Genomic DNA, 144,179 nt, shown 5'->3' on the forward strand with positions numbered 1-144,179 from the left:
TTAGGGAACTATGCATGAATTTATCTCACTGGTGCAGTAATCATTAAGCATTATCATGGATTGTGCTAACATGTCTGCTGTGTGGATCTATATTTAAAATAGAAAAATATTTATTTTCTCAGATATCAGAAGATACAAGTCTCTGTCCAGATCAAATACCATAGTTTAGTTAATTGAAGAAAATGGACATTCTTTTATTCTTACTGCATAGATAATCTTCAGATCGATTTAAAGACACAATAGCTGTGTGTAGATAAATGAAAACATTAATGATGAAGTGCAGAACGAGCCATGAGTGCATAAACAAACAAGAATTTCATAATATAGAATATTCCTCTTTGGCAGGGATCAATGAAATCATCCGCATGTCATTACTTTTGGTGGGAAAATGTTGTCAAATCAACTAAAGGTTTGGACAAAATGGTCAAGATTGGTCAAGTAATAATCCCAATTTGTTAAAAGTTCTGATTAAAATATTAGCTTGCTTGGATCTATTAGAAATATATGGTACAAGATGTCGTTTAATTCATTAGTAGTTTTTGCTGCAGAGTTGAACAAGTGTGACTTGTTTTGAAAGTGTTGCCAGGAGAAAACATATTCTCTTTAAACAAAACAGAAGTGGCAGCCCATCGTAGGTTTCCCAAGTTACAGTAAAATAAGCAAGATTTTTGCAAAACAGCACATCAGAGAATAAAAATATTTTTATGATGATTTGTCCGGCAGGAGGGAAATACAGGTAAACCAGCAACAAAGTGACAAAATGGAAACATGCAGATCCACACAAGGGTAAAATATAAAAGGTCTTTTGTACAGATGAGAGCAAACTACAGACATTTCAACCTAGAGAGACTCACACAGACAGAAGACGCAGTTAGAAGGATTTATTGACACACATCAGAAAGTTTGCGAGCACTCGGACAGCGATAGAAGTTGGGAAAGCTGTGAATGTGTATGAGCATGGATGGTCATTTTAGGATTAGGATTAGTGAAGTCTTCCCCCGGGGTCTGGACAATGGTGGGGAGACCAGAGGAGATAAGGAAGCCAGCGCAAAGGAGGAGATGGGGTCGAGGTAGGTCGAAGCCCAGTTGAAGATCAGGAGAACCCATGGATGTAGAGCTTTATAAGCGAAGTCTTGCAGAATGATCGACTGAAGAAGGATGAAGGCTGATGCTGATTGGCTGGAGCACAGTGAGACAATCAGGGGATGATGGAGCACCTCAGGTGCTCCTCATTTGCGCCTAAACATCATTCAGTCATAATACTGAGCACCAAAATCAAACACAGCCATACGTTTAACTACACGTGTCCTTGAATGAATTATTTTTGATGCATTTAAAGTAGCAATAAGTCAAATGTCCTTACTTTAGAAAAAAACAACTGAAACATTTTTTTTGTAAAGAGCTAAAGGTATCTTTTTAGATGGAAAATGGCATGATATCACACACCATCTCTGTGTGTGTGTGATGTCAGCAGCTCCAGTTTGAGTCGGAGCTAGCTATTGTCCTGCCTACAGGTGAGTGACAGCAGGAACTCAAATGTTGGTTTTTGTTGGTGTTATAGTCTTATCAGACTTATGTTGCCAGGTTGATTCGATTCAATGTAATGCTACCATTGTGGTATGTGGGTTAATTGGTTCATTGGAGGTTAATTGGAGTTTGACCAGCAATGAGCCAGACATTACTGTTATGTGAGATGTTAAAAGCTGCAGCGAGTCGCCGGTAGCCCAGCGCACACAGTTAGCATTGTTTAATGCAGCTGGTGCTCCGATTTTGGAGGCTTGGCTTATCACACATCTTGTTTTGGTCTACAGACGGTGCTCAACGCCCCACCTGGTGGTGAAATTTCACTTATTTCCCCTTTAAATGTGTTGCAAAAGATATTCATAAGCAAGCATGATGGATAATTATCTTCCATGAAAATGAATCAATTTATTAATCACTCAAGTCATTAAATAACACAAACGCTAATAAGCTGCCCTGATGTAACTTCTCTTTCAGTTTAATTTATGTTAAACCAATTGTTGTTGGTGTTGTGAGCCAGTAGTGTAAGGTTACCTCTATTGAAGCAAAAAGAGTCCAAACGCAACACAGAAATGCCCCTACTGAGATTTGATATATTGATACATACCGTTATATTACATATTTGATCATTTATCATTGTTGCATTTTATATTGCAGCAATAATTGCAGTTGTTGGGGCTGCAAAGCACTTTCCTCTGCAGAACCAGACTGTGTAAAAATAAAGAGGAAGGGACAGTTGCTCTTTTCACCGGAGATGGATCAGAACACATTGTTCATTGCCACGGCTGTGCAGTGATGTCATCTTTATCAATGACTGCCAAAGAAACATTCCTCTCACCACGCTCGCGCTGACTCCAATCTGTCTTCTTGCTGTGAAACTTGGACAGGATGTCCATGTTTGTTTGTGTGTGCGTGTGTTATGTATGTACAGTGTACTTTCTGGAAATCCAACTTTATCCCCTTTCTTATTGGGTTTTGGACACGAGGAGTGGACAACATTTCTGGAAAGGTGGGTAAAGTTTTATGAAAGGCCATTTTAGAGTTTGGGCTGCAGGCATAAATGTGTGTAAATGTGTCACCGGCATTGCTGTCGCAGTGTGTTTCTCGCTCTGCCAGGACTGGCAGCTCAGCCAGAAGAACCAACCAGTAATGAGATCTCACTTCTGGCTCGCCTTCCGACAGCGATGGCGTCAGCACATACTGAAAAAGACATCCTCCAATTAGACGCCCATTATCCATGAGATGAACGAACTGAATGGAAATACACTGTGATCCTTGTTGCACAGAAAGTAAATATTGTTAATGACTGCATGTAAAGCCACTCATTTCCTCCCTCACCCATTTTACGAATAAATTAACTTGGAGTGTTATATTAGTGCAGAGACAATATATTTATTGTCATTTATTTTATTTAACTCACAAACATTGCTCCACAGTAAATGCAACAACAATACAGTGGTGTGAAAAAGTGTTTGCCCCCTTCCTCATTTCCTGTTCCTATGCATGTTTGTCACACTTAAGTGTTTCGGAACATCAAACCAATTTAAACAATAGTCAAGGACAACACAAGTAAACACAAAATGCAATTTGTAAATGAAGGTGTTTATTATTAAAGGTGAAAAAAAATGTGAAAAAGTCCTGTACATATTTTATAAGAATCTCTCATCTCTCACTGAAAGGTATGACATTTATATTTAAGATTAGATGTTCATAAATATATTGTTACATTGAGTTTAACGAGAGAATTTAGGTAATATGTTGTGTATAATCTATTTACAAATAATCTCTCAAATAATCAACTCAACACTGTAGAACCATAATCAGACAATTTGAACACACTCTTTGCTATTTAGTGTTCCAGAAGGTAACACTGGAAGAGTCTTCCAAGACTATGAGCCATATGTATTATGTTTCGGTGTCAAGGACTCAGTCACAAAGCAAAACTGAAAATAAGTCAGAGAGTTTTAATGATAAAAAAATTAAGAAAATTTTCAAAATATATTGCGGAGGAAACTCAGGAACTAAACCAGACAAGGAGTCAACAGAACAAACCATCAAGAGAACAGAGAAAACCACAAGAAACACAGATAATAATACAGCAATTAAAATGAATGTATGTATGTATGTATGTATGTATGTATGTATGTATGTATGTATGTATGTATGTATGTATGTATGTATGTATGTATGTATGTATGTATGTATGTATGTGTATTAGTATGGTAAGGGAAGGCAAATTTATTTGTATAGCTCATTTCAGTACAATGACAGTGCAAAGTGCTTTATATGATTAAAACATTCTAGAACAGCGTCTCACAGCATAACTGGTCCCTACTCTGTACTCAGATTGTCTTTCCAGCAACTTCCTATCAACTATGATGTTAGGGGATAGTAACCCTCACAAACACGAACACAATAAAAAAAATCATTTCTGGGTCATGCCACATGTTCATGCTTCCATTATTTCTCAGAAGCTTGCATCCCTGTTCCGTCTCGGCTTTGTATCTTCCTCCGTGCCAAGCCCACCGACGGAGGAAAATGGATGCTTCCAGAATTCAAAGATGAAATCCTTCTCATATTCTGAAATTACAAATCGCTAACTCTTTGGCCCAGTGAAAAACAACCTAGGGCTGGACGATATAGAAAAAAAGCATATAGATGAATATAGAAATCATAATGATCAATTTCGATAATTCTCAACTAATTCAAAACATATATTTCAAGTGCCCTGGCCATTTTATGCTGTTGCTTAATTACCTATTTTAGAGAAACAAGCCACAAACACTGAATTGATACTCAAACCTTTATTTAACCAACTTTTTACCAAAACTGCAAGTTTTTAAAAAAGAAGAAAAAAACGCAGGCTCTCTGAACTCTTTGAAGGGGGTGGAGCTTGGTTCCTGCATCTTTGTTTGTGATTGGTTGGGAGGATGTAACTACTGTAATATTAACCTACATGGCTAGAATACAAAAGGAAGGGAAACTGTTCTTATGTTGAACTTTTTATTGACACTTTTTCTATCAACGATGTACGACTATCAATCGATATATATTGTTATTGAATTATCGTCCCTAAAACAACCCACGGAACTGTACCAGTGTGCAGCTCAGTAGTTAGAGACTTCTTAGATATTCGAAGAACGGTTGTATTTATGCAGAGATGTATGGAGTCTGTTAAGTAATTGAGTAACTTCTGAGGACAGTTGGTTCCACTTGATTGTATTTGGGGTGTCAGAATATAGTAGAGGAAATACCAATGCATGGGACACATTTCAGATTTTATTTTATTTAATAACCTTTTTTGGAGGGGGGCAAAATTTATCTTCCATTTCACAAGGACACCATACCTTTTGTACTTTATAATACTACAAAAAGACAGTGAAAGCTCTGGTTGTAGCATGACAAAATATGAACAAGTTCAAGGGATATGAATTGAAAATTTGAATGTTCTGGATAACAAAGGAAACAGAGTTGTGGCTCCAGGATAATGGTAATTTTCATAATTTCACAACCTACACACCCTGTACAACAATTTGATCAAATATATGCCGGGCGTGTTCTGTAACTGCTACATTATCTGTGTAGGGTTGTGAAATATGCCTATAATAAAAATCTTCTCTTACACGGCACTGTGGTCATGTAAATTTGAGAAACATTTCACTTTCTGCGGAGAGAAGTTTAGTGATTTCGCGTGTTCACTTTTCAGTTTGTATTTCAAGTGTGTGTGACTCATAAATCCAGGCTTTGTTCTCAGCTTCAAATATATCTCTCTTTGAAAACTCCATTTGAGTAATGATCCTTTTAAAGTACGATTTTCCTCTGCCATAATTTTTATGGAGCATTTTCCCTTTCAGCACACCAACAGCTTATGAGTGTGACGATACACAGGCCTGGCTGTGGGAGATTAGCAGGACCTTGGGTCAGGAAAAAACAATTGTGTTTTTTTTTTTTATTGTTTTTTTTTTCCATTTTACCGAAACTTTGGTATTTAGCTATTCCCTATGTAATCTTCAATATAACAGTGCGACAGCTGGATAAAATGTAGGTTGTACAAATTTTTCTCACTGCAGTTGTTGAACCTGATAAGAAGGTACAGAGGAAAAAAAGTCCATCTTGACTCGAACCTAATCAGTACTGTAAGAGGGTTGGGTGGGATATGCAGACCTGGTTAGATTCTATCTGACCCACCACTCTTCATAAGAACATAAACCAGGCTAGGAGAAAAAAGGCTCAAATAAGCTAAGAGAAGAGAAACTAAAAGGTGTGCTAAAAAATTCTATTTTAGAAATGCATTTTAAAAAATCTAAAATAACCTAAGCTAATAATACATATAACATATAGGCTACTATTGCTTTGCTTAAGTAACATAGTGCAAGATAAGCTAAATTTCATGTGCATTGCATTTAGAAAAAAATGCAATGCAATTAGCTAAAAAATTTAGCGAACACTTTGGAAACACATGAGATCCCAACTGAGAAATAAATGTATGTTGGATGTCCCCACTGATATGGAGTGGGTATTGTGTTAAGAACAAAAGGATGCTTCATCGTTTAATTAAAATGAAAACAATCAACCCACAGTGGGCTTTATCTGAAGTCACCAAGAAAATTTAATTGAAAAACTTATGCTCTACTTATAGTTATCACTTTCTTCATTCTTCAGGACCGCTCTGTGTCCTGTTGGCACATGACGTCGTGCATTATAATCCACCGGGAGGAATCCAAGACTTACTGCACCATGCAAAGGGTCTCACAGTGGGTCTAAGGGTCTAACTCCTTGTCTCCAAAGATGTCCTTCATGCTATTGAGACTGTGGTGAGAGACACAGCCGACCTTCCGGCAAAGGCATGTGCCGTCCTGATGTGGTTGTACTACCTGTTCATCCTCTGTAGGGTCCAGGTATCGCCTCATGCTACCACTAGTCACACTGACCCTGGTCAAAAGCAAAACTACTGACAAACAGTCAATAAAACATGAGGAGGGAAACTTATCTGTGGTCTCTACCTGTAAAATCATTCATGTTTTTTGGAACATCTGATTGTTGTCATTTTGGTGCACCTGGGCCCCGTTTCAGAAAGCTGGGTTAGTGGATATTCAGAGTAATTTCTGGGGTAAATTCCAGCATACCCTGACTTTTCCGTCTCAGAAAGCTCAGAAGCCTTGACCCTGAGTCAAATCATGATAACAAATTACTCTGTGGAGGAACCCTGCTTCCGAGCAGAGTTGTTAGGGTTAACCCTGAGTTTTTCCTACTCCAAAGCTGATATCTGCACAAGGAAGTGTCTGGAAAGAGCCTATATGCTGGGGGGAAAATACTGCACAGAAGTCTCTGTCAGGAAAGGCTGATCAGACCACGATTAAATGTCTTATCATTTCTGGTTTAATATACTTCCCGCCGCTGTCATCGATTTATCTAAATATTCTCAACCCGTACATCACTTTTATAACACAACACGGGGTTGCTCTCTTCTGAAAGATTTCTTTGTGCTGCTCTTCATTTTTATGCCAACAGCAGCTTTTTAAAAACGTAGGTGACGCAGAAAATCTTTCAGAGGAAACTTTATGTTGCGCTCTCAAGAATGTTAGTTACGCTTAGTTACAGTAGAGTTTAATGTTCCATAGTCAGAGTCCTAAAAGATTTATAAAACAACTACATTGAATGAAAGCAATAATTTTCCATTCATATATTTTAGTTTCCATTTGTATATTTTTCCACCTAACACTGTTAGGCCTACGGCATATTTCTTCACTTAAATAACACCACCTTTACTTCAACTTAAAATATAGCCTATATAGGTAGAGACAGGGCACATCCAACTGGGCGAGCTGACACGAGAGGAAAAGTGACATTCTGGCAGGGATGAGTAGGCTGAGGCAGGTATATGTAGACAGGTGAACAGAGGTCACTAATTAGTCCAGCAGGTGGATCTGAATAACAGCAAGGTGTTGGCTGGAAGGAGACTGAAGCCGGGCGTACACTGTACGATATTTTCAATCATTGTACTCAGATACAGCTCAAACTGTAAATGAAACCGCAGGGTTTAAAAGTTCACTGCTCACCATATCTGTTCTTACTGTCCGGCCCGACGCTCTGATGCTCCCTGACTGCTCACACTGTACGTCTAAAAACCACACGTCGGACTCAGCCCCGCAGAGAGAGGGCGCTACTCGATCTCGTCTATCCGGAAGAGCAATGTAAACCGTAGAAGAAGAAAAAACTGAAGTGTCGATGCTCTCTGTTAAATATGAGGCTAACTAGAACAAAATGCGCTGCCTTGGCAATTCTACGAGTTGCTTCTTCGTAGTTTGACTCCATGTCACACATACCGCCGCCATGCTTCTCTCCACTCCTATGTTTTCATCTGAGAAGAAATAGAATACCTATGTTTGCACATGCGCGAGGTTGGGGGAAGTCGGCTTGTAGCTCTGCTTCAACAGCAGGAGGCGCTCACGATCTCCTCACAAGGGCCGACTGAATTTCAGACAGTTTGATTTTCATCCGACCGTCTGATTCCTGATCGGGAGATGGTCGTGAGAGGCTAATCGTCCCTCGTTATCCCCTGACACGACGCAGGACCCACGATGCAGCTGAAACTTGGCCCGATCCAAAATATTCTCGCACGACTAAAGAATCGGCCAACAAAGGGCAAAAAATCATACAGTGTATGCGCAGCTTGAGCAGATTGGAAAGTGGCTGAGAGGGGACAGGCTGACAGGAAAAGTCCAGAAACGTCCAAAGTAAAGCAAACAAAAACCTAAAACATGACAATGTTATTGGACAATGAAACAATGCGACCAAGTTTGAATTTCTGACAGAAAACTTACGATATTATTCTTTAGTATTGGTTGCCTGTCTGCATCCTCTCTTACCACCAAACGTTAGTGATGCTGGAGGTGAAGCAACACAAAGTTTTCTCATCAAAGTATACTGAATCATTATTCAGCCAGTGACACACAGTCAGCATACATAAAAAGCTTCTCCTCTGATTAACTCAAGCAAAAATACTCATATCATTACATAGTGTTCTCACACCTTTCTCATTGCTTTCTAGTGCCAACCATATCTATTTCTGTTCAAGCCTGCAGCGCACAGCATGCAGTGGCAGCGTGCACGTGAAACAGCAGCTGGTACGAGGCTGGAAACCCAAAGCCTGCACACACACACACACACACACACACACACACACACACACACACACACACACACACACACACACACACACACACATATGTTAAAGACCCAATAATATACCGGCTTGGCCCCTCACTTGGTTATTTTTTTACCCGGAGACGCTCAGAAGACACATTTAGCTTTAAATCTAATTTAAAAACATTTTATCAAGTCAAGTTTTAAAAAATCTTGTAAGAAAAGAACTAATGCCAAACATATGCTAGTCAAATAAACAGGATATATATTCATGTGATTTTGCTGAGTCATAAAAAAAGGAAAACTGTTGATCTGTTATAAGATGTGTGAATATGAATCAGTTTTAAATTTGGTTAAATTTGGCTATGCCATTTAGTCTGAATAAATAGTTTTAAACTATTATCAGTGCATGCAGAATGTTCCTCACTGAATTTAAAAATATGTCTCTTACAGTAGATTATATAGTACTGTAAGAGGCAGTGCTGTAATGGGGTTAATATGTTTTATGTTGATTATGAACACACGCACTAATGAGTGTTAGCCTAAAGATTAGAATCTCCACATCATGTGACAAGCTACATTAGAGTGAATCACAGGGGAATTGTCTCCAGCAAATTTTATTAGTTCACATTGAATAATAGTTTCCATGTTTATGGTCATACTGTATTCTTTAATAGACTAATACGATTGTATTTACATTTCCTATAGCTGCTTGACCCCTCTGGCCAGCAAAACATGTTGCAAATGACACAACAGCTCAATCCAAAAAAAAATTTAAGTGTATGATTTAAATGCAATGGCATTCTTTTTAGACTGTAAACTCCGGGGTATTTAAAAAAAACACAACAAAATTGTAAAAAAGAAAAACTCAGCCACCTCTTTGCTGAGTACCACAATACGATAATTATATCTCTTGGTAAACAGAAAATTTTTTATTTGCATTTCAGTGTTTCAGTGTTACAGTTCAAAAATTAAAGAGGGCATATATCATATGAAGTCCAGAACAGACCACAGCTGAATTGATATTAACTGAAAATCCTGCCCACAAACAAACCAAGAAAAGACGAGAGTCCCGACGATAAAAACTAATTAATTAATAATTAAAATATAAGCTTACATAATAAGAACAGGACATGGAACCCATGTGGAGTAACAGGAGGAACCAGCAAAGAACAATGACAACCAGCTGGACTATATACTGAGGGAAGAGTGGAGAATGACATTGAATGTGCGGGAGCTAATCAGGGCCTTAGGAACAGCCGTGGAAGAGAGTGAACAGAAAAACTGAGGGAAGGTAAATAATTAACGCAAAGTATGAATTTTGAACAGGAAGTTTGTTCAAAATTGACAGGCATCAAAGGTTTGATCACGGTCATAAATTTGTCTGGACATACTTGTTTGGAGCGTTTCCAGTAAACGGGTGGGAAGGTTGCACCCCTATTTCTTCTTCAGAAACTGTACTTAAAAGTTGGTTATGATCTGCCTTCACAAAATGTCAGTCAATAACTTGATAGGGTTTCCTTGGATGCTGAATTTATTTGTATGACTGACTACATGATTGCTTTGTTTTATTAGGAATTGGAATGATGTGAACATGATTTGATTCTTCATAATTAGTTATGAGTTAGAGCTGCTTGTCTATAACTTACCTTGACAGGATATTTGTTGTAAAGTACCTAAAATAAAGTGGATTAAATAATAAACTTAATTCTTGCTAAATTATCAAATTGCCATCTCTGTGCTCATTGTCATGACTTTGCAGTCAATATGATATCCTTGGCTTTTTCCTGTCAAATAAAATGAACCCACTCTTCACTGAACAAATACATTTTGGTTTCAAATGACCAAAAATATTCCAATTTTCTTAAGCAGAATAATTCATCAGAGAGGGACATTTTCGAGAGGGAACATTTGCTGCAATATATACAAGTCAATATTTAATAGAATTAGAAGGGGATGCTTCAGAAATTGATATGTTTTGGTATTTTAGACTTTTGAATTTATTCTAGCAGGTTTTGCCAAAACGAATAACCTCAGAACAATGAGAACAAAAAAGGCCTAAAACTGTAACTGAACATGTAAAGCAGTTATTTAAAAAATTTATTTAAATGACATCTAACATCAGGTACACTCCTCTCTTTTTCTTCTTCCACCAAAATTAAATTCAGCCAATTATGAAGGCAGTTATTTTTTTAATGAACATACTTGATCTTGGCTTATAAATTGATCACAAACCTTTTGATCAAGCTTAATCATTGGAAATTTCAGCCAGCAAACCATGAGGCACGACGGATAAATGGATAAAGTCCTTACCTGTACCAAGCACTGGGCACCAAATGATTATTTTTGGTTCTGTCCATTTACTGTCACTAGGATAGATGATCTCAACAGTATGGCAGAATGATGTCGCCACATCACTTTACTATAAAAATACACAGACACTGACGTAGTTTCTGTTTTACAAGCACAGACGTAGAGAAACAGTCATCTTTCTTTATTTGTCTGTGACCAGCATGGTAGAAATGTGTATTTATATGAGAACATGTCCCCAAATAAACAACGTAAAGTCATTCATGGTTACGCCATGAATGCTATCCTGTCTTGTATAGCAGACAAACTCATAGGAAAGGCCTGTTAGTGATGCTTAAGGACAGAAATCGGGGAGTTACTAAAAACACGGGACACCTGTTCCTTGAACTCCACTGGGAGAAATTCCACTCCGCAGTAACTGTGTGTATATGTGTGTGTCTGTCTGCAACAGGAATGTTGACGCGGGACTTTTATGTCTCACATGGACGCTGCGCGGCATCACTTCCTTTACGACCGCTCGCTATTTAAAGGCGACTGGGGTGCCAGAGGGGCTTCAGCAGGGGATTAAAAGCGAAAACCCGTGCAGCCTTCACACCAGCAGCTCACCCGCTGACCCGTCGCATGATCCGGAAGGCTCCGGATGTTTCTGTAAAGATCTATCGAGGCTTTTAAAGGCTGAGGTGCCGGCAAGATCGTCAGGAACATTTTTGGTTAAAACCGCGGAAGCTTTGGAGAGCTGATCCGGAAACTCGGAAAAAAAATATCTTATTTTTTTTTTTTTTTAAATTGTTTAGTTTTGCCATGAAAGTTTTTCCTCATATTCTTGATTAACGTGCTTTTTTTGAGCTGGAGAAAACATTTTTTGAAAACTTTGATGACATTTCAATCCGTTGCTAGTGTGCTATCATCTCATTTATAAAATTACTCAGCAGCCACGGCACCTGCTGTGGACTTCATTTTAGTTCACAAAACAGTCCAGTTTCTGTCAGCAGTTTTTTTTTTTTGGAATTACTGGAAAACCTAAAACATTTTTAAAAAGACTTTTTTAAATCCTCTTGTCACAATGAGTAGAGGCGACACCGCCGCAGTTTCACCGCAGGGGCCTCAGCTCCTTAAACGAGCTGTACGTAAAATTAAATGTGCTGCCATGGTGGCAAATTTGGCCAAGAGTTGGCAAGGATGGGCCAATGAACATAGTGGCAAACAAGAGGCTATTCCAAGTGGCTGGATGCCTTCGTCTGTCGAGGAGGAGGACAGAAAAGAACACAACCACGCGGTCAAACTCAGCGTTACGCCACGCGTAATCAAAGCAGATCCCAGCGATGCCGGAGAAAACAAAATCCGGACCTGCGCCGTGACCAAGTCTGTCCAGCTGAAGCGCAGCGAGTGCAGCAGCAACAATGTCATCAACGAAATCCGTGACAAGATGGAGTCGGGTCCAGAAGAGAGCAAGAAGTTCTTGGGCAACGAGTCGCCCACGCGTCGCCGTCAGATGAGGGCGCTGCAGAGCGCAGACGCAGGAGCAGGTGGGAGCGTTCAGGACAAGAAGGTGATGCTCCAGGAGAAGAAGCTGAGCTCCAGGAACAGCAGCGTGGACACAGAGGACAGCGGACTTGGAGAGGAAGGAGGACTCAGCGACAACAGCGACTCAAAAGTCGAACAAAGTAATGGCCAGGCTAAAACGCAGGCCGGCAGACCAAAGGTAAAGTGGTTAAAGTAAAGAGCAAAGAAACGGTAAAAAGAAACTAGATAGTATTCTGATGCCTTAGAAGAACACCTCCTTTCCCTCAATCTTTCAGGTTTTTATAACAGTTTTATGTTTGGTTTAAACAGTTTAAAAATCTGAAGTCTGTGGGACTGGATATAAAAACATAAAAAAACTTGATCAGGTATCATGCATATATGCATAAACATGAACAACCTGCTCATTTTGTTGAATAGACCAACAGTTTTGCCAAAAAAAACGCCAGTATGCTTTGCATAGATTACATCTTTCTTAACCATGAATAAGCAGCATTAAACTGACAAATATGGTATAAAACATGTAAGAACCTTTAGACCTAAAATTTGGATAATATAATTATATTTGCACTTTAACTTTACAAGGAGGACCTATAGAAATGTCTTTTGATCACATACGCTGGTCTATTTAGCTGCTTTGTCAACTCCGTTACAGATGGACCATCAGAGGCTGAATTCATTTTTGACCTCTTGTCATATTATGCTGTTAAATCACAGAAAGTGCATACATTTTTTTGCCCATTCATTTATGGTTTTAAGTGGTAGTTTTTGTTATAGGTAAAGAATGCTGTCGGAGATGGAACAGTTACGTTTCCCATAATTCCTCAAACATAAAATTATGTCTGATCTGCTCAAGATACACTGTTAATCATTTTAAAAATCCAGTGCTTCTTCTCTAGTGGATCATAACGTGTGCTTGGGATTTTTCTTTGTGGGTTTATTGCAGATGAAATGAAAGGCGATAAAAGCCGGGGGTTTTCAGCGTGATTGAATCTGTTGGTAAATAGAAAATGATAAACGTTCCACTGATTGCAGAAATAATTCTGTTTCACTTTGGGTGGATGTTTAATATGCATCTTACTGCAAGTTGCAGACACAGTCAATCCTACAGTAACCCTGCCAGGAATAAAGTAGACAGAGCAAACTAAACGTGTATCATTCTTAGCATAAAAATCCACTCAGGCTCCTTCATACATAATCAGACATACCTGTGACGTAAGAAAGCTTACTGATGAAATGTTTGTGAAGACGTAACCTATTTTTGTGATTGGGCGTCTTTTAAACTGCTATATTAGGCTCTGGTTGTTGCTACAGCTAACAACGAAGAAGAATATGTTGGCACATTCATCATAGGTTTTATTTGATTTGATTTTAATTAGACAATCTACCGCTTGTGTATGAAAGGATGGAAAGTTTCTGAAACAATAAATGCATCTTCTGTCTAAGAATCAGACATAGGGAAGGATGAAAAGCTTAAAATAGACACAGTTATTATGACAAATGCCACACGGCAAGAACACAGGCTTTAAAGTCACCTGAGGAAATCCAAGCCCCTCACGGACGGCAAACAGGATAACGGTTGCATAACTGTTAACATCTCTGCCATAAAAGGCAAGGGATCTTGCTAGGGCCCCCTTGACATATTGAAGGAGTCACCAGTGAGAAAGTTCAGCTTATAAAAACACACTCCAGGGTGTGTGTGTGTGTGTGTGTGTGTGTGTGTGTGTGTAACTGCTGTGTAATGAAATATATGTCAGTAAATATAGTCACATTCTGCAATGTGTATTCCAATCCGACCTTCATGTGGAACTACCAGCCATTGTGGAGGGATTGCTGAAGGACGGGCGTGAAAAGAGACACAGACAGATGCTGTAAATATGAGAAAATCACTATTTGTGAGAATGACACAAATGAAAGTGGCAAGACTTCATCTAAACCAAGAAAGGCAAGTCCCATCAAAACCAAACCAGCACAGCTTTCTGCAGGGATCTGAGTGTCAAGCTTTAGCTTGTAAAGCCCAACTTGGTTTTGATTTATTTATTTTTTCTCAGGAATAGCAGCTGACGGTGCAGAAAGTAGGCAACAGTCGTATTAAAAGACAATAGCAGCAGGTTAAAATGTTCACTGTGACTCAGCAATGTTGTACAGATGTATTTTTTTAAGATTTAAACCCTTATATATTCAGATTCTAATGTTTTTTCTGAGCGAAACAAAAATCAACATGCAACAGGGCTGAGAACTCAATACTATCATTTACAAACCAATAATAGCTTTTGCACCAAAAAAAAAAAAAAAAAGAACTGCAACTGCTGTAAATCATACAACATATAGAAAAAGTCACTTAACCATATTATCAAAAAGTCCATGTAGTTTCAGGGAAACCCCGTGGCCATGGCATGTACTTTGCTTTTCATAGTGCAAATACCTGAGAGATTTAATGACAGCGATCTGAAGGCCTGGCGATCTGAAGGAAATACCAATAGAGGTGGAAGGAAAGAAGGAGACTCAGAGGAAGTACTGAATAGTTAAGATTTTTTTTAATAATCTATTAAAATACTTATTCGAGGGGAAGAGATAATTTTATGCATTTTTATATATATATATAATTATGTATATATTATGTTGCAGGAACCAACAGAAATAGCTGCGGAATAGCTTCTTAGAAACTATTTCCAGAAGATTGCAAACTGTACTTCTGAGCATGGTGGTTTATTCAGGAAACATATTCCAATAAGTGTACAGTATGCAAGCGAAGGGGCAAAGCAAATGTCAGGCTGGATATCAAATTCAAGCGGTGAGCTGGAGTTTATTTCAACACTAAAGGTCACCAATCTCAAATTATTGCTATAATAATTTGGTGGAAAGTGGGTGATGTACACATTGAAAGGGGGGAGGTGATCCTGCGGATTACAACTCAAAGGTGGCCGACGATCTTGCGAGCCAAGTTTCTTAGAGAAATCAAGACATCTCGGCAGCAGAGGCCAGGATATGGTGACACTCAGCCCTGCAGAAATGCCAATGAGGAAGACTTAAAATTCGCATCTGGTTGTTTTTCCTTAAAAAAAAAAACCTTCATCAGAGTAATTCTTGTTCAGACTCGTTTAATAACTTAGAGTACAATTGAAAAAGTTATTTCAGTCATTTAATTCACGGCGTGAGACACGTTTTATAGACTAATTACACAGAAGTGTGCTTTATTTCTTTTAATTATGATGATTTTTCTGCTCACACCTAAGGAAAACATGACATTAAAGATTGGAAAGTTACATGAGACCAATTAAAAAATTATGATTACAGAAATGTGGGCTTGATAAAAGTATGTTTAATACCTGCACGGAAGTTATTTCCAAAAGGTACGTTTAATCTTATAAATTAATGTTATCTGTAACAAAATCCTAATTTATTGAATGACTGCCCTGATGCCACAGAAACTGTCTTTGGCTTGAGAAATAAGATTTCTTCGTGTCCAACCAAAGCCCTCTGATATCTTCATCAAGTATCATTCTGGCTTCAGTTTTTTGTAAAAATACAATTGGAGATTGGTTTAGTTTAAAAAAAATATATAATCTCTAAATCTCCATTCCATTTTCTTCTTACTTGGAGCCTCGCAATTGATTTTAGCTCAAATGTACAATGTGAATGTGCAGTTGAATGACGATAAAGTCTGTTTATGTGTATTTCTGTGTAAATGAACAAAAATGCCTTTAAAATCTTTAAAAAAAAAATTAGGTTGTGGTCAATTTTCCGGCAAAAAACAAGTAAAGCTAAATTCAGAGAGAAAGGAAAGTGTAATTTATATTTGTCAGCTTCATGGTTATGTTTAAAAAATGTGCTTTACTTTGTAGTTTATTTAATGGATCTTTAAGAATCAGTTTTAACTCCACTTTTTATCAACAGATTAAGATTGCCTCCATGACTGACATCAAAAGCCGCTGGCAGCAGTGGTCTGAGCAGCACATGGAAGGCCAGAAACTAAACCCGTTCAGCGAGGAGTTTGACTACGACTTTGCGATGTCCCAGCGTCTCCGCAAAGGGGATTCTGGCTACGGTCGGCCCAAAGACGGCTCCAAAACCGCGGAGAGAGGCGACCGGGCCAACAAGCACATCCACAGAGAGATGGAGGAGATGGTGTGGATAATCAGAGACATGGGCTTGAAAGACAAGGAGGGTCGGACGGTCATCACCTTTGGACGACTCTTTGACCGCTACGTGAAGATTTCAGACAAGGTGGTGGGCATCCTCCTGCGCTGCCGCAAACACAAGATGCTGGACTTTGAGGGGGAAATGCTGTGGAAAGGACAGGACGACCACGTTATCATCACACTGAGGGATTGAGGACAGATGAGCGATGCTGCAACTCTTTCATGAGCAACGTCGTGTACCCAAAAGGAATACATGAACACTTGCAGGCAAAACAAAAATGTGCAATTATATATTTCAAACATGGTACTAGAATGTAGGCGGGTTTCTTTAGCTGGAAGCTCTCTTTTCATCTGTGAACACTTTCATGCACACACGTTTCCCTATGAGCCTCATTAGTTCTTCTCATATATGGGACAAATGCCGCGATGAGGGGTTGCTATCTTTAGCATGCTAACTATGTGTGTCTTGCTAACTACGCTACATGCTAGAGGCCTGTTAAAAATGCCAGTTATGTCACGACTTTACTCTGACGGCAGATGCAGAAGCAACACTCTGGCAGATGATCTGTAAACAGTCATATCAAGACATTGTTTTGATGTTTTAGCACATTATGCTGGAAGCATTTCATAAGAATTCATTATAAAAAAAAACATTAAGATAAAGCCCAAATAATGTTTCAATTTAGTTGTAGTTTAAGGCTTTACTAATAGATTTACAGCATAATTTTAAGTGAAATGTGCGGGAGAAAAGAATTATGCCAACTGAATTCACAATGAGAACTCAGCGAATGTTTTTACTTCAGTGAAAGTGTATCTTTTTTATGGGGTTGTCATTTCTTTGAACAGCACTTCATATTCTGCAAATGCATTTAGTGTAAAAAGATTAAAGGATTTTTCTTGTGAATGGATTTAGCAAAGCTCTCTAACACAAACTTGCACGTTAGATCTTGATGGTAATCAGATGCTGATGGACCGTAAAAGGAATCTTAATTATTTTTTTGTTACATGGGTGATGTGAAATATTTGTAAACTGAAATGTTTTACTTAATTTTTTTCGACATAGTACATCCACTCTCAGAATGGTCAGAAATCGAGTAAATCGTAAATAGCAGAGGTGTTTAAATGCGTGAACAATTTTTTTCTTTCAAAATGAAAGTGTGGAAATCTTCTTACAGAAGGAACATTTTTATTTTAAAAAAATGTGCAAGGTAATATACCACATTTTCTGTCGTGTTTGCTTTGATCAAAGTGTAATAATATGGTAGCAAATAAATTCTGAAAGAGATTGGCGTTATGTTTCTTTCCAGATTATTTTCTTTATTATTTAATTATTTGCTGAGGGGCCATATTTTTCTCCTTATACGATATCAGGTCATCGAACAGATCCAGGCGAGAGCCACAGCAATCCCTTACCCTTACTATGGACTCTTGCCAGCTTATTTAAAGCTATCCTAAGGTGTTTGCAGTTCAGAAGTTAGCTCCTTCTCAACAAAGGCTGAGTTCAATACAGAGAGAGTTCATTTCAGCCCCATGTCCCTGGGTTGTTGTATCTTTAGCCATGAACCTATATTATGATCATAGATGAGGGTTGAAACACAGATGGAGCTGTAAACATAGACCTTCCCTTTGTAGTTCAGGTCTTTGTCAACCACTAGACTGTCCATCTCACTGGAGAAGAGTCCTGACTGAGTCTATCCAACCAACCAACCAACCCTCACGAGCAAGACATTGTGATAATGGAACTCCTTTGCTTGATGCAGACACCGACCGATATATATATATATATATATATATATATATATATATATATATATATATATATATATATATATATATATATATATATATATATATATATATATATATATATATATATATATATATATATATCTGAGGTTTCCAAACAAGACACCTTCCTCACCATGACAACACATTCAGATCTAGTCTACATCGTAAACAGGAGCAGTCCTGGCAGAGTCCAACTGAACCCACATTGGGAACAAACTCGACATTCAGACCTTATAAGCAACCAAGATATCCTATATTCCCAGAGAGCCCACACAAAATGCTTCATGTGTGCTTGTCTGACCTACAATAGACTATCAACCTGTCCAGAGTACCCTGCATCTCACTAAATGACCGCTGGAGATGGGACCAGAACCCCTGTGACCCTGCAAGAGTAAGGGGGGTACAGACAATGGATGGGTGGATGCATGGTCACCTGTCCATCCTATTTAGGGTGGACTACATACTCATTAACTGCTTTTAAAAGGCAGTGGCCTTCCACAACCAGGACCGAGAATAAGATATGCATGAATGGATGGATTTAGACCTAAAATATTGTTTAAGTACTACTATACTGCTCCCAAGTTTTCATTTGCTCATATTAAATAAATAATAAAGAAAAGGCTCTTAAGGCCATTTCCTAGAAGTTCATGACAGAAGCGCTAACTGGTGGCTGTTCCTGCAGAGAAACTGTCTTGAACCCCTGTGGATTTATAGCTGTCAGTCTAGACGCTGATGGAAAACTCTCTGGCTCATCACTTTTCTCACTACATTACTAAAATCCCCTGTACGACTTGGAGGTCAAGTCAAAGGCAAAACCTTGCACGTTTGCTGCTTTTTCTTTTGCAGCACAAATTACCATCAAAAATAGATAGTAGCATATTTACATCACAAACATCTGAATTTTCCTCAATTAAACTTTACCTGGCTTTTTGTTTTGTTTTAGACACACTCTTGCAGCAATTATATAATTGTTAACATCACTCATGTTCCTCATATGTGTTTGCTATTTTTTTAAGATGTTGTCTGAATTGGCCAGAACAAAAAATGTAAATCTTGAAGGTCTTACCTCCCTGTAGTTTTTTTTATATTGATGTAAAAATTAAATATGTATGCACCTCATTCATGATGTATAAAGCTTTAAGTCTTGATTCATCTACAGAATATTAGTGGCCATTTTCTGGCCAAAGTTAAGCCCAAGGACACTTAGCCATGAAAGGTCAGAGAATCTAGCTACTGGCTTTAAAACTGGAATATAAACCATCTAATCACTAAGGCAGAGACAGTTTTTTTTTTTTTTTTTACCCATTTTGAAAGATCAAGTAGTACAATTGTAACAAATATTTTAAACAGATTTGCTCATCGAATCACGGTGCTCCATGGGAATTTACTCTATGTGCAAAGTTGAAATGAAAGTCTCTGTTTTAAACAGCATTTATTGATCAGAGGCATAAAGTACACCCAGACAAGGTAAGGTAAGTGAGAATTACTGCCACAAGTTGATGTGTTAAACTGGTGAGGAGGAGACCTGTCAGTCCCCTTATGTACAGCTGAGTAATAACCAAGATGGAGATTATGTTCATATAAATCCACGTCAAAGAAAGTTTCAGTTTTAAAGGACGATAAAAGACGACAGCAGAGAACCAGACTCCACCCCAGGATGACAGATCAGCATCTTTTTCTTTAAACTGTCAGAGAACAACACTGAAAACATTGAACACAGAAATAACTAACGTCAAAAGCATGTTTTTAGTTATTTCACAAGTAAATATGCTGTAAATATTTTTATTTCTGTGTGCTCTTCAGGGCTCGGGGTCAATTTATCCTTTTGCAGACACGTATTACCATTTAATGCCCACAAGTTGCAATTTTGTCCCTTCCCACAGTCCTTCCATCTGTACATCCATTTTCCATACCGGCTGATCTGTGCAGGGCGTTGGGTTCTATCTCCAGTGGTACATGGGCGAGTGGCAGGATACGCCCAGACAGGTCGCCGGACTATCGCAAACTTCCATTCGAGCATGAATAATATTTCACACATGTAAAGTGTTGCCTATAAACCGGTTTCATCCGTGGACCGAGCTGTTAGAAATCTGATTATTTCTCTGTGTAGTATTTGTGATAAATAATCACAGAAATGTTAAAATTTCATGGATAATTACTTTTTTATTGTAAACAATTTTCTATTATTGTATTATATACTGTATATATGGCTCTCATACAGATTAGGAATTCTGATCAGCCAAAAAAAAAAAAAAAAGAAGCATTTATCACAGTCAATTAGACACATTTCCTTACTTGGTACCATGACTGAATAATTAAACATTTATTTAAATCATTGGTTGTCAAAGCAGGAAGGAAACGTCCCCATGGTTTATAGAACCTGGTATATGGTTAACACAAAGGTCAACCCGCCTCGCCCTGGTCCCAGAGTTCTGCATTCGTGTCTGTCCACCGTTGTTTTCCAGTGTTACTCCTCTGCCATGCTGTCCAGCATATTTTAGATAGTTCTCTTTTACTACTTAACTGATTGCAAAATCTGTTATTATTTCAACAATGTTTAAGCAATTTCACAAAGGTCAAATAATGAGCCATCCACTTGAATTAGGCGTGTAGGAGCAGGCAATCATCTAAAACTTTAACGACAGCATGCCTTGAAAACAAGAACTGGAGAAAAATAAAACGCACTGCAACATGTTAGTATTTCATATGACCATTTTGGTATTATTATTATTAATATTATTGTTATTTATTTATTTTTATTTTTGTGTGTGTGTGTGTGTGTGTGTGTCCTGTCTGGCATTGTAGTATTAAGAATTGCTGTCTTAATGCCAAAAAGAGCCCAACAGATTTAACTTTCATAAGTGGAGCCTTACTGCTTTCACCATAGTGCTCCGCTTGACAGGGGCGGATCTAGACAGGGGCCAACAGGGGCCAATGCCCCTGTAGAACTGGTCCTGGTCCCTGTACTAAAGACATAATATTAAATACACTTCTTACGATTATATGCACTGGCGAAGAAACCATACCTGATTTGTCACTTGTACCGATTTTATTTTTTTTACCTTTACAGTTTCACTCTAACAAGGATTTTAAAATCAAGATGTTTCACCTTTATCTTCAGCCATATTGAGCTGTGATCACCGTTTTCATCGGCTAGATCAGGGTTCTGAAACCTGCAGTTCCAGAGGCACAAGTGGCTCACTTAATATTATCAAGCAAATAAATATTGCCCTGCTTTATTATTTCATTATTTTATGTGTCCCTATGAAAAAACACTGGCCCCACCTTGGCCCCCCTGGTAAACTTGGTCTAGAACCGCCACTGCTGCTTGAATTATGTATGCAAGAAGCTTTATTAGATTTTATGCTGGGACGATTTTATGTTAAATGGACACAGAAACGGGGAAGGTAGAAGAGGGAAAAGAGGAGAGAAACAGATGACAAAATGCTAAAAGGGAGAAAAGGTTAAAGAAAAATAGGAGAGGACAGGCAGGGAGCAAAGTAACATCCTCTGAGTCTGCTTCTACAAAATGGTATTTCTAGGAAATATACATGTGTTGGTGACTTCAGCAATAAGTTATATGGGCTAAATGTTAAAAAGGCAGAGGAGTTGGAAAGGAGGACATGGTAAAAATGATTGTATTTGGTAAAAGTAGGAAATACAAGAAGTAAAAGAGAAAAAATCCAGACAGAGGAGGAAGAAGCATAAGATGCAAAAGGAAAATGAATGAGGGGACGTTGTGCTGAGCCTAAGAGGAATTTTAAGACGAAAGACTTTCAGGGAAATGGGTCAAACCCCCGCCTTACATTAAATAAAGCTTATTTTTCAATGTGAAAGTATATCCACAAATCACAGCAAGCTGCAAGAAAACGAGACGCCGATGAAGCCGAAGGTATGACGAAGTGAGGCAGAAGAGCCTCGACGTCGAAGCAGAGCTCCTTCTGATCTGCAGCCAGATAATAACGGCGCTATATGGTGCTGTTTGGAGATGTAAATTCCCTAGTGGAGGAGATGATTTATGTCTCAATTTGCCTTTGCTCCATTAGACGGGCCTCCTGCTGCTTAGTCCAATTTCGCCGCTGCAAATGCATCTCTCTGCGGTTTGCGCATGCAAGTCACGCTTGCACTTGAACATCCGGCGCGAGCGTGTCCTCTGTCCCTCCGTCCGTCTGCGCATGTTCCTTCAGCTCCAGCCATTTGCTCGCGTGCGTTAGCGGGCCTGTAAGCGCGACCTGGCTTCCTGTCACGCTGCTGCTCTGCGCGTACGTGACGAGCGACAAAGAGAGAGAGAGAGAGAGAGAGTTTAATACAAGCTGATCGGTTTGGCCACCAGGGAGTCCAAACATCTGCCACAAAGGCAGCTGAAGGGAGGGAGAGGCACTGATGGAATGAGGGGAGGAGAGACACAAAGGCAGGGTGAAGTTTCTGACAGACCAGAATTACATTTCTGACATTTTGTTTTTTTTTTTACCTTTAGAAAAAAAATCTGCTCTCTGTTGCATTCAACGTTGCATCAGCATCACAGATCCGACACCACATAAGGGATGAAGTTAAACTATTTTTATTGACAGCTGAAATAGAATAACAGTAGGCTACACCAAATTGTGCATTTACTCAACAACAGAACGGGTTTGTCAAATAATCTGCAAACATAGCCGAAGTCTAAAATGCCGTGATAAAAACTAAAGTTACATCGTTGCTTTTCTCTCCCCCCCCCCCCCCCCCCCCTGATATATTAAATAAGTCTTCAAGGTCCCCGAAACATGAGCAATAAATAAAAGCAACGCACACATGCTTCTGCTGCTTAGAGCTTGGCTAACACCGGGTTTTATGCAAGTGAAGCTTAAATAAAAAAAATTCAAAAATAGTAGAAGACAGTTTTTTTTTTTTTCTCAAATGGAAATCTTATTTTGCTCTGATGTAGAGCGATGGTTTTCTTTTCCAGTGACGAGAGAAAATCTACAGACAGACAGTCTAAAGCGGTGAAGGTGAGCCTTGAAACAGAAACACAGACTTGGCTAATTATCCCTGGGTAAATGCTCCTGACCAGCGCTCTTAAACTCTGCTCCTCAAGGCCCGGCGTCCTGAAACTTCTAGACGAGCCTCTGCTTCAGCACATCTGACCCCGAAATATTAGTCAATTTAGCTGAGCTCCGTAAAGAAGCTGCAGGACGCACGCTTTAGCCATTCGACGGAGGCGACACGCCTAAAAGTGGCAAGCCAGGATCTGAGTTTGAGATCGCTGCAGAGCAAAACAGATTCATAATCAACTTTGCTTTCACAGTTGCTCACATGTGCTCTTGGCAACAGAAGAAAAAAAAAAGAAAAAAAAAAAAGAAAGCATCACAACCTCCAACACCAAAAACACCTCCTTCCAGTAGTGTACATATGGAGCGGAAGGAAAATGTGTTTGGGAATTGAAATCATTCTTGAGATGAGAATTTAAGGCGGTGAATGGAAATCATATGGCTTTGTATCGTAAGAGCAATAGAGGACATTTGGAATCACAAAGATGCCGGCGCCAGTTGCCGGCCCGGGCAGAAAATACGACTGAAACCAGAACGCCGAGATGAAAGACGATTGCACTTTGATTCTCGCTGGTGTCGCGCAGCCTGGAAATGTTTTCACTGAGGCTAAAGTGGGACACATCAGACGGGAGGCTCCTCCAGATGGCATGTGTGGGGGGATGTTTTTTTATGAGTATTGCTTAGAGAAGACAGTGAGTATCTTGAGGGGGGGGGGGGGCGGAGAACTTTAATAATCGCTGCGACTGCACCACAGCAGAGGAGAGGAAATCTCCTGCTTTGGGGATCCACCAGCCAAAGTTCTGCAACAGCCACAAAGGTGCTGCATCGACCCTTTTATCCTCCCACTCCGTCACGTCTACGATCTTTGAAAATGACGCGCTGTCGCTGTTAAAAAGTAAAATTCTTGTTGCCCGGCGAGAAACGTCATTGTTGTGAGAAATAGCCATTGGACTTTAAAGCATATCCACTTTTTTAGGCGCGCTTTCTGCAAAAACAGGCACATTTCCAGCAAGTGTCCTGAAGATATGCACGAAACTGTCGCCTCGACAAATCTGAGTGTTTTAGTTACTGCAAGTAAATGGTCAATTAAAACTAAACTTTCCAGTTTATGTATCAAACATTTGTTGCACTCTCCAGGAGTTTGATTTCTTTTGCTCTCAGTATTTTCTTATGGTTCATTTGTATAATTTTTTTTTTATTAGTTTAGACATATCAGTTCATGCTTGCATGTTTAGGTTTTTTTTTGTTTTTGATTTTTTAGTTTGTGTTTTGTGTTATTGGATTTATTTATTTCAGTTCACGGTTTATCTTAATTCTTTTGTAAGACGTCTTTGTGTGTCTTAGGCCTGTGTCACCTATCCGCCTCTGGTTCTGTCCCCATTTGGGTCCTACTATAGACCAAATATGACAATATTATTATTATATATTAATAGTAGGCCAGTGATTGTCATTCAATGAATATATTTGCCAATACAAATGAATTAGAGAAAGGTAAAAAAGCTAATTTAACCAATTAGAATAATTACATGTTTATTGGTCCCAAAATACATAAGATTTATAATTTGAGTGCGAAACAATAAGTCATTTTGACACTTCTGTTTCTCTGTAGTTCATTGGTATTCTGAAAACACTAATGTGGATGTAACATCTGTTGCAACTGAAAATGCTGATAATTAATAGTATCACATAAAAACATGAGATCTTAACTGGAAAGGATAAGACCAATTTGTCAGATTTGTTGTTTTTTTTGCGGTTAGTTAAATTTTTTAACTAATCACACGATATATTTTTCGTGTATTTTCAACAACTGGAAGAACGACTATGTTTTGCAGAAATGCAACCTAAAAGAAGTATCTGCAGTTTATCTAGGCTCAAACCAATGAGAGGGAGCTATTATAGTGTGAGGTTTGTTTAAAACACACAAAAATAAACCTTTAGAAATTCTGTACTATTGGTTATGGGTTAATATGGTGACAGTAAAACGTTTTTTCTTGTTGTTTTTGCTTTGCTTAAATACGATAACATAACATAACAATTCCTTGTCCTTAGCCCTGACGAAAATGTGGATCATGTGCTTTAAGGCCTCTACTTACATTATAATTGATAAAAGCATACATTTTAACATTCAAATGACATCAAACGAATCAAAGGGAAGCTATAAACTTACAAGTTTGAGTGAGAACGATGTCAACAGTAACATTTGCATTTCGGTAGCTCATCCATTAGACTTTAAAGTGACAAAACATCTCAAATAAACCTTAAAGTGGCAGACTAAGCAGCTTTGGACAAAAAGAAACTAAGCGTAACAAACAGTGGCTCTGATTCTGTCAGTGATAGTGATGCACATTATCTTCCTTTCATTATCAGTACAGAAAAATATCCGGCAAAATAAAAACTATTTGCCCCATACATGCCACACAATACATGCCATCAAATGGAGTTTTACAGGAGCTAATATAGTTTCTTCTTAAACAGGTTAAACTCGACAACCTTTTTAACTTAATGCCCAATGAATGCATGTTAGTTAGAGTAAGCGACATGGACACACAGCGCCTTTACAAGCCTAACGCTCACTTAGGCTTTTACCTTTCTAAACCTACAGACCAGTAATGCAATGTGAGATTTTGGGATGTGTTGTTTCTCTTCCATTGCTGACAATTTGGGATATTAGTCCTTACAAGTATATTGAACTTTTGGCACTACAAAACAAGCAAATTTCTTGGGTCATAGTTAGAAGTTATTTCATGTGGACATAAATGTTTATGTTAGATTCATAGAGCTTTACTTTAAAAAAAAAAAAACAGCAACAGCCCTTAACAGTAAAACCTATTGGCTCCTTCATTTTTGCTTATTTCCATCCATCAGTTATTCTTGCTATTAAGAATAATGTATGAATAGCCTAATAAACATCTGACAGTTCAGCTTAGAATGTTGACACCAGATGCTCCTCTCCAATGAATATGTTGCAAGACAAAAAAAAATAAAATAAACGTTTGCAGTTGGGTAAGATTCTACCTGCATATCTGCTGTAGTTAAGTCTTAAAAATGGTGATATTAGCTGCCACCTCTATGATAATAGACCACAGCGGCCTCGTTTTACAAGCGTTTTTGTATTCTCAAAACCGCTGGAAGTTTTTCAAGCTCGATCACTGATGACGGGAAGCCTGAGGAGACCTTTCACGCAATCCTGCAAAGACTATCAGTGTTGTGGCTTTCACCGTGCAGCGGGGGCTTATCCAATCTGCGGGCTCACTAAAGGGGCTTAAAAATCACAAACAGCAATCACGGCCCTGCGCTCTGAAAACAGTCATTTTTTTGTTGCTCATGCCTCAACACTTTCGCCCAGCGGTGAGCCGAGTAAAAGAGGAGAGCAGTGCACGCTCGACGAGCCCGACGGTGGGCCGTGGTTAAAATTTGGTTTTGCTGAGCTATTATCTCGATGCATCAATGCATGATTTCCATCTAACTTCCCCAGATCAAGCAGAAAAAAAACCAGCCGGCAGATGAGGAAAAAGAGCTCCTTTAACAGCCGCTCTCTGGATTAATATGTTTCTGATATGCTTCTTTTCTTTCGACGTTTGTCTTCACATCTGTCTCACTACTAGCACCTCCAGATTCGTAATCACAGCTCATAAAGCAGCACTTTTCGTTTCTAACGCAGAGCTACAATCTGCTTTTGGCCTGAAGTCAGTCGGTTTCTTCAGGACAGACATGGAAACTTTGGCCAAGCCTTATTCGGCTTAAAGGAGTCCACCCATCAGAGCTGACGATGATTTCTGGCCAACGGATAAGTCTCTTTGTGTCTTACCCAGGACGTGTAAATAAATAAACTGGTAAATATGCAAACGATCTCAACAAAACTGCCTGGTTGTGATTAAATTTAACCACAAAGCTGATTTTGTGCCAAATATGTTAAACGGTCCGCGTAGCTGTAAAGCACATACAGGCCACTGCAGAACCGAACATGGCTCGTCGTCAGAAACTAAAATCATTGGTTTCGTATGTTTATGTCGTGTGTGAACACCCACAAAACTGGATGCTTTATTGCTTTACAGAAGGCAACCAATTTGCCTGGAAACTGCTCTAATATCCCTGCAACAATGCTACTGGCAAAGCAGACGCCTCTTTTGCAAAGTGTCAACAAAGAAAACACGAATTTGTATCAGAGGTTTTTATCTGTAGACTACAGGAACTAAACAGATTTTATTGAGCTATTTTGTCGCTACCTAACAAAAAGCAGCGATGGGCTTGATGTGTCGGTCATTCTTTCTTCTGTTTCTTATTAAACAGAAAGCAACGGAAATAAACGGAAATAAACGTCTTACTGAGGAAACGGAATAACGTTGCTACGTAGAGATGGTCCTCAAATCAAAGCAAATTCTTTTTTATTTTTTTTAGGTCCTCCTTCTGACCCCTCTGTGTAGCGTATAGCTCATGCTAAATGTTCTGGAGTTGTGTGCTAAGTGATAGAAGTTTTCAATCTGTCATGCAGATGCTACCAGCTAATGCTACAGTCTTAGAAAAAAAAATAAACTACCAAGGACATCGTTACCTTCCTCCGCTGTGTTTTAACATCAAGCGACAAAAGTCAAGACGGATTTACGTCGGCTAACACCAGAAGACACAAACCGTGGTACATAGAAAAAGACATTAAGGGTCTTAAAGTGCCCAGATGAACGGTTTTTGCTCTCTAATAACGCGTCTCTACAGTGTGCACATTGTGTTCCCTTTACGCTCATCCTATTCCTCTGTCCTCTTTTGAAGTCTGCAACACCTGACGTCATTCCAGACAGATCCTTTGTTTGGTTGGTGCAAAGAACATTTCAGGCTCTCTTTCTCACTCTCCTCTTCCTCCCCTCTGGTTTTCAGACCAAGCATGGCTAATCACCAGGTGGCTTGGCTTTCAGTGGATCAGGGCTCTAATTTAGAATGAAAGGGACGCTTCTCTGCACAGCCTGAATGCTGCTGTTAGATGGTGCGGGTGGGGGTGGGGGTGGGGGGGTATTTCTCCTGTCCCCTCACAATGGCACGTGCCATCAGGTAACTCAGGAAGAGGAAGAAGACACGTGATGGTAGAAATTGGCACAACAGAAACTGTTATTAACCAAAGCTTTAAAAAAAAAAAAAGACGAGAGGAATGTTAGAAATCTAGTTAAAGATCAGCCTGCAGCTGAACCAGGGGGCAAAGGTAGCTGTTGGCTCTTTACAGCAACCAAGATTTAACTTTTAATTATTTATTCTTTTTCATATGCCTCTCAATAACGCTGACCGCTGCATTCAGTGTGACCTGCACAAGGAAGGTGACCACGAAAAATCCAAAGCAGAGCAGAAATTAGAAATAAAGAGCGAACACTTGGTATTTTTAGAGCCAGTTTACACCTGGCTGTTTCCTGCTGGGTGCATTTTGCTCTCTGTAAGGCCTCAACAAGATATAAATGTGCTAATGCCATGCATTGAACATTTGCTGCTTTGAATTTAAATCATAATCTAATAGAATTGATTGCACGCATTATTCTAATTTAAATCAGATGTAAGAGTGTTCTCATTAGCGATTTTCAATTTTTGCGGCAGGAAAGATTTGATAATTGATCATTTACAAAAAAGACACATTTCAATGATTTTTTTTGTTGTTGTTGTAAATCACAATGATTATAGCCCCATTTACACTACCCTTTTTTGACCGATCCATGCCGAGTTCGGACCGAGCTTGGATAAGTTAACCACGCCGAGCTTGGTTCTCCCGACCATTTACAGGTCACGCTAGGACGGTTCCTCGCCTCCTAGTGACGATCTACGGTACTGCTGCTCTCTAGGATTGAAGGAGGGAAACAAGTAAATAAAAATGGCATAAATTCAGGAAGTTATGTTTGGTTATAAATGCGATATTTCGTTGTTTGTGGAGAGTCAGGTGAAGAAGGCAACCTTTGGTAAATTTACCTGACAGAGTCGGCTTTTGGGACGTGGATAAGACAAACGAACGTCTAATCAGGGCTTACAGATGCAAGAAACAATGACAGACGTTGAGGTTCATCACACTGCTAAGCAGAATCATCACTGGAAATCATCTGGCACGGTAGGGAAGCTAGTATGTTTATGAATGTCTGAAATGTCACCTGACTGTAAGGAGATGACGCGGTCTGCTCATGGGCTCTTTGTTATCAGAGAACCGAACCAGGGAAAAACCGGGCCGAGACCAACTATCAAACTGGTCTAGATTTAGTGTGGTTCGGTTGTGTCTGGCACGGTTCAGTTCAGTTTGAGTTTCATTTACACTCGATAGTTATCTCAGTTAACGAGCTCGGACTGGTCTCAGCACGGTTAAAAAAGGTTAGTGTTAATGGGGCTTATGTCTTTGTTACAATTTCCGTTGACTGCATAGGCAAAGAAACCCTAATTAGAATAATTTATTATTGAGTGACTTTTTAAAAAAAAACAAGGATCTACAACGAAGTCCCTTTTTCTTGCAACCAGCAGGGATGTGTATTTCTCTTCATCCGCAGTCCAAAAAGCACTTCAAATGACCTGTGAGCTAATAATCAGTGAAACTGACAAACATCAGTACGTTGCAAACCGTTTTTGGGGATTGAGAACAATTAAGCCCTATCGCATAGGTCCACAGAGGACCCAGTTAGGATATGGAATTGCAGCTAAATGCCATGATATGAACAAACTGCGTGCACAGAAACATGCAGCATCGCTCAGGATTCCTAACTTTAGGTTAAGATCTGGATCCTTTCAGAAGCTGCAACAGCTTCCAGCCACGCCTAGATCACTCACATAAGTGTTAGCCAAGGAGTGGAACAATAAGCGACCAATGTGGAACACACAAAACGAACAAGAAACAGGAAAAAGAAAAGAAAACAGCTCATGTTGCATGTTTGAACCCAGTATCACTTGGTATGTCACAACAAATGACTTAGATCTTAGTTTTTTTTTCAGTCCTGTTGCATACACGTCTATTGATAGGAACCAGCATCGGAATGACTTTTACTTCAGTTGGGCGAATAGATAGATTTTACTCTTGAGTCATCCAGTCACTAATGAGGACGTAGAAAGACAACAAGCAGCCCTGGGAATGAGAGTTGAATGTAGGCTGCGAAGAAGGCGGGAAGCCGGAGCAAAACCGAGCCGGCAGTGTCCCGATAGGACGCGATCAATGTCGGCAGCCAAGCTCGGCTTTGAAGTGTCCTCGTTAATGAGGTTTTTGTTTCCCTCACCCCCCATCAAAGAGATCTGAAGAGAGTGGAATTTCCCTTTGAGTCTGAGGGAGGGTCGGTTACAACAACAGAAGAAATGTGGTTTCCCATGAGTCACGGGTAACAATCTGATACGGTTTCAAAACTATTATACATTTCAAATGAACGCAGGATAACCAGCTGGTCAGCACAGTCATTTATCAGTTCTGCTTCTTTCCCGAGCGTGGATAGACTTGTAAAAGTTCTTTTGAGAGCCAATCCCGGCTCGCTCCCGGTCCAGGTGAAGTACCGTCGGGCTGACCCAGGCGCAGAGCTACGGGGCTCAAAAAAAAAATAATAATAAATCCGAGCAGCAACATGAAACGTTGCAGTTTTTTTTTGTTTTTTTTACACAAGCCTTAGGATCTCTCACAACATGGTCCGATGGTGCTCTCCAGCGACATCTGAGACGAGTGGCGGATGAGTGGCGCCATCGTTGGATCCACCATTGAGGAGGTAGGGAACAGCTTGTACCAGCCAATCACCATCGTGCTGAGGTCCAGCTCCTCCAGCAGGATTCGCGCTACGCCCATGAAGCTTTTGCGGTCCATTCGTCCATAATTTCCCCAAACAATCACCTGAAGACGGAGGAGATAAACGGGGACATGAATTACTGGATGTTGTCATGCACCATAAGGTTTGCTGCTGCGGTCAGAAGAACCAACAATACATCTGTAAACATTTTGTAAGTTGAAAATAAAAAACTAAAAATATAGTAATGCTACAGTTAGATGTACGGTATGTATTATATATCTTTTGTGAGCCAAACTAAGATTTTTTTTTTTTTACAGAAAATAAAGTATTGTAAAATGCAGTCACAGTTTCTCAAATGATGATAATTTGTCAAATAGATGGCTTGAAAAAGCTGACAGGTCAATTATAAAGAGTTGCTGCAAAATTCGTCATCATCCAGCAAGCCAAGGAACACAAAGGAATGAAGATTTTTGTAAATTTAAACATTCGCTTATGATTTTATTTTTTATATACTCTTTATTTTGTCTAAATCGTTGTGTTCATTGTGTATTTGGATTATTTTGTTACTTATTGTTACATAGTTATAATCATTTATTCATTCCATGGATATTATATATATATATATATATATATATATATATATATATATATATATATATATATATATATATATATATATATATATTTGGAATTGTATTTATTTTATTTGCATGTAGGAAATGTTTTGGGGGAGGAGGCCTTCATCTTTCTCACAACAGGTTAGGTACAGCTGAGATTGACGGTTTATGTGAAGTATATAGTAAATAAACTGCATTTATCTTGTGTCAGTTTTATAGCTTTACTTCCCACTTTTAAAATACTGCATTTTGCTTAACTTTTAAAAGATTCGCCCTTATGTATTAGCACAAAAATGCAAATCGGCATACACGTTACAGATCGGCACAAGCTACACGTCTCCTCATTGTGTGGTGAATGAGATTCTGGAAGCAAACTCACAAACTAGGGTTTGTGCTGCTTCCGCACAGAGACACGGGACGCCCAGTTAGACGATCGTATGCATCAAAATAAAACCCAAGTACTGTAGATAGACATGCAAGCGTATAAGCATACCCCCAGAACATTTCTTTTCTTATTCCAAGGCAGGCTGAGCAGTGCTTATTTGTGCATTTGGTGTCCTCCGTCCCCCGACATCCTGATAACATCTGGGCTCAACTCAGACAGCCACAGCGCTTGTCAGGCGGCGGACAAAATAATCAATATCTATCACCGCGTGCGTCTTCTCGTGTGGAGGTCCTGTGTCTCCCTGCATCACAGAATACCAAGTGTCTGCGACTGATTTCCATTGAGACTCAGGGTTCAGAACTGTGAGGAATGGTTCTCCTGTTGTTAAGCTTGGACGAACGTTCCTGCAGTCACAGAGAGTGTGAAATAGAAAAGATGGACTGCAGAACCACATGCATTTACTCGAGCTACCAGCCTAAGCCGTTGTGATGGAAGAAGTTGCATTTTTAAAAGGTATTATTTTTTTTCTGATATATCCTCTGGAGTGTGTGAGACTCCGACAGCTTTGGGAAGGAAAAAAGGTAAAGAAGGCTCTCATCGGGTCCAGGAATTATATTTGGTGAGCAAATCTGTGAGAAGACCTTCTAAACTTTTAGAAATTTGTTTCAACCACTTTTCTAAATGCTAAAATTACAGCATGCTAGTTTGCTACACACGTTTTTTTTTTTTATTATTATTATTATCATCAGAACTGACAAATAAAACTGCTTCTGTCACAGAGGCAATTAAAGCAGCTTTTTTAAACGGATTCTCCATGTAGTCTTAAGCAGATCTGCGATTTGCCAAATTGGGAAATGACAAATTGAAAAGTGCTGCTGATTTCAGCGATTTTCATTATCCGGTGTGAATGAGTTTGATGAAACTCGGAGGACAGTGGCACAGACAGCAGATAATTAAGAGGGAGGCGTTTAGCGGCTAATTACCGAGCGACAGGAGCGGGAGAGCAGCTGGAGGCAGAGCTGCAGGCCTCTCCGTCGAACACATCACTGATTCCCTCGCCTTGTTACTGAGCAAGCCCGACACAGACACTCAGGGTAAAACCCCGTGTTCTCACGGATATGCGCTTAACGAGCAGGGAGATATGATACAACATGAAAGTAAATGGATAATGGAATGAGAAAGAAAGAAATGTCACCGGAAAATACGATCAGCGTTGGATGGAAATAAAACATAACAATGACAGGAAAAAAAAAAAACGAGAAAAGATTAAGAAATCTGCAGATAAAAATGAGCAAAGGAGGAAAAGCTGAAGTGCAGACATATCCTGTGTGTCTGTTTGAGCCTGTCTTTTATTTTCTGTTTTTTTTTTAAACCTGTTTAACAAATTAAGGGGGAAAAAGATCAGCTCACAGAACCCAGCGGCTCCTCAGGTCGCAATATTTTTGGGAAGAAATACAAGTTCTTGCTTTACGGTTCGTCTCTGCGTTACCTTCACACATCCTGAGCCTTTTAAGGCAGCATACCTTCAATATACGGTAAAAAATCAAATCTGTTGTTTTTACTGAGAAACTTTGGCAGCTGTGGTTACCAGAATGCTTCAGTGAAAAATACAGTAAAAATGTAAAGCAGTTTACAGAACTACCTGTATATTTTACATGATAAAACTGTAGAATACTAGTAATAATTTTATTTTTTTAGGATTTTTTTCTGCTACTAATGTAGTCATGGCTCTGTCATAATCATAATCTATGTAAGGTAATAATTAGGGCATGCTGGTAGGGCAGAGGGTTTATGAAGGCCTCAGTCCTTTGCTCACCAGACCCAGGTTCAATTCCAGCCAGCAGAATTGAACCCCCCACCCTCCCTCCAGTCAGCCTACATTCAATGAAAAAGGGCCACTAGTGGCACAAAAAATCCTAAAGAAATAGCTGTTAAATATGCATTTCAATCTCAAAAACTCACACGGAAAGAAAAAGACAATTAGAAGAATTTTATTGATACAATTATTTCAAGAATTTGACACTCAGACCTTGGCAGGAAACATTAGCGCTGAATTATACTTTAATATGTATAAGCAGGTGTATGAGAATAGAGACGTTTCCCCCAGGCCTGAAACTGGTGGTGGAGTGGAGATAGACGAAGTTGATTCAGTCCATAGACGCTGGTTGGCGAGACGATCTGCTTGAGCTGTATCGGTGAGGTCCAGTAGACTCAGGGACCCAGAAAGATAGATGTCCAGCTTGGATAAACACAGGTTTGCATGAACCTGTCCATGATGAGCAAGCATGAGGCGACAGTGGAGAGGACAAACTCCCCTTTGGGAAGAAACCTCTGGCAGAACCAGGCTCAACATGGCGGTCTTCTGCCGGACCGATTGAGATGTGACAGGGAATCTGTAAGAGTCCGGGAGGAATTACACTCTGATAGGGACGAGGTTGAAGGAGCACCATAGGAAGCCAGACAGAGCTTGGCTACGATGGTGGAGAAGGGGGTGGTGTTGGGTTCAATCAGGGTACATCTGAGTCAAAATCAGATATTGCACAACCACTGCTTGCTCTTTGGCTGGGTAGCAGGCTGAGGCGTGGATTTGAAGACCCTTTAAGATGAACTCTGGATGCTGATTGGGCTTCGTGGAGGTGTGGTTCAAAGCCGATTGGCTTGCGTCGGAGGCGGATAAGCCTCTTATTGGATGAATGTAAGCAATTCAGTTTCTTTAGTTGAATTTCCGCCTAGGCTTCATTTAAAAATGTAAAGATAACAAGCAGCCCACGGTTTTATCGTGTATAATATACGGGTGGTTCTGTAACCTAGCTCACATTTTTACTGCATTTTCTACTGAAACATTCTGGTAACCACAGCTGCCAAAGATTTTCAGTAAAAACATTTTATTAAACAGTGTAGGACTGTAGTAAATTAAGATAAACAGTTGGAAGTTTGTGGAATGCTGAGTTTTGGCATTAAAATGCAGTAATTTTGGAATCACATGATGTTGCTTTTTTGCATGAGTTTGGGCTTTTGTCACGCAAAAAATAATGTTAAATTGTAAAAAAAAAAAAAAAAAAGTGTTACGACGTTCTGTGTGGAGCATGAAACCCGGATGTCCGTGCATCAGGAAATTGACATCCAAGAAGAAAGCAGCAGTAGTTTGAACCTGCCTCAAAAACAAGTTCAAACTGTTAAACTATTGGTTCGTGTTTATCATGAGAGGTTTACTTCTGCTGCTTTGTCTGAGCATGCGACGTTAGGAGTGGTGCACTCAAATTTATTTAAATGTCAGAGGAATTAGTGGAAGCATAATTTCCTGAAACTTTGAGCATAGCATTAATTTCTTTCCCTGCCTAACTTAAACTGAGCTCCGCCAGGAATGCAGACAATGACTGCCGTTCCCTCTGACGCTGAACAGCAGGAATGAGGAACGCGTGAAGGCCTGCCACCAAACGCTCTCATTCAGTAGGAAAAGGGTTTTAAAATGACTCATCTACTTTGAAAAACACTGAAATGGCCAAATAAAGTTTTTCTATATCGGTCCTATCAAGATTTGTAGGTTTCCTTGCTCTGAAAATAGATGGAATAGGCAGATGTGGTGTTTTACTTAATATATTTTGTGACAGTAATGAATGAGGCATATGTTTTTGTATGAATATCTTAACATTTTTTTTAATTAAATGGAATAAATGCAGTGGTCATTAATATGTGTTCTAAAAAAAAAAAGGTTATGTCATATTCTCTTTTTCTATTTCACCGTGACCTTTGTAACAATACGTGGAAAAACTAAACATTTAATGTTCCTCTTTGATTTGCTTCTAGTGAAGTGTTAACTATTAAATATCAGCATCCTGACACAATCAAGAGTATTGCATGTTGGATTCTTAGATTCTAAAAAAAAATCTGGTAGTTTTGTTTATAGTGATTAAAATAAAAGTTAAACTTCAATTCATATTTCCATGTTTTCATTTAGAGTGAGATGTTCCAATTCCATATGTTGTTTTTAAGTTAGTTAGATATACACGTGCTGGTCATATAATTAGAATATCATGAAATAGTTGATTTTTTTTCAGTAATTCCATTTAACAAGTCAAACTTGAATGTTATATTAATTAATTATGCACAATATATTTCAAGTGTTTATTTCTTTTAATTTTGATGAATATAACTGACAACTAATGAAAAGACACCCGGTGCCTTGTTAATCAGCTAATTAACTCAAAACACCTGCAAATGCCTTTAAATTGTCTCTCAGTCTAGTTCTGTAGGCGATACAATCATATGAAGACTGCTGACTGGACAGTTGTCCAAAAGACGACCGATTTTCTAAGATACTGAATTTGTGGTTTTCATTAGTTGTCAGTTATAATCATCTAAATTAAAATAAATAAACACATGAAATACATCAGTCTGTGTGTAATGAATGAATATAATATCCGAGTTTAACTTTTTGAATGGAATTACTGAAAAAATAAATACTTTTAAATGATACTCGAATTATATAGCCATCACCTGTACTTATGCTCCTCTCTTTTGCTCTTATGTCTTGCTGTTGTTTCTTACCTGCACCACTTTCCCCTGTGGACTTTCAGAAAAGACCAGGACCTGATTGTAGAGAGGATCCAGAGACTTCCTCACCGCTTTGGTCTTTTTCTTGGCCACACAGACCCCGTTCTCCAGGAGATAAACTTTGATGTATGCCGCTGAAACAGGAGTAAACAGAAAAGTAAAATTTGAGCAATAACTGTGTTGTTTGTTTTTTGGAGACAATTTGCAGACAATGTATGAACTTTAACAAGTGTAATTATTTACAACTAGTTTGTTCATAATACGGGACTGGATGTAATCCATGTTGTTGTCCCTCAAGGAAATTCTGAAAAATTTTAGTGACTCAAAAAGGGGAAAAAGGGACAATCCTAAGCTGTTTTTTTGTTTAGTTTTTTTGGAAGGGTACATAGAAAGAGTATGATTTAGCCAAAATAATAATACATGAACAAACTGAAAGATTAGGGGTAGAACAAATTCTGAAAATTTTTGCAAAAATATTACAAATTTAAAAAAATTGCTTATACATCAGTGATGCTAGTAAAACATACTAAATTCAAAATATTTTCAAGTAGGGGGTAAGGTAGAAATAAATTGGAAAATTAACTGATTTCTTTCTTTTTAGATGTTTACTGGACAATAACTGTTGTAATATCAGAAATTCGGAATCAGGTTTGAAATGTAAGAAGAGGAAAGAGCATAAAGGGTTTGTGTAATCAAAAGAAGTGCTCATACAGATTAAAATAACCATATAACACTGCCTACTAAAGTAAAACAGCACACACAACTATCAGGAGCAGAAAGTTTGGTGCCTAAGTTGCACACGAAGCTCTTGGGAAGTCTCTTGGGTGAAAAGCCTCTGTGAGTCATTCTGTTCCTGCTTAGCGCATTTAGCTCTGCCTGCTCTGTGTGCACACTCCCTAAACTGTGAAAAATTGTTTCCCCCCTTTCAGCCTGCCCTGCAGGCTGCTGCGTGCACAGCTGGGGCGGCGTGCCGGCTTTTGATTTATTTGTGCAGAATCGTCCTTGTCCTAAATAAGGTAGAAGTAAAAGTCAAGCACTTTAGTTAATGTAAAACACACTCGACTGAGCTTCTAATACGTGTCCTGTAAATCCTTGGGGGAAAGCAGGTTAGATTTGTCTGATCCAGGACTCGTGCTAACATACCTGGAGGTCCTTTTGAACCCGGTTTCATGGTGAGTCCTCTGGCTTGGACAACTTCCACTTCTAGACCCCCGTTTCTCTCTGTCAGGCCGATTTCTACATCACCTAAATGGATAAAAACAGAAATTATGTTATTATTTTCATTATTATTATTATTGAATATGTCTCCTGATAGACCATGAGGTCAGTTAAAAACCTAGGATTTGAATTTGAAATGTGAAATAAGAAAAATGCAAACACAGAAACCTCGTCTGTTCTCTAATCGGACGGCGCTTTAGCTCAGTTCGACCCGTTTAATGAAAGCTCCTTCACTTCCGATTCAACCTTGCAGCTTTTTTTTTGTTGCTTTTTTTTTTGCTTTGTGATAAAATAATTGTTACGTCCATAGAGAATAACTGTGGCCAAATTCCTCAAAAGGACAAACATTCCTTTGTAAGTGACTGAGCACAGATGACATCCCGGTTATTTCGAGCCGTCTGACATTATATAATGCTGAACTGGACAGAAGGTCCGGAGTGGAACCGATCCAGTGAGTGTAACTGTTGTTGGTCCAAGGACGCTGTCTGGCTGCCAGCAAGGAAGCTGACCCACTTACAGTAAAACACTGCTGCTGAGGACAGTCTGCGTGAAATACACCCCCTATGTACTATCAGGAGATAAATAACCACGAGAACTACGCTGCAGTAAAAACACGGCTCAGATTTATGAAATAACTCTGTGCCAGGATGAAATGATTTTAGCAATCATCAATTATAGATATTTTTAGAAGAAAACAAGCCTTGGCTTTTTAAATTTTCAGACTACTTTTTTTTATTTTTATGGAAGGCAAAGTCTCTCACCCTCAAATCTTCCCTCAACACAAAAACAGAAGAAAACTGGAACTCTGACCACAAAGTTCATGTCGTTTCCTCCCAAGGTTCAACAGAGCAAATATGGCTCTTGAATAAAAGGGCATTATTCAAGTGTCACTTTTAATTAATCCTAAACTCCAAGCTGAGATTGAAATGGGGGACATTAAGAATTCAGGGGATATGAAAGGTCTGCACCACCCCTGTTAAAATCGAAGGTTTTTGTGATCCAAAAAAAAAAAAAATCAGCACATCGTCAAACGTCGCTCTGCATACCCAAAGGGAAAATGGTGGCATCACACTCTGGGGTTCATTTATTTTCACAGGTAGCCGACTTTATGTCAAAACAGATGAAATCATGAAGAGTTTTTAAAAACAGTGTTAATGCAAAACCCTCAGCGTTCCCCCAGAAGGCTGAAGAGGAAAACGGATTTCTGTTTTCAACAGAACTGTGAGTTCAAACACGCATCAATATCAACCAGAGAAAAAAAAATCCCCCAGAACAAAAGTTTTGAAACAGTCAGTTGGACAGAAATCACTAAAAAGGACTGTGAGCCAATCGGATGGGTTTGGAGAGCTTTGGTGAGGGAGAAACTGGGAAGCCAAGAGGTTTTTATATTTGCCATCCAACAGCTTTATTTGCTTTCCAGTTGTACCCACATACTTATAATCAGGACATTTGTGACTAAACAGGGAAGTTTATATAATATTTATCATGGTCTCCTTTTTTTATGCCAGCAAACTTGCCATTCTACCAGAGAAGTGAAATCCACCATAGTTGGTCAAGTGATTATTCTTTTCACAGAGTGTTTTCTCGTGTGGAATATTATTTCTGAATCGTGATTTGCAAAGTAAGGCTGTGATGCGTGTCGTCTCACCCATGGATGTCATCGCCAGCGTTTGTCTCCCGACAAACTGGGCCGGTCCCATCCCATCCAAGAAGTCACTGAACTGGGCATCCGATGCAAGGCACATGCCGCTGTAGTTCAGACTGAGGACAAAGCAGAGGGGACAGATGGTTGAAAGTCAAGTTTCTGCTTGTGGCTTAGACTGAAGCAAAGTGGCGAAATAAAAATGCCAGAACTCAGAACCAGAACGGTGGCAAGGGTGCAGAATGCACGGAATGAGAAAAGAAAATTAAATGAGCCAAAAATAAAAGAGAGAAATGAGTTAATAACCGTAAAATGTTCATCACACAGTCTAAACTCTAAAAGGGAGAAATGATACTAAGCTGAACTGACATTTGGTTCTAGCGTTGAACCCAAGTGTCCCTACTTTATCGGTGCGTTCAGAAGAATCAGATCAGAGTGCTTCAGTGGCAGACTGCCAAGCACTATAGATGTGTGTGTGTGTGTGTGTGTGTGTTTTGTGGGCAGCAGACCGCAAACAAATTTATTGCTCATCTTTTACCTGAAAAATGCAGAGTGTAAAATAAAACAATGCACCACCAAACTGCTGCTTATCAGAAATCCCACGGGGGAACATTTCCGTGGCCACACTGGAGGTCCATGGTGTACAAGGACAGGATCTGGAGACCACTCTTCCAGGTTAACAGATAAAATATGTAAAAAATAAATAACTTGTCATGCAGTGGAGTCATTGTGGTGTTTTCTCATTTTGTAGATACAGTGTTTATACACTTAGTTACTATTTATGACAGCTTGGGCACCGTTCTTACAATAAAAAACCGCCAAGAAGGCAAACGTTATAAAATAAAATCAGTCATCAAGTCACCGCTCAAATTAAGTTAAACGACCAAAACTAGTCATTTAAAGTGGAATTTCTCCTACTGCTGCTGAAGTGCCGTGCTCAGTCGCCGCTGCATTACAGTATGGACACAAATCAGTTAAAGTCGATGACAGAAATAAATCCTCCAAGCAGTTACAGAACTACAGTCGTCGTGGGAAAGCCTCGTAAAAGCAAGTCCAGAAAATTTATAGATTTTAATCTGGTTTTTTTTTCTTCTTTCCCCTGAAATGAAAAATTAAAAGACTGTTATCAAGTCAATGAAGATTAGCACGGTGGTTTTATTTTACCTCTCATAATTAATCGCTATGTGGTGGAGCGGTTGAGCGGCCTTTTGTCTAGGATCTGCTCTAGAATCGCTCGTCTGTGGAGCTTCAGCTCGACCGGTTAACATTTAAAAAAAGGTTAGATGTTTGACAAACTTTTTATCACCTAAAAGAACACACAGCCCTGGGATGTGGCTGGACCAACTTGTATGGTTTGAATGGTAAATGAAGCTGTAAAAGGGGATTCATCATTGCCTATTCATCACTTAACTGTGATCTGAAGGAGGCTTTGGAGATCGGGTGAAAAGCTCCGTCAGTCGGTGGGGACAAGAAACGTTCCCCATCCACATTTAAATGAGCTTTTCCTTTAAAGGCTTTCTGGATGGAGACCCCGAGGAAGACCCAGAATATGGAGGAACTATATATGCGTTCCTAGACCTGTTAGCCCCATGACCTGATCTTTGATGAGGAGGAAAATTAATGGATTGATAAAGGGATGGAAGGATCTACGTATTTAATGGCATATTAATACGTGCAACTTTTCTGTCTGAGGACACATTTCAACAGATTATTTCTTATTTTCCATTTGATGTCTGTAAAGATCAGAAAAACTCTAACAACCTTTATGTCTTTCCTGGATGATCCATGGCACGGTAACCGTCATACTACTAGATCAGTGTCAGTAAAGCCGAAATTTAGGATAAATAAGGACATTTTTAAGAGTTATAGTGGTTTTCTGATCATTATAATTATCATCAACGGTGAAGTAAGGAGCAAAAATCTTGGTATTCATATTTTCTTTATATTTTACCCCACAAGAAGCCAGTTTTGGAGATCTTTAAAAGCGGCCTTGATCTAGCTCTCTGGGCTTTCTGAGGGTCTCTCTGATTTTTTGTTGGGTCCCTTTCTGCTTTTTTTTTGGTTATTCTCAGTCCAGCGCCCGGCCGTCCGCCCCAGGAAAGATTGCATGTTAGTCAGACCGCTGAACCCTGACTTCCTGATCTGACCAGGGAACCAAAAGACTTCTAAACTCAAGTGATGAATGAAGGAGTGTTTCAAACAGCCTGTCACAAACACACAGTTTTTTTTATGGAGCATGAGGTATCAAAGATAATGGTTAAAAGGTTAATGTGCACACACATTCCTTAAGATACACATCTTGGTTAAGTAAATAGACCGTGCTGAAACTAATTTTTGTTCTTCAGAAACATTTAACGTCTGCATTGTATTTCTGCCACTGCTTCTGCAGGATTTATTGTGTCACCCTCTTCTGGTATATGGTAGCAGCAGCTGCCCCACAGTTTTGGTTTAGCATCTTATCACACGGTTTACTGTAGTTTTGAAGTAACCGGTTCGCAGTTTAGCTAAGTTCCTTCTAGAAACATGTCTCTGTTCTCTGCAGGAGACCGCTCGTCTACAAGAAAAACGCTGCTGCGCAATTTGCCAACAGAAAACAAGCAATGCATCAAGGCAACGCAGAAAAAGGCGGAGAAGGAATTTGGGGTCCACCTTGAAATTTTGCAAAATGCTGTGTGTTAAAAACTATTTTTATGCAGTCTTTGGTAACGCACAACAGGAGGCTCTCTAGGGACCCAAGTAATAACATTGTAAACATGACCCCATTTAGAGGCACCATTAGTTAGAGCTATGTCCACAGTTGTGGATCAATTTTACTCCTGTGAGTTTGTCATTTTGGCAGCAAAGTGGCCTCACATCGCCTTGTTGATCTAATGCTCTTGAATGGAGAGCGATCAAACAAGAACACACTTGATTACCCACAAATGTTCTCCTCTCACAGGTATTTATCTTGCTTTTACCTGACTCCCCTTCTCCTCAGTCTTATTTTTGTGGAAGTCTCCTTTTTCTTTATATCACTTCTCTTTATACCTCAGTTTTATCTTTCTTATCATATCTCTTTAACCCCTGTGACGCAAATGATCTAAATTCTAAATTAAAGCGAATTATCTAAATTCAGAACAAAACAGCAGCTAAAAATTGGCCCAGGTGAGATATATATGTACACTTACAACATCAAATGTTCATCAATTGCTACAATAATCCAAAACTTTTAATATGGTAAACATAATATCAATTGGCTATTATACAGCTAAGCAAATATAACTCAATAGGTGCATAATGCAATCGGAAATGTAACATATGCAGATTTTAAAAAGCTAAAACAGTTTTCTGGAGCATATAAGCCCTGAAAATATGGTTTGGCCCGCAATAAGTCAAGCAACACTGGCCGGCTGGGTATTACAGGGTGATAAAATCCTGAGCTTCAGATTATTACGTCTGTGTGTGAGGCACATCTGGGGATTACACTGCTATTTCACACAATCTGATGCTCAATGCAAAGCTCCTGCTGTAAACAGCACACTCTAAAAACTGACTTTCAAATCCCATAGTACTCACTTCTCATTGTTGCCTTGTTGTTATTTAGCCACATAGTTTGCCTCAAAGGGATCCACGACTGGTTCAACATGTTGGCCTAAATATGTCGTCATTTTCCTATTAACTTAAAATTTGCTGTTTGTGATACGTAAAAAAAACTCAGATTTATTTCAAAAATTGTATATCCTTTGTTATATTTTTTCACCCATGGAGGTGGCCATTTTATTTTCTCCTGCCCAAAGCATGCTGGGTTAATGACGCGATTAGGTCCTACTGGACTGGAACCAACAGAGTGATCCGAGTTGTTTTTTTTTTATTGTACTGTGTTTGACTGGTGTAAATTTAGACAATGCCACACTTTTGCTGTCTCCTGTAATTTCGAAACAAAAAACAACAGAAAAAGGGAGGTGAGTCTTCATCGCTTCCTTCAGAAAAAAAACACAACTTCAGAAGGAACCACATTTGTGCTCTCAACACTTCTCTCCTGAAGACTTATGCTTTATTCTACTAACAAAATTGAGGACAACAGGCGGCCGTTACCCTCGCAAGCTAAAACCAGCTGCCAAATCGACTATTTTTACCCATAAAGCGCCTAAACCTGCCACCTTGTGAGCGAAAGACACTGCGAGAAGCATCAGAGACAGGCAGCATGGGAAGCCCTTTTAAATAAAGCTACTGCCACCGCCACCGGTACCGAATGTGAAATTACGGATCCGACAGCGGACCGAATATGAAGGAAAATAACTATGAATTTGAAGTCACAGAGAGAAATGCTATAAGAAATTAGAAATTGTAGATGTTTTTTTTCTATCTTTCACAATTTCAAAATAAGTTGCACCTCTTCAGACTCTTAAGTTCATGAACACAAATTGTGTTCTGTGAGTCACACACTGAAAACCTTTTACATTCACCTATTGATCCAAAACAAACAGGTGTTAACGGACCGAAGACCAAGCCGAACAGATCCTAAGCAATTGTTTATTATTATTATTATTTTTATTATGAATATTATTATTACGTTGTCCTCAATTTTAACGTGCTCCGGTTCAAACTGCAAAGGATATTTTTGCTGTTTTGGGTAGATGGGGCTAGCGCTAAAAAACCTAGCATACATTATTTACCCAGAACGCATTGCAGCGTAAACAACATGCCGACGTCCGTGTGACAATGTTTCATTTAAATTTATAAAAACGAAACATCTTACTGTATCTTTACTGTATTGCTTTCGCATCAAAAATGGATATTTCTCAAATAAAGTCTATTGTTACAATTAATCATGAATCCCTTTGAAAAGCGGGAAACTTTGATTCAAAATAGATGATAATTAAAAAAAATCTTGTTTATTTGTGATTGAAGTGAATGAGATTGGGATTATAACACTTTTTCTGTATGATCTGAGCTCTGGTCAGTTTACTGAATTTTTATCTGAGGCTTTACCAATAAACATTTTAGTTGGTTTTGCTTTGTAGAGCTGATTTCCCTTGTGTTAATTAGCTGATTATTGTTTGTCTAATTTAAGACGGTTAGCTGTTTGCCAAAATAATTGTTTCTTTATTGCAGACGCATAAATTCAAAACTGGAACACTTTTAAAAAATCCAGCATTTCCTGTGAAAACATTAAATAAAAATTTTTAGGTGTCCAGAACAGGTGTGCATATAATAAAAATCATTGGCACGATTGCTGTGGATGAACTTAGAACCATTTCTGTGCTGATTTAGCCAAATGTTTTGGATTATTATTCTGAATTACCTATTTAAAGTCCACTGGTGGAGGCCTTTAGACTTTAAAAAAAATTATTATGGTATGTTAGAAAGTTCACAGGTATTTTCAGCTGCTTCCCTCTGGGAGAATATGCTTAGTCTCTGAATGTTGTAGTGGACATTTTAAAACAGCTTTGTTTTAAGCCTGAATGTTTAAAGCCACTCCTACTGGATTCTCATGGATTCAACAGATTTTAAAAAGTTTAGATTGTTTGTCATTTTGTGTTTTTTTACATATTGTTTCTCCTTTTAAATTCTGGTATCCCATTTTTAAACCTTGCTCTCCCTTTCTGTGTCCTGGTCGGAATTGATTTGTGAAGCCAAGAGCACATTTACCACTGGTATATTTCATTGAATTGCTCTAGTTGTGTCAAAATGTTAGTATGGACGTGTATGTTTGAACCACTGCAAAACAAATTCACAATGTAACCTTCAACCTTAAAAAGTTCACGAGGTGCCTTTTTCCCCCATAATCAGCTGTAATTTTCCACCAGATCAGCCTGGAACATCTGTTGCCAAAAAGCCCCGTTAGTCTCAACTGATCCATTGACTGACTGGTTTCAGTCAGAATCCCAGTCAGCAAATTCCTCATGTTTACATGTGTAACGGTCAGGAAGAAAGGAAACAACCAGGGACAGGTAGCTGCTGGCTAACGGATGTTTTTCCAAAAAAAGGTAAAAAACAAAGCAACTGGACTTGTTTTCCGTAGTTGAAGACGTTTCGCTTCCTCTCCCGGAAGCTTTCTCAATTCAAAAGTCTGGAGTAATGATGAGTAACAAGCTTTATACCATTACCAAACAAAGGCCTGTAATGGCTTGGATAACATGCAAATGAACATGCAAACATGAGAAAGCTTCCGGGAGAGGAAGCGAAACGTCTTCAACTACGGAAAACAAGTCCAGTTGCTTTGTTTTTTACTTTTTTTGGAATGACCATGACCTGGATGACTGAGAATCTTCACCAGCAACGGATGTTTTGTTGACTTGCTCACCCACTTTTCTGCGGTTCTTTAAGTGTGAGCTTTGGAAAGATTTTTTTTTTTTAATCTTTCTAACTATCCTCCTCATTGTGTGTGTTGGCAATATAACTTTGGGTCCTCGTTCGTTCAAAATGGACTTTTGTGTCACATCATATTATCACATTAATTATAAAAACTCATCAACACTCTGTCAAGCTTAGAAATAAAGCATAAATTAAAGAGATGTTTTGGTTATGCATAATTGAGATGGATTGTTAGAGGTGTCAGTAACTGTGGGACCAACGGTTGTGTTCCCAGACAGCAATTCTTAATGTGTTTTTTTTTATTTATTTTTTTTATCATTTAGCCTAAAAAAAGCTCCAACAACGCACTTAGAAACTGAGCGTCACACAAACACAAAAAGCCTTTTAGATTTAGCTTCATCGCTTCCTTGAGCAGCACGCGCACTAAAATGGCCCGATCGTTAATCAATAGGCTCATAAGTGTGATTGGATGGTGTTAGCTGACAAAGTGCTTATTCAAGTCAGGATATGTCCGCGCACAGAGCTTTCCAATCTGGAGACCGAGCCAGACAGCTGACGTTAACCCAGACGGACAGCAAGCAAAGCAGCGACTTACTGCTGATGGTTTAAATGATGCGGCGAGGCAGCCAACGTAATGATTCATCTGCTTTTCACAGCGCTGGCAGCTTGGAGGATGCACACATATGAGCCACTCGCCTCCTATATTTACAGACAACATGTGTCTGTACTACTGCTGATGCCCTTTACATCATTTAAAGTGATTTTCTTTATTTTAAAAGAGATGAATAAATGTGCTCAACACCGGTTTAACCTGTTGATTTTAGACAAATTGGTATTCATCTAGATTAAATTGGACGTTGACAGCCCAACGTTGTTCCTCTACAAAGTAAAAAAATAAAGAAATAGAAAAATATAGTCAGAGCCAAATGTTTTGGGGTGAAACCAGTGTTGGGATTTTTTTGGTTCCATATTTTTTTAGTTTGATTTTACATATTTCTATACCAAAGAACTATTGAGACGTTTCAAATGTTTCAAAGCTTTTTATGTGGAGATACATCATATATTACGGTTTACTGCGTTGACCCTTCTTTGTCAAAAGTTCCACAGTTCCACCAATTGATTGCATTGTTGTTGGCTTTGCAGCAATCCCTCAAACTGAGCATGCATTTAGTAAAGCAAACCAGCAGAGACAGGGGAATGTGAGGACAGATTCAAAAAAGCAACTGTAAATCATTTTCACTAAGATTCAAGTTTATGTAAAGCTCCCAGATTTTTGAGAAACTTGAATCCTCTAGTGTCTGCACACTTTTGAAATTGCTTTCACTTGAGACAAGGTGTTTCATTCTGCTTTTCTTTGGAGATAATAATTTCTAATGCAAGGAGATAATGATGCACATCTGCCATGCTTTTGCGTGAAAATCTATTTCCCTATAGTGTTTTTTTTAGTCGATAACTCAATGAATAGAGCTAATCAACGTCCGGACCTCTCCAAAAAGCATTTGTCAAACTGCCTCCACAATGACTGAAGGACTAAAGTTTGCAAAGCAATGCTGCGCATGCATAAACATGTTAAACTTCTCTATCACTGTCAGTTTCATCTGTTTTGCCATTTTTAAAACACATAAAGAACTTCATAAACAAATTGAGATGTGAGATCTTCCTTTGTAAAATCTGCAAAGCATAACTTCTGCAGAGAAAAGCAACTTCATTCCTGTTTTAAAACTGATTTTATTTTCTTTCATGTCAAAAGTTGAAACTGAAAACATAATTTTTTAAGTCTATGTTCGTATTCTCCTCACCTGTAGATGATGCCATGAGGGATACGTGCATAAAAGCTAATGTTACTCCTTCTTCCTGCACTGATGAACTTCTTTTTCTTTTGTGCCTTTTTAGGATTTATAAGTGCGCTTCATATTGTTTCCCTTATTGAAGCTTAGTGGTCATATAACATAGAAAGTACTCCTGGGTCAATGTGAGCTTCTGTGCTTTCTGTGTCTCTGCTCTGTCTTCTCTAAGCCCCAGTGGGTGGAGGCAGATGAGCGTTCACACTGAGCCTGGTTCTGGTTCTGCTGGAGGTTCTCCTCCCTGTTAAAGGGGGAGTTTTCCTCTCCACTGTCGCTTCATGCATGCTCAGTATGAGGGATTGCTGCAAAGCCATCAACAATGCAGACGACTGTCCACTGTGGCTCTACGCTCTTTCAGGAGGAGTGAATGCTGCTTGGAGAGACTTGATGCAACCTGCTGGGTTTCCTTAGAGAGGAAACCTTCTGACCAATCTGTATAATCTTTGGAAAGTGCCTTGAGATGACATGTTTCTTGAATTGGCATTTCATTTTTTAAATGGCTCCTCCTCCTCTTCCTCCTCCTCCATCACCTTCTACTTCTCATTCTCCCGTCCCTCCATGTTTCATGAATTGGCGCTATATAAATAAAACTTTATTGAACTGGTCAGTTCGAGTGTTATATGATGGCAGATTGATCACAGAAGTTGGAGTTTGAGGAAAGAAGACTAAAGAGAATAGCTTATAGCTTGAACTGAACAGACTGATTACACAGATCTAAACTTCCTCTTCCTCTCCAGCAGATGCTTGCCTCTCTGTCTCCGATGCCTCTGTTATTCTGTTTAAAGTTGTTTGCATGTACATCAGTATGCCGAGGACAACCCCGTTTCCAATTGTGGCCAGTTTGACCTGACATTTATATTAAACAATCAATAATGGCTGCTTGCTCTTTTTTTTTCTCCTTCACAGGAGAAGAAAAGGATTAGGTGATGACGCTCCAACATAAACACATTGGGATTTTCACATATTCGCCAATTGTTTTCTTTCCATATGTAGCACAAACTAAACCCCTTCGCCTCATCTGCACGTTTGTAGAGTCTAATATGAATTCAAAGACACTTCCGCCGCCTGTGCTTATATTTCCCAGCAGGCGCTGTTTCTGTTAACACCCTCCAAGCACACATCCGTCGGTCCGTCTGCCTCGTCTTGTTATGCAACGGTTGAAATTCAAGCTAGTCGCCAGGTTGGCAGAGCTCTGCACGTGTGCATGTGTTTGCATGTGTAGTAGTACTCTGCTATTTTATTACTGACGTCAGCGGTCGTTGGAAACCCACCGTCATGACACCTGAAAATGACACTTTTCAAGTTTCTAACCATGACAAAAGCGAAACAAGCCTCCAGTTGTGTCTGACTGGTCTGTCATGTTCTAATGTGAACATGAAAGCAGCATGACCCAGCTTTTTCATATGTTCCTGATGAACTCAAATGGTTAATTTAAAAAAAAAAAATAGTTTAATTACAATGTGTTGACAGAAAAAAAGCACAACTGGGTGGTGAAATGAAGTAGGATGCGTACGTTTTATAATAAAACAGCTAATGTACGTAACAGTTTTGATGACCAGTTTTGTCTTGACACAAAACGTAACTTTTTGTGACATTATCTGAGCAAGATACACAACTGAACGTTTACTGCATTTTTGCACCATTATTATTTTGCACTGCCAACATTGAACTTTTCAAATTAATGCCTTTTTTTGCACCAATATCTTTGCACTATAAAGATGGTGGAACATTCTTCTGCACACTTTTTTTAAAAACTGCACTGTTACACTCTTATCACTGCTGCACTCTATATTGTAATGTTAGTTTATTTCAATTGCACTCTGTGCATACAAAATGACAATAAAGTTTGTCTATGTTTAAGAATTTATAAAATCAAAAGCAACCCAGTTATCTTTGCAGACTTGTATATGTTAAGCAAAAATTTGCCAGTATTTAAGCTAGTCTGTAATCACATTATTTAATCTGTCTACAACTTTTATTTATTCAGTTTTTTTTAGGGTAAATAAAATATAAAAAGAAATACAAAACAAAGGGTTTTAAAAAGTCCTTTCCAATAGGGTTATGTTGAGATTCTGTTCAAGACCCAAAGAGCACGTTGTACAGTTTGTGCTTAAAAAGTAGAAAAAAAAGTGGACAAGTGGATTAAAATTTTAAATCTAAACAAAACAAAATAGATAATATAAAGACTTTAAGAAAGACTGGATAACCCTTTAAAAAATTAATCACCGTAAACAAATATTTAGATCCAAACGCTTCAGAAAAAGCACTTTAAACATTGCGTAGCAGCTTGCAGCTCTGTTTCTTTTTGGGCAGACGACATGTTGGTACTCACTTCCCCTCAGAGCCGTAGCTGTTCATGCTGTCCTCTATGGATTCGTGGCTGGCCTGGCGGACGGTCCGGCTGGGCATCTCCACGGCCAAACCCGTCTCCGTGCTCCTCTGGATGCCTCCCTTCAGCTTCCTGCCATCTGTATCCACTGCAGGGAACCAGACACAAATAAGCCTTCAATCAAGCCGCTTCACACATGAACTCACAACATCAGGAGATGGTAGGAGAAGAAAGCCGCTGAGGATTTGTGTTTCCTGCTTCGACGCCGTGCCCTTATAGGCATTTATGGGTTCATCCTGCTGTAAACCTGATCTGTCAGCGGAACGAGAGACGAGAAATCAGGTGAACAAGAGCAAGGACGAAAGGATTCAGTCGCTCTTTAGATCAGAAAAGTACACCTTGGCGCGAAGTAAACCACAAATCAATGTGCGGCCGGCGTTGTGGGTCATGTGACTTGGCCACAGGGTGCCCAGTGTGTGGCTGTGTGAGGCACTGAGAGGCAAATTTGATCATCTTAGTACCTATAAAGGTGAGGGAGATTCAACGAGTTTTGTTAAGAAAATAAATGAAGTGAAGACCAAAGAAGTGATGAGACTGAGATGGTTGGTTTAAACCCCAAATAAACCACAAAGAATCATTAAAGAAGTTTGGTCCGCACTCAGAGAGCGAAGCTCAGACTTAGGAAGTTAGTTCTGCAATTATTAAAGAGTGACCCAGAATGGAGCTATTTCCATCCTGTTCTTGTGGGACGGCACTTTGGCAGATTTGGGTTACTCCTTCAGCTCTAGGACTCTTTCCGTATCACCAGTTATCCTCAGCGTTCGACCGCTGAGACGGCGACAAACATTCGCTGAGTAAAGTCTCGCACAGACGGACCGATAACCGGGACTCAGTCTGTGAAGAACACCTTAAAGAGCAACTACCTGTTTAAGGTGTTAGACGACAGAGAAACACAGATTTCCTTTAGATGCATTGTTTTTTTATTTATTTCATTTTGTGATTAACTATGTTATCTTTTTCCAAATATCATCTCATTCCTCTGTTTGCCCAGGGGAGCGAGGGCTGCTGTGATTCATGTCATAACTCAGATGATGGATCCTCTATGATCTTTAGCTGCTGAGGATGAACACAATCAGATTCAGCAAAGTCAGTGACTAATTCATTTAATTTCAACTGATTTAGTTGTTTCTAAACCTAAATATCAGATTTATCCTTTCATTACTGATTGACTGCAATCAAGAACCCCAGACGGTTTGGGGTAAGGGTGACCTAAACCCACTAAACCCTCTAAAGTTTCTGAGGAAACAGAAATTCGTGGCTTAACTGGATTTATGGCTGACTAGTTTGTTACCAAATAAAAATAAAAAGATTGAGTCATTAGAAAGCATGAAAACAACAGGGAGCATTGGAAGCTGCCTGTGATATAAGGTGCCTTGCAAAGGTATTAAGCATATTCCTTTTTTTTTTTTAAATATTATGTCATGTTACAACCACAACAATCAGCGTGTTTCACTGGGACTTTTTGCAACAAACCAACACAAAGCCGTGCGTGACCGTGAGGTGGAAGCGAAGGGAATCCGTCTTTTTTTAAAAAAGTTTTAACAAACAGAAAGAAAGATGTGCTATGAGTTTGTCAGCGCTTCCTAGGGCCACCTTTCGCAACAATTACATCTGCAGGTCTTCTGAAGTTTGCCGCTACCTGCTTTGCACACCTAGTGACAGAATTGTATCATCTCCTTCCTCTGTTTGCCCAGGTGAGCGAGGGGTGCTGTGATTCATGTCATAACTCAGATGATGGATCCTTTTATTTTGATGTTCTACATATGTGCACTGCAAAAATAGAACTAAAAATAAGTAAAATTTTCTTGAAATGAGTGTATTTGTCCTTGATTTGAGCAGGTAAATTAGATTATTATTTTTGCACTTAAAATGGGAAAAATTCGTCTCCATCATCTTATTTCAAGTGCAATATATCTAATTATCTTATTTTAGGGGTAGAAATACTCGTTCAAATAATCTCATTTACCTGCTCAAATCAAGGACAAATACACTCATTTCAAGAAAATTTTACTTATTTTTAGTTCTATTTTTGCAGTGTGTGTTTGTTTTTGGGGACCAAAAACGTACAGAACCCTCAGCATCACATGGGGGGGAGGGGGGGCAGAAGGCTGAAATTAAAGGTGGGAGTCTGGGTTAATTTTAAGTTAGACCGCATTAGACTGAATTTTGGCAAACCAGCCGTCGCCTTTTGTCATCAGAATTTCCCTGGAGCCTCTACAGGCTTGCATAACTCCGATCACGGGTTGATAAAAGCCATTTCTGACCAACTCCCTTTGGATACTGATGGGACATTACCTCTGTTCGCTTTAATCCAAATCAGCATCCTTTAGCAGAACCAAAGTGAAAGGCAATCTTACCAGGCAATCAAGATAAATGATTAATGCTTAAAGGGCTGACAGATTTCTTATTCGCAGCATTTCTGGGCTGATTCTGTTTGTCTCTGACTCTAAATTAGGCCTTCAAAGCTTTAACTCTGGCGCTGTCAACCAGCTTGCGCCGCTGTGCATATTTGTTGCAGGGCTTTACCTAAAATGAGCTGCTCAGTCAGTCAATAAACTCGTTTGCGAATATAACTCAAGAAGACACAAATAACGAAGCGAATACCATACTGGTGTCTCGCTCATGATAGAAAGCAAGAATCATGAACCATGCCAAGCGTGCAAGACCTTTTTTTTCCTCGTCGGATATTGAACTGATTCAATATCGAATATTAGGCCCCAAATTTGTTCACAAATTTGGCCACAATGCACTGGTAGAGATGCCCAGCATCGATCTTTCCTTTCTTTTTGTCTCTTCTGTGGCAGAGCAAACATAAACACGGATACTTTACACATTTAGACTTAAAATAGCTTTTTCCTTATGTACATAAAACGTCCTTTTAAATAACAGTTTATTATTGTTATTTTCTTTTTTTTATGAAGAGTAATTTAACTGATCGTTTTCTGTTCTATTAAAGAATGACCCTAAAATAAAAATGTTTGCAGGCGTGATGCTGGCTAGCCAGCATCTGCTTGGAAAGCCAAGCCACAGCACTTTCTGCCAGCTGTTGTACTTTATTTGTCTCCAGATGTTCAGCGTCTGAGGTCGGGTCCGATCTCGTTATAATATAGCCTTTTCTCTCCACTTTGTGGCTCTAATTCCGCCAATCAGGTCAACATCCTGGGGTGTCCAAACTCTCAGCAATCTGGTAAAGGTCAACAAGCATTTAACTTTCTTTTTTTTTTTCTTCCTTGTGCAAGTTTCATCATTTGTTGCGTAAATTCTGTCTAATGTGATTTTAGATTTAACTATGGCTCTTTAAAGGTGAACACAATTTTCTCTAATAAACCCAAATGTCACATGTATTTACATATCAGCAAGAGCGTCTCCGCCGGTCTGATCCTGCCTTCGCGTCCCGGGTTAAAAAAGAAAAGCAATCGAGACCCACTCCAATCCAAAATAGCCGTCCCGCGCTTTGCCGTGAATGTGGAGCACCCGCTGTGATGTAGCACAAGTAAAAAAAAAGAAAAAAGAAAAATGTCTGAAGGTGACGCAGAAAAGTTGTGATGTGGCGAGCGCAGAGCTAGGACTCATTAGTTTGTCTCCCAGCAGAGAGGCGTTAATGGAAGCAGAGCGGATACCAAAATAACCGCGCTCCATTCATCCGGCTCACTGACTGACAGCACGACCGCCAGACAAGGTGTGACCTACCTCGTCTCGCCAGGTAGGTCACACCTCGTGGCCTACATCACCGGGTAGACAGACACGTCCAGAGAAAGGTGGTTTTAGCCACACAAGTCATTTCCTCTGTGACGCCTTAATTAAATAAAACAACTGGCTTAACTTGTATTTGATATCTTTATTATAAATAGGGGTCTATAATGGTTTGCCGTGTTTTTGAGCAATATTCTATCTGTCCGTCCATAGTTCACACAAAAAGGTTCATCACACAGGAATGTAGAAGCACTTTGATAACTTCTCTGACTGTAACACGAGCACGCTGCCGCTGAAACCAGCACATCACTACTGAAGCCCAAAGACAATTAGCGCATAAACAGCGAGGCGCATTTTCAGCAAGCGATCCTCCCAGTTTTTTTGATCGTGTGCAGCATCATTTTATAGAGCGTTAAAGGTAAAGCAGAACAATAAAGCTGTCCATCGCCTCAATTTAAGGCTCATTATTATTAATAATAAGTTTATTTGATAGGGACAGAACAAAAAACAAACAAACATTGTTACAATTTAAAGTGCAACCGATGCCATTTTCATTGGTCATCTAGCCAATAGCTAATTTTCAGACCAAAACAAATACAAACAGTAAGATACAAACATAAAAAATATACAGACAAGTAATACAGACTATTTAATAAAGTTATTCTAATGTTCACAGGTTTGATTAGTCATATGTCGGCACATCCTGCTGGTGTTTCTTCACATAAAGCGAAATGCAGAAAAAGCCGGTTACCCCATCAATTACTTCCTCTACCATCTAGTGAGTCAGTACATGCGCGATCGTCCTGTTTTCCTCATTCCTGTAACGCCTGTGATTGTTTTTGGGGATGAAATCCCTCCAACCCAACCATGTCCCAGTTAAAACCACCAGGGTTTGCACTGAGCTGCCAACAATAGCCTGCTCTGCATTTTATGGATGCATTCAAGCACAAAACAAACATTTTCAGAAACTAATGTTGCACAGCAAACCTAATTTGAGAGCCTCCTATCAGCCAAAATCTACCAGACCTCAAAACTAACTTCCTAAAGTCATATTAGATTGTGATGCTGAGGTTGAAAGGCAACTTCTAACTGAAAATGTGAATTATTTTTCAACTTTAAAGTAAAAAAAAAATCTCAATTTCTGAGAACAAATGTAATTAATCAGCTGTCCTTTTTGAATGTTTGACCTGTAGGTGTGTGAATTTTAAATCAACTTGAGTCCACTGCCTCAGCAATGCTGCACCCTCTCCCCAATTAATGTCAGCTAAATTTATTTATCCCACGCTCTCAGGTAAAGATACATTTGTTTTTGCATTTGGAGAGGATCATCTTACATTTTCCAACCAAGAATTGTAGTTTTGTTGAACATTTGTTTTGATCTATTCCTTTCATTTCCACTTTCACTTTGCTGTTTCTCCCGAGTTCTGACATTTCAACATTGACCGCGTGAATTTAAAATGTCCAAAAACTGGTCTGCATAAGTATTTGTATTTATCACAATAATGTGACTCTAACAGAGCTTTTGCAGCAGATTCTGTTAAAGTGATATAGAAAAAAGAAAAAGAAAAAGAAAAGCACAGATTTTTTTAAGAGCAAAATGTAGGTCAGGTTTTTATTTTGCATAGAGTTTGTGTAGCAACCACAGAGGGTAGCATAACTCCTGCAATATATTCAATAAAACTCTGTGAATAGTCAGAATATGTGAAAATGAGCGTCTTGTGAAGCAGATCTGAATCTCTGCTGTTTAAAAGTGTGAATTCAGCACCGCTGGGGCTGAATAGAGTGCGTCACTCTTACTGTAATAGATTACTGAGGTGTTGTGCTTAACATGTCTGGATGCAAACCTTTCTTTTTCACTGCTCCTGGTCACAAGTCAAGGTTTTGAGCAACGGATAAGATTGTAATTCAAAAGGACAGAAACCTTTTTATCTGCCTGGTCTGTTTTTTTTTTTCTTTTTTTGCTTTTTTTGCGGTGTCTAGACTCCTTTGGCAATTGACATTTCCTTCAATCAATTCATGACTCATATTTTAGTGCTATGATGAAACGCCGCCATCCCCCATCCACGGCAGACCGGTTTCAGAGGAGAAAAACGAGAGAAAACACGTCGATCCGACCATCTTCAAGCGATCCGCAGCATCACGGGAGCTTTCTCTCCGTCTACTCCACACCTGAGTCTGTGTTTACCTCCAAAGCTGTGCTGAGAGCTTGACATAAATCCCTTCTTTACTTTGATGCTCCATTTGCTATAAAGGTTGAATAAGAAAGTCTGGGTAAATCTCCTCCTATGGGCAACACTCAGCAGATATAGCTTAGCCTGGCCTAATTCATCATCCTGCATTTAGGAGGAAGACGCAGACATCTAAAACTCCTCTGGGAAGATTTTTGTTTAGCTAAATTTACTTCAGATAGATCTGCTGCTGTATATCACAATGCCTCGATCTTTGATTCAGACCTAAGAACTTTAACATTTTTTGCATTTTTTACTGAAATGCGACGAGGTGACACGAGCAGAAGCGGCCCTGCATGATTCCACAACGGTGGATGCTTCCTGCAAACGGGAGATGAGGGGAAAATGGATGGGCTGCATTATGTAGCGAGTAGATTTGCTCATTCACCATCAGCTTATTCATTACAGAAAGAGGAAATCTGGCAGAAGGTGCTTGTCTGAGGCAGAGGATCCTGTGAGGCACCCAAAGAGTTGCACTAAAAAAAGAAATTACTTTCCTGGTGGAAGCGCTACAGATGAAATAGGAAGCTGCCTGTTAGAACCTCTTGGCAACAGGAACCGTTGACAAAGCAGAACTTTGCGAGCTGGATGACAGTCTGAGGGTTAATTGGCTCACCGGAAGGTAAGCGTTTTCAGGTCTTTTTAAAAAATGAACAGCATTGCTGAGTGCGCTGCACTACTTTTACAAGGGCAGCGCAATATATCGCCAATTTATATGTTACTGCAATATTTCTCTACTCAGTATACATATTGGCTGCAATAAATGCAGTTCAAAGCCTTCAGCTGATCCAAAATGCTGCAGCAAGAGTTCTGATGAAAATCAACAAGCGGGATCATATTTCTCCAATTTTAGCTTCCCTTCATTGGCTTCCTGTTACTTCAAGAATAGAATTTAAAATTCTCCTTCTAACGTATAAAGCCCTTAATAATCAAGCTCCATCATATATCAGAGCTCTGATTACCCCGTATGTTCCTAACAGAGCACTTCGCTCTCAGACTGCAGGTCTGCTGGTGGTTCCTAGAGTCTCTAAAAGTAGAATGGGAGGCAGATCCTTTAGCTATCAGGCTCCTCTCCTGTGGAACCAACTCCCAGTTTTGGTCTGTGACGCAGACACCCCGTCTACTTTTAAGACTAATCTTAAAACCTTCCTTTTTGACAAAGCATATAACTAGAGTGGCTCATGTTACCCTGAGCTATCTCTATAGTTTTACTGCTATAGGCTTAGGCTACTGGAGGACATCAGGGTCTATTTCTCTTACTCTATAGAGTTCTACTGTTCTTCAATTATGCATTATGTGTTGTCATTTCTGCTTTAACTTTCTGTTCTCTCTCCTTTCTCTTCATAGTAGGTACACCTGGTCTGGCGTTCTGTTAACTGTGACATCATCCAGAGAAGACGGCTCACCCGCTACTACCATCTAATATAGAACAGATTACTAGATCAATGTGTGCTTCTGTGCTTTTTTGTTTCTCTTGTTGTGTCTCTGCTCTGTCTTCTGTAACCCCAGTCGGTCGAGGCAGATGACCGTTCATACTGAGCCCGGTTCCTGCCGGAGGTTTTCCTTCCCGTTAATGGGTGATTTTTCTTCCCACTGTCGCTTCATGCTTGCTCAGTATGAAGGATTGCAGCAAAGCCATGGACAATGCAGACGACTGTCCCTGTGGCTCTACGGTTCCCCAGGAGTGAATGCTGCTTGTCGGGACTTTGATGCAATCAACTGGTTTCCTTATATAGGACATTTTTGACCAATCTGTATAATCTGACCCAATCTGTATAATATGATTGAACTTGACTTTGTAAAGTGCCTTGAGATGACATGTTTCATGATTTGGCGCTATTTAAATAAAATTTAATTGATTAGAATTAAGTATTAACACAATATTTAAGTATTGTGCATTCTACCCATACCTGTAATATCTTTGGCTACACCACACATACACTCTGTATAATGAATATATATCTGTATATGCAGCTGCTAAAACAAAAAAAAAAAAATTTCCCCCTGGGATTATTAAAGTATGTCTGAGTCTGAGTCTGAAGTGTTATTTCCATCTCGAGAACAAGGTTTTATGGAAGAAGGTAATTCTGGCGGACGTCTGCTGCATGTTGTGGCATCATCAGACTTTTTATGCTCTCTATGAGACCTAAAAACCCAAAGCAGAAACACATGAACACTTTTATAATATTTGTTTATTTATATCAATTTGTATCGCTGCAGCAACATTCACCCTTGCTATCGCATATTGCATGTTTTCCCAACATCATGCAGCCCTAACCACTGAAAGCTGCACCATAGCCAGAGCAGCAACAGTTCTGCAGTGTTGGTGATGAGAGGAAACAAAATGCTCTGGGGAAATTGTTAGAGAACAGGACATTAGCGTTTAGCTCATTAGCACAGATCTTCCAGAATAAAGTTGCAAGAATAAATCTACTCGTTTTTGAAATAAATAAATACACTAACATATGATTGGGAAGAGCAATTATGGGAAGTTTGGACAAGCCGATTTTAACTTAAATTGACTTGGAAAGCCTGACTCCCATGATTATTTTATTCCACCTTTGTTCATCTTTTAATAATGTTAGCCCCAAAATGTTCTACCTTCACATGCTGCCACACTGCAAAAAGGTAACTAAAAGTAAGTAAAAACTTCTTGAAATTAGTGTATTTCTCCTTGATATGAGGAGCTAAATAAATCTATTTGCCAATGGAATGAGTATGTTTACCCTTAAAGTAAGATAAATAGATACCCTGCACTTGAAATAAGATTGAATTGTTCCTATCTTATTCCAAATCTTATTCCATTAGTAAATAGTCTTATTTACCAGGTCTAATCAAGGAAAAAAAATACACTGATTTCAAGAGAATTTTACTTACTTTTAGTTCCCTTTCTGCAGTGGCAAAAGACACATTTTTGGAAGCATTTTTGGTTTAAGGTTTAAATCAACGGTGCAAACAGGATGTGACCAACATCTATTATCTTGTCTCTGGTTCCTTTTATGTCTCACTGCTCTGGTTTTGCTTACTGAACAGCACCAGCGACCCAAAGCTCTTCCCCACATCCTCTCTGTAATTCCTCCAATGCCCCAGATCTTGCCACTGCAGCCACAAACGCTTGGACTTAGAATTAGAGGATCCAAGGTGGAAAAGCATCTGTCTGCTGCTTCTGCAAAGGCTATTGACTGCTTCCATGCTAGTGTCCACCTCATTCCCGCTCCAAAAAGCAACCAATGGCCTTCAGGCTCCTGAAAGCTGCATCCGTAATGGATGCTATCTGCCCAGCCGCCTTTGGAGCATGCACCGAGTGGTGATGCATTGACAGCTCTGTGAACCTTTTCCCTCTTTATTGGTCCTGTATGTTGCTACTTGTTTCATTTAGTAAACTGAATTATCAAGGCTTATGTCCAAGATGGACAAAGAAAAGCTCTTTGCTTCAAAAACTACACGCCAGGGTATTCTAGTTTAAGAATAACATTTCTCAATTTCCATAATGGGAAATTTAAATCGTGCATTTCTATTTCCATAAATGATATGCACTGTAGCAACCTTTGTTTGAATGAATATGAGGTTATTTAAACAGTGGGTAAAATAATATAAATCTTCATTCTCCTAAAGCCTGTTTGGGATGAGGTTCAGTCTGGTGGCAGCTACCAGGACACTGGCATCATAATGTCTCTCTATTCTTCACCTGGAGATGCTGAAATATTTAAAACACATTAAATAATGTAAACCAGAAGCCTCTAAATGCTTTGATTTAAACTCTTTTATTCTGAGAGGAAACAAACAGATAGCATAGGCGGAAGAGCGGCTACGCCTTGACAGAGAAACAAAGAGAGAGGCAGAGGCAAACAGGAAGAGAAGGAGGGACCCAGAGCAGAAAAATGAAACTGTCAAGACGGCAAAACACAAAAGAGATGGAGCCCAAATGAATAAGTACAAGTCAGAGCCTGAGTGAGTGGAGCGAAGAAGAAGACGAAGATAGAAAGAGATCAAATAAGGGGTTGACAGCATTGATAAGCAACGATAATAAAAGAACGACGACATGTTTCTGCTGTTCTGAAAACCAAGCGCTCTGTCGCTGGGGCATTTTAGTAAGCTGATTACCTCAGTTTATTAAAATGACTGAGTTCAGAGGACGAAGAATTAGACCATGAGGTTTTCGGCTGGTTCTTCCTTTCAAACGTTAATGACTTTAAACGATGTAATTAAGTTAAAAAAGGAGATTGTAATTTATATTTTGGGATAAATGTCCTCTTTATCGATCAAAATACGACAGATTTATAATACAACACAAATTTTCCTCTGCAAAGTTAACTGACCCAAAATTTCCCACAAATAAAACCAAAATGGAGGACAGGAAGTGAAGGGCCATTCACAACATTCCCTATAAAATTATTTAAACTTTAAACTATTTAGGATAGAATAATGATCTCCCCTGCTGTGTCATCCAGCTCCAGTTGCCCTCGTTCTAACAGAACTTGGCAGCCAGAGGTGATCTCTAGATTAGCATTCTCCAACAAAACGAATGGCCCAAAGCTGCTAAAATATTTTGTTGGCTAGTCAATAAAACTGTTTTTTTTTTTCAGTTTTTGCTGCAAGGGAGAGCAAATCCCATTGACAGGTGGACCAGTTGTGCCGGTGGTTCCAGTGAAATAACATCAGATGTACACACAAAAAGCACCAAGTCACATGCATCCCTGTCTACACAACCATAGGCAATTAGGTTAATTTAATGGTCCCTTCTATACAGATGATGAAAAGTACAACGATACCTTCTACTGGTCTTGTTTAAAGCCAATCTTAAGACACATTCATTTAAAAGGCTTTTGATGTTTAGCTTTTATTACTTTTATAGTCTTTTTTTCTTTTTATTGTGGTTGCATTTTAACTGTTCTTTTGTGCTCTGTATTTATTTGTTTTATTTTGTAAAGCACTTTAGTCAATTCTAGGCATTATTGGAAGGTTTTATATAAATAAATTTGATCTTTATCTACTAAACATCCACGAGTAGCTCAATTTTCAGGATAAATATCTTTTGTTGTTTTGTTCTTTTTGCAATTTTGGACAAAAATAATACAAGTTTACAGGTCCACAATCTGTCAAATGGTTTTGTTTGCATTATCTTGTTTCAACCTGTTGTACTTTTGCAATGACATCCCCAGAGTAAAGATAAGCGCCCTTACAAATTGAAAAGACACGCAGGAATACAGAAGAAAGCAAGTAGTGAATGTGTTCAATACATCAGTGGCTTGCTCCAAATTAAAAAAAAGGCTGTTATTATCAACACGGTTGGAAATTTGCACAAGGCTGGTGAAGCGTTGTACGAATTCAACACTGGACAAATAGTTTATTGCCTACATAGCAGCGAGCCTGCGTGTTAAAAAGGACCGCTTGGCAGTAATGCTCCACTTGTGAAAGTCACATCTGCTGCGCTCCCTCTGGCATTAAGACAGCAATTCTTCACGCTACACTACCAGACAGGACACGTTAAAAAAAATAAAAGACTGCTTGACCAATGCCCACTCCCATAGCGAGAGTGAAAGGAGCTGTTCTAGCAATGTCTAATCATCAATCTGCTGTTTATTCTGAAACACGGTGGTTCACTGATATAGAGAACTGCCCTACTGACCTCATCCATCCTCTGCTGATGTCCTATAGTTCTTCGGGAGGTTTTAAACACTCATTATGTTGAAAACAAGTAATACAAGGTGCTTTATGAATGGATGCATAGCCATAATCTGGAGAAGGAGAACAATATTGTAATTCCATTTTTTGCACTGATTGTGACATAGATTTGTGGAGCCGACTGGAGAAAAAAAAAGGCACTAAAGTTTTGACGTCTCCATAGCAGGTTGCATTGAGACTTGCGATGAGCAAGTGGTGTTATGGGCTAAGCTGCGATTTTGACACAGGGGAACTGAGTTGAAATACCTGCTGCATTATAAGGGGCATAAAAACTCTCCCAACTCTGCGTGGAAGATGTAACTTCTCGCTGTGGCGACCCCTGAATAAGAAAGCAGCCAAAAGGACTCAGGAATAACAAATGATGAGCAGTTGCATCCACCAGTGATGCCCCCACAGGGTGAAAAGAGTTACTGCGCATCGTAAATATCTCAAAGCCCCATGAAACATTGGTTTCTCAAATATAAGCACTCCAAACAGGAGGAAACGCTGTAACACAAAGTTATCCAAAGGACGTCGAATGGGTTCTGGGTGTGAGGTAAGGCAACACACCAAGGTGGTTGTCAGCATAAAGCCTCTGTCATTTTACAGTTATATTTAGTATTATTATAGTTTGGGCTATAGAAAATTCCTGGTGGGTATTCAGTTTTCTTTTACGAGTTCAAAACTGTGATTTTTTTTGCATGAGACTAAACATTCACTCGTCCACGGACGTTGATGTGCGAACACTGCGAGTTTTGAATGACCAAGCTGTGCAAAGATTTAAGGGCTCTGTTGAGAGCAATGGCAAAATGAGTGTTTTGTATCTTTAAGCTACGTAAGGAAAGCAAATGTAATGCTTCTGAATGTGCTCCAAACACTCATAAGCTCTGTGAGGAACAGACATCTTGCTAAATAACCGCCGGTGGAGGCTTCATTTAGCCATAAAACACTGCTTGAGGAGGAAAGTGCTTCTTTTACAGCTCAGCCATCAGTTCAGCCTGCACAGCCTTATGCCTCTCCACTTCAGGGAAATGGTTGCATCATAGCTGTGTCATTTGGGAGTGCGTAACGCCACCAGAAGGGATAATGCACTTTTCCTCCCCATGTAAAAGTCGCACAAAGGTATGCACCAGAGAATTGAATTAGTGTAAGCAATCTACTTCTTACTGAATAATGTACTGACGAAGCATTGTGGCGAGACGTACTCTGAGATGTAAGGCTTGTCAGAAAGCATGGGAGGTATGATGTCAGCAAATTAAAGCGCTATCAGATTTAATTAACTTTCATTTATTAGGTTTGATAAGACCATGCGATAATCTGCTGTTACTTCAAGAAAGCGGATCTAATTAATAATGTCAGAAACAAAAAGGATCATGGGTATATTTTTTTTTTGTGATGCAGATTTTTAAGTTCAACATTTCCATCTAATAAATATAAATGTTGGTGATCAAATCAAGTGTCTTCACTGTCGATTTTTATAGCATCTAAAACTCACTTCTGGCTTTCAAACTTGACGCCAGTATTGTATTAAAGATAAATTAATACTCGCTAGATACAGGTTAGACTGTAAACTAACCACACTTTTATATAGTGATGACCTCAGTACGCTGCAGTTGTCATGCAGTACAGGGAAGAAACCCACAGGCTGCTATTAAAGTTAGAAAAAAACATTTTACTATAGTTTCTCAAATAATCTCAAGTTAATGTTGAATTAACTGATCATAATAATAATAATACATAAAACTTATATAGTGCTTTTTTGGACACTCAAAGCCGCTTTACAAAACATTTTTTAATAGTAGTAATAATCAAATCTTAGATTTCCTTCTTTCTTTCTTTCTGTCTTTTTTGCTATAGAAAGGCTTTACAAGATGATGATGTATTGAATTAGCATAAAGTGAGTGAGAAAACAAAACTATATTAGTTTTCTGGGATTTCTTCCGTTCAGAGGTGCTTACATTTTTTATTAGAGCCTTAAAGCTACTTGCACCTAAAGTAAAATAAAAACACATCTGTGTTTTGTTTAAGACTATATTAAATTACCTCTTTTGACACCAGACGTGTTAAAAAGAAAGTTGCAAACTTTCCAAGTTCTCCCTTATAAATTAATCCACCAAAGTAAGAGTAAGAATACATATTTTATTAAAGATTCAATTTCAAAAACTCCATCTGGTACGTGAAATATTCATACAATCCCACCATAACTTTGAGCCTCTATATTATACCATATATGATGTATGAGGAAAAACCTTTAAATTAAAATCTTCTGTGATTTTGTTCTGTAATTTTACTCTCGTATGTTTTCCCACATTTTTTGACGGCCATAAGGCTCATTGTGTAGTTGCCAGAAACTGCCAGTTGTTCTTATTTATTACTGGTAAGAGAGCTGTTCTGAATGCAAATACAGCACAAAGTACAAATCTCCACTTTTTAAGAGGTCAAAAGCATCCCTTTTAGAGACATTATTAACAATTCTGACAGTTTTATTTATTTGGTAAACACTTCCATTGAGCCAGTTCAACTCCTTCACACACACATCAAAGATAAGCACAGTAAATATGGTAAATATTCAGTGTTCATTAATAGCAAATTGGACTCATTATGTACAGTGCACTGACTGCGCAATAATCAAAATGAGCCAGTTTTCAACTCTTAGAAGCGATCAGTACGAAAAAAAAGAGAGATGTAAACACTAAACTAGCTGCAGTAACAGAAATTGATGTCATTTGAAAAAAAGTGGCAGAAAAATGAAGTTACCAAAGAGTCAGAAATAACGCCATCGGTAGGATGGTGGTACTGTGGCAAATCAAGATCTACTGTTTCTTGACTGTATCTATCAATTAAAGATGTTATGTTGTTGATTGTGATGCGCCGAGTCCAGCGGGTCAGACCCTGGGAGATTGCTGTTGCAAGTCTGGAGATACAAGAGCAAAGACACTAAGCTGTCAGACTGGAGGAACGGCTGGCGTGTTTGACGGGTGGCGGAGAAAGGGGAAGAGTCAGCTCACAGGAGAAAAGAGGGAGGGAAGAGGATAAGGAAAGATAAGCAGCGTAGATGGTTCCACAGGAGAGCAGGAGGAATGAGAAGACGGAAAAGCAGAGTCTTCAAAGGAGAAGGCAACAAAACTGAGAAGACAGAGTCCAGAAAAAAAAGAGAGAATAATGAATGGCAAAAAAAAGGTATTCTAATACATTTCTTTTAATCTTAAATCTTTAATCCCCTCCAAAAAAGACAATTCAGAACAATGTTCTGTCTCCTCGAGCAGAAGGAGAGAATTTAACCTGCCATCAGAGACAATAGGACGTGGACGTCAATGCGTGTCGGATCAACATATTCAGATTTTCTCCTGGAGACTTCCTGTCATTGCAACATAAAGCATGGCTGTTCACCAGCTGTGCCACTGAGCGAATCATTTAGTAATGGTACTTTTAAAGAGCCATCTTAGGGCTTCTCTTCTCTGACGCTGTCTCCGGGGAAAGCTTGTGTCAGTTTGACTTCCGGCTCTGGCAGTCAGAGGACAGATGCGCATCGTTCTGGCCTCCATTTTATCCGGTCCACGTCTTACGCTGCTGTTTCATATTATTCATATTATTCCCACCTCTGTCTTTTTTTCTAAATCACCCAAAAGTAGGCTTTAGGAGGCAAAGCAGCAGACAGGTAATGTGATTTACTGGTCATCACAGGGGGAACTTCCTGCTCCACAGTATACAGGTGCGCATTAACACGACGTCAAAAGGGACAGACATCAGCAGTGACCTCAAACTACATGTTGCATCTGAAAGAAATTTAAATATTTAGCTGGATAGCACAGCCTCAGGTTTGGCGAAGGGGAAAATGTACATATCAGCATTAAACACCTATATAAAACTGTTAGGCTTGGTGGCGGGAGGCTGATTATTTGGGGGTTTTTTTGTTGTTTTTTGCAACCACAGGTTAACTAGTGTTTCTTTGAAAAGGTTTAACATCAATTATGCAATTATTAAATTAACAGTTATTCAAGTTCCTTTTAAAAATAACACGCTGAACAAATCAACACCGTTACAAAGGAGCTGAACGGTAAATGATTTGCTGTGAAATGTGATTTTGGTGTTTTGTGAACTAGTTTTTCATTTAAACGTTTCTTTTCCGTTAAAATATGGGGCAGGGTTTATTTTACTTCCCCCAGCAGGATTTTGATGGCAGCTCACAGGAGATGGGCTGAATGCTGAGGATTGAAATATATATATATATTGTTGGATCAAAGAGAAGGATTTACATCCTGAGTTTCCTCTGATTGCATTTCAGAAACAAAGTAATCTGGCAAAGGTCAGCACCAAAATGCAATTTTATTTATATTTAGTCGAAAATGTACCAGTCAGAGCGCTCTAAGAATCCATAATTTGTTCTGGAATAACCCACATCTTTGTTTGGTTTCTTTTCTGTAAGCAGCGTTCAGCGCGAAGCACTTGAGGAGTCGTTAGTGCTCACCGGCATGCTCTCTGTGTTGTATATTTTAATGTCTGAGTGAGGAACTGGAACCTCTCAGTGGCAAGTGGGGCTGCCGATGTGCTCCGCTGCGTTATGCAGCTTTTGGAGATCACGGTGGGAAACAAGCACAGCTGCTGTTTCTGGATTAAACGACAACACACAACAGAAACGCCCTCCTGGACGCCGTATATGCTCCGCGTAGCGAACGAACACCTGCAGCCCCTTCGTTCCTCCTCCTCCTCCTCCTTCTCTAGCTCCCTGTAGAATAGACCTCCTTTCCAAGCAGTCCATTTTTTAATCCTGACTTTTCTGGGTCGTCTCTTCGGCTCAGAAGCCCACAAGAGACTTATCTGTTTTCACTCAGTCTGACATCTTTTCATCTCTGTACAGTAACTCGTTGCCATCAGCTTCATATGTATTTCTGTCTCATTTTCTGGTCGTATGTCATTAAGCACATTCATGGAAGCCCTGGTGGGTAGAAGCCTTTCAGCTGTGCTTTACTTGTTTTTCTTATTTTATTTTATTTTATTTATTTTTTGCTTCTCTTTCTGCATGTGATCGTCCACCGTGAGAATTTAGAAAAGCAGAAAATAAAGTTAGAACAATAAAGAACATAAAGACATGAAGATAATATGAAATTGCTGACATTTCAAACATATGGAAAAACATTTTTTAAGAAAAGAAAAGCTAATCAGCTGAGACTTTTTAAATCACATTACATATGGAGAGTTCAAGCCAAACAAAAAGGGTTACAGAATAAATTATAATAACTTATATAATGATTTCTGGAAATTTACTTTAGTAAAATAAAACATGTAATATTTTTTTTTCTTGTTTTAGCTACTTTTTGTTAAGGCAATTCGTCTGCATGCACAGTCTGTGTTTTTTCAGGCCATGAAACTGGAAAAAAGTGGCCTGTGCGTTACTACGATGAAGTCCTAACTGAACTTAATGAGGGCTTGTGGTCTTCTTGATGCTGCAGAGTAAGTTCCTAACGCAAAGGAAGAGTTGATTCTTACACTTCCATGTCAACTAAACTGGGAAACCCTCATTAGTGACAGGCAACATTATTTAGCCCTTTGACTTCATTATCTGTCTGCATCCCTGAAAAACTCAGAATTGCAGAACTTGGACAGACAGCAACGCTCTTCCGGGAATATTGACATGACGATTTATTACAATTTGGATGCAAATATCAGAGCATGCGTGATGAATGTTCTAGAAAATTCAAGGCCAAGTTATTATGGCTTCACCAGTTTTATTTTAGGATCCAAACTTGTTCCAGTTTAAAACAGTGAATCATCTCGGAGGCCTGAGTGCTGTGCACATTTTGAAGTTTTACAGTTTTCACAGAAACCTTATTAATAACCCATTACCTTCAGTTGCTTTTGACTGAATATATTTGGTAAAAGCCTTAATAATGCTTTTTTCTCATGTAAGAAATTCTCGTGAAATTATTTCCTCTTTTCTCAGACGTTCTTGTCACATCCATTTCCCAGAAACTCCCTTATTTCTGTTTCTACTAAATCAAAACATCAGATTAGAGCAGTGGGCAGCCACTGTGCAGCGCCTGGGGGGCATTGTTGGGCGGAGGGCATTGCTCAGGGAACCAGAGGGGCAGCCTGGGGGATTCAAATCTAGAAACTTGCAGCCTTCAAAGGATGCAAGCTCACTGCTCTAACCACTAGGCCACCACTCTCTGGGACGCGTTATGGTTTCTTATATGTATATTTGCACCAACGGTACAAATACAAATGACATGGTTCTGCACTGATTTATTATCTTTATTTTTTTTAATAATGCAATTCAGCATTTAAAAGAATTTCTGTCCAAATATTTTCATCAGGCTGTCACAATGTTTCACCTAAAAACTGCCCCACGTTAACAGCATATAAACAAACATTAATTACCCTCCTTTTCCAGGCTCATCCTAGAACCATCAAACAAAAAAACTCAGAAAATCCTAAAAAATTAAATATATTAATTCCTTATAAACTGTTTTATATGGTTGTGTTTTTTTTTTCTCCCCTGAATCGTGGATATACTACCCTACGCCATAATTTAAGCCCCAAACAGGAAGAAATCCAGAAGCAACACAGAGCTTAGATTTTTTTCACCGACTGAAGTCATGCATGCTTCACTGTGCTAAATTTGAACACTTCTCACTCTTTTCTCGTTCCATTATCATGTACAGAAGCACAGCTGACTGCAACAAGTCTACGCTGAAACAGGAAAGTGTGAAAACCAACGATCAGGAGCGGAATACGAGAAAGTCTGGAGGACACCAAACTCCGAGACTTATTAGATTTCTGTAAACCTTTTCCTTTTAAGGGGGCATTTGTCCCCCAGATTAGCAGGTGCTGAATGCTGATGTGGAGTCAGGGGGATGAAACGGGTGGATCGATGCCTGCCTGAGTGAGCATTCAATTTGTCATGTCTTACATTTACGACTTTACGCAGGTGATTCATCTCAACAGTCAGTCTGTCACATAGAAATCAAACACCTGAGGTGCCAGATAACACATACAGAAGGCAGCGTGTGAGAGCGATCGGTTAGATGCGCAGAGGCATGAGCATTAATATTCTATCTTTATGCTTATTTATGTTTATATCAGTAGTTGAGAAAGTCACCTGAACGCTACCCAATGCTTTTTTTTGTTTTTTGTTTTTTTAGAAATCTGTTTAGGTTGATGCTTGATCAGTTAAGTGAGGCTTAACTAAAAATTGTGGCACTGCATCAGCTTGCATCGAGTTGTGATTTTTTTTTTTTTTGGTACATTTATTTTTCCAACATATCAGCCATCTGTCTGAGTGACAGATGTTGTGAAAGCAGCTGGGTGTGTAGGACTCTAGCGCAGAGGTCTGCAACCTGCAGGTCTGGGGCCAAAAGTGGCTCTTTGGACATTCCACAATGGCTCTCAAGCACTCTGGCTAAAAATTATAAAGAATCAGCAAATATTACACATAGATATAATAAGAAATTCAGGTTTTAACTGTTTTTTTAGTACTTTTTTCAGGGAATAATTTAATTAGATGTCCACAACAGAAACTCTAAAAATAGTACTCTAAAATAATACCAGTTATACTATTTTATATCTATTTTTCTTGTTATCTTGTTGAAAACTGTTTTCTTTTCATATAATTTTCTAAAAAATATCAACATCTCAGAGAAAAACAGAATAGAATAGAATAGAATAGAATAGAATAGAATAGAATGCCTGTATTGTTCCACGGTGGGGAAATTCGGGTGTGACGGTGGCAAAAACACATAGACAGAGTTACACCACATTAAGTAATATTAATTAAAAGCTAATTAAGTTCTAAAGCAAATGATAAGGAACTTATAATAAAGGGAGAAAAAAATAGTGCAATTTTTAACTGATCATACGAATAATAATAGTCAGATAAAAATGCAACGTCTGAGTTAAACAGAGGAAAGACAGCAACAGATTTACAGAACGATGTGAGACAAAACTATGCAATATGCATGATTGTACAAGCAAACACCTCAGAGTGGCTAAAGCATGTGCTAATGTACATTAGCATCTGAGAGACAGACAGTGTAAGTGATTTATGATCAGATCAAGAAAAAGTGTGCATGTGTGCATTGCATATACATATTAATAAAATGGAACCCAATGGAATGATAATAGTAAAACTGATGATAAGGACATTATTATTATTATTGATTTGAAGTATTCTGCATGCAACTCTATTCTGAAGCCTTAAAGAGCATTAACAGTTATCAGAAATTAAGATTTAAAGGGTAGGCACTATAAGCTTCAGCCTACACCTTTTCGATCTTTGTAAAATTTATGATTTGAATTTTTATTTAAAGAATGTAACTGATGGACTGTTCACTGATGCTTGATTATTATTTGTATATTATTTGTGTTCCAGGTTGAATAAGCTAAACTAAACTAAGAACCTGTGGAACCATCAGCATGATTGCGAACACTTCTTGGGGTTGTTGGGAGCAGCAGCTGGGATGAAGGACCTGCGGAAGCGCTCCTTTGAGCATCTAAGATGCAGAAGTCTGTCACCAAAAGAGCTCTTCCTGCTCTTACAACACATACAAGAAAATGTGTCCATCCTATTTTTTTTGCAAAACATGTATGTTATTCTTCTTTAAAACCTAAAAATAGAAATAAAATGTTGGTTGTTTACAAAGGACAACCCATTACCTATAGTAGACATTTGTCAAGTTCTAATCAAATATTACATAGCTGGACCGTGAGCCAAAATGGCTCTTTGGATTGTAAAAGTTGCAGACCTCTGCTCTAGTCTAAAAGTGGTCAGGATAACTTGATAGTGCTGTTTAAGTTCAATCCAAGTACCTTTTATACACCGGGTGCTAGTGCCGGGTCTCTCTTTTTTCACTGCCACAAGAATGGACTTTAGTACCATAAAACCGGTTCTATATAGATATAAGACCAAAATCAATGTGCCATAAAATGTGAACATGAATATTTTCTAGCTCCGAAAGCTCATAGTCATGATGGCAGTATAAATAAATGTGGGTTTCAAACTCGCGGTTCACAAACCAGTGGTTGATCATTTATTTATGGTCGAGGATCCTTTCTCGTACATCTTGCTAAGATGTAGCCACAAGCTGGCCAGGCCCCCTTAAGAGTGTTCTGAGGTGCTTGATCTCATTTTATGTCTGATGCATTAAAACCTTCTCTTCTCGCCGCATCTCTCTGAATATTCCACCAGACGGGTGTTAACGCGAGCGTGAATGGGACCGTGGAGAGCAATGGGAGTGGAGAGAAAACAAGTGGTAAAGCAATTAAAAGGCAATTTGTGAAGGAAGGACAGATTTAACCTGCAAACCGGGTTTTCAAACCAGGGTGGGCAAATGACTCGGAGAGAATGAACGTCTGACAAAGAGACACTTAGACAGAGAGGCGGAGAGTGAGAATTAACCTGCAATCAGGCCTCTATTTAGCTGCAGTCAGCCACAATCAGCAACCATATTAGCATTTAATTAGTCTGAGAGCCACAAACCACGGCCTGCCGCTTCGCTCTGATTACCTCATACACTTCTGACAAATCTGTGTGTCTCACCTGAGGATCTGCATGAGCACCAGGGCACAGGAAGTGACATATGCTTTTCACAATTTGTGTGTCCAGACACAGTGATATCACTTGTAACGGGCAAAACTTGAAGAACAAAAGCCTCAACATTATGTTTGATATAAGCAATGAAAAAGGGAGTAATTTGGTAAGGATCTGAACTATTTTTTTATCTGTTAGAAAACACAGTCATGTATAGATTATACCATCATGTAAATTATATATATATATATATATATATATATATACACTAGGCATGGATAGGTTACTGGTATTAAAGTAGAAAAGTTTATAAATGGTTTTAAAAACATAAGGCTTTAATAGTCATTAAACTTTTCTATCATACCAATCCCTAAATTTAAAGTACCTTTATTGAGATGAACAAGAAAGTGCCGGAGAGAAGGGAGGTTTTTTTTTAGAGTGGAGTAATGCTGGACTGCCCCTCCCCCACTTGTTGTTGCACACTCCAGATTAGTAGGTTTAAGAAGGGTTGGTACACTGCCCTTGCTTAAAAGAACAAATTATTTGTCTGTTTGGAAATATTTCCAATTCAGAAAACCACAAACGTTCATACTGTGGGAACTAAAGAGCGCCGCCTGTTGCTTTTATTAAGTTGAGTTTGTTTTAATGGGAACATATCGTGGTTTAGAATCCTTCCTTTTCACATGTAATTAATTTAGTTGTGATCTATATAAAGTGGAACTCTAATACTTTGGTCTGAAGTCATGTTCAGTGTTACTTATAGCTGCTTTAAATCTAAAGGAAGGGACTTCACACCCCACCCCAATCCAGGTCCAGGGGGTTCTACCCCAATTAGCCATATTTGGAGCATGCTGGGGGCAGCGTAATGATCAACCAATGACTTAGGCACTTAATCAGCTTGGACTACAAAATTGCTCAGCGAAATAAAAATGGCGAATTCACGATACTGGTAAGCTGAAATGTTATCATTAGATCTAATGTTTATAAAAAAAAAATGCATTCATATTTACATTAGGCCAAAAGTGAGCTGTGTTACACTACTCTAGAATGACGTTATTGTTTTCTCTTATTCTTTCTTTTTACTGTTAACATATTGAGATAATTCTCCCACAAGGTCAGACCTGCGAAAACAAACAGTATCTTTTTTCACCCAGTAACACGGACACTTATCCCAATGTTGCATCGAATCTGCACAAAAAGGTTAGACATCTTTTCTACTGACAAATGGACAAGATTAAGATGATCTGCACTGAATAAAAAAATAAAAGTTACTCTCCTCATTAAACCAGGTAATGTCTGAAGGTCAACTCTTCCCTTCTGGTCAAAGGTAACTCCAGTTTGCTAACTCTTTTAATGTCATGTGTGGTTGTGATGAATTCAAATCTAAAAACAAGAACACAGCTGCCAGTAGGGAGCACAGGGTGCAGGGAGAACATGGAGAAGGTATGAAAGTCTGCAAAAGCAAGAAGGTTTAAACGATAATTAGTCAGATTTACTATGATGCGTGGTTTTTTAGAAACGGTGACACCAGAAACGAGCGGGAGGCAGAAAATGTTCTGATTTTGTGACTGACTGCAGCGGACATGATTAGATGTGATTCCATCAAGAGACGTCTCTGGTTGAGCTTTATGGAGACAAAGTTAGGGAGTCAGAGACGGCCATGTGCACAGGCGAGATAATAGAGGAGTTAGGTAAAGGATCTTAAATGTGTAAGCTGAGCGGGAGGAGCAAAACAGAGAGAGACAACGGAGAACGTTTATGGATGTGGTGAAGGGTGAGATGCGGAGCATTGGTGCGACGGTGGGGGGGATGAGAGGAACACGGCGAGATGGGGGAGTGAAATGCTGTGGTGACCTCTGAAGGGGAGCGGCGGAAAAGAAAAAGATGTGGTTGCCAAAACTCAACTACAAGATATATGTTACAGCCATAAGACATTATCATCGTCAGCAAATGTTTTAAATGGATGTGTTTGCTGGAGGGGGCACATTCTGAAGCACCGCTCTGACACTGTAGATGATTTGAGGTTGTAGTGCTGATCAAGTTATTAACATGGGAGCCATAATAAATATCACAACACTCTGCAACACAAAGCATCAGCTGCTGTGTGCACCTTTGGATCGAGGAGAGACTCGGCTACTGAAACGCTGCTGAAGGCAGGGCCTGTAGAAGCATGAGGGACCCTGCATTAGCCAGGTAATAATTACTTGACGATTTGGTGGGGGGAAAAAAAAACGATAATTTACACATGAAATCCCAAAGGTTGGCAGAACGTGTTGTTCCTTCTCTTCCCTACGATGAATAATGTGTTACATTTTTGCAAATGGTTAGGGAGAGGGGAGTAACTAAGGTTTGCTGAGTCTGAACCAAAGAATGAGCGAGAGCGAAAACAAAGAGTAAATGAAGCAAAGTCAGTGAAAGACTTGCTTCAATGGCTACCAGTAACATTGGTGTGTTTTTGACCCTTGTTATTATTTTATTATTTTATTATTCCTTTATTTAACCAGGAAAAGTCCCATTGAGATTAACAATCTCTTTTTCAAGGGAGTCCTGGCCAAGATAGCGGCAAAAGATTACATTACAATTTACATTACAGTTTACAACAACATCTATCTAAATTAGAATTTCATAAAACAGTTACAAACCATAGATCTCATTTCCAAACCTTTGAGCAATCGTTTAAAATGTCCAATCGGAATCAAATCCTTCAACTTCCAGTCTTTCTGAAGATTGTTCCATGCTGTGGGGGCAGAGTACTGAAAAGATGTCTTTCCAGCTTCAGTGCGGACACCAGGTACAGACAGAAGCAACTGTTAAAACTGCTAACCGTGTCCGCATGGCGGAACAACCCATTACGGGCAAGAGCATTGCAGAGTCCAAACTTACCAACGATAATATGCAAAACAGCCGCTTTCTGCCGGGTTTGCACCCCACTTCCTCGTTCAAACAGACTTGCAGCTGCAGCCGTGAATGCAGCAAAAGCTCATTCTACAGTACGGACTCAGGGGGGAACTGAAGAAAGACCCCCACCACACATTTCAGATATCCATTTAGAGAAACCAGGTGTTATTTTTTTTTTCCTTCCACTTTACAAATTGGGAACTACTGCTTTATGACGGCCAATTAGGGGCCAGAGGCGTCTCTATTCTGTAGATGCCTGAGGTCTCTTGACATCTGTCAAACGACGCGGCGCATGTCGTATCAGTCTGCGCTGCCTTGTGCTGTCCTGTTTGCTGTTGTCTGCTGGGGCAGCGGCTCGAGGCGGAAGAACACTAACAGACTCAAGATCATTAGGAAGGCCAGCCAGGGTGTAGGAGAGGAACTTGACTCTTTGGCAGTGGCGTTAAAAAGGAGGAAACCCACCAAAAATAAAGAGTCTCAGACTGTCCTGCCCACCTTCTACAGGAGGAGCTGACCAGCTATCTGAGCATGCTCAGTACGCAGTCCATCATACTTCCACAACACACAACTCAGACACACTGGGAATCAGTCCTATCTCTGGCAGATTGTTTTATAATTGCTGCTTTTATAGCTGTGAAACAGTATTTCACCATGTATACTGTGCATATTTTAATTTAAGGCATATTTGATGTGTATATCACCTAAATTGCTATCATTGTTCATTCTTGTCATATTTGAATCTATTTTCCCATTATATCCTATTTTATTAGAGTTTCTCTTATTCTTTTAAACATACTGTTTTATCCTTGATTGTGTAGCTTTGTTGCAAAGTTGAATTCAGTAAAGTAATTTCTTATTCTGATGAATAAAATTTACTGAAATTTATTATTGGAATTTAGGCAAAAATGCACAGCACTGCATTTTGATGCACACGTTGACAAATTAATTTTAATTGTCGTCACTGATATTTTACCACTTTGGTTAGATGTTCCACTTCTAGTCTGGACAGAAATATTATTCAAATGTTTAAAAAAAAGGAAACGTGCAGAATAAGTGTCAAAGTTCACTTTTACGATCACCATATCCACAAATGAGTAAAAATACATTTTCATCTCTGCACTGAAAAGATTATCTGCTCCTGCAGTTTTCCAGGCGAGATTAGCGTGACGGGAGACCAGGAGCAACAAAATCCAGCAATAATTCCAGTCCAGATCAAAAGGCATTACATCATCATAAAATCAAACATCAGCAGACTCTTCCTCTTCCGCTCACGCTCCAAACTTCTTCAAAGCAGCTTGATTTTAACAGAATGTTTAGAATCAGGTCATCCCACTTCAGTGACATACACTGTCATTGCTGAATACATTTATAAAGTCCAAAATGCTGTGTTTTTTTGTTGAATGCCTGCAAGTCTGCAGCTAACTGTACAAATACTGATGTTTGGCTTTTTCTGTTACTAAATGGTAGAGTAACGATCACAGAGGACTAATTAATTCTCTAACCAGCTAAACTTTCAGCACCAGTCAAGCATTGACTTTAAAGCTCAGATCAAGCCCTTTAAAGATTTTGATCTTATGTGGATGTATTGGATTTAAACTGCCATTTTAAATAACCGGCCTTAAAAAAAAAAAAAAAAAAACAGGTAAACAATAAGCTGCATTGTGACCCATGCTTTCTGACTGGATCTACCAATCCTGCCACAAACGCAGGCGTCACAGTCAATGGTGCCACAAGGGGGTGGCCAGGGGTGGCCAGGGGTGGGGTGCCCCCCCCCCCCCCCCCCCCCCCCCCACTCGCAGTGTAAGTTGTAGTAGCATCAGTTTAGCATTTCATCCCGTTATGCACAGCCAGCAAGGCAGCCGCTCTTCTTGACCTTCTATCGCCCTTTTATTTGGATCTGCCGGTATCTACTTTGCCCTAGTAACTGTTTTGTTTTTCCCCAATAAATGAATAAATGTACGCCTTATTCCTAATATAATTACACAATAAAAATGAATGGTTTTTTAACTCAAAATGTTAACTGTCTATGCACTTTAGATCATTAGTAACCTTAAAAAAAATCCAACAATAAACCAAAAGATACCAGTAGGCGTTTACTTAGGTCTTTAAGACAGTTTTCTACATGCAGCAATCCTGAAATTATGGCTTTTAGTTTCAGTGTGCACCCCCCAAAGAGTTTATGTGCCCCCCACCCTGAAACATTTTTGGGGGCGCCCCTGGTCGCTGGGTGCGCGCATTGCCACTCACCTCCATCGTCCTCGTCGAAGGAGTTCATGCAGGGGAAGTAGATGGCGAGGGCCTCGAAGGACGCGGAGAGGCTGATGCGGCTCTGCGACCTCTCCATGTAGAGGCCCGCCGTCGGGCCCGGGTCGGCCGGCTTGGCCAAGCGCGGCTGGGCATTCTTCACGCGGAGTACGGCTCGCGGCGTCTTGGACGGCTGTCAGCTGCCCCCACGGCAGATCCACGTCACGCCAAAAAAAAAAAAAAAAAAAAGAGTCGCGACGAGATCGCCCGGCGTCCACTTAATAAAGCGGCGCGGAGACGAAGCGGCGGCACTTTGCGGCTGAAGTTAGGGAGAAAGAAAGCTTTGGATGGGGTTTTAAAGCAGCGGGCTCCACAGGTGCAGAAAGCATCCTAGAATAAAGAAATAAAAAGAAAGTAGCGTGGCGAGGCGTTGGACGCTCACTTTCTTCGTGTTCACGCAGTTTTTGTTTGGAAAGAGCATCCGGCAGGCATTGTTGTTGGCTTTTTTAGCTGCTTGCATACATCCTGCTCTTTGACCCTTTGTGGTCTTCACAGGTCATTTCCCAGGTGGGTCTAGTGGCATCGCTCGGCGGCTCTTACCTGCATCTTTGCACCAATCAGACGCGAGGTTGCTCTTTTCCCATTCACAGCTTACCTGTGAACTAACATCCTCCGTCTGATGCGTGCCTGCAGAGGACTTGTGGTCTTTGGGTCGTGCAAAAGCATGAATGACAGGAGGAGAGGATGGGTTGGTAAAGGTTGCTTTCCAGGAGGGCAATCAGAGACCTCTCCTCTGGCCGCCTGGCATCGCTGGTTCCTCCTGCGTCGGGCACAGCCAACGCGTCGCTGTCGCTCAGAGAAATCGTCTTTTTTCCCCCAAATTCGTCTCCGATCAGGTGGCCATCGGTTTTCAGCAACTGTTGCAACCTAGAGGGGCAATCTGTTGCTTCTCTCCGCCCGTGGGACTCTTTCACGTTTGGGTCTGTCTGTTGTCTCAGCGAGCTTTCCTTCCAGGCTTTTTTTTTCTGCGTGGCTCCGCGCCGACGCTCCAAAGGCAGAGAAGGACAGGGGACGCGGCGCAGCAGGACGAGAGGAGGAAGAGGTATGCACCGTGGAGAGGCGAGAGTCTGAGCGGACTCATCCACCGGTGAGCAGTACAGACACAGAACGGGTGGAAAGGGAGGGAGGATGCAGGAGAGAGGGATGGAGGAGGAGGAGGAGGGGGGGGGAGCAGCCTGCTGCTGGCAGCCGGACCAATCAAGATGTGGATGAGGGAATATGGGTGTGGTCAGGAGGCAATTCAGGCAGTACAAGTTTATAGTGTCATAAAAAAAATACCCAGAACAGGACAGAGGTCCCAATAAACCTAAGTGCTAGATGACCATACCTGGAGCTGGGATGTAAGGAGAGAGGAGAGGAAGAAACCTCCAGCAGAAGCTCCCTCAGCCAGCTGAGGGGCAGAGAGGACGAATTTAGAGAAACTCAAAAGAATAAAAAATAAAAGCACACAGAGGTGCTGGGGCAGGAATACTTCCAATAATAATAATAATAAGAAGAAGAAGCAACGAGAGTACACTAATTTAAGGGCAGCGAGAGAGCAGTCGGTCTTTCCGTCAATAAAAGAGACGGCCAAAAACCAGAAGCACTCAGCCAGCAGAGCCACTTCTATTGAAATGAAAAGCTGGGAGTAAATAAGGTCGTCAGCATCAGCAGCTCTGTCGGTGGCTCTGTCTGTGAAGAGATAGAGTTTAAACGTGGGAGCTCTGGATCAGCCACGCCGTCTACAGAAAGCAAAAGCGCACAGTTAGTGGTGACAATAACTGCAACTAATGTGTTAATGTAGAGTCCTGTGGCATCATGACAACAACGATAGATGAAGAAAGCCTAAGCACGGAAGTTTTTAGTCAAATCTGCCGTGGTTCTCGGATAAAAACTGAGCTGATTCCACATGAGAGCAGCCTGGTAACCAAAATATCTGCCTCCTGTTCTACATTTGGGAAGTCTTAAATAAGCACTATGGTGTCATACATGCAGGAAAGTGTTAAACAATAAGCTGCAGTCTGAGGGCAAAGAGCCCGACTAAAAACATATGGAATGAGTATTTCTGTAAAATTAGATAAAGTTTAATTATTAGGAGATCTTCTTTTATTGGCATAAAAGATAGACATTTTTTTAAATAAGCCCACATAATCTTTGATCATTACTTTTTCAAGGCAGAAATGGGCTTGTCTGTGCACAACCTTTTAACATTAAAACTATGTTCCTACTTTCAGGAAAGAAATTATGATAAAACAATCATTTACAAACTAATTATGGGTTCACATAGTGCGTTATGTGCTTTTTCACTCTGTTTAAAGGATTCAACTAGCAAGTTGCTTTCATTCAGTAAATCCAGGGGTTTATCTTCTAGGCCACAGATATTCTGGTAAAATGTAAAACTTTGGAATGAACCAAACAGTTTCTTTACTAAAACATTTGCCAGAATGGCTCTGGTTAAACCTCAGCTAAAAAACACAAAAGCCAATTTTGTGGAGCACATCCTTAAACTTGGCAGCAATCCTACATCATGTACATCTTTAATCAATCAATCACTTTATTTTGGTAAATTGTTCAAATTAAACACAGGAAACAACAAAAGAGTTGAAGCAAAGCTTATTCTTGCCTACCCTGTTTCTATACCTCACAATCTACCAGGATATCTGCACAACACATATATAAATCTACATGACAGCGTAAGATTTTATCATTTTACATGTTAAAGCCCTTTTAAAGTTCACCAAAAAAAGGACATAACTTAAAATCAACATTCAATTCATTCCACAGTTTCACACCAATAACTGAAACACATCTAGACTTTATCTGGCTCTTCTCTTTTGCACATTCAAATATAAACAAACCTCGCAAATTATATTTATTCTCTCATAACTTAAATCATTTCTGAATACCAGAAGGAAGACTTTTGTTCAATGTTTTATACATTGTTTCCAGTATTTTTATATAAACAATATCTTTAAATTTTAATGTATTACTTTGAATAAAAAGTTTATCAGTTAGTTCATGGTATCCCACCTTATTAATGAGCCTTATAGCTCTTTTTTTGCAATTTAACTGATATATCAATGGTTGTTTTACTTGCATTTCCCCAGATTTCTGAGCAATAAGACAAATAAGGCATAACCAAAGAGGAATATATATAATATGCAAGCCTTTAACATTTATTAAATATATTATTTGAAACAATATTCCAATAGTTTTTGCAACTTTATTTCTAATATATTCTATGTGAAGCTTCCTACTAAGTTTATTGTCTATAATAATCCCTAACAATTTTGTCTCATGACAAAATTGTCTTTCATCTCTTAAAAATGTTTAAGGATTTTTATAGGTTCCTATTCCTTGTAGAGAACCTGATTGCGGTTTTATTAACATTTCATCTGCATACAGTTTTATTACTTTCTGTCGGTCTCTTTGCCGTAATCTCTTCTCTTAAAGGGGTTTCTTCCTTTCCTCGTTTCTCCTTCTTGGCCTGACTTTGACTGCACATTTCGTGTTCTCCTTCCTCCTGCTTTCTGCGCAGCAGAAAGACAAAGGAGGAAGGAAAGAGCGTGTGTAATCAACATTGCTTCACAGGGATCCATTCATCTCTGGGCCTCCATAGATAGAAGCCATAGGCGACACATGCACACACAGCAATGCCGCGACAAATGAACACATACTGCACCGACTGAGACAAATGAGCAACTTCACACAAGAGCACAGAGGAAATGTGGTGACTCATGTATTTCTTTTTCCACATGTAATCACACAAACACTCACACACAAACACAAACATAAGAAATATGCAAGCAAAAGTTGGCAGAAACGACCAAGTTGTTTATGCGTAAGGCACCAAAGTTTATTCCACAATGTCAGTCAGACAAATGAGTGGTCAGCGAACAGCGAAGTACCAATATATCACGTTGCATTTATGAAAATGTCACAAGTGGCAACTCCGACGTCAGCAACGTAAAAAGAAAATGGAGTAAAACAGTGTGGCTAATGTGAGATTTCTGCTTCTTGGAAGCTGATGAGGCTTTTGGTTTATTAGATTTTTAGGTTTCTCACTGGTTAATCTGGTCTTCTCACAGCAAGAAGGTTCCCAATGTGAGCATCAGCTGGGGTCGTTCTTAAAGCTGAGCAGGTAAGGGGGACTTTTACCGGATTAACATTTCCATTTGCTTGGACAGAGCAGCTCCTGAGACAATTAAATGAAGAATGCCCATTTTTATGTTTTCACAAATGGAGTAAAGCTTGCACAGATTGCAAAGTAGGTCATAAATAACCCATTTATTAAGCTTACTCTACTGCTTGTATCCCTGCTTGCTTATTACGCAAATCACACGGCAACCTCAGCATTCTGTGCAACAGACTGAAAAACTAGTGAAGTCGTTTAGTGTATTCTCATAAATATGTTTAATAGTTGATCAATTAAGAAAATGGATGTGTCACGTTTGGTTTTTCCATGGTGACCCTGAATGGGAACAGAAAGACGGAGGCAGGAATGAGTGGAGGCAGGAATGGAGGCAGGGGAAACCGGGAGGGCTCTGGTCGCTGGCTGTGGAAGAGAAAGCAAACAGGACTAAGTAGGGCTGGACGATATAGTGGGAAAAAAGCATATTGTCAAGTTAAACCAGGAAATGGCAAGTTTGAGCGTTTCTAATGTCCACCTGCTTGGAGTGCTTTTAACATAATATCAACCCCTCCTTGGTTATTTCTCTCCTCAAGCCAAACACCCCATCTAGAGATAGCCCTGCTCACCTGGGCTTCACAGAAGGATTGCACAGCAAGCAAAGAACACCACTGGTAGGAGATGATGAGAACATTTGTGGATTCAAATGGACAGTAAAATGTCATTTACATGATTCATATTCTGTGCAGTGAAACCAAGTAAAATTATATGTTTGTTTGACAGTATGTCTTAAATGCTTAAGATTATGGACATGGTGGTATGTATTGCTTGCAATATGCAGTTTACTGTTTGTTGATTTCATTTACAGTGAAGGTTTAAAAGCTGGTTGGAAATGTAAAACATTCAAGAGATTTCATTGTAATTTCTGTTAACTCGTGCACATTTTTTTGTTTGTGGGTTATCAACCTACTTCCATGATTGTGAGCTTTGTCTGAATCAAAAGAAAAGACAAAGAAACCAAACTGAGTTAAGTTGTCCCAGCATCCTTTTATGGAAATCATATACCAGCTTTAGCATTGCTAGCAGCTGTCAAAACTTTAATTTGATTAAAAAAAATGTGTGAATTCAGAAACAATGTTTTGAAGTTGATCAAAAGGTTTTTGTAACAAAATCCCTGTTGGTACAACAGTTGGTACCCCCAACAATCGCTTTAGAATAAAGGTTTTTTTAGCATAACTTTCACACAACAATCTAAGTCTTCTAAGTTCAACAAAGTTTCTAGAAACTTCTTCTTGATAATCCACTGCTTTCTGTTTCCCTGGGGTATGAATATAATGTGACTCAGAGGTCTGCATCTCCATATTCACATTCACATCACACAGAAAGAGTCAGATTTGAAGGGAGATTAAGAAAAATGGCAGAGAACTGCAGCAAAGCTTGTCATTTTGGGGGTCACCAAATCTCCGTACGAGCCATTAAATGCAATCTACACGTCAACGTTTTGTTGGAGAGGAACCCTTTCCTGTCTCCCAATCGCAAATGTCAACATGTTTGTTGAACTCTACTGAGACTTTTGCTGAAACCGTGTCTTTTGCTCTGACATGTGTCACACTCTTGCCTATCTCTTCATTACAGTAGCAAAGAAAGACACGCCTTGGGCTAGTAATGCTCCAGCATCCATAGACATGTGATGCTGTAGCATACATTTTATTTATTTATTTGTTTATTCTTAATCCTTATTCTGGGTTTTTATGGCTCTAGTGGCTAATTTTTTTTTTTACAAAGTAGACTGACAGGAAAGGGGGTTTTGAGAGAGTGGGGGGCTGGAATCGAACCTGGTTGCGTCGAAGACCAAGGCTTATATCCCGCATATTGTGCCACTGCTATCCTATTAAAACAATTACTACTACAAATAAAACAGCAACGACTTAACAACAGCGTTACTAACTCATTCCAAACGGTGCAAAAGCTTTGTCTATGCTGATGGAGTTTGGCCCTCCTCCAGATGCCAGGTGCTTGAACCTGAAAGTGAAACTGATGGCATGGCTCACTATCTGTTTAATTATGATGATTCTGATAATTATCTAACCTCTTGCCAGCTGAAGGGGCATTCCCAAACAAACTAACCACCCTAACCACCCCTTGTGGTTAGGGTCGGACACTTAGCGTTCTTACAACACTCATTACTAAAATGGGACACCTGTGGACTAATCTATCTCTGCTCTCCTCCACAGGTGTGCTGCTGCCTTTTGCATGGTGTGTCTCCCTTTTTGTTATGGCCTTTGAGCCAGGTGGTAACACTGTCAGTTATTGGTTAAATATAACAGAGAAAATGCAATGACATCGCAGGAAAAGTCACAGATCCCAGCCTGATGCATTTGAACGCTGAATTCCAAATTCAGTATTCACAAAAAGAAGTCACGCGTACTTCAGAGGCATGATAGGACTTGATGTTCCACAAAATCTCCCTTAACATTACATTCAGAGCTTTATGACCCATGTTTTCAATATGCCAACAACAAAGGCACAAAGGAAACACTTGGGTTGGATTTTAGAATAGAATAGAATAGAATTCAGCTTTATTGTCATTGCACTGTCACAAGTACAAAGCAACAAAAGTTTGCATCTATCCAGAAGTGCTATACAGGATATAAATATCATTTATAAGTGTATGTATAAGTAAAAAGTAATAGTACGTGACTGTAAAATGTTGTGTATAAATATAAATATGGGAGCTATATGCACAGATTATACAGAATATACAGGAATGTTAGGAAAAGGATTATATATGTATTAGCGGGTTTATAGTACAAGATAAATAATGGCAGATAAGATTTACAGAATCTATACAGATTGTATACAAACTGTGTATGTGTGTGAGGGGAACAGTCCATGGTATGGATTTTGCATAGAACATAAGATTACTAAGTGGAATATCTCCTCATGCCAGCTAGCAATGGGTAAAACATAAATTGGGTCTGTCTTTGTTCAAAAGTCCTGGGAAACGCATTAGAATCCATGTTTTGATAAACTTTTTAAAGTACCAGGAACTTTCAGATAAAAGCTGGGTCATCATTAAGTCCTTCAGCAGGATAATGATCCAAAATATACTGCCAAATTATCAATGAAATGGTTAATGAGATATGAAATCTAGTCAAACTGTGCCAAAGGGTAAATGTCAAAGATCTCTCCTATCTAGAATCCTATCTCTGGGAGTGTAAAAGCAGAAGAATGGGGATGTACGAAGGAAAACAATTGTTCTTTAGCATATTTCATTTTTAAATCTCCCGCCTGTCTTTTCCAGCACTGCAAAAAGGGAACTAAAAGTAAGTAAAGTGTTCTTGAAATTTGTGTATTTGTCCTTGATTTGAACAGGAAAATAAGACGGTCTGCCAATGGAATGAGTATTTTTACCCCTAAAATAAGAAAATTGACAGAGTGCACTTGAAATAAGATGAAAGAGGTGAATTTTTCCTATTTTAAGTGCAAGAATCTTATTCTATTGGCAGATCATCTAATTTACTTGCTCAAATCAAGGGCAAATACACTAATTTCAAGAAAATCGTACTTAATTCTAGTTCCCTTCTTGCAGTGAGCCTCAGCATCCTTCCACCGATGTCCTCACTATCCCTCCTCTGTACAAGTCCAACCATCTCAGTCTGGCCTTTCTAGCTTCATCTCCAAAACATCTAACACGAGCTTTTCCCTCTGATGTTCTCGTTCCTGATTCTGTCCGTCACCGGTTCTCCCACAAAGAACCTCAGCATCTCTGCTTCCTGTTTCTTCCTCAGCGCCACTATCTCTAAACCGTGCAGCGTCTTGCCATCTTGTACACCTTTCCTTTCATAATCGCTGATCAATGTGAGACTGTGAGACTGCAATAAAAGACACATTTATTTTCACGCTTTTTACACATTTACTATGGGAGGCAACAAATGTATCCATGTCTGCATGCAGCAAATCCAACGCAGTTACTTGTTTTTGTTTTTTTTCAGCAAACTGAACACCGACAATAAAAATGGTCGTTCTACTTCTACTCCCCATTGTTCTACATTAATCCTGCTTTGTCTGATCATCTGACTTTACGTTAGATTTAGCCTAAGCTGTAGATGGAAAATGCTCTTTTGTTTGAGACATCTTGCATAATTTATCACATGTCCGTCCTGCGCCACAAGCCTCGTCGTAATTCTAAACCACTTTGTCCCCTCCCTGTGAGAATCTAAAAACAAAATTGATTTTTGCTCAATTTTACAAGATGTTTTTACTCAGTGCCTGTTTCTCCTGATCCCCCCCCCCCCATGTTTGTGTTATGTCAGGGCATTTAAAAGAGACTATACCCTGTGATGGCTCCATCTCTGTGTGCTCCTTCCACTGAGCTGTGGCCAGTGAAGTGCACTGGCATTGTGTCGACAAGCACTCGACTCCTTGCTGTGAGCATGCTGTCCAAGCATGCCTTATCACAGGAGCATTGACCTTTCACTACACCTGCCCCATCTTCTGTCTTTGGCTTTTTTTTTTTTTTTTTTACGCCACTGCCTGTCTTTCTTTCTCTCTGCCTTTTTCCTCCATCTGTTTTTCCGACGCTGTCTTCCTACATAAGTGTTTTTCTCCAACACTACCAGTTCTTTCAATGCCTGTATTGGTTAATACCTGCTCTATTTTTGGTCTGCAAAATCATTTTTAACCATGCCATGCATCAATACCCCAGTTCTATCTGCTTGTTTCCCCGTGATTATTTCTAATGATGGTTGTTTCACCACCAATTTCATCCATCCATCCACATTAGTTTTCATTTGACATGTTTCTAAGCTTTTTCTGAGTCTTTTGTTTGCCCTTTTTTGTGTTCAAAAAAACTGTTTGTATTGTTAGGAAAGCTGTCGATATGATACTGAAAAGTTTAACGTATTTATTAAGTTTCAGGCAAGCAAGCCTGAGCTGAAAGCCTGAGTTCTTTTAAGTCAAGATTAAAAACACATTTGTTTAGGATTGCCTTTGACTGTTCTAGATAAACGGTTTTACTGAAACATCATTAGTTCAAGTTTGTCGTCCAACTGTTTTTAATATTTGCTTTTAGCTGCCATTTCCCCATATTTTATTTTGTTTCAATTTATTCCAACTTGCTTTTATTCTGTTTTTATTCCCCTGTGTTTTAATCATAAAGCATTTTGCATTGTCTTTGTACAAAAATGTGCTATACAAATAAATGTGCCTTGCCTTGCCTATAACTAGTCACTGATCGTGAGGTGATGGCTCTATTTTTACAGTTGATGCTTTGTTCTAAATTCACCAGAAAATGTACCTGTTGAGATTTAAATCTTTGAACATTTTTCTAAAACAAGCAGTAGGTTGATCACCAGTTGTCAGGCTGCACACGCATAATTGGAATATCTGTGTGTCACATGCAGATTTGTTGCTTCCCCTGATAAAGAACCATAAAAGCACTAAAGTACATTTATTTGTTATTGCTGTGGAATTATAGTCCATTTTGAATTGAAATGTTTTGAAAGCTTGACACACTACAGGTTGGTGCTGACTGAAATAAGTTGGAGGATGTGTGATGCTGTGGGCCTGTTCCTCTTCAAACAGCCTTGGGAACCTTGTTAGGCGACATGGCACCTGGAACTCTTTGACATATATCAGGCCTGAAATCTGGGTGTAGTAATTGACTCAGACCTGAACCTCCAAAAGCATCTAAAGACAATTACAAGGTCGGCTTTCTATTACCTGGAGAACATTTAGAGGAATAAAGGACTAATGACTCAGCAGGATCTGGAAAAACTAATCCATGCGTTTATTTTTAGTAGAATTGATTAGAATTCTTTCCACTGTCGCTTCATGCATGCTCAGTATGAGGGATTGCTGCAAAGACATCAACAATGCAGATGACTGTCCACTGTGGCTCTACGCTCTTTCAGGAGTGAATGCTGCTTGGAGAGACTTGATGCAATCAACTGGTTCCCTTATATAGGAAAGTTTTTGACCAATCTGTATAATCTGATTGATTTTGATTCTGTAAAGTGCCTTGAGATGACAGGTTTCATGAATTGAACTGATTACTGCAACAGGGTTTTCACAGGTCTACCTAAGCAGTGGATCAGGCAGCTGCAAGACTAAGAATGTAGAGAACATGGACCCGGTTCTAAAGTCCTTACATCACAGACTTGTTATCAGTGCATCAACCCTCCAGACCACTCAGGTCTTCTGGCTCCAGCCTGCTCTGCAGAACCAGAACCAGAACCAGAAATGGAGAAGCAGCATTTAGTTCCTATGCTCCACTGATCTGGAACAAACTTCCAGAAAACTGTAAAAGTGCAGAAAACCTGAATTCCTTTAAATCGAGATTAAAAACACATTTGTTTAGGATTGCCTTCGACTGTTCTAGTTAAACTGTTTTACTGAAACATCATTAGTTCAACTTTGTAGTCCAACTGTTTTTAATGTTTGCTTTTAGTTTCTATTTTCCCACATTTTATTTTGTTTCTACATTTTATTCCAACTTGCTTTTATTCAGTTTTATTTTCCTATATTTTAATCATGTAAAGCACTTTGCATTGTCTTTGTACTGAAATGTGTCTTGCCTTTAAGGAATATACTTTATACACAATCAAAGTCCCAGATAAATAAAGCCCTCATTTGCAACATATTTATCTTAGCATTTACATTTAGATGTCATTTATCAGACACGTTTTCCTATCAGAGGTTATAAAATGTCTTGCGACCCCACAAGGGGTAGGCGCGTTAGATAATGGATGGAGGTTATAAATGTAATTTTCTTTTTTTTAAAAAAGCACCTCCACAGCTTCACTGAATGCTTTCCAAACACAGAAACTGGCCCATATGAGCATTTCAGACACAACACGGAGCTAAGCCTGTCCGAACCCTGACCTTAACGGTGTGATCAGTAGGTGACATAAAGGTCACGTCCAGCCTGCGTTCGGCTGCCAGCTTGAACCAAACCGGCATGTTGCCAAGGAAACTGCGAGTACCGGTCCGCACGTCAGGATCAGCTGACGCCGATTTGAGACGACAAGATCACAGACAGGGGATGAGAAAGGGGGAAACAAATTAAGAAACAGACGAGGGATGTTTTTTTTGTGTGTGTGCAGATCAGGTTAAAAAAAATAAGGAAGTGGCAGAAAGATTAAAATATAACGGGGGTGGTGGGGGGGGGGGGCAGTTCTGAACTGATTAATTTTCAAATCCTACCAACTATGCTTTCATGCATACAGCCATGTAGATCAGAGATTATGCAACTGAATGTGTGTTATTCCAGCATAATCCTTCACTTGGTATTATAACTCAAACTTTCAAAGCAGCATAAAGTCCATTTATTCTATGATTTATTTTCTTTTTTTTCTTTCTGTCAACCAACTTGTTCCCAAAAAGCTGAGATTCTCCTTAATATACCATCCGCTTATACTTAAATGAAAAAGCCTATTTGCCTTTGGATTGCATAAATACAACTTTACAGAAGCAGAAGAAAGAAGTGTTTGACATCGATAAAATGCAGTCATGCAGAATTTTAAGGTAAAGCATTGATCATTTATATATAAAATGTAGCCCTATTAATAAGAAACTTACTTACCTGCACATAGGTCCAGGTTTGGTTGTTTAAGGTGAACAATGCAGAAGCAAATAAAATGTAATAAAACACAACAACAAATTATCCTTGATTTGAGAGCATTTAATAAACAGAAAGAAAAGTTAGAAGACTTTATTGTTTGTTAATTTTAGATGAAATAAAATGTCTCTTCAGGATGCAGCAAAAGACGATTAAACAAAAATCCCAAAATAATGCAGAGCACATGGTTAAGTTAAAGGAACAATATATATATATTCCCACCTCTACTCTTGCATATATAGCATGTAAATACACCCGTGTGTTTGCAAATACAAATTTGGTCAGACAACAGATAAGCTTCGTACGCTTTTCCCCATAACAGGAAATTGTTAGGATAAGAGTAGATGGCATGCTGTTGCAGAATACAAACAAATCCGCTCTCAAACTGGATTGGAAGCTGCTGCTTGTGCTCATGTATGTATGCATGACTGCAGGTTCGGTTTTACGCTGTCTAACTGAGGAAAACGACAGTGTTATTGTAAAAAAAAAATATATATATATATATACCAGCAAACAAACCCCCAATGAATTGTGTGTAACAATTGAAACATAGTTCAGAAAAAAAACATAATAAACTCTTCATTCATGTCACGGAGAGAAGCTAATTTGACTTTTGTTCAATATATTTATCTGATATATCGAGTTTGTCTACAAGCATTGTTGCTCAGCAGCCTGTTTGTTATGTATGAGGGAATGGCGGTGTGGCGTGAGGCATGAAATGATTCTCATGAACACGTTTCCATCAATTTTCCCAGGAAACCATGTTTGGAACAATTGCTTGAATCGTCCGTATTACCCAGCCGCCTCGTCGGTCCGGTTCATGGGGTTCCCTGTTTCTTTGCTTTTCTCTCTTGAAACAATCATGAGGCTAATTCACAATCGTGCCCACGTGACCTTGAAGATGAGCATACGTGACAAATGAACTCGTGAGCAGGTGAGCTGGGAGATGCCCTCGAAGCTGCATCGCTGCTGAAATCACATGAAACATCGTTGCATGTTCTGAAAAGGATATAATGCCTTTCTATTAAATGATTGCCGAGGCTTTTCGGATCATGCTTATGTCACGCAAAACTCGCACGCTGACGTCAGTCCATCGGTCATGCCGTGTCGCTGGGGTCCATCCAGAACCGACAGAAGGCCAGCAGGATGTCCGGTCAGCGTGTAATCATAAATGTGTGGGTTTGTATTAGAGGAGGGACCCAAAAAAAAAAAAGAAAAAAAAGGCTTTTTTTTCTGCTGCAGGATGCTCTTCTGTCTGTGTTGATGTGTGTTTGCGCGGTCATGTGCAGACATAGCGAGAGACTGCAGATAAAGACGTTATATAACGGCGTCATGATGGATCACCAGGTAGCCCTGGTGCTCTGCGCGTCTCTGGCTTTGTCACGGCAGCCGCAGTCAGGCCAAACATACAAAAAAAGACCCAAACCACAGGAAGGACTCCATCCAGTGACAGGAACTTTATTTCCCAGGATTATTCAACAATGACATTCTAAACATGACTGGGATGTCTCATAAATGTTGCTGCAGTTTAAGGGTCTGGTGTGGAACATTTCAGAGGTTTGTGCTCCCTCTGTATCAGTGAGTTGACGCTTGTTGTTAAGCCGTCTTAAAAAAAATATGTAATAACTCTGGCATACGTAGTCATTGTCAATAAATTAGAATATGGATACCAATGAGGCGTGTGTGTCAGAACAAAAGTACCTTTTGAAAACTATCATTTTTAAGCAGATATTAAACACACTTTTTATTAAGCTAACATTCAGGTATTAGAAATGCTTTTGTTATTAATCTGATGTAATATTCTGCTCCTCTAAAAAATCAGATGTCATGTTTTCATTAACTGTAAGTACAAAATCATCATAACATTAACCAAAGGCTTATATAGATCAGCTTGTGTGTAATTAATACATATAACGTCTTTTCCTTAGTGAACTTTTTAAATATAATTATGATTTATTGACAAAGCTTCATTGCCATATTATGCAATCTTAGGAACAATGAAATGTTCTTAGAGGTGATTCTAGGAGCCGCTGCCATGCCTGAATGAAGAACATAATAATTAAAAAGACAGATAAATAACTAAATAGATAGAATTTGTATTAAAAACATATATCTACTAAAGGGGGTTAAAATGCAAAAGTGCTGCTATTCCAGAAGGCCGTGTTACAGCACAGAATTGAGCGAACCACTTGAGTGGACTGAAGTGGGCAGCCGACAGTCCTCTGAGCCATCTCAATGAACAGCTGCAGCTCCTCTGTTTTCTGCTGCTGACACACCACACGGTGTATCCGCGTGTCATGACACTCTCAGGTACGCAGCAGTAGAAGTTCATCAGCTGAGCTGAAGGAAGCTTGCTCCTCCTCAGCAATCTCAGCAAGAAAAGGAGCAGCTGGGCTTTCTTGATGACGTGGGCGGTGTTTTGTAGGAGTTAGAGGAATTTGAAGTCTGGGACACGCTTCACCTCCTCTCCCTTGATCTTTAGTTCTGTGTGCAGTGTGGACCTCGATTTCCGGAAATCAAAGGTATTTATTTGCTCTTCTCGATGGTGAGGTTGACCTGCCAGTGCCTCAACCTACTCTCCTAGAAGTTGTTCTAACTAGTCCCACAATGGTTGTGCTGCCACAAGTGTAGTCAGAGGATAGGAGCTGTGGGTGCCGACCCAGTCGTGCGTGCACACTGTGAACAGACCTGGACTAAAGACATAGCCCTGAGGCACACCGGTGTTAAAAATAGTGCTAAATTCAATTCAATTCAATTTTATTCAATTCAATTTTATTTATATAGCGCCAAATCATGAAACATGTCATCTCAAGGCACTTTACAAAGTCAAGTTCAATCATATTATACAGATTGGGTCAGATTATACAGATTGGTCAAAAATTTCCTATATAAGGAAACCAGTTGATTGCATCAAAGTCCCGACAAGCAGCATTCACTCCTGGGGAAGCGTAGAGCCACAGGAAGAGTCATCTGCATTGTACATGGCTTTGCTGCAATCCCTCATACTGAGCAAGCATGAAGCGACAGTGGGAAGAAAAACCACCCATTAGCGGGAAGGAAAAACCTCCGGCAGAACCGGGCTCAGTATGAACGCTCACCTGCCTCGACCGACTGGGGTTACAGAAGACAGAACAGAGACACAACAAGAGAGACAAAAAAGCACAGAAGCACACATTGATCTAGTAATCTGTTCTACATTAGATGGTAGTAGCGGGTGAGCCGTCTTCTCTGGATGATGTCACAGTTAACAGAACGCCAGACCAGGTGTACCTACTATGAAGATAAAAGGTGTGGTAAATGATGTGGAGGTGACCATTCTGACATGCTGTCTGTTTGTGAGAAACTGTTTAATCTGCAGACAACTGCGGTTTCTGGAGTCTGTTCATTCAATTTCAATTTAATAAAATTTTATTTATATAGCGCCAATTCATGAAACATGTCATCTCAAGGCACTTTACAAAGTCAAATTCAATCAGATTAAAAATTTCCTATCTAAGGGAACCCAGTTAATTGCATCAAAGTCTTGACAAGCAGCATTCACTCCTGGAGAAGCGTAGAGCCACAGGGAGAGTCGTCTGCATTGTCCATGACTTTGCAGCAATCCCTCATACTGAGCAAGCATGGCGCGACATCGGTTTCTGTTGGACCCGTGACCAAACTGGTGTTGGCCAAAATGCTGCCTCAATGCATTTTATAATGACTTATTACTGTACATCGCTCCAAACCGCGCTCATTTACGCATGTCCTGCTTATCTTTTTCTTCATGGATAGTTTATGTGTTTCACTTGGAAAATAAGACAGAAAAAAAAATTGTTTAAGGAAAAACATACAGATATTATGCAGGCTAATTTATGTGTTCTCATTCTCAGATTTTTGTGTAAACACTCGTGCACAAAAAAACCAGCAGCAACACCATACACGGAGTCTTATACAGCCATGTTACACACATGCTGAGAAATAGGAACGGAGCGGACAGAAGCCAGAGAGAGAGATGCAGGGAAGCCATAAATTGTGTTATCTTTGTGTGTTTGTGTCTGATGGATAGTTAAACAACAGGAGGAGCTTGCTGTGCAGCATTTAATGTGTGTGTGTTTCTATAGGTATACAGATGTAAAGGTGACATTGATTAGTCTTTGAGGAAAAAGTGTTTCTCCTCACATCTCTCTGTGTAGTTGTTTTTTTTTACCTCGCCGTTTCTAACCTTTAACTTCCTGTTCTCGAGGTTAAACGTGTCAATATTTCCCTTTTCTTTTCCGTCTCCATTTTTTCTGATCTCACCCTATAGCCTCTGTCTCCTATGTCCCCTTTATCCCTCCTCCATTCATCACTTCTTCCCCCGTCTTCTCTTTCTTCCTTCTTTCATTGTCTCTTCTCGCCACACCAAAGGAGATCTGTCCACTCTCTAAAAAACACAATGAGCCATTTTCTTTAAGTCTTAATGAAGCTGTTCTTCATGGGTGGAACATTTTTTCCCCCTTTGAGACACGAGACATGACCAGCTATAGGAGGGGAATCAATCGTTTTCTGGTCTGGAAGGAAGAAGGCGGCGTTTTCTCATGGGAGAAACAAAAGGATTAGATTTTTAAGAAAAATGTGCTTGGCTTATTTTCTTGGTTGTGGATATCAACAAATCTCTAATATTTGCGGTTAACGCTTAAAGCTATCAGTCCTCCACGTTCCTGTTCTGCACTTCTAAAACTCAGACACCTTTATTCAATAGCCATTCGTTTTTAACGTCTGAAGAAACCTTTCCTGTCACAATTCTTCAGCTGCATGTTGTCATTTACCTGACAGTAACATCATACGAAAGTTATAAGGCCATTAGCAAGTAACATGGTTCGTAAACGTAGTTTGTAGGTGTAGTGTTTTCACAGCGCCGAGGATCATTGTGGTGGGTAAACAGAACTCTTATTCTAAAAATTAAGCTTTTATTGTGAAAACACTAAGCAGATTAAGTGGACCAAAGAAAAGAACTCTGTTTAAACCTAGCTCTCGAAAATGTCTGCCAGCCCTGGGGAATGGATTGAACACCTCTTTGCCTGCAGAAATGCAGCCAACTCTCTCCAAGAGTTTGGACTCCTGCTCATCCCGTGCCGGTCATGGCAGCCGGTCCAGCTACTTTAGAAACAAAGACCCAGACTCTTAAGCGTTCCTTCTTCAAAGGCAAATGGAAACGAACCAGAAACAGAGACCAGAGCGAATATGTCGCCACAGCGGCTGCTTGAAAAGCCTTTGAATTCAAATGTTCATCAATCTGCACATTAAGCTTTCATTGTGGGGTCGACACATCAATAAGCATTTGAGACTGTAACTTTTATCTCTAGTAATCGGTCTCCAGGTGGTTCCATGAGAAAAAAAACAGGTTTTAATAGTTAAATTCTAATTATTAGCTATGTATAGACACTATATGCTGCAGAGCATATAACCAGTGCTCGTGTGAGGCACACAAAGAGAAGAGGGGAGATTTGACCCTTTTTTATTTTAATATTAGTTCTCAAATTCTTAAGCTGATTTTCATCGTGTGCTTATTTTGGCCATCGGACCATATATCCATTTTCTTCAGCTTGCTTGATATTGAAGTGAGGACTCAACAAGCCCAAGAGGGAAACCCAGACATTTCTCTCCAGCTGATTGAAAAGGGTCCTAAGGAGTTCTCTGGCCAGAGGGGATTTTTTATTTCCTCAAGTGTGTGTGTGTGTGTGTGTGTGTGTGTGTGTGTGTGTGTGTGTGTGTGTGTGTGTGTGTGTGTGTGTGTGTGTGTGTAATCAACCATTTTCCAGCTAAAAACCACGCACTCAGACTTTGAAGTGTGACTGTCCTCTTAGTTGCTTTACACTTAGCCGTCGACCACCTTCGTGCACGCCAAAGGTCACGGCTTGAAGACTCCAGGAAAGCCACATCTGCTGTGAAAAGTGAAGACGGGACCCCTGTGGTTCCCAAACCAAACACCCACCTCTTCACAACCGCAACTTCAGATCTTTTCCATGAGCACAAGCTGAAAACTGGAATGATGAAAGCACCCTGTCACTTGAGGTATTCGGACCAAGAACACTTGGGATGAGCTGCAGCTGGACCTGTTACCCCTTCAACCCAATCCAGGCACTAGATAATGAATGGCAAAGCATGTTTACTTTTTTTTTTTTTTTACAAAGCACAAGCGTCATTCATTAGACACTTGTGTCTGTGATCTGACCCTCTTGTTGTAGAACAGGCGCTCTCAAGAATGACTGAAACCACTTTGCTCAGACGCCCTATCAGAGCTGGGTTTTACTTTTTGAGTTTTTGTAGCGTGGGTCTCGTTAGAGGGAGCAATTAATTAACCAGAGGGATCACACAATAACTCATCTGAAGCAGCCAGGCAGGCCGGCTGATTGGAGCAACAGCAGATGTGAAGCTTTGTTTTGAGGGGTGGTCAACGGTTTCATTCTTTGCTTTTCAACTTTCAATTAAAATCTTCAAACAAAATGACAGACAACATTTCTGCATTTTATTCTGTGACAACAGGCTAAGCTGTAAACTGCTCATTTGAAACTGCCAGAATACCCTACTGGCCATAGATGCTCCTGAATGTCAGGGTCACTTCAGTAGAGAATTGCTGATTATATTGCTTTACCTTTTACTTTCACCAGAATATATTACTAGAAATTCTAGGATGCATCTATGACAACAATACGCTTCCTTGGAAAGAGCTTTTTCAGTATTTTCTTGCAAAAACTAGGTCATAGTTTTGAGGAATAGCTGACGATGCCATGTTCCTTTCGTCTCATTCTTTCGTTACAGAAAATAGATTTCTCACATGCACAATGCCAAATTTATCAACTTCCAGGAAAAGACAGCCTGCCATACAGTTTAAAAAAAGGTACAGCGTAATCCCATGCACTTTGAGTTTGTTAGACCAAGAACCTTAGAAAGTAAAGAACTGCATTTTAAGATCTATAAAAAAATATTATTGTAATATGTCTTTAGATTACAATCTAGTGCAATCTAGGTCATTTTATGTGATACATTTTGTGTGTATGTGTGCTTAGCTCACCATATGAGTCAATGAGCTCCGCCGTTCTTCTGCACACTCAGGCCCCGTCGCCTTGGGGTCCCAAAGTGGATAAGTTTAAAAACTCTGCTTTTGTGTTTCTATGTGTAAACGTGAGCTGCGTCGTTTCTAAATCGGTGACGTCGTAGTTTCGCCTCTCTCCGTAACAAACATCCTGTGTTGCATTCACGCAAAGATAAATTATTGTTATGGCTGTTGTTAGCTTCCTAAGACTCTTCTTTTCAAACGAACCCGCTCTACACGATATGTCCCCCTGCCAACCAGCATAAAGATCAAGTTGAACATGCGTAGATGTTTGCGTCTGATCCCCCGCCCTGCTGCTGTGTTTACTTCACGAGTTTTCTCCTCATGCCAGGTGGTTTCTGCATGTTTCTGTGGTAATGTCACAGCGCCACCAATGTGCCTGGCATACCAACTACAACTACTCTTCTCGTGTGGATGCAGGGTTTTTTTTTTCTTAATCGTTTATTAATATTTACCATCTGCGTGTGGGCGGGGCCAGAATACCAGTTAGATATCTGGAAATTCCCAAAAGACAGTTCCTGATTGCCTTTATCTGCCTTTTCTCAGCTTCATCATTACTTCTGCAATAAAAAAAAGCAAGAAAGACATATAAAAATCAGAGAAAGCCAACATTTCATCTGAAAAACAAATGAAATATACAAAGTTATGTCATAGATAAAGTATCCAATGGGGGACTTCCAGTTGGAAGTAACATGAAGTATAATTGTGTATTTAGATCAGTCCCATGACATCTGAAATTGTCACCAGCGAGGCCTTTGCGGAGTATTAAATCTGCTAAATGAAAAAAAAAAAAAACATGTCACTGCAATGTCTCAATATCAGTACTATTCCTTAGTGATTAGGCAAGCAAAAGGATATTCTGATGTCTGATTTATATGATTCCTTCAACCATCTACACTGAAGAAAGGGAACTAAAAGTAAGTAAAAATTTCTTGAAATGAGTGTGATTTGAGGAGCTAAATACGACTATTTGCCAATTAAATTAGTATGTTTACCCCTAAAATAAGATAATTAGACATCCTGCCCTTTAAATAAGATGATGGAGACGAATTGTTTCTATTTTAAGTGCAAAAATCTTATTCCATTGACAAATAGTCTTAGTTACCGGCTCTAATCAAGGAAAAATACATTGATTTTAAGAAAATTTTACTTACTTTTAGTTCCCTTTTTGCAGTGTATAACCTTGTCTATTACTGAATTCTTTTTGTATCCAAATCCTCCAATCCTCTCGTCACAGCAGTCCTCTCTTGTAGCTACATACGGGGCTACAAATATCTGGCCTTCACAATGCCTCCACCCTAGTAAGAGGGAATACTCCTTTTTTTTTTTAAAGTGCGTCATTTTTCTTAACAGTTCCTTGCTCTTAGATGCAACCTTTTTAAAAATGTATAAATAATCAAGGTTGCTAGTTTGGGAGTCCTTGACAACCTGCTTTTGACGACAGATCATCTTTTAGCTACCATAAAGTAAATTTCCCAATGAAAACAATAAATAGATCATCATTACACACAAACTAAAAAAATCTGAGGATACAGAAAACTTACTGAACAAACTGATCTTTCAACCAGCATTGACAAATGTTTCCACTGCTGACAAGGAGGAGTGCTTTCTATGCACATGAAAGATGTGGCAAACTCTTAGCCAGCAGTTAAGGAATTTAAAGATAAAACCGTGCTTACCTAATATTAATTCGGATAGTGGGCTCTCTAATGACCATGTGAAAATTAATGATGCCTTCAGGGAAAACGGTTTGAAGCTGCACTTTTCCAAATGGTTGGCTGATAACTTATTCTGATTAATTCACACGGGGCAAACTTCCAGTCTTTAGATATGATGTACAGATAACTCTTGTTGAAAAAAAGGAAACGACCATATATAGTGTGCTTCGTATTTCACATACGGAAATTGAATTTTAGCCTAGATGCTGACCCATAGGTTAGAAATTCATCCAGTATTTCTATCTGAAGATCAACCCACTATGGTAAAAGACCTTATTTAATATACGCATATAGTGCGTACCAGAAGATGTTTTTCTCTCAAACCTTCAACTCATCAGATGACCAAAAAAGCAAAATTTTGCTTTATCATTATTTATAAATAATTATGTGATTGTATACATCCATAATTATGTGAAATCGTATGCAGTAAATTAGAATATGCATTTTTAAGAGGCTTCTTTGTCAGATTAAAAGTGGCTTTTGAAAAAAACAGCCTTTAGGCCGGTATTAAACTTTTTTTTTCATTAAGTCGCCATTTCTGCATGAACTATGTTGCTTTTTTATTAATCTGACGCAATATTCTAATCCGAAATGCTGTTTTTATTAGCTGTAAGTGGAAAAAAGTATAATCAACATAAAAAAGACTTTAAAACATCATCAGTCTGTAAGAATCTACTATATAATTTGTTTCCCTTAGTGAATTAGTTAAAGAAATAAATGAACTTTGGAATAAATCTGATTTACTGAATATAACTGTATGAGAGAGAGAGAGAGAGAGAGAGAGAGAGAGAGAGAGAGAGAGAGAGAGAGAGAGAGAGAGAGAGAGAGAGAGAGAGAGAGAGAGAGTATTGTTTTGGAATCCTGTTAAAAAGGAGGAGAGGTTCAGGCTTGACTGAATCATAAAGAAACTATTACATTGCGATTAATATTTTCATAATCAAAGAATCATTGTTTCTTATGGTGTTGAACTTGAACCAAAAACAACAAGATTTACATTTCTATTGCATTTAAACAACATTTTCAGAAACTTCTAAAGATAAATGGCCAAGTCGTTCAATTGTTGGGTCTCAGTTTGTTCTGCAGCAAAAGAAAACGCTGAAAAAATCTCAGCTTGCACCGCGTAATGAATTTGCTCTCAGAAATAATAGTAAATGATGCATTAGTGATTAACTGAGGCTTGTAAAACTTTAAAATGTTTCCCTCAAAGCATCCAGTGCTTCTAACGCTCTGCTGTTGAAAGCCGCTGTGTAACTTTCTTCCCAAGGATTTGTGCATACATGCTTACTACGTGTTCTGAGGACATACTTACAAGCTCATGGCGTACAAATACGCCTGGGAGCATGAATTTATTTTCAATAAATGTCAAAGAAGCACCGCGGACAGCTGGTTACCTTATGAATACCATATGGCATCACCATTCACAGGTGGTGCTCAAATGAGCTCCCTCACAAGAAAACTCATGCTGACCAAACATTTAACTGCAAGGAGACTCACTGAACAAAACCTTAATGCTGTGGTCTTTTTTTGGAATTTGCATTGAATGAAACAAAATAAGTTGGAAAGGTTGGACAAAATTACTTTAGATTAGAAATGCCCAAGAATATACTTAGGTTATTTCTTCTTATTAACTGAAACAATTAAGTCTTTCTGCATGTTTGAATGAAAGAATTCTAGAGAAGGATTTATTTCCCTTATTCCTTTGTTTTTCCCATGTATGTCTGTAATGTTTTTCTGTTCATGTGCAGCACGTTGAATTGTCTTGTTACTGAAAAGCGCTTTATAAATAAACTTACCTTACCTAGAATAACTTTTATTATACCTCCCACATTGCAAAGACTACGGCATTAATCTGAGCATACGTAAAATTACCACATGTACTGTGAAAGCGCGTCAGCTTTAGCAGTAATGTAGATCTGATTATGTTTTGATAAGTTTATTACAAATCATACAAAACTCTGTCCGAAATAGCCCTAAATTTTGAATTTTTTGTGAGCAAATGGTTGAAGACAATGTAAGAAAGGGCTGCAGAATAAAATATCAAACTAAAACTAAGACGGAAAAATGGTAACATTTAGCAGAAAGAACAAGAGCATATGCTTTAAAATATGTTCTGCTAATTGCTGAAGAAATCTGTTACACCTCAAATTTGTTATCCAAAATACAACTTCAGTGAAGTTTCCCATCAAGAACAGTTAAAATAGGTTTTCGTCTTTCAACACCCCAAAAAAAAAAAAAAAACTGGCACATGTATGAATAAATTATCAGGATCAGCTTTATTGTATAATTGTGTTCACGATCTAGGAATTTGACTTGATTACAGCCCTCACAGTTTGCAGACATCAGGTATAATTATATAAACAGTATTTTATTTTTTTGTAATAAAAACCAGAATATATATTTTTTGTTTCACAGCAGTTTGGCTAGTTAAACATATTATCATTATGTTCATCAAACGGACAGCCTGGTGGGTAGAAACTGTGTGTAGCGGCTGCTTTTTGCAGAGCGTTCTGTAGCGCCGACCTAAAGTTAAAAGTCTAGACAGTTTGTGTGCATGACTTGTGGGGTTAGCTGCCCTTTTTTGGACCATACAAGTTTACAAGTCCTGCATGGAGGGAAGATCAGTCCCGATAATCTTCTCTGCACACCTAATAGTTTGTGTTTCTACAAAACAAAACCGATGTGACACTCACCTGATCGGACATATTTGCGGTTCTCTGATGTAGAATTTAATCTGAAGGGGTGAATGCGACATTGGCTTTACAAGTAACTCCATTATTTCTCAATCTGCTGGTCCAAACTGGTCTGCTATCAGAATCCAAAACTTGGAGGGTGACTTTTTAATTTTGAGACAGTGCAGTGTTGCCAGTTGCTTTCATGGGCGCTAAACCTGGAAGCTGCAAGTCCAGTGCCCCCTAGTGGCTAAACGTTGCACAGTGCTGTTTCAAAGAAGACATCGTTTTTCCAGTTTTATTTTTCTGGTGATAGCAGCATAACTGTACATAAAAAAATACAGTGTTTAAAGAACTCAAAACAATTGGTCTTGTTAATCTGTGCTGCATATACAAATAAACAGTGACTGTTCTGCTGAGATGACATTTGAGGAGCTTCTGCTCTTCAAATGTCACTAATAAAATAATACACTAATAAAAGCAAACCAAGGCAAGTTTATTTGAAGGCAACCATTTTTACAGGAAAAACAAAGGAACAGAAATAATATATAAAATTACATGATGCATAATCATATACAGTAAAGAAATGTTGAGATCCCAACATTTAAACATTTAAGATAAGACATGGTAGAAATAGTAACGCAATCTTTGGCCTTCGTGGGTAAGCTGCATAACACAGAAATGTTTTTAGTCCTTATATTTAAAAGAACCACGCAGTTTCCACACATCTCAGGTTCCCAGGTAGTTGGTTCCAGAAGGGAGCCACATGGGAACTAAATGATGCTTCCCCTTGTTTTGTTATCATCCTGGAATCAGAATCAGAATCAACATTTGCCCAGCTTGGTAGAAACAAGGAAATTGACTTTGGTTTATAAAGCTCAGCAAGCAGGAAAACAAACTACAATCTATAACAGAAAAGGTATTATTCACAGGGAAAAAGGGCAGGGGCAGTATGTACAGGAGAGTTTTTCTTTTTGTTTTCACAGCAGAATAGCTGGCTATCCTGACTGTAAAGTGTTCATCAGAGTCACTGCCTGGGGGCAGAAAGTGGCTACGTGTCGGCTCGTTTTAGTGCTCTGTAGCGCTGGCCTGAAGGTAAAAGTCTGAATAACCTGTGACCAGGATGAGTTGGGTCGAGAGCCATGGAAACACAGAGTGTAGGGGTCTCTGATGACATGAGGGGGTCTACGTTGTTTATACTTAACCAACATCTCTGAAATGTATGCCGGTACAAGATTGGTTAGTAATTTTTAGCACATTGTGAAACTTTTGAATTAAGTTTTATTTATATAGCAGCAATTCATGATACATATCTTCTCAAAACACTTTCCAAAGTCAGATTCCATCAGATCCTCCAGGTTGGTGAGAAAGTTTCCTCTCTAAGGAAACCCAGCAGGTTGCATCAAGTCTCTCCAAGCAGCATTCACTCCTCCTGAAAGAGCGTAGAGCCACAGTGGACAGTCGTCTGCATTGTTGATGGCTTTGCAGCAATCCCTCATACTGAGCATGCATGAAGCGACAGTGGAGAGGAAAACTCCCCTTTAACAGGGAGGAGAACCTCCAGCAGAACCAGAACCAGGCTCAGTGTGAACGCTCATCTGCCTCGACCCACTGGGGCTTAGAGAAGACAGAGATAAATAATAAATACTAATAAATGCATTTGGTTACAGTTTTGAATAAATAAATTCCACACTAAGCTATTGTTTCATCGCAGAATGCTTTATGGAAATGTGACCGGTTTTGGTTGAGGAAATTAAAGTTCTCCTAAAAAATTGTAAGCTAAAACGTTTAGCTAATGTTTTTCTTTAGAAATATAGCAGAACGATGCTGCATATATCTTACAGTTTATAATCAGCTAATGCATTATTTTTTTTATTTTCATAACAAAGACAGGAAGATTCTTTAAAGGTGGCTCATACCCATTCTAATTTAGACTGCATTTGTTGACATTTATTTCACAAGCAAACAACTGACGCTGGATGCAAAGATACAAAGATTAGTGTGTCGCCGACTTTGGCGCTGTTGGCTGAATTATCGACATTGTCTGTTGATCTAATTCTGCAGTTGGCAAAGCATGCAAGCAGATTTTCACTTCTAAAAATATCAAACAGACTGGATCAACAACACAGCGAGCCATAAACCTGAGTTGCCCGAGGTCTGACGTGAGACACAAAGCAGGCATGATCACATGCGTTTGTGTCGAAAGAATGTACGGCAAAAACGAATAAAACATTTAGCAACGGCATATCGGCATTTGGAAAAAAAGGGTTTTGTCCACACACTCAACTAACTATTGATTAATGGATCTGCAACAAACATCAAGGAGAATGTGTGTGTATTTGGTGTCTTATTTGGATAACGTGTGTGTGTGTGTGTGTGTGTGTGTGTGTGTGTGTGTGTGTGTGTGTGTGTGTGTGTGTGTGTGTGTGTGTGTGTGTGTGTGTGTGTGTGTGTGCGTGTGTGTGTGTTCTCATACTTGCAGCTGAGCGAGAACATATTTTACTCATTTTACTACTAAAGTGGGGACTTTACAGTAATATGAAGCGAGGAACTTTTTTTTTTTTTGGCCCTTACATTTTTTTCTGAGCTAAGGGTTAGGTTTAGGACTATGGCGTCAATTAGGTTTAGGTTAGGGATAAACCTCTAAAGGTCAGGGTTAGGCCATAGAAAGGTAGATGACAATGCACGGTCCTCACGCTGTACTTACAACAAGGATGTGTGTGTGTACCGAGCTGCAGGCACATGGAGACATGGTTCCTGTAACAGCAGAGGCGAACACAGTGACTTGTCAAGGACCCAGATGTTTGCCAACTGCTACAATTATCCTGGATGGCAAAGCACACACACACACACAACCTTAAGGAATCAGATGAAATTATAAGGGAAGTGAGGTTGAAGGGCATATTTTTGCATCACTGGAAAACTCAGCGAGTTCCAAAGGATGGAGACTGTTGTTCTAAGTGTTGCACTGTGTTTTATACATACAATTGTAATAGTTTTATCACATTGATTAACAGAAATATTTGCAATAAATCTACTGGATAACCATTTTTTTGGTACTTACACAGGACAGAAAACCAAACAAAACTAACCAAAAGTAACTAAAACACAAAGATAACGGGAGACAAAGACACTAAATTACGGAGCCCGGGAGAGCTCACTTTAAGTGATATTTCTTTTCAGGTCGTGATAATTTGTGAGCACGTTTCCTTTAATTGAGCCCTCGGTAGATCGAGATCTCGAATATGCTATAACGTGCTCATGTTTACATGTGTCAAGACAATATTGAGTGCACGTTTTACATATTGTGACCACGTTTAAGTAGATCGTGCACACAATGTTCTATAACCATGTTCACTAAATTGTGCCCTCATTTTAGTAAATAGTGCACTCGTTTAATAAATTGTGCCCTCGTTTTACTATGCTTAAAATGAGAGCTCAATTTAGTAAAATGAGCTCACACTATAGTAAAACGAGAGCACAATATAGTAAATTGTGCACACGATTTAGTAAAACGTTCATACGATTTAGTAAAACGAGTGCACAATCTAGTAAAACGAGCGCACATTCTCTCAACATGCAAAACATTTTTTGATGAACCCTCTAGGGCTCCGTACTAAATATATTCAAATAAAGGTAAAAAAAAAAAAAAAAACGACAAATGAGAGCCTCATAAACTGTAGCTAGGACCTAAAGCCAAACTAGAAGAACAGAACACCGTCCTGAATGCACTCTAAAGCCGTTCCTCTTTTAGATTTTCTGTGGCTCTGTAGTCGTCAGGCTTTTGTTCATTTAGTTGCATAATGTTTGCCTGATTCTGGCCAAGCAAACCGCTGGGCTCCAGAGCCTGCAGAATCCATCGGGGAAAGATTAGCAGGACGTTTTGCATCCCACAGGATGAGCATCCTGTGATCCCTTGAGGTTTCCTTTATCCCCACAAACAGATCAAAGTCTCAACGTACGCAGGATGGCAGAAAAAAAAATTTAATGCCATTCCCTCAAGGATTGCTTAGCTTCTATCAAACCGTTACATTTTTCTTTGTGGGTTTTAAATTTGAATATATTTTAATCTCCAATGTAATTTAATCAAAGAACATCCAACCCAATACAGTTATAATGCTATTTGCTCTTGGTCATAAGAATTTAAAACAATCTGTCAACAAACGCTCAGAGTTTAATCTAATGTGGTTCATACAAAATAAACTTAGCAAGAGGAATGTTAAATAATGTTTGAACTTGTTTTAACACTAATTTGGAAAAAACAGAAGAAAAGGAAATGGCAAAAATATCCAACCGTAGACCAATTTATTTGGAATAAACTTTGAAAATTGATGGTGAGCTTCTGCTTATAGCTCAGAAATATGTCTTAAATTATATATTTTAGTTTATTGAAAGACGGGGTATGCTAATTGGTGTGTTTATAGGGTGCAAAATTGACACTTCAAAGTAGCTTTACAGTCCCCTTCTGGCTGAAACAATACAGGCGGCTACAGAGCCACAAATAGCTTCTCTTCTCTTTTTTTTTTTTTTTTTTTTTTTTTTTTTGGTGGTGTGACATTTTCATTTTCAAAGGTTAGATGTTGCAGATGTTCCAGGATGCATCCGTCCCATAGCTGAGGTCTGTAACGTTCTGCTGCTCTGCCGTCGTCCGCGGTCATTATTTCAAGGTGATTTATGTCATTTGAACACGGATTGAAATCATGACTCTATGTGTCGCTGCCTGGCTCCGATGTGTGAGGTGTAAAAACTATTTAGTCTAGTTGCTGCAACCCGCTTCTGTTCAAACGTTTTGGCACTCGAGCAGAAATTGTCACGTTTAAACCTGCTGGGACACAGAAAAAAAATGTGAAGCCAAAAAAAAAAAAAAAAAATCATTGTGAATTTCTACATTCTTTAGTTGCCCAGCAATGAACAAATTCTGCAAAATTAAACAAAGTAGTTTGATTATAGAAAAAGTATGTGTAGATTATTGTAAATCCAAGAATAGCATGGATTAAAAGAAAGGCATTTTTGGAAAGTGTTATTGTATTTTGTATTCTATCATGTTGTCTTGGCATTTTTGTTACTATCTTTTCTCAACATTAACATTGCAGTTCTGTTCCTGCTATAAACATGTTTCTAACCTCTGAAGATTGGAATTTGTCTTTGAAAATGTGACTCTTTCAAATTTAAATACTGTCCATCTGCAAATTGGTCCCATTCTCGAACTGCAGCCACACTTTGGACACCTCTGCTGCAGCCGGTCAACAGCATCAAAGCATTCTCTGAATATTATGCCCTTATCTGAAAGTAGGTTAGTATTATTAAGTATCATAGACAACTCGATAAGAAAGAGCATCAGAGAAAATTTCTATTGAATTAGAGTGAGTCCAAACAACCTACCTAAAGTCTGATGTTGGACATAATAAAAAATGAATAAATCAGCACAGCAACTGTAAATAGTGCTTTAACTGTATTAAAAAGGGGAAATCGTCTAATGAAAATGTTAAATGTTGCTCTGAATCATCATAATTTTTTTTTTTTGTATGGTTTTGCCAGAATAACAAACTAGAATCTGGTGTCTTAAAATAGCAGTTTTGATACAGGGAGTTATGTCAGTTCTTATACTGCTGATCAAAATGCTGAGCCCAGGTATTTGCATTTCATGCGGCTGGATTGTTACTAAGTTATAAGTTGAGCTGGTAAAAAAGGAAACTGGAGCATGATAAGATGTAAATGTAAACAGGCTATTCATCAGTTGATCAGAAGTTGAAGACTATGGCCGCAAAATAAAAAAAAATAAAAAAATAAATAGAAGTGCTAAAACGGTACTCAGCAGTGAGTGGTCCCACTGTTGTTGGTAATCTCTTTATTCTGCTGGAAAACTCCTTAGAAAGGTGTGTTGAAATGCAACTTTGTGCTATTTAAAACCCAGTGATCACAGCAATAATTCAAATCTTCTAGACTCTGTCCACTGCAACATCACCGCATTGCCAGCCATGGTTTAAGCCCCCTAGAAAAGTTCATGATGGAACCTCATCCACTGCAGAGTGTGGAAAATGTCCATCCTTTGTTTCTGGTTTATTGATTTATTTAACAGAGACATTGTGCATTAATTAGCATTGCTGTAAATGCACCAGAGTTACCCAATAGGCTATTGTTTCATCGGTTGTCTGTCCTGCTTATCTCTGTAGCTCACACCCTTGGCAGGTTGAGTAGAAAATATCTCCACTGACATTTCTTTGTCATGCCAGTAGCCATCAGGACCGTCCAAATAGTTTTTTTGTGTTTTTTTTCGTTGGTTGGTCCTCCTTTGCAAAGTCCAACTTGGCAAATTTGTGTCATGGGAAGAGATGTGTGACCTTGTCTCCAAGCTGAATTCTCGTGGTATTTGTGCGTTCACAGACACACGAGAATCCATCTTGTCCCGCTTCTGCCTCAGCTGTTCGAAAAGCAACCCAACACAGGTCGGCCAATCACAGCCGGACCAAAATAAACATGGCCGCCAGGAGGACGCACGGTTTCATGTTTGAAGGAAGAAAAAGGAAGCAAGAAGTGATTGGTCCATTTTCATTTGATACCGTGATTGGCTAGAACCAAACTTTGGTAGGCGGGCACTCTGTGTCACTTCACCCAATCAGCTTGGAAAGTTCTGCTGAATGTGCCTCCTTTCCCTGAGTGGATTCGATTGGAGCAATCCCATTTATTTAATATTGTGATGAATTTAGAGTGCTACAGATTATCGATCCGGTTTGCCAGGTTAGGAGATGTGCTCTTGGTAGCAAATTGTTTTTTTTTTTTAAGACTTTCTCTCACGTAGTCTGACTTGCGTGGTTGAAGTCAGCCTTAGTAGATGGTCCTCCGGCTCAGCGCAAACCCTCTCAGAAATTTAAAATGACTTCCTAACTCCATCCAATTTCAGCACTGAAGGCGCTTTTCAAAACACTTTCATTTTCTCTCAACTCCAGCTACTTTCAAAGACAAAAATAAGCATTTTGCGGTAATTCCAGTGTGACCGCCAGACAGAAAATGACATGAAAGGGGATTTTTGTGCAGATTTTGACTTTTTATATTGATGCAAATGTACAATAATTTTAATTGTTCTGTAAAGAGACTGCCATCTGTCTTTTTTGACTAAATTATTTCAATCTTTTCAGATGCTAAGGGCTATATTTTAGCTTCAGGAAGCCTTGGTGCATCCAACTATCCAAACCTTATGTCTTGTTTGTGTGTTATTTGTAAATCTGTGTGAATTCTGAACTGGTGTCTAACCAAAATTTCACTATGGTGACATAATGACAAAAAAATCTTAATTCTTTGAGAAATTATCTTAAATGTTTCATCAGCCAGTGAACAGTCTGATTTGCATGCTGTATTTTTGCATTTTGAATTTCTTTTTACAACGTGGCTATGATCCACTAGCACCAAACAAATATAATTAAAATTTCTTGCCTGGTCTTATGATTTTGAGACTTTTTTAAGATTCTACACAAGCACAGCTTTGCAAATAATTACCTTCTTCAGCTGCGTCCAGGTTTGGATCATTTCAGATTATCATAAAACAGTAAAAACAAAATACTGGAATTATTTATTTTCCCCTTGGAGAGTAAAATTTAGGGTCAGTTTGGTTCCTTACGTAAAAGTATGGAAGAGCAAAGTTTTATGAGCACTTCAATACCTACAAACCTCAAATACTTGAATCTTCAGTCTGAAGAGCAACCGTAACTCCTTTCAGGACATTTCAGCCTAGTTTGGGTAGAAACTGGGCCGTGGCCTCAGACAATCAGCTTATATAGAAACTAGAACTCAGAGTCTTCATGATCGGCCCATTTTTCATTTTGTTTATTCAGCCAAGTTTAACCTACATTATTGTGTAACATGTTCAAGTTTCATAAGACAAAACTATCCATGCAGACAGTGAAACCGTAACAACTGTGAATTTTTCCCTTGAATGTGTTGTTATAGATCACACAATTAATAATGACACAGTTATTGTTTTAGGGTTAAAACCTGGGGCTATACTTCCCAAGTAGTGTTAGTGAATGTGACAAAATGAAAACGTTTAAAGCCAGGTTGTTCCTCAGACATAGAGAAACAACCATCACAATGATTGAAGATAAGGCAACGCACGGCTGGTTTACAGGTATAACACATTTCATGTACAAGACAATTCAAAGCACCTTACATAAAACAGATTTATATACATTAAAGCAGCACCGTTTAAGTTTTGACCCAGGTATTAACTTAATTTGAGATATATTAAATTATTTTTCAGGTCAATATACAGCGTTTGGCGTGTGAAGTGCTCAGTGCTGGCTGCCCATCTCAAAAAAATCCCCTGTGTAACTTGTGAGGTGCGGATCCAGCACTGGATGGGTCCTGTGGCCCAAAGTACCGCTTTACAGCAGTCTGAGCTCCATTTAAACACAAGAGCTAACCTTACATGCAAAGCTCATCGAGGACATGGTTATTATTACAAAATACAGTAAATATAGCTCAAAAACCTGCATGTTAGCTCTTCTCCTCTGTTGACGTTCCTGCTGCCTTTCATAATCAGATGATTTACCCTGTTTTTGGACCCAACCTTCACTTCCACAGCTCCTGGAGATCCCTCTCTGTTTCAATGGGAGACTAAAAGTGTAATCTAATATAATCTAGAGCCCTCAAATTGGGGTCCCCGGATTCCCGGGGGTCCGCAAACCGTGGATTGGGTCTCCGTGAAAGGCATGTTGTCGGGACTCAGGAGGCACTGCTGAGGATCCGTCGGGTTTGAGCTAGGTAACACAATGGACAAATATTTAACTCCGCCCACATAATCAAGCAAAGTAAAAGCCAAATCAGCAAAAATTACCAAGGATGACAACAGTTACATTGAGTTTGGCTTTAACGAGAATGAGGGTCTAATATCCACCAAGGCTCTAATATTAGGTGGATTTATACAGAAGAAACCAGCAGTGAGAAATAGAAACCAGAGCGTTTAAAGGCAGAGGGCCATGTAGAGAAAAGTGAGGCAGAAACAACTGAAGACCAGGGACGTGCAGAGGGGGGGGCGGAGGGGGCTTGAGCACCTGCCCCTTTGCCCCTTGGTGCCCAAAGTGCCCTTTTGTCTTTTTTTTTTTTTTTTTTTTTTTTTTTTTTTTTTATGTGTGCGTGTTTGTTGGTGTGTGTGTGCATGGTGCATGTCCAAAAGAATAATAATTTAGATATACCGTGGCTGGTTACATGATCCACATAACGTACCCTCACTCTGCCCTACTTTTCCTCTCGCAGCTCCCAGCTCCGCTGCCCCACGCTGGCCAATCTGTCCTGCCCACTGAGCTATATAATACACTGGAGTGTTAATCACCGTCTGTTTGAACGAGTCGCTTTGAAGCCACCAGCCGCCATATTGGTACTCCCTATTTCCCCCCAGTAACTAGGGAATATGTGCGCTACAGCATCGAATAACGAGGATTTTCTCATGTTCAGGGGGGGCTTAAGACTTTTAAAATGTCAAATGACATATACTTTTATGTTATGTTCTAAAAATATCAAGTACTGAGAAAGTCATGTGCTGAAATATTTTGCATTTTATTCATTTAAATAATATGTTTAACATTTATAAATATATAAATAACAATGTACAAAAACATATATTTACATATGTGTATACATATATATATATACATATATACATATACACATACTTATATATACATATATATATATATATATATTTAATATGAATAACATGTAAAATATTTCAGCACCTAATTTCCTAGTACTTGATAGTGTTAGTACATCCACTGACTGTAGAATTACCTGTGAAACGTTTTCACTCAGCCAGAAAACTGCTTGTTGTTGCACCAAATCCTATGGGATTCTGTGAGAGTAGGGAGTAGCAAGATGGCGGCCAGTGACTTCAGTTTTTCGGCAAAATCAGCACTCCAGTGTATTATATAGCTCAGTGGTTCTGCCCCTTTAAATCTGCAGCACACTTGACTGTGCTCTGTGCTGTTTAACTCCACTGTCATTGGTTATACTGCTTTAAATCCCGCCTTCCCTCTTTCTAATTGGCTGTTTTCTAGTCTGTCCGTGTGCGGGCTTGCTTGGAGCGGAGATTTCAGTTTTGAGTCATACAGGAATACTGTGGTTACCACAATTAATACTAGGCTACGGAACTAGTCCCAGTTAAGAAACTAATTATCTGCAGTAAAATAGGTGAAAGCTGCTGAGTGCAGTTCTGTAAAGAAGCAGGCGAGAGAGTTTTGATTTATGGAACTTGAGAAATGTAAGTAACCAACGTTAGCATCTCAAAATAGCATCTAATTCTGAAGTATAATGCATTTATCAACAGAAACCTAATCTGTTTTATAAAACTAAATATTTTGTGCCAGGCTGGAGTTCTGAAGCCGGCTGGAAAGATGGAAAAGCAAAGACTGTAGACTATTAAAAATTCTGATTCTTAGCCACAGCTGCCTGAAAAAGAAAAGGTGAGGGTTTCCCTTTTACCAATATTTCGTTGCAATTATTGTTTAATTTTTTTGTTGACCCTCTGATGCAGTTCAGGTATAAATAGCAGGTGATATTTCTTTTATATGATATACAACACAACAACACTATATGCTGCCTAAACAACTGCTATATTTTGTTTAGACTTTTACTTATTTATAATAGCGTAATTAGGATTTCACAAAATGATAGTGCTATTTATTTCACTATTTCTACTTCTAGAATTAGAATTGCGACAAATACAACCGAGGAACACTATTTACATTGCTTTTATTGTACAAAGATTTCCACACTGTCTATTAGTAAATTAGTGCAAACCAGGGGCGGAGCTAGACATTCTTATCATCAGGGACTTAATCCATAAAATATTACTTCATTACGAGGGTAATTTGGTACACCAAAAAAGTAAAAAGTATTTAATCTGTTGATATGGTCGTAAAATTAATTTAATATAGGCCTTAACATATCTTAAAGTTTTATCTGCTGTTCTTTATTAGTCTTACTAGTATATACCAATAGTATGTGGTTCTCATTTGAATGATGAAATGGACAACCACTCATGAAACAATTCAGTTTTGGTGTCACCAATCTTACTCAAAGTACAGTATTGGGTCCTCCATGCTCCTTATGTATTAAGATTTACTGCACATTTAAACATCGACAACTCACTATTGTTAGGGAAATAATTTAATTGTCTGAGAAGATGTAGGTAAGGAGAAGCTGTTATCTACTCTTCAGATATATGATGTAAGAAATGTGTTTGGAATGTTGCAGATGGTAAAAATTGATAGGTCTCTGTTGCTGGTAAGTTCAAATGCAAACTTTTTCAAAGTGGGAAAAAAGTCTCAATTCAACGTTCATCAGAACGGGCGCTGCTTTATAATTTATAATAATAATAGAACTTTATTGATCTCACAATGGAGAAATTCACTTCTGCATCTTTACCCATCCCCTTGGTGAGCAGTGGGCTGCCACTGTGCGGCGCCAGGGGAGCAATCGGGGTTAAGTGTCTTGCTCAGGGACCCAGAATGGTAGTCTGTGGGAGTTGAACTCAGAACCTCTGGGACCCAATCTCAGTGGTCTAACCACTAGGCCACCAGATTAACAAAAAGCATCTAGTGTGTGTTGTGCTTTTAAAATTTGTATAAATGTAGTAAGAAATACTGCTTTTCTCTTTAGACAGAAGAAACGCGCCCTAACGCTCAAGTCAAGCATAAACAAATAGGAGCATGCATACTGCGTAGGACCAATGATGTCAGAGCAATGAAGTGTCCCTAGGGTTAAAGTTCAAATCAAAGTTCAAATCAAACCTACGCCCTTGATTCCATGTTACATTCTTTATAGTATGGGTTGGTACATTTCAGCCGGATGTATAGCAAGGTATGTTTCTGTATCGTGTTTTAAATCCGTGCACCATGTGCCCTCTTTTAACTTTGAGCACCTGCCCCTCCAACGGTCTCTGCACGTCCCTGCTGAAGACCATCAGGAGGAAATGAGGAACAACTCAGACCAATGAAAACAGCTACATTTGAGGAGGATCCAAAGGAAAAAACATTGAATGTATTTATAGGAATAATACAAAATGTGAAGAATGAATTAAGAACATGATTCACAAAAGTATGAACTACAATAGGAGCAGCTAGACAACATAAATGGGGAGGAGGGGGGGGGGAATAATAAGCATAAAGGAAGGAATAATAAGCATAAAGGAAAAACTAAAGACAGCAAGACCTAGGAAACATGACAGCGATGAAACTGTCAAGATACAAATACAAAGGAAAATCAAAGCCCTAACATCTGGACACTGTGACATCTGATGTAGTTGAACAGATCTCCACCATCCTTTGTTTTTTTTATGCTAAATTCGATTAAAATATATCATCAGTGCAGGTGTATGTGGAGGCTATTCCAACTCCAATTTGCCTGAACTTTATGTCCATGGGATGTGGGGTGGAGTAGTAGTTAGAAGTGTTGCCTTGCAGCGAAGAGATGCTGGGTTCAGATTGCAGCCAGGTGCCTTGTTCTGTGGAGTTTGCATGTTTATCCTTGTTCTTGTTTGGGTTCTCTTCTGGTACTTCAGCTACCTCCCACAGGGCAAAAACATGCAGGTCAACTGGCTGGTACAAATTGTCCTTAGGTTCTGAGCGTGCACATAAAAAAAAATAAAAAATAAACTTGCAACCCATTTAGGGTGTACCTTGCCTCTCACCTCTTGGAAAGGGGCTTGTTTTCGTTTGCAATTATTACTTTGGGTAGCAAACGTTGCTAAATAATACTGAGAAATAATCTGCACTGAATGAGCTAAAATTGCTTCTGTTTCTCACTACCTAAGTATTCCACTAGGGGTGCTGTTGCTGTGCAAATTGATAAAGAATCCCACAGGGCAACCAATGCCCTGGAACGTTGTTGTCCCAAATTTTATTTTCTTTAATTTTATTGTAGATTTTAACAATGGCTCCTAGATATGTTTGACATAAAATTTGCCCTTTAAATACAGTCTGTGGAATGATTTCTAATTTTTAATCGCACGTACAGAAAAGTTTGAATTATTTGCTTATGAATTAAACAACTTTCTGAATTTTTTAACATACGTATTTAAGCCCAGGGTTTAAATACACTTCTAACATATGGACGGACTTACTGATTGTAGCTAACTGGTCAGTAAATGGCTCCTGCAATTTCTTAGTTTGCTTTAAATGTGACAATAATCAAGATAATCTATTCCTAATTTAACAATATTCTAAGTTATTGATATTGTGAGTTTTAATGCATTTTTAACTTGACTTTATATTGATCCTTATAATGCTAAACTATTCATGAACTATATGCAAGTTGAATTAAATGTGCATTTAACTTTGATATATTTTTTTTTTGTATAATTCTTTTCAGCATTTATGATTTTAGATTTAGCATCTTTATTATGATTTTCAGAAAGCTCATTTGAATTTTATTTCTGACCCTATATCCCCCATCATTATTACCACAATTTCATCTCAGTCTTTCAAAGCAACATAAATTGTTAACTACACATATCTGTATAGTTCAGCTTTTTTCCATTTGCTGGTTTTGTTTAGGTAATATTTTCTTCTTTTTGCTGTTTTCTTTTTAATCTTCTATATATAAAGCTGCTTGTTTGGATTTTGTGTATGAAAAGTGCTCTAAAAATTTTAAGCGACTGATTCAGTATAAAAAGAAAACTTTTAAAGAGGAAGCTAACCATCACAGTAGTGGACAACTGTCTCCAAAGTCCTCACTTAGCATATTAAATTTTAGCCACAGCAATACAATTAGAAGAATGAACAGGGGGGACTTATTGGGAAGAGTTGCCAAGAGAAAGTTTCTTATCTAAAAACATAAATAAATAGAAAAAAATCCAGCAGTTTGGAGGTTCCAATCATTCACTTAAGCAAACAACAAGAGTTCAGGAAAGAAATACCTGATGAGAGATGTAGGGCTGCATCTGTGCATCCCCACATAAACAACAAATTCACCAACAAGCCAAGACTGAGTGGGATTCATGCAACCCTCAACTGCTCTGTAATCTAGGATCATGTCTGTCTGAGAGCCAAATATTGCCAATATCTGGGTAATGGAACGGGGCACGGATCTCAAACAGATCTACACATCAACAAAAGAATGGTGGGACATTAAGAAAGCTGTGAATACAGCATCAATAATCTGGATAAATGATGTATAGAGGATTGACGCAGTGCCAAGGGAACAGTTTAGTAGTTTGCCTTTGAAGGACAAATTTATTTTCTTTATGTTTTGTTAGAAACAGAGATTCTATCTTTTTACCATGGCGTTCCTTAACATGGACACAGGTCAGTAATTTAAGAACAAGCAGTCTTTTTTTTTTTTACCTGGGTCATATGAGGAGCTGCTTGAGTGGAAGAAATGGTTTATTTAGAGCATACACACGAACAGGAGCACAATTACACACCTTGAGTCATCTAGCAAGTGATGAGCATCCAAAACACAACAGGAATAGCATTAATCCCCTGTTCTCCATGCTCTATAAATAACTGCTCTGTTCGTGTTAATCTGAGGAGGCAAGCAGGAGACTCAAAACCAGAGACAGGCAGCCTGTAAGAGACCGTCTGCTTCACTAAAACATCTTACATTCCTTCAGGGATTTTTTTGTTTTTTTACCTGTGAAAAGTGCACACACTCCTGAAAATCGTGTGCTGATTTACCGTCTTATGTTGAATGAAATACATGACTGCCACGAGTGTTTGGCTGGAAATCAAGAATATTAATTTATAACTCTGGCCCAGGCCTGGGGAGGAGAGCTGAATATCGAGATTGCCGATGAAATGTGGAGCAGCGTTTGGAACTCTGCCAGAAAGATTAGCATCCGTAATCGCTCCTGGGCGTTGCAACTTAAACTGTTACATAGAGCTCACTTGGCCCCAAAGCGGGTGTCTAAGTTTAAACCAGGGTCCTCTTCTCTGTGCCCTAAATGCAAAATACATGAAGGCAGCCTCACACACTGTCTTTAGTTATGCGCTAAGATCCAGTCATACTGGAAGTCTATCCTGGTTGAGAGTAGTAAAATTATCAAAACCAACATTGATCTCGATCCAGTGTCTGTTCTCCTTGGTCTTCCAAATAAACATGTTCAAAATCAAAACAAGAGTAAGTTGTATAAAGTCTTAACTTTCTGTGCTCAAAAGAATATATTTGTTACAATGGATCTCTAATAAATCTCCCACTATTTTTGGGTGGAAGAAGCTTATTTTGGAACATATCCCTCTCGACTTCCTAACATGCCTTGTCCACTCTAAGACTGACATTTTTGGATGCATATGGAAGCCCTTGTTGGATTACGCTGAAGGACACGTGTATTCTGTAGCATTCATAAATGTTTAGATGTGGACTGTATAATGATGGAAGTCTCCTTTGGACTGCACTGCTGAGCTTTTGTTCTGTTCTGTGTTAAGTTTTGTTGTTGTTATTAAACAAAAAAATGTATAAATGTATCTATAAAAAAAAGAATATTCATTTATACATAACATACATATGGAAGGAAATCCTCTGCAGCAAGTTTCTGTGTTAGCATTAACTTCTACCTATAAGGCTGCAGGAGGCATCTAGAGGACGCACTGGTCAACACGCTGCATCTCCTCGTTCACCGCCTGCACCATTCCATCAGGACGCGCATACGGAGCGATGGTGGTGCAGAGAGGCTCGCTTTGGGAAATATCTGTTCCCCGCTGTTTTACAAATGCTTTTTTTAAAGCTAAATGTGTGACATTTCCAACACCATTGATAAGAATCGCCTCTTCTGTTAATATCAATTTTTATTTTTTTTAATAAATCCTGTTTGAAACTGTGTGTAACTATTGTTTGCAACAGTGCTGGTCAAAAACTCATCAGTCACTATAGTTTGCCAATTTAAAATATCTTGCTTGTAATTTTTTTTTAATTTAATCCCAGATGGGTCCCTTCACTTCCACTGTAGGGGTTTGCGTGTTGTCTGCACTCAAGCCTCCTGCTATCCAAGGACATGCATGTAGGGCTGGGCTGGGCTTAAAAATAAAATCTTAAAATTTTAATATACCACATTCCATTAATCTGTTACAGAAATAATGTTGAAAACTTGCTTTTATTTCAAGCATTTCATCTGGAAGTTGCCCTGAATTCAAAGTGTAGCTAAATACAAGCTGTGAAACATGCTTCTAAAACAAGATGGCCGCCCTGCCGTTATGAACCATGAACATACTAGAGTTTGCTGCCAGTGGTATTACGGCATGAGCTAAGAACATGTTTCACTTCAAAGTAACTTAAAAAAACAAGTTAATTAATAAATTAAAGTGTTTCGTCTTATGGTAAAAAAAAAAAGTTTCCTCTTTGCAATATTTTATCAACATATTTTCCTATATTCAGCATCACATGCTGTTCTCTTCATGAAAGCCCTGAGCGCATGCATGCACAAAATAAAATCCAGATTTTTTAAAAATTAAGTCCTAACAAACTTGTAGATTTAAACGAATCTACCAAACCGATTAATCGCCCAACCCTGCATGTATGTTAGATTAAATGGCCTCACCAAATTGTCCTTAGATGTGAGATAAATAGCTATTGTGCATGGATGATGAAGACTGTTTCTCCCTGGATTCTGAAAGCCTCGTCCCTGTTAGTGTCATAACATTTGTATTCTTTCTCTTTCCTCACAAGACGGTAACAATATAACAGTAAGTCAGAGGGTTATTCCTCCAAATGTTTTCTTCTACCGAGATTAAAGCAGAAAGGTCTAAATATCCATCTTGTTTGTTTTGAGGAATAACATCGACCTCTCCGTCCCTGCAGGTATGATCAGTGTTGCAAACAATAGACTGAGGGTCTTTATAGGATTAATTAGCCAGTTGTATTGTTTGCCCCCAGTTTTGTCCTTTTAACCTTTCATATTGTCTCTTTTATTTTCACTCATTCATTTTCCTTCCCCACTGTATATTATCCCCTGCAGCTCTCATTGCTGCTATTTTTTAAAGGTTGTAACCCTCCCACCCCCGAGCAAACAGTTTAGAGTTCAAATGGTGACTTCATTGATTTTCAGTGGATCTCTCGTCTGCTTTGAGGCCCACAGCAACGCCTGAGTTATATGACTTCATAACATGTTGATTAAAATTCTGTCAAATTGATTGAAGACTGGAGAGACTGGACTCCATCAGCGCTAGCACCTCTCAGTCACTCTTCTGAATGACTAACAAATCTGAGGCAGCTCGCATAAGGCTGGAGGCGATCGATTTTAATGTTTATTAATTTAACAGGACTTTAAAAGATACAAATATAAATAGAAAGTAAGCTTCATAATGCAGATAACTGTTTGAACTCAATGTGAAATACTGTGCATGAAAACATCAGCAGGACCAAGACGTGCATCTATTGAGGACTGTAGCTGTATCTGTTAAATCAGTTAGCTACTTCCAACCCAAAATACCACGACAGATTTAGATTTAACATTGTTCTCTCAGCTCAATCGCTCTCCACAGACTCTCTGTTGCTTTAACTGGGCCACTAAAAACATTATTACATTTATTCTGAAGAAACATGTTGATAAAATTAAAATCATTTGTGTGTATTGATTATTTGGAGTTGAAACATATAGAATATTTCAGAAAATGCAAAGAAAATCTCTAACAAAAGCTCGCCTACAGAGAATCCATGGCTATCTATGATCTCCCTTCTTCAGTATGTGCACTGACATCAAACCCTGCTAAATCACTTATGTTCCCCAAACTTAGGGTGAATGGTTTAAGCCGTAGATTTGACCCCAAAAGCTCAGATGATGTAAACTGAGAACGCTCAGTTATGGTGATAAAGTAGTGATGCTGCACAAGAAATGCAATATTCTGTCTATGTCTGGCGGCATCGGTGTAGTGGGATGGAGTATTTCACCCAAGGACCACTAGGACCACTCCTCGAAGGGATGTAAGAAAAAGTCTCTTGACTGATGTTTCGACTGCAGTACACAAAGTACCATGTAAAGTCCAATTCTTCTGATCTAGATGTTGTAGAGCACGTGTCAAACTCAAGGCCCGCGGGCCGATTCCGGCCCATCAAGGCAATTTATCCAGCCCTCAAGAGCCAAAAAAGGAATATCAAGTCAGAAAGTAGAGGCATAAATCATCTAAAGATATAAAGTGGATAAAGATGTGCCTCCGTTAGCAAATGTTGATTTTTTTAAGTATGTAGTAACAGCATCCTACCACTAGATGTCAGTTTTCCCACAACACATGAAAACAACCCAGAAATGTCAAAATGGAGAAAAAGTGATGCAGAATGATGAATTTAAAGCGTAACTCACCCCAATATCAAGTTTATTTTTGCAGATAAACTGTATAAACTGGGACTAAGGGTGCAACCTTTATGTTACTGCGCATTTTTTTATATTTCTATGTGAACTGAAATGAAATTCTGAAATCAAAAGTATCATCTATACACGTGCACCCGGTCCTTTTAATGACGTCATGATGCCAAAGTGGCCCAATATAGAAATGAGTTAGACACCCATGTTGTAGAGGCTCTGCCTTCTGCAACGACACATTTATGACTGACTGCTCTTAATCTTCCCTGCTTGATTAAATAAAGACAAAAACAAAAATTTTAAAGCGTATATACATATTCCTTCTTCTCTTTGTGATGTAGCAGGCTAAGTCCATGTCTTTGATACGGGGTACAGGGGTTTGAATTCAGGTTGTGTCGGGAAGAGCATTTAACGCAAAAACTCAGACAAATCGGTGTGCAAATTGTGATGACTTACTGTGACAACCCCTGGATTAGGGTGCGCTGGAAAGGACTATTTTTGTTTTTTGTTGAAATTGAATCAATTCTATTCTATTACATGACTAAAACACAATGCCTCTGAATAAGATTGAGGTAAATGAGGTTTATTTTTTACAATATTTCTAAGGCTCAGAGTTCTGTGCAGTCAAGGAGGAGTCTAGTTTCAGGTTTATTTGATCTGGAAAGGAAGAAGAGAGATGCTAGGACTGCTCAGATGAAAGTGAAGGTATGCATAGTGAGGAGATCAACAGTTTACGGAAAGTAAGGAAATGCTGAGCGGAGTCCTGATGGTTTCACTGGTAAGTGGTTTGGGTGTGGTGATGAAGAAGGTGAGGAGCAAATTGAGTTTCTTTGAGCCATTTCTCCAAACTTAAAGGCAGATGTAGGAGAGCGGTTTGGTAGATGTTTGGCTGAGGGCACTGCGAAGGAGGACTGGGAGCATTTTAATTTAATCTTATTTTTAAAGCACCAATTCACAATACATGTCATCTCAAGGCAATGTCCAAAGTCAAATTCAATCAAATCCTCCAGATTGGTCAGAAAGTTTTCTCTCTAAGGAAACTCAGCAGGTTGCATCAAGTCTCTCCAAGCAGCATTCACTCCTCCTGAAAGAGCGTAGAGCCACAGTGGACAGTCGTCTGCATTGTTGATGGCTTTGCAGCAATCCCTCATACTGAGCATACATGAAGCGACAGTGGAGAGGAAAACTCCCCTTTAACAGGGAGGAGAACCTCCAGCAGAACCAGAACCAGGCTCAGTGTGAACGCACATCTGCCTCAACCCACTGGGGCTTAGAGAAGACAGAGCAGAGACACAGAAAGCTCAGAAGCTCACATTGACCCAGGAGTACTTTCTATGTTAGAGAAGACAGAGCAGAGACACAGAAAGCACAGAAGTACTGATCCAGGAGTACTTTCTATGTTAGATGGTAATAGCGGATGATCTGCCTCCCCTGGATGATGTCACAGCTAACAGAACGCCAGACCAGGTGTACCTTCTATGAAGAGAAAAAAGACAGATAACAAAAAGTTGAAATAACAACAAACAATACAAATTGGAGAACAGTAGGAGAACTCAGCATAGTGAGGGAAATAGACCCTCATGTCCTCTAGCGGCCTGAGCCTATAGCAGCATAACTACTACAACGTAACATAACCTAAACTAAGTTTTACTCAGACGGAGGAAGTGGCTCAAAGGATCCATCTTCTCGGAAGGAAAGTGTAGTCAAAGACTTACGCTTGGAAGTACATGAGGTAAAAATCTCTAAGGTGTGTAAGAAGTTTATTTAAAGAGGACTTGACTCTACCTCTGAGGATGATCTTTGGACAAAGACCTTTCTGTCCAAGAGCTCTTTGAATCGACAGCAGAGTAATCAGAAAACTGGTCAGGTGTGAACGCTGCCACTTGTCCACTCCCAATAATGGAAACCTGCAGCTTAATGAAGGTCTGTACTCTCTCTCTCTCTCTCTCTCTCTCTCTCTCTCTCTCTCTCTCTCTCTCTCTCTCTTTTCTCTCTCACACCTCCCTTTAACCACGGGCTCAGAAAATATGTCTGAATTTAACTGCATGGCAAAGTCTGTTAAAGTATCTCAATATCAATGCCTTCCTAAGTTGAGAAAAAGCTTTACATTACCCAAACGAAAGGACATATGAAGGTGCTGACATGAGTATTTGAATGGACACCTAATAAGTGCCTGAATAAATCGGTAGAGGCTGGCTTATGTGCTCCTAAAAGTGATAGATCGGACTGCTGCTGCAGAGACGGATTATAAACTGAACTGGGAAGGACTGAGAGGCCAGGAAAACGAAGATAGTTTGGAGCATGATGCCCGTACAGGAACGTGGAAGGATTTGGAGGTCCGTTTTACCAAAGCGCTCCCTGTAGACAAGCAGGAACTTGCACACGCTGAGAGAGAAAAAAAGGATGAGATGTGACGCTCTGTGTGGATTGGTGGCAATAAATCAGTCCTTGGCTGAACGTAACCAGAGGGGACCTTCTTATAGTTTCATCACTCACCACGATCATGACTCACCTCAAACTTTCACCACCTTTTCTGTGGATTCATCTATCCAGAAGTATTTTTATCATGATTGTGTTTTTTTTAAATTGATATTGCTTTAATGTGTTGTTCCCAAAAGGCACCGATATGTCAAATCTATTGTTATCATACATTAAGTTAAAAAAATACTGCACTTGTCTCATTGGAAGGTTTAACAGAATCCTTTAGAACAATTTCGAGTAAAAGTCAGGATTTTTGGTATTTAGATGTTAAAGGGGATTCTGCCAAATCCATTTTAATATGTTGCATTTATGGGACCACAGTAAACCTGCAGGTCAGGCAAGGAGAGCGTAAATCAGTCACACAGCCAAGAGAACCATGGTGACTCTGGAGGAGCTGCAGTGGTCCACTGCTCACGTGGGAGAATATGTTGAGAGGACAACTATTAGTCTTACAGCTCACTCTATGGAAGCCAGATAAGAAAGAGTTAAAGTTAAAAGAAAACCCCATCTGCAGGAGGCCTTAAGCCGCGCAGGGGGCTTAGCAAAAAGGTGGAATGAGGCGCTCTGAACAGATAAGAGCAAAAAATCTGGTGTGTGAGGGGAAAACTAACACCACATATCACCCTGTATTATCATAAACGTTTTTGAATCAGGGATTCACAGTAAAAAAAAAAAAAAAAAGCCCCATTATGAGACAGAAGTCACCTCCAACCTCACAATTACGCTTTACTCTGTGCTCATGTATCATAAAATATGAATAACACGCATCCAATTGTTGGTTTTAGTGTGAGAAAATGCAAAACGGATCAAGTGGCATGATTTTCCAATGTAGCGCATGAACTTTACTGAATTTTGTCATTTGTGGGTTAGCTTTTCTTTGGAATATTGGCATGATGCCTGTGGCTGATTTTAATCTATTATTGATATTTTTCCCTTAAGGTAAAGCAACAAAAGAGACCAAATATAAATATACTTTTGTTGAACTAAATGAACAATTTGCTGAATGTCCTTTTTATGGAGATGACAAGAACAGCATCGTACTATTGTCTGATAAGTAGTTTAATACTTCGTTAATGCTCCTTGCCTATGCATATGCAACAAAAACATCAGACACACCCTCCTTCTCTTTATTGCTTTACTGTTCACTTGAAACCTGGTTCTTAAAGCCTCTACATTAAAACTCTAAAAGATGAATGAATTAATGTATGACAGGGACTTCAAAAAAAGGGATCCAGAACATGGTGAGCTCAAATGCTCTTTAACGGAGGATGACGATGATCTAAATTTAACACACTTCTAGGTCAGAGTAAACTGGTTTGGCTTTTAGGAAAAACGACAACCTGGAAATCTGTTTAGAATGCGTCGAGTTTATGAAGCACGCAGCTTTGATGCAAAATAATACAAGTGAGTAAAAAGCATGAAGCTTTGATGCAGTATGCTTTTAATTTTCTCATTTTATTTCCATGTAAAGCATAATGGTTTCATAAGTACGGTCAAGAGCAAGAAATCTAACCACAGTCTTTACTACCATCTAGTGGCCACTGATGTGAGCTACAGCTCTGGGAGGTAGTTTGTCTATGAGGAAGTTTCAACAGTGGAAAAAATAAATAAACCCTTTTTAATTTGTTTAGTCATGTTTTAGGTTGTTTTTTCCCCCACACACACTTAAAGAAGCATGTGAGGAACCTTTACAGCTGTAGACATCGAATAGTTGTCAAAACCTACAGGGAAACCAGGTCTTCAGAAAATTGCAACAAATAATGCATGAGAATTGATTGACCAAGGACAATATAATGCATAACGCTGTCATTCTTGTTGTGAAAACCTAATGTTAGAGGCGATAGTAAGAATCACAGGAAATGCTGGGAAATGGTGCCGCTCCCTCTCGGGAGATGCCATTATGATTTGCCGTTTTAAATTATTTAGGTTCATGTTACTTGATTTAAACCCAGAGATGGATTCAGACTCCACATGCAACTATGACAACCAATCATAATGTCAAGACAGTGTTATTAAATGAAAACAGAACAAAAAAAGAAAGAAGAATTTGCTTCATAAAAAAGGTGTTACGCTGTCGCTTCATGCATGCTCAGTATGAGGGATTGCTGCAAAGCCATGTACAATGCAGACGACTCTCCCTGTAGCTCTACGCTTCTCCAGGAGTGAATGCTGCTTGGAGAGACTTGAAGCAATCAACTGGTTCCCTTATAAAGGAAATTTTGGACCAATCTGTATAATCTGACCCAATCTGTATAATATGATTGAATTTAACTTTGTAAAGTGCCTTGAGATGACATGTTTCATGAATTGGTGCTATATAAATAAAATTGAACTGAATTGAATTGAAGATGTTTAACCCATTGCCAATTAACGTGGCTGCAAAATGTGAGTAAATATAAAAATGAATAGAGAACAAAATCAGCACAACATAAAAACCTAAGTTACTTTGGGATTCAAGCAGAGTCATTTAGGTTGTAAAATCTGCTACTGGAGAGAATGGCGGACCTCCTGAAGTCCAATTCTTTCTTGTGTACAATTTCTAGCTGCGTGGAGGTTCCAGCCATCATAGCATTCAAGAAGCAGATGGTTTCTGTGTCCCAGAAATTAAGATGTGTTGGAGTGAAAAGTGAAAATCCACCTCAGAACAAAACAAAAATAACTTTTAGAGATGCTGAGTGAAGGTGTAGGGAGAGTGTCGTTATCCACGGTGAAAAAAATGTCCTGTACCAACATAGAAAGGCCGCTCTGTGCAGAAGAAGCCTTTAAACCAGACCTGACTCAATTACACCAGTTTGTTGAGGAAGAACGGTCTAAAATCAAGCCATGTGTTGTAGGAAGCCTGCGGAGGGACATCTTAAAGCATTTTACCCCTGTCTAAACGATGATCCTGACATCTTGTACGGTCACAGGTCTCTGTGTATGGGAGAAAACCCCAGATGAAATGTATATATTCAGCCATTGCTTTTAAATGCTACTAAACGTGGTTGTAGTTTAATCTTTCTACCCTGGATAAAGAATGGTTTAAAGATAATAAATTCAATATACAGTAAGTGTATCCATTTTGGCCGCAGCTGTATTTTATGATATGAAAAGCTTGATAAACCATTGATCGGACAGTTGATTATCTATGGGCTGTACGATTAATGTGCCTATTGCTGAACATGGCCTCTTGACAAAGTCTCGCTTTTCTTGTGGAATTGATCCTCACATTTTGCACCAAATCATGATCATCTCCAACATACAGAATCCTTCCTGAAAGGTATAATGGCTGCACATTTCCATGGTGTTAGTAGCATTTATTTGGTTTAACAGAGGAACATGGCACTTTCAGCTATCTGGAAATTTGACCTTTTAGATTATTTTTTCTAAAAGGGCCGCTGTTTAATTCAAATGTTTTTTAAAAGCGTAAAATAAGAATCAGTTTTAATGGCCAAGTTGCCACCACCACAATAATTTGACTTTGGTTCCACTTTGGTCATGAAGACACTTTGAGTACAATATACAAAACAAAGGTTGATAGAATATTTACCTTGTAAAAATTAATATATACATTTTAACAAAAGAGGATTCAGTTACAGTAAATAAGTGTGGTATCGATCTGGGCACTTGGTTTGAAGTAATTAATGAAAAATGCATTTCTTTTATTATTCTGACACTTAGCAAATTTAAATACTTTTGGTAATCCAAAATGTGTTCCTCGTTTTATGCAATACATAGACTATGGGGTGAGGAATGTTAAGAAACATATTTCATGGAGAGAATGCAAATTCATATATCCACAAAAATACAGTGACTGTTACTAAAAAAAAAAGCATTTATGCGTAGCTGATTCATAAAACATTTTGTATTTTTTAACCCAACTCAACTACGTGTTTATTCTCTCCAGGTCAGATAGTACAAGTAGGGGAAATAAAGATAATCTCAGAAATATGAAATATGCCTATGTTGATTTTAATATGAAAATAAAACTAAAACCAAGTATTGTCAGGTAGGTGAGAACAGAACTGCAGCATCATTATCCAAAAAGAGTCCAGCAGAGAAATACAGGAGTGAAACCGAAAACGGTTGAATACTTCTAGATATAAAACAAAGAGGCAGAGGCCTTGTGCTGTAAACTAAACAAATATAGAATATTTATCCCAACATCGCTGGATGATTAAGGAGAGGATGAGTTACATAAGTATACGTTTTTGAACGGAACTGCATCTGGATCTGTGTTATGGGATGAAGGACAACATTCCAGTTTAGATTAAATGAAGGTAGAGATTGATGTGAAATATCTGTCACCTTTTGCTGTGCATTTATTAAAAATAATTACTTTTAGCAGCAAAATAAGATAAACATAATTCACACACAAAAAAAAAACAGATGATGGGGTTCAAAATAAAATAAGCAACTCTACATGTGATGTTACCGTTGTGGTTCCTGCGCCTGTCTATTCAATGAGCTGGTCAATTAGGTAAAATAGATTTAGATTTTGTTTTACACGTTATTTTTGTTTTATCTGCTGATATGTAATTCATAATTAGGTCTCTTTAAAAAAAAATAACTATTTGAAATCAAATAAATAACTTTATGACAATATTTTTATTGTCCTAATTGGTACAAAACCACAAAGTAGTAGACAGTTAAGCACCTTTAGTCAGAATTTTTTTTTTTAAAGTGTCACTTTACTGTGCAATAAAATGTATCTGGTTGTCATATGTATTTATTGTGGATTAAGTTGAGCAAGTAATTGGAAAACAGGTTTATTTAAAAGGAACTGGTCCATGTACTGTATATAAAATTAGTTTTGTACCTTCTTCTTTCCATTGTTTTGTAGATTCGGTTGCTCTGAACAATGCCATCATGCCGACCGTGTGTCAGAACAGAGCCATGATTGGGGATATTTAAACAGCTAAGCTTAGCTTATGCCGCTCAGCATGTCGAAGACTTTGCTGTTTAAAAAACAGCACTTTTGTGACATTTTCTGACTTCTCTAATTCATCACAGTGTTAGAAAGCAGGCACCGGTGCAGCAAAGAAGTATGTAATGCAATTAATTTAGCTGGTGTTGGAATTTTGTATGAGCTGCAGCTGTCTGAGTCATTATTTTTTACAGAGACCTGCACTGACAGTATTCAATAGTTTAAGAGTCAAGAATCAAGAAGAAGAATCCCCTCAAAATAAAAGCTGCAGTTTCTCTGGGTCCTGTTTTGCTATGAAATCGTTTATTCTGGAAAATAAAAAAAATACAAAAAAAGAGTACAAAAACATGTCAAGATTAACCTGAAATCATAAACGGTACACATGCAGAAACATGCATAGTAAAAAATTAAATTGAAAAAAAAAATTTGTGGAGGAAGGACGCGAATGAGAATACTTGTTATTTGTAAGAAATGAAAATAAAATAATACATAAATAAATAACTCTAAGTTCATTGATAAGAAATAATAAACTCACAAAAAAACTTTACTGAAAATCCCAACTGATAAGACGTGCCTTTAGTGTACTTTTAAAAATATTGAAACTCTCAACTGCTCATTATCCTCAGGAAAGTGGTTCCACAACTGAGGGCCGTAGTGAGAAAAATATACTTCACCTTGTGCTTTGGTTCTTACTTCAGAAGTCCCAGTGGTCTAATGGGCCTTTGGCACAAAACAATGTGTAATAAATAAATTTGGATAAGCGTTCAAGACTTTTAAACATTGTGTGATTGCTTTCTGGTCCTTGTCAGCATTCTTGCAGCTGAGTTATGGGTCAAGTAGGTTTAATTAATTCATTTAGGAAGGCCAGAAAGCAATGCCTTGCAATAATCTACTCTACAAATGGGAAATGGCCTGTACTTGTATAGCACTTTATTATTTACACTGCGCCACAGCTGCCCTGGGGCCCACTGACAGAAGCGAGGCTGCTATATGTCGGCGCCACCGGACCCTATGACCACCGTCAGCAAGCAGAGAGGGTGAAGTGTCTTGCCCAAGTACACGATGACTAAAATGGTCGAACCAGCAACCCAACGGTTACAGGACAAACGCCCTAGCTCCAGCACAATTTGTAATAGCATGAACTAAAGTTACTGCATTGAGCTGGCAGATAAACACTGGCATTCTTCTTCAAATTATGTTTTTTTGTAACATTCTTTTGGTAGTTTTTGAAACTTAAGTTTAAATCAGATGGGATACTGTCACTTTTGTCCTGATGGAGTTAAAGGATTACTGCCTTGCTCAATTACTTACTGCCTTAGACGTGAAATTGAGCAAGGCAGTAAGGAGCTGTGTTTCATCAGGGTAACCATAAAAAGGAATGCTGTGCGCTCTGATGACACCGTCCAGTAGTGTTGCATTAAGATTGAAAAGCATGAGAACTAAAATTGTGCCTTGTGGAACACGGTAGTTTAAATCCTAACATTCCAATGGACATTAACGCTTTTTCTATATGTGAGATATGAGTTGAGCCTCAATTCCAATCTGCCTGAGCCTGTCCGGTAGGATGATGCGGTCAACATAATCAAAAGCCACAGTGAGGTTGATGTGGTGCCAGTTTGAAAGGTTTTATGTCTAATTGATTTAAAAAAAAAACTTATATTAGTTAAAAAATTGTGTAAAATGATTAAGCTAGTAGAGCATCAATTTCTCTTTATATGGGTCTTAACAAGCAATAGGAAAATGCCCATGGGAGGAGAAAAGTTTGCCATTTTAAGGACATAATTTAAAACAACAAAATAAATAAATAAATAAATAAAAGTCTTTTTGCAAGTTTTGCCTACAAGAGAATAACTTGAACAGCTAGAAAAAAAAAACACGATGATCTTTATCCCTTCTCTACAATGGGAAGATTTTTAGCAGAATCAAGATGTGAGTTTACTGAAAACGTGTTAAAGCCATCTGTGTTGTGTCAGACAGTCTTTCAGACATTATTAATATTAATTTAAAAAGCTCCTCATAGGACAGATTAGGATCTAAGATTGTTTTCTTTCCACGCTGATGTTTGTTTTGGCTGGAAATGAGACAGACATCTCTCAAGAGATAACAGTGTAAAAGGAGTAGGCCTATTAGTTTAAAAAAATATATAATGCATGTGTTTTATTTAGATTTTATCTAAAAAAGATATGCCAAAACTGATTTAAAGCTAAATGTCTCAATCAATGTAATTTTTTTTGGTATTACAGCATTGAGCCTTTACCAAATAAATAAATAAATACAAAAACAGCTTTTTGCATGTTTCCACTGACATTTTGACAATTTATCTTTCTTGATGAGCTCCAAGTATTGAGGTTGGAGGACCTCCTCGTCATCAAAATCATGTTTAGCTCCCTCCTCAGATTAACTATCAGATTCCAATCACCCACCCTGAAGAAATATGTTGTTAAAATAAAAAGATTACTTTCAATTAAAGTCCGGCAAGGCAGAAGAATTCTGGGCTAAGGCAGCATCGGTTGACATGATGCTGATACGACAGCAACGGTCTCATGGAAACAGTTGCCACGGAGACTGGCAGACGTCATCCCGTAACGGTTGCCATGGACCTTCTGACGTCAAAGCCCCTCGCAAAATGGTTAGGAAACCCCCTGGCGCCGTCGCCATGGATACTGGCGGGGGGAGGGGTGGGGTTTAGAGGAAGCGGAAGTGTCAGAGCAGGCGGAAGTGGTACTGCCCTGAATATCCCGAGCAGCGAGCGGAGGACGGCTTGAGATACTCCCATCGTTAAGAGAATAAAATCAGGATCCCTAATACGCTCTAAATGTGAGTTCATCTGTGTATTAATGGATCAATATGTAACATGCGGGTTAATCTGATTAGCTACTGTGAAACGGCAGCCCGTGGTCCCGTGGGCTGCCTCTGCGGCGGAAGGTGCCTATTGTGGTTTGGGGCTGGGTGCGAGAAATTTAGGCCAGAGAATGTGACTAGATAATGAAAAATAACCGACAAGACACCTGCGACGCGGTTGCAAGTATTTGCGAGGGCCGTCGGCGTGTTACCGATGATTTGACATCGAAGGCGCCCGGGCTCGGCTCGACGCGAGCCGTAGACGGCGCGGGGAGGGAGACGCTTCGCTCGAGTCTGGCCATTTTGACAGCTTAGCAAGCGGCCCGAGCCGTCGCCAGAGAGAGAGAGAGAGATATAGAGAAAGAGAGAGAGAGCCGCCCGAACCGTTATGGCAGCCTCTGCCGAGCACGCATCACGACGCGTTGCCGAACAGAAGCACTGCGTCGGAGAGCCCACATTAACGCGCCTCCCGTCGCTGTAGACGGGTAGGAGAACGTAGCGCTAGGGGCGAATAGCCGAGCTCCGTCATGGCGCAGTGAAACGAGCTAACACACCCTCCATATTTCCCGGGAGTTGTCAGCCCATAGGCGACGTTTTTCTTTTTTTTTTTTTTACTGGAGAAGGGGGGAGTCGCTGCTAGTAGAACCCAACCCGCGGTGCACATCACGTTTGAAATGTTGCATTACCCCCCCACACCCCTCCCTCCACAGCTGGTTGAATCGTGGCCTTCGGTTGGGTGTCGTCGCTGGGTCAGCTCCCGCTTGCTAGCAGCTAAAGCTAACGGGCGCTAATCTAGCTCTCCATCTTAAAATTCCGCAGGGGAATGCGACAAGGAGGGCGTAGCTGTTAGCACGCCGAGCCAGCCGCTGGAGCGAAACCTCTCCGGTTCGGTAGCGGCTTTCTTTTTAAACCCTTTTTTTTTGTGTGCGTGTCGACGTTTTTGGGTGGTGTTCTGTCCGCTGTTTGAAGATGGTGGCTTTTTTTTTTTTTTTTTTTTTTTTTTTTTTGGTTTTTCTTTTTCTTCCTCCCCTCGACGTGGGTAAGCCTGTTAACAACCAGGTGGTTGGATAACAGCCTTGCACGTGTAGCGGGAGATGCTGGCGTGCTAGATGATCGGAGCTCAGTAAGATCAATTTTAATCGATCCGTGTGTCATTAACGTCATCTGTTTAAAACTAAACCGGGGCAAGCGGCGTTTCATAAAGAGGCAATCAGAATATTACTCTGATGGGCTGCTGGTGAGGCTTGTTACAAACTGGTAGCAGGAACGTGATGGTAAAAATAGATTTTTATATATATATATATATATATATATATATATATATATATATATATATATATATATATATATAAATTGATTTTAATCAAGATTTATTTGGTTTGGAAAGTCAATAAGGCAGAATTACTACTGAGAGCCCAAACTAATTGTTTATTGCTTGTTTGTGGAGGCATTTATTTTAATTTTTTTATTTTGTTGTACTATATTTTTATATGGCCCACAACAGTTGATGGGTGGGCCTGTGGGTGAGAGTTTTACAACATAGTAAATTAAAGGTACTATAATAAATGACTAATCCGCAAAGTGTGCGTCTTGGTTAATGTTGGATTTAAAGAAGAGAGGGTGCATTTAATATCTCTAAGTAACTAGATTGCATTCATCTTTGCAACAACACCTGGAATAATCACATCCCTTTGATTATTAAGGGATATTAATAATAAATATTTATTTCTGATCCAGGCAGATTTCCCTCATTGTCCTCAGCACAACTCTGCATCCACTTCAGCTACGTTTCCCATTTGATGAGAAGAAATGAGTTTTTGAATGTATAGGAATATGCTTGGCTAATGGTTTAGGTACTAGTGGAACCCCGCTTGATGCGAGCAGGCGATTGATTTCTACTTTTTAGCTCCTGAATCAGAGCCCAACGTGTGCTTTTGGGAGTTCTCGCTGCTGCAGGGCTATTAATTACGCTGCAGTACTGAAGAAAGCAATGAAAAAGTGGCCAAACTGGCAACTAATTGCTCCGAGTGGCTAAAGACGATCAAGTTAGTTTTGTCCTTTCACTCTGAGGAGGTCTGCTAAAGCTACCGACATACTTTTTAACATTGTATTACACAAACATTTGTCTGGAGAGTTTTGACTAGAGGTCAAAAATGGTTGAAATACCAAGTAGTTTTAGAACTGCTGCAACTAAATGTACGCACAAATCCAAAACCCCCTTTGTGGATGTACGCGATCACACTTTTATCTAAGGTACTGAAGCAGAAGCATCTATCTGGCAATAAATAAAACAGGATGTGGTGAGGCTTTTCTCAAGGAAATGCGGTAGTGAAACCTCTGTAATCTAACGGAACACCAATGGCCGGTTGAGACGCACGCCTATGCCCTGTAGAACCGCGTCGAGTCGTTAGCTCGTCTTCGATCACAGATCGACCACATTTAAGCGTCCGAAGAGAGCCAGCCTGCACCGACCAGTTGTTCCAGGATGCTGGTGGTGAAGACATGCAGGCATTCCTGGCTGCTGTCTCATGCGTTACAGCAGGTGACCAGTCAGCTTTCTGAAGCGTCGCGGTATCTGCTCAGCATCACCAAATGTCTGAGCTGTTTTTAATTGTTTGATCGCGTTGTGATTTTTGCAGTTTTTCAATAATAAAGTCTACTTTGCCGTGTGACTTAAGATGATTAACTGGGACGTTAACTGTAGGATTTTGGTCTCGGTAGCAAAGAACCGTTTGACTCAGAAAACCAATCTGCAGTCATTCAGTTGTCGATCACTCAAAGATTAAAGGAACAATAAGTAATAGTGACACCTAGAGGTTAAAATCGGAACAACACACCCACAATATGCCTGTCACGGACACCCGGCGTTTCCTCAACGCTTTGTTGCTGCTGTGAAGCTCCACTGAATTTTTTACGTTCACAGGACAAATCTATGATGATGTATTCTGTTTTATTTCTGGTCCGCTTCTCTGACTGGCTTCCATGTCTGCAGGCCGCTGCTCTTTAGCAAAAATAAAATACCAAATACTTCGCTCTTGTTTTTGGGATATCTGGGAACTCTCATACGATTGGCTCAGAAACCAGGAAGTGCCAGGAACCAGTCCAGTAGCTCTGGACCGTACCTCTAGGTTTGACAGGAGAAAAAACGTGACTCAAACATTGTTAATGGAAAGGATTGATTGTTTATTGGGAATGTTACTTCCAACCCAGGTGACAAATGAGAAAAATTTAGGTTGATTTTATAGTAAATATCTTACTTATTGCTCCTTTAAATGATTGGCTCCTGCTGTTAAGCGCCATCTGGTGGTGTGAAAAAATCCTGCTTGTGCGTAAATTAACCAAACACCATTTTGATCAGGTAGCCACGCTGCAATTCATGCATGAAAGAAGTTTTAATACCATCACTGTTTTGTGAAAGTACAACATTGCCCCCTCCCAAAAAAAAAAACACATCGTGAAGGAGCTTCAAGTCTTCATTGCAGAAGAAATCTTGTGATGTCTAGTCCCAAATACTGAAGCAGTTGCATCAGAACATCAGCTTGCCTGAAGATATGCAGAGCCAAAGCTGTGGAGACAACCTCGTCTAACTAGTTGAGCAAATGCCGCCCTGACGGGGAAATGGATAGTTTGACCATCGGACTGCTTTGACTCACCTTAGAGGCGTGTTTGGGTCAAAAACAGAAGCTTTTTAGCGTTGCGTCCTCCTGGAGATCAGAAGTCGGGTAAGCCTGAGCAACGCTTGAACACCGGAGGCGTTCTGGGTTTTCCATCCAGCAGGGAGTTGATCAGAGCCAATAGAACAACATGCCTGCTGTCAAAAATAGACGTTTCACGGTGGCCGTACAGGACGGCGATGGATGTTGAGAAACGGAGGTTTGCAGATGAGAGGGAGCTGGAGGTGAGGCTTTGCCCTACTTAGACCTGCTGGCAGAGCTGAAGAGCAGAACGCCTTCAGGGATCAAATAAAGGGGAGAAAAGATGCCGTTTCTTTGACTTTTTAACTCAATCAAGGTCTTCAAGCCCCCGTTTGTCTGAAGAATCGAGTTTATTGTTCACCGTGGCAGATTTTATCCATAAATGGTTTGAGTTTTAAAACTGCTGCTCTGAGGCCTCTGTTCATCCTGCCCCACTTAGAGTCTGAGCCCTTGAGATTTCCTCACCTCTTCTTCTTCTGCTTGTCTATATGTTTTCCCCCATTTTTAATTTTACTGAACATTTTTTCTCCTCCATCCCCCCCACTTCCTTTTTTTTTTTGTTTTTGTCGTTTGTTTTTCAGCCTAGAAGATGGATAAGAACGACCTGGTGCAGAAAGCCAAGCTGGCAGAGCAGGCCGAGCGCTACGACGACATGGCGGCTGCCATGAAGGCGGTGACGGAGCAGGGCCAGGAGCTCAGTAACGAGGAGCGCAACCTCCTCTCTGTTGCTTATAAGAACGTGGTACGGCAATCATGACTCTGCAATTAGCTTCTAATCTAGTTTACTGTCCAGCGTAGAGCTCACGGTCGAGTCCGACAATTAAGTTGAGTTATACATCTAAAATTGACTCTTACTTTGCTGCTTTGATATTATTTATTTAGCTAACAGGGAGTTATGTTATTAAAGCAATCAGGACTGTTTTAATAAATGTACACCTGCCCTGAGCTTGACCACCGGTCAGATGAAAGCAGTTTGGTTCTGTAAACAAAGAAAAAAGTGACTCGCTTTCACACAGAGTAAAAAAAAAAAATGTTTGCACTTTTGTTGCGTAATTAGATTTCTTCATATGAATATCCACATAATTACAGCAAGGCCACGCCCATTTAGCCTGAGCTAAACGCTAGTTGTTAGCAAACGTACATGACGAAGTTGTCGTAGGTCTCGTGTCGCTGAAAAACACGACTGATTTGGTGCGTTTACTCACCATGTGGCAGCTAGCCCTCTGAAATTTACTCGCCAAACGGAAAATTTACTCGTATTTGGCGTCCGGCGAGCGTTGATTTCGGACGCTGTACCCCAGGCTGTAATCGTAACCCTCGGTGGTCGTTTAAAACTACGAGCTGGTTTGTAGTCAACCATTAATCCTCTAATGGTCTGAAACGGGGACCAGACTCAAAGGGGGAAGCCGACTTTTTAATAGAAGACATGCATATTGATCGATATCGATGATTATCAGCAAATTCAGAACAGACATTCAGACATTTAAGTGCAGATCTGGTCATTTTATTTTATTTTTTTTTGTGGATAAAGACACAAACACTGAATTCAAACTCAACCTTTTATTCAACCAAAGTTTTAACAAAACTTCCAGTTTTGCTCTCTGAACTCTTTGAAGGGGGCGGAGCTTGGTGAAGGAGCGTTCCTGGCTCTGCGTTGTGATTGGCTGGGAGGATGCAATGACAGTAATATTAACCTACATCATAGGCTGGTATACTAAAGAAAGGAAAACTGTTCTTCTGCTGAACTTTTTATTTACCCTTTTTTTTTTATTGATGTATTGTGGAGTCATCGTCAGTTCTACTTCTTATAATTATTTATCTGTCGTTTCCAACTTGGTTCGGTTTGAATTCCTGCGTCCACTCTTCTCTTCTAACAGCTAAGAGATTTACAGGAACATATACAGTAGAAGTTACTAATGGGATGAGTTCTTTGTTTTTCTAATAAAAAAATAAAGATTTTATGTCTGGCTGTCGTGCGGCAAGCAAGTTTTCCGGTCCTGTTTCTCTTCAGGATTAAAGTTTGTTTAAAGCTCATTAAAACTACGGTAGATATTTTTCATACTAGCATCAGTATTAGCAGGAGCGTTTTAAGTCACTGAGAGTAAAGAAGCCATCAGGGCCGTTGCATTTAGTTAACGTAACCAAGGATGTCAGCTGTAATCATTGTTCAACATCATGATTTTTTTATTTATTTTTTTTTGTCTCCATTTTTTTATTTTAGTAAAAGCTAACGCTGTTTTTCTCCCAATGTCACTTTGTGCAGGAAGTCCTGCCCTTGTGCTCTTTAAGTCTGTTGATCTGCAGCAGCACATGCGCCATGCATGAGCAGCTGGGGCCAGGGGCCACTACCAAGCCAGATAAAAATAAAAGAGCTATGTTTTTAAAGCTGCTCTATGGCCTCTGGTGTTGGACAAGTTGTCTGCTTCATGTTTCCCTCTTTGTCCCATATTAGCTGGATAATCGCTTGACTTTGTGTGAGTGCCCAAATGGATATCCCTTCGTCCCGTTTTAATCGCTTCTAATTGTGTAAAAAAATAAAGTGAACATCAGAATGAAACGAGTTTAAGCAAAACCAAGAGGTGAATTATAAATGCAGGACGTGGAAAAAGCCGAAGTCTGGACGGCTGCTCTGTGGAGGGAAAGGTTGTAGCCATTCAGGTTAATGTTACATCATTACATCCTCTCAACCAATCACAACGCCCAGGAACGCTCTGTTAACAAGCTCCGCCCCCTTCAAAAAGTTCAGAGAGCACACGTTCTTTATTCTAATGAAATAGTTGTAGTTTTGGTAAAAAGTTGGTTGGATAAAGGTTGAGTTTGAATTCACTGTTTGTGTCTATCTGATAGGTTGCTAAGCAACAGCATAAAATGGCCAGAGCTGCACTTAAAATGTGTTTTTAATTTATTGATAATTATCGATATCAACCAATATGATTTTTTTCCCCTATATCGTCCAGCCCTATACTAAATGCATAGCTATCTGATAATTAGGCAAAACTAGGATGCAATCTATTTTTATTATAAAAAGAAAATGTATACAGATTTGCCTTTTTTTTTTTAGGGAAATATTTTTATAGAATAGTTGATTAATCATAACAGTTGTCAGTGGAAACATTAATTAAAAGAATACTTTTTGTATTTCATTTACAACTTCCCACAAAATGACTCAAAATGAGCTAACACAGGTAGGGCTGGGCGATATGGATTAAAAAATAAATCTCCGATTTTATCATACCAAATCCGATTAATCAATTTTTTTTTTTCCTCCTTTTTGTTTCATAAAAAGAAATTAAAGAAATTATTTTAAAACCTTGCTTTTTATGTATTTCGTCAGGGAGTTGACCTGAATTCAAAGTGCAACTAAAAACAAGCTGTGAAACATGCTTGTAAAACAAGATGGCAGCCGTGCCATTATAAACAATGAAAATATAACAAAACATTTGTTGCTAGTGGTATTACACATTGAGCTAAGAACAGGCTTCACTGCACTTGTGAACTTCAAACTAAGTAAAAAAAAAGTAAATAAGTAAATGAAGTACCTCGTATTATGGTAAAAAAAAAAGTTTCTACTTAATATTTTGACAATAATTTTGCCTAAACATATATTCAGCATCACATGCTGTTCTCTTCATGGAAACCCAATGAGTGTATTGGCAAAATAAAATCCAGATTTTCCAAAAATGAAATTTTAAAGAATTGTAAATTCGATTTTATCGATTAAATTGATTTATCGCCCAGCCCTAAACGCAGGTAGTTTGTAGTCCTGGGCAGATGGTTGTTTTTTTCTGTCTCCTTTTAACGGCCGCTGTGTGTTCGCCGCCGCCGTCAGGTCGGGGCCCGCCGTTCCTCCTGGCGCGTCATCTCCAGCATCGAGCAGAAGACGGAGGCAAACGAGAAGAAACAGCAGATGGCCCGTGACTACCGCGTGAAGATCGAGAGTGAACTCCAAGAAATCTGCCACGACGTGCTGGTATGAACACCGATGGGAGGAGGAGGGGGGGGGGGTGCTGAGCGGGTGTGAAAAGAAAGAGATGAGGTGGGTGGTGATAATGGGTCCAGGGAATGGGATGGAGGTTGTTAAATAGGACAGAGGTGGTGGTGATGGTGGAGACGCGCCGTCAGACCCTGAACTTTGGCTTTCCCACATCCCCGCTTCATTTTTCTATAACAAACAACGACGACATCCTTCCTAACCGAATGGGCAGGTTTGGCGTCAAACACTCGCTGGTGAAACCGTAGAGACGCAGAAAGCCGAGGATGGGACGCAGTTTAAAAGGCCGCAGCGCCTCAACGCTGACCGCCTCTGTCCCCACGGCACCTCTGCATCAGCGTCGCCTCGCCAGCATCCCCTCCTTCGCGTCCCGACGAGCGGAGAGGAGAGGAGAAGCTGCTCAAGGTCAGATAGGACCGAAGCATTTCAGCGCATGAGCAGACGGCTAATAATATCTTCAAGGTCAAACCATCGGCGGGCCTCGGTGGTGATGTGGGGCTGCAGGAATGAAGGGAGGAAAGGACGAGTGGAAGCAGGATGTCCTTAAAGCCGCAGCAGGAGGAGGAGGAGGACAGAAAATAGTTGTTGTCCCAAAGGCGACGTCTGAAGATGGAGAATAGAAACACTTTTTAAAATGTCTTCATGTAGATCCAGTAGATTTCTCTGCAGAAACGCGTCTATAGAGAATGGAGCCGATAAGGAGCAAAGTCCCAGCAGGTTACAGCTGTTCTTCTGCCATTTTTAGGGCAAAATTCACTTCATTTATGTTTGAGTAGAACCGTTATGAACAAATTAACAAACTGAAACCGTCCCGACTTTTCCAGACAGGCTCGTCTTTCTTAGTTTGCTACTCTATTTTATTTTTTTTACTAAATATGTTTGAGTCTTTACCAAATGGATCATAATCAGCGTTATTGGCCATCTTTACGCTCTCAAGCGAAGAATCTGACTCAAATATATATTTTTACCTAAACATGCAGAAATAAGTAAACTATTCGGCTCAGGGTCCGACGGCAGCAGAAACTAGACGACGACTAAAGCTAAAACGCAGATCAACGTCTCTGGATAGCGATCTCCTCTGTAGATATCGGCACACTCCCCGGACAGGTCGGAGGAGTCAGCAGATTAAAACCGCCCTAAATGGAACAAAGCCGGGCTCAGTGCAGACTCAGTGCTACGGGGAGAGAAGCTGCAGCCGATCACACGGTCTGCACCTCTGCAGACGGGGAGACGAGGACGCTGGCAGCAAGCGGCTCCGTCCGCTGACCACAACGCGTTACGGCTCGCTTCTAAGATGCTAGCAGTGGTCGTAGCTCCTTTTACGTTGTTTCTCCTGCTGGCGTGTGGATCCCAGGCCTCCTGTCCCCCGTTTGTGACGCCTGTGGGTCGTCTTGTCTGTTACAGAACCTGCTCGACAAATTCCTCATTCTCAACGCATCTCAGGCAGAGAGCAAGGTGTTCTACCTCAAAATGAAAGGAGACTACTTCAGATACCTGTCGGAGGTGGCCTCTGGGGACTCGAAGAAGGGTGAGGATCTGAAATGAGGTTTCCTCTTTTTTTTTTTTAGATGGTCTAATTTGCATATTTGTTTGTCCATTTGTGACCCAGGCTGTAGGAGAGCTTTTGCCGAGACAAAAAAAAGTTCTTAAAATAGTGATTAAGTGTTAGGAACCAAAAATGACCTTTTTACAGAATGGTTCATGAATTTTAATACATTCCCTGAATCGACACTACATAAAACAAACTACCAAAAAGATGTCAGAACCGCACAAAGTGAACGAGGTGAATAAGTGATTGAAGCCGTGTGTGAATCAAATTCAGGGAATTATTTAACTGCAACAGTTTCGGAGACAAAAAAAACGACTTAAAAACTACATTTATGTGACGAGGCAGCAGCAGCCTGTGAGACAACGCTGAGGGAAGTAGGAACGATCATGGTAGCTCTCGCTGCTGCATCAATATAATGGCTCCAGAACGGCTGGTGCTCTCGGTAAAGTCGCCATTAAAACAAAAAGTCGCTTATTGAAAGAAAATTACTAAAGGGGTCTGAAAAGTTGCTAAATGTAGCAACAAAGACACTAAATGGACAAAACAGGACTGTTGTCTCTAGTTTTCCTTCCCTCCTGAGAGCAGCACACCGCTAGCAGCTTCACAGCAAGACAGGAAGGAGCAGGCGGCGTTGTTTTTTCAAAATAAAGTGCGTTTTAACATTTCATGATATTTAAATTAATTTCAATCTCGATTATGGTTGGTATAAGTGCAGAAATCTAGCCTAAACATAATATAAGGTAAATATATCTCATATGATATACATTGTTTTATCATATATTTTTTTCATTCTGAAGGTGTGGCAGCTTTTATTTTGGTGCGCCACAATCAATGACTTATAACCCTGCTGTTTTTGGCACTAAATGTGACCAATTGGAGTAAAACAAAAAGCCAAAACAAGGTTTGTTGCAATCTAAAAGCTCTTATACGTCACTGCTGAGTCTGTTTCCTCTGACTGCAGCCCTAACGGTTCGCTTCCCTTTGACTGCCGGTAAATGACTCAAACTCGGAGGAGAAAAGGTAAAACTTGAGGGAATTGTGTAGCGTGTGCCTGAGGCGATATCAGTTGTTCCTATGAACCACATCTGCAAGTCCCGGACGATGATAATTAGGTGGAACTCAGATGAAGCGTTTCTACAAATCATTATGTGGAAATTACACAGCCGGGCCTGAATAGATGTCATTTGATCTCACGCTTCCTTTGTCGTCTATTTCTGTCCTTTTCGTTAAGCCGCAGTGGAAGGCGCGCCCGCCTCCTTCGGCCTGTTGCTAGGAGACGGCCGCATCGTTTGTTGCCAGGGTTTTCAATCATCTAATTGCCATGGCGATAGGATGACTGAAGTAGCACTTGAGTTTATCTGGTATCCACTCAAATCAGCAGGTTGTTTACCAAAGTAAAGGCGCAATTTTTTTTTTTTTTTTTTTTTTTTTTTTTTTCCACAAAATCAGGAACAAACATTAAGAATGTTTGTCCTGTAGGAGAGCTCTGAACGTCTGAATGACTGCTGCTTTTTTAAAGTTATTTATTTTATTTTTTTTTTATTTGAAGAAACGGTGGAGAACTCTCAGAAGGCCTACCAGGACGCCTTCGACATCAGCAAGAAGGACATGCAGCCAACACACCCCATCCGGCTGGGCCTGGCCCTCAACTTCTCCGTCTTCTACTATGAAATCCTCAACTCGCCCGAGCAGGCCTGCTCTCTGGCTAAGCAGGCGAGTTCACAACACGCCCGTCTCAGGTTACAAAGCGTCCTGCCGGGGACGACCGGCCTTCTGGCTGTATACGCAGAAACACAAGCTGATCTTAAAAGGCTTCTTATTCGGTTAAAGTAATCCCACAAGCAGTGTAAAAAAAAGTTGATGAAATAAAAGAGCAGCCAGATGTCTGTGTGTGAAACGAAAAGCGTAACGATGAAACTCTTGGCCGCAGGCGTTCGACGAGGCGATCGCCGAGCTCGACACCTTGAACGAGGACTCATACAAAGACAGCACGCTGATCATGCAGCTACTAAGGGACAACCTTACTGTGAGTATGCCAGCGAGCTCACTTTCTATCCCTCCAGCCTGACACCTTAGCTTCACCACAGGAAGAAATGTACTCCTGTTTAGAGCTGGGCGATAAATCGATTTAATCGATTAATTCAAATTTACAATTCTTTAAGATTTCATTTTTGGAAAATCTGGATTTTTATTTTGCCAATACACTCATTGGGTTTCCATGAAGAGAACAGCATGTGATGCTGAATATATGTTTAGGCAAAATTATTGTCAAAATATTGTTAAGTGGAAACTTTTTTTTACCATAATACGAGCTACTTCATTTACTTATTTACTTTTTTTTTTAACTTAGTTTGAAGTTCACAAGTGCAGTGAAGCCTGTTCTTAGCTCAATGTGTAATACCACTAGCAGCAAATGTTTTGTTATATTTTCATTGTTTATAATGACACGGCTGCCATCTTGTTTTACAAGCTTGTTTCACAGCTTGTTTTTAGTTGCACTTTGAATTCAGGTCAACTCCCTGACGAAATGCTTGACATAAAAAGCAAGGTTTTAAAATAATTTCTTTAATTTCTTTTTATGAAACAAAAAGGAGGAAAAAAATCGATTAATCGGATTTGGTATGATAAAATCTGAGATTTATTTTTTAATCCATATCGCCCAGCCCTACTCCTGTTATCGTCTGCCACGCGTTCCCTGGTAGATTTAGTTATTTTCAATCAACCCAGAAGTTTGTTTCTGATAGTAAAGAAGGCGGGAATCTCTCTAAAGATAAAAGGATTTATGTTTTTTTTTTGTCTTATTTTTGGTGATAAGCTCCAAGTCTTTGAGGTCAGAGGGCCTCCTTACCATCACCCTAATCTGTAGCTCCTTCCACTGGTTCTCCCCCAGATCCGGTTCAGGACTCTGGTCGCCTCAGTCTGAGATGTTAATATCACTTCCAGCCAGAAGAAACATGTTGATTAAAGATTTAAACCCAAATCTGCAATTATGGGCTTAATTGTTCCGTTAATTAGGAAATATGGGTATTTATCTCAATATTATGAAAACTCCTTATTGAAATTCAAATTTTCTAACAACTCTCATTATTGTCAGTTTTGTTTTTACTGGTTTGTTCTACTGGAGCATAAATACTTTTCATTAAATTAGAACATGGGTGTCCAACTCCTTTCTATATGGGGCCACTTTGGTGTCATGAAGTCATTAAAAGGGCCGGTTGCACATGTATAGATGATACTTTTCATTTCATAATTTCATTCCAGTTCACATAGAACTATAAAAAATGCACAGTAACATAAAAGTAGCAACCTTAGGTCCAGTTTATACAGTTTGTCTGCAAAAAAAGTTGATATTGGGGTGAGTTACACTTACAGGAGGCACAGTTTTAGCCACTTTATACACTTTAAAAGGATATATGCCTCTACTTTATGACATGAAGTGCCTGTTTTTTTTTGGCTCTTGAGGGCCGGATAATTTACCTTGACGGGCCGGATTCGGCCCGCGGGCCTTGAGTTTGACACCTGTGAATTAGAAGATGAGTTTAATTACAGAAATCACAACAAAAAGCCCGTTTAGAATTGTCTTATTTTCATGTTTTCCAACCTGTCAGCTTATCAAGCCGGTGTGGAGGCAATCGTATCCATGTTGGTTTAAGAAATGCTGCGTCTCAGTAAAGCACGACCAGCTTAGATGACCTTTTTTCTCTCTGTAAACAGAAATGTGAGCGGCCATTTTTTTTTTTAAGCCTAAAGCTGTTTTCTGCTCCCTTCCGCAGCTGTGGACATCAGAAAACCAGGGAGACGAGGGTGAAACCGGCGACGCGGACAACTAGAGCGCACTTCACTGTTGACCCATCCCAACACCTCTCCCCCCCCCCCCCCTCTCCCTTTTATCTCCTCCTCTTTCTTCTCTCCTCCCTCTCTTCGTACACATAAAGCGGCCCGTTCATTCCCTCGTCCCACCTCTCCGAGCCCAGCCGCCCGACTTTCCTTCTGTATAACCAACAGCATGAATTGCACCCGACCTTCACAAATATTAACGAGCGAGGCGAGGGGAAGGACACGGCTCCGTCTCCCTCGCCGCCATCTTGGCTCCTCCTCCCTCCCTCCCCCTCCCTCCCTGCCTCCCACCCGCCCTCTCTCCATCATGGCACTCCGACGCGGGCCGGCAGCGTAAAACCTCTGGCCGGTTTAGTCTTCTAGCACGCAGAGAGGGTTTTTATCTAAATTAACATCCTCCAGAGCCCACCTTCTCCTGTTTATACCTTCCTTGTTTAATCTTTCTCTTCCACCCCCCCCCCCCCCCAACCCCCCCGCTAACATCTCGGTATGTTCTCTCCCTCCTCCTCCTCCTCCTCCCCTCCTGTCCTAGTGAGTTGAAGCATTTATATAGTTGTCCATCCCTTCTCTGTTTGGCTTTTCATAGTGTACTGGCAAAAAACAAATGGCTGGTTTTATTCCACTTTAAACGAAAACAAAGGTTATTAAACTGTCCGTTTATTTTCAACAAACGCTGTGGTGCTTAGTTTTTCCTGCAGGTCCTCCTGAGCTGGGAGTGAAGGGGGGGGGGGGGGCGGGTGGTGGTTTGATCAGCGGGGGAGTTCTGCTGGGGGTTCATACAGAAGGGTCCTCCACACAAGGCTGTATTGTGACACTGACAAAAGTTAAAGAAGTGTTTTTTTTTTTTTTTTTTTTTTTTTTTCTTACTGGGTAATCAAACACTCGCCGGTTTCATTTTTTTATTTAATCCTTTTTTTTTTTTTTTGCCAACTGGGACCTGAAAAGATTCGACACCATCTCTCACATCTTTAGTTTGAAGCTAAAGGGGTAAAAAAAAAAAAAAAACGGTAAATTGTTCAGTAGGAGTGGAAACATTCCATCTTTGGTCTCAGCAGAGCGGACCCGCTCGCCTCCCTGACCCCACCCGCCTCTCTTCGCCTCCGTCTGGGTGTGTTTGATTCTGTAACCAATCCATCAGCTCCGTTTTTTTTTTTTTGTTTTTTTTTTTTTGAAAACTGTAAAATTGTAAAACATTTTTTTTTAGAGCTTAACTGTAAATCATTGTTTTTTTTTGTTTTGGAGAACAGAATGGTTTCTGGATGTTCTTTACCACCCGCCTGCAGATAAAACCATGAAGCCGTTACAGTCAGCTGCTTCTTTTTTTTTTTTTTTTTTTTTTTAAACCAGATCTTTTTCTGTCTCCGTCTTCCGTCTCTGCTCTCATTCTGTCCATTCCTGCCTCTGCAGACAAGTTTAGTCAAGTCCCGTGTTAGCGCTCACAGCCGAACGCTGCAGAAAAAGGAAAAAAAAAACCCGCATGCCTTTTTAGCCGTAGCCGTTCGAGTCGAAAACGAGACGCTTTCTGAGACCCGGGCGTCTCTTATGTGATCAAAATCCTAATTCCTCGTCTGCTCTTTTTTAAAAACCGAGGTAGTTTAGGTGGAGCTAGTTACGAAAAAAAAAAAAAATAAAATGAATAAATCAAAGTAGTGATTTCCACATGTGTTTTTTGGTGCAGGTAGAGGCCTCGGCGGGTGTGTACATTTAAGGAGCCAAATCACAGCCGATCAGCCAATCGAGGAAATGAGAACCTGTAGTTTGGATTGTGGTTTTTAAACAATGTGCAGATCGGTTGAGGCACGCTTCCAGCTGCACCGAAAAAAAATAAAAAAAGGTTTGAAGTTGTCAGAGATTGGCGTCTTTTATTTCCCCCCTCCTTTCTTCACCAATCATAATAAGTGTTTAAACATATGATTAGGTTTAAGGACAGGTGTCGGCAGAAGCATCCTCCTCTTTTTCTGCTCAGTGTCACAATAACCTTGTCTAAAGCACCATGACATTCCACTCTAGATGTCGAAGGTATTTTTCGTTTCCTGGGGACAAATCTCTTCATGCACTGACATTTAAAAAGTAGAAAAAGACACACAAAAAAAAACTCATCCTCCCCGCTGCTTCTTTTTTTTTTTCTCTCTCTCTCTTTCTCTCTTTAGCTGAACAAAAAGACGGTTATTCTTCGCTTTCTAAGGAAAAAAAAAAAAAAAAACTGATCCCATGCAGTAGTGAATGTGGCACCGAGCCTGTCTGTATATCTGGTATCTGAAATCATTTTGTTTTTACTGACCAGTATTCTGCTTAAAATAAAACAAAAATCAACCCAAAAAACAACAAAACGGTCTGCTTCTGTGACGGTTTTCTTGCTTAGTCGCACGTGGCTGTGAAACTTTAGGGTTAGCTTAAACATACAAATAAAAACACGAAAAAAAAAAAAAAAACAACCCTGAGTACCTTTCCTTCACTCTGGTTCTTGACGTAATACTAGATTTGTGTATGTTTAAAGAAAAAAAAAAAAAAACTTCCCAACTCTAGTTACATGTTATAAACAGGACAAATTGTAAAAGACGATTTAAAGTGAAATAAAGTTTTATCAGTTCCGAATCAGCCCTGCTCTGTTTGTTATCACCTGCCAGCCTGGTCCTGCTGCATGTTTCCTCACTTCCTGTTGGCCGCCTGTTCCAGACCTGAAGCCCAGGGTGGGGGGGTGGTTACGTGTAAGAAGTTAAAAGCTCGGGCTTGGAAAACTGTCGGGACTAAAATGCAAATGTTCACCACACTAACCGGAGGCCCCAGCGTTATCGGGCCCCAGCGCCTGTTTCATTCAAATAAAACACGTCTGCAAACTTTTCATCCTGCTTTGGCTTTCAAACGGAACCAGACAAGCAAAGCGCCTCTGGGCCGCGTGCAAAAAAAACATCCCAGAGTTGTTCTTGCTCTTCGTCTTTAAAATCCATGACACTTTGATAAGTGCTACTATTTTACACGAGCTGT

At 39.4% G+C, this 144,179-nt stretch overlaps 3 protein-coding genes and 1 long non-coding RNA gene across 6 annotated transcripts; 2 read left to right on the forward strand and 2 right to left on the reverse strand.

Moving 5' to 3' along the window:
• Nucleotides 1-10,061: 10,061 nt before the first annotated feature.
• LOC118567305 lies at nucleotides 10,062-11,349 on the reverse strand. Of its 3 annotated transcripts, none has more exons than XR_004933587.1 (3): nucleotides 10,981-11,349; nucleotides 10,317-10,343; nucleotides 10,062-10,146 (listed from the first exon to the last, which is right to left on the reverse strand). It is a non-coding gene; the product is annotated as an uncharacterized LOC118567305 (long non-coding RNA). The 3 variants fall into 3 exon arrangements; XR_004933585.1 differs by having other exon boundaries at nucleotides 10,063-10,150; XR_004933586.1 differs by lacking the exon at nucleotides 10,981-11,349 and adding an exon at nucleotides 10,903-10,977 and having other exon boundaries at nucleotides 10,063-10,150.
• Nucleotides 11,350-11,792: 443 nt separating this feature from the next.
• On the forward strand, nucleotides 11,793-17,925 carry abraa (actin binding Rho activating protein a). Its single transcript, XM_012869468.3, has 2 exons — nucleotides 11,793-12,679; nucleotides 16,396-17,925. Exons 1-2 carry the CDS (start codon nucleotides 12,041-12,043, stop codon nucleotides 16,831-16,833), a joined length of 1,077 nt encoding a protein of 358 aa, XP_012724922.2. The 5' UTR covers nucleotides 11,793-12,040; the 3' UTR covers nucleotides 16,834-17,925.
• Nucleotides 17,926-29,881: 11,956 nt separating this feature from the next.
• rims4 (regulating synaptic membrane exocytosis 4) lies at nucleotides 29,882-77,570 on the reverse strand. Its single transcript, XM_012869528.3, has 6 exons — nucleotides 76,367-77,570; nucleotides 50,054-50,198; nucleotides 39,587-39,699; nucleotides 37,864-37,965; nucleotides 36,715-36,854; nucleotides 29,882-31,268 (listed from the first exon to the last, which is right to left on the reverse strand). Exons 1-6 carry the CDS (start codon nucleotides 76,461-76,463, stop codon nucleotides 31,050-31,052), a joined length of 816 nt encoding a protein of 271 aa, XP_012724982.1. The 5' UTR covers nucleotides 76,464-77,570; the 3' UTR covers nucleotides 29,882-31,049.
• A 50,387-nt stretch (nucleotides 77,571-127,957) lies between these two features.
• On the forward strand, nucleotides 127,958-143,789 carry ywhaba (tyrosine 3-monooxygenase/tryptophan 5-monooxygenase activation protein, beta polypeptide a). The gene is made up of 7 exons (XM_012869560.3): nucleotides 127,958-128,098; nucleotides 132,399-132,559; nucleotides 135,647-135,787; nucleotides 137,213-137,336; nucleotides 138,907-139,070; nucleotides 139,288-139,383; nucleotides 141,131-143,789. Exons 2-7 carry the CDS (start codon nucleotides 132,407-132,409, stop codon nucleotides 141,185-141,187), a joined length of 735 nt encoding a protein of 244 aa, XP_012725014.1. The 5' UTR covers nucleotides 127,958-128,098; nucleotides 132,399-132,406; the 3' UTR covers nucleotides 141,188-143,789.
• The last annotated feature ends 390 nt before the right edge of the window (nucleotides 143,790-144,179 follow it).

The sequence above is a fragment of the Fundulus heteroclitus genome, chromosome 20, assembly GCF_011125445.2.
Source record: "Fundulus heteroclitus isolate FHET01 chromosome 20, MU-UCD_Fhet_4.1, whole genome shotgun sequence".
Classification (NCBI taxonomy): domain Eukaryota; kingdom Metazoa; phylum Chordata; class Actinopteri; order Cyprinodontiformes; family Fundulidae; genus Fundulus; species Fundulus heteroclitus.

What these genes read in the sequence shown, in the direction of transcription:
- rims4 (XM_012869528.3), bottom strand. Translation starts at nt 76,463, where the DNA reads ATGGAGAGGTCGCAGAGCCGCATCAGCCTCTCCGCGTCCTTCGAGGCC. An exon ending in AGCTACGGCTCTGAGGGGAA is followed by an intron (nt 39,700 to 50,053) that starts GTGAGTACCAAC and finishes CTTTGTCCTCAG; the next exon opens with TCTGAACTACAGCGGCATGT. An exon ending in GCTGGCGATGACATCCATGG is followed by an intron (nt 37,966 to 39,586) that starts GTGAGACGACAC and finishes TTATCCATTTAG; the next exon opens with GTGATGTAGAAATCGGCCTG.
- abraa (XM_012869468.3), top strand. Translation starts at nt 12,041, where the DNA reads ATGAGTAGAGGCGACACCGCCGCAGTTTCACCGCAGGGGCCTCAGCTC. An exon ending in CGCAGGCCGGCAGACCAAAG is followed by an intron (nt 12,680 to 16,395) that starts GTAAAGTGGTTA and finishes TTTTATCAACAG; the next exon opens with ATTAAGATTGCCTCCATGAC.
- ywhaba (XM_012869560.3), top strand. Translation starts at nt 132,407, where the DNA reads ATGGATAAGAACGACCTGGTGCAGAAAGCCAAGCTGGCAGAGCAGGCC. An exon ending in CTGTTGCTTATAAGAACGTG is followed by an intron (nt 132,560 to 135,646) that starts GTACGGCAATCA and finishes CGCCGCCGTCAG; the next exon opens with GTCGGGGCCCGCCGTTCCTC. An exon ending in AAATCTGCCACGACGTGCTG is followed by an intron (nt 135,788 to 137,212) that starts GTATGAACACCG and finishes TGTCTGTTACAG; the next exon opens with AACCTGCTCGACAAATTCCT.